General features: G+C 40.6%; 2 protein-coding genes across 2 annotated transcripts; both read right to left on the bottom strand.

Moving 5' to 3' along the window:
• Positions 1-28,798: 28,798 nt before the first annotated feature.
• Positions 28,799-29,899, bottom strand: LOC110153839 (centrosomal protein of 131 kDa-like). Its single transcript, XM_020917765.2, has one exon. It carries the CDS (start codon positions 29,897-29,899, stop codon positions 28,799-28,801), a length of 1,101 nt encoding a protein of 366 aa, XP_020773424.2.
• Positions 29,900-31,465: 1,566 nt separating this feature from the next.
• LOC110161229 (centrosomal protein of 131 kDa-like) lies at positions 31,466-32,566 on the bottom strand. Its single transcript, XM_020925946.2, has one exon. It carries the CDS (start codon positions 32,564-32,566, stop codon positions 31,466-31,468), a length of 1,101 nt encoding a protein of 366 aa, XP_020781605.2.
• Positions 32,567-144,179: the final 111,613 nt, after the last annotated feature.

The raw sequence follows: 144,179 nt of genomic DNA, 5'->3' as shown, positions 1-144,179 counted from the left end.
AAGTGAGGAGTGTCCAAACTTTTTTCATCAAGGGCCACATTTCTAAACACAGATGAAGCAGAGGGCCGATCGAGGGCCATAGACTGGTGCTGAATACAGTAAATAATTGAAATATGTGCATGTTTAACACGTTAGAAAGAGCCATCAGTCTTTATTCATGCTACGATACTTAAAACAACACAATAAATATTCAATATTAGCTTTATCAAGGTAGATTTTCAAAAAAACTTGCAGTAAAAAGTTCATTTTTAATTGATGCAAGGTCATTTGGGCCAATTCACCTGGAAGCATGAGGGCCAAGAAAAATTTGTCTGAGGGCCGCATTTGGCCCACAGGCCATAGTTTGGACATGCCTGATTTAAGTGAACCCTGATGCGCCATTGACAGAAAGACCCTGGGCCTGAGTTTGCCACCAAATAAAAACGAGACCATACGAAAGCAGATAACAATCATGGATCACATCATGGACATCAGCGAGTATTTGTACAAATCATTCTTTATCTACGCCAAATCCAAAGATGTAACCTTATTGGATGAACTTCTTCTTGTCACTTGATTTCTCCACCATGTTCCACACACACGTTTTCTTAGTTTATTTTAAGAGTGTGTGACCCAGATGAACCTGCAGATATCTACTTTAGTGTCATGGTTCCTTACTTGGTTCCTGAACGCTCTGATTTCAGTCGATTAGAGATTAGGTGCGGGAACCGGCACCGGCAAAATATCGTAGACCATCACAATATATCAAATAATTTTCTGCTTAAATTCTGGTTGGGGGGTTGCCACAGTGTGTCATTAAACTTATCTATTTCAGCATTTATTAAATTACAGGTGTTTTCCTACTCAAAAGTACATGCATTCCCACAGTGTTTGAGATACTTTAGGACACAGGTGTCAAACATAAGGCCCGGGGGCCAGATCCGGCCCTCCAAGACCTTTAATGTGGCCCTGGGGTGATTTTCTACTAAAATATTTTAAATGTTGAAATTGAATTTTTCTTAAAGTTTCAGGTTGTTCATAATATTATAATAAGAAAGAGTTCATCAATTAAAAAAGAGTTCTATAATAGATTTGTGTTTCTCTGCACAATTATTTGAACTTATTGTTATTTTTGGGGTTTATATGACATGAGTTTTCTGATCCGGCCCCTTTGGGATCAAAGTAGGTTGCATACGGCCCCCGGACCAAAATGAGTTTGACACCCCTGCTTTAGGACATTCTAGACCAAGGGTGTCAAACTCAAATTCACAGAAGCCAAAATTAAAAACTGAGACTAAGTTGTGGGCCAAATTAAATATTTATAGAAAAATTTCCACAACATCAGCATGTTTTCTCTTCTTTTGAGATATGTAATATTAAACCTTTTCTTATTAAAATAAATGTTTAATAATAGTTTTATTTAAACATTGAATCCAAAACAAGCATAATATAAAATAATAACAATATTTTAAATAAATAATGTCTCTATAGTCTACCTGTAACCGGCGGGCAGCTCTAATACAGATTTGATATGATCTCGCAGGCCAAATATAATTATATTGTGGGCCAAACTTGGACCCCTGGGCCTGAATCTGACATGTCTGATTTAAATGAACCATGATGCGTCTTCAACAGAGGGTGTGGATTTGCCTCCAAATAAAAATAAGGCCATATGAAAGCGGATGTAACAGCAAGAAAATAACAATCATGGATCGCATCGTTGACACCAGCGAGTATTTGGACTCATACAAATCATTATTTATCTACGCCAAATCCTAACATGTAAGCAGGTGAACACGGATACAGCAAATAGTTGGTCTCCTCCACTGACCACTGCACAATCTTCTTGTCACTTGATTTCTCCACCATGGTCCACACACACACACGTTTTCTTTGTTTGTTTATTTTACCGCATGTGACCTGGATAAACCTGCTCATGTCTACTGTGTCGTCACGGTTCACTTGGGAAAAACCAAGTCTTACTTTTCAGTACCTGAACTCTCGAATTTTCTGCGTGAACACATCAGTCGGTTCAAGATTAGATGCGTGAACCTTCACCGACACGGTTCTCCATCGTCTTGAAAAAAGCTTGATCTGCAGGTTTAGGCTCTGGGAACCCAAGTTCAGTAGCAATGTTGATCCTTTTTTAAACTTTCAAATAGGAATGTAACAATAACCAAAATATTGTGATATCGTGTCATCAAAAGTCTCACAAGAAATATCGTGGGCCATCTCAATATATCGAATTATTTTCTGCTTTAATTCATTGTGGTGCAGCAACAGCTAAAACCTGAGAGAACTACATAGACCATGAACCTTTGCTCTGTTTCAGTCCAATCTGCATGATGAAATAACTGTTATTAAGCATTTATAAATTATTTGCATTAAAATAGAAAAGTAGCATATTCATTCTTTTGATGGCCTACACAAAATATTGCAATAAATATCATAAACTGAGATTTATATTGTGAAAATATTGTATTAACAGATGTGGATATTGTTACATCCCGACTGTCAAGTGCAAGAGAAGAAGTAAGGATTAAAAAATACCTATAGGAGAACAGATATTGTAGAGAGTCTTTTGTTGAAGCCAGGAATGTTCAAAAAGAATTTCACATACAGCTTTGGCGTTTTTACATTCTCAGAGATGGAGTGCCGGCCCTTTAACATGTCAGACTGTGAAGTTGATGATACTGCAGCCTGGGTGTAATAGAGCTGGACTCTGAGGCAGCAGGTGGACGCTCACACTTTTCATACACGCTGTCAGCCGTGAGAACTCTTCGGTTCCACAAAATCCAAAAAGAACATGATTTATGACCTTCTCATTTCAGAAAAACGCCAACTTTCTACTAGTGTTGTCACGATTCTAAAATTTCAAACTCCATTTTGATACTAAGGACTGGACTCAATATTTAACTTATTTGATTATCTATTTATTTATTACAAAAAATACAAAAATACACAAAAATAGTATTAAGTTTAATTTACATTTTGTAAATGGGAAACCCCCGAAGCCGGCCTTAACTTTCCTATTACCACAAGAGACTAAGATACACATGTTCACATTCAACTCTATTAGGATTTTACAGGCAAGTCCACAAGATATTAAATAATTGTTTAAAAGCTCAGTGAAAAGACAAAGCTCTCAATTTACCGTCAAGTCTATGTTCCTCCCCTCACCTATGGTCATGAGTTCTGGGTAAAGACTGAAAGGACGAGATCACAGAAACAAGCGGTGGAAATGAGGGTGGCTGGGTGCTCCCTTAGAGGGTGAGGAGCTCAGTCACACCGGAGGAGCTCAGAGTAGAGCCGCTGCTCCTTCACGCTGAGAGGAGCCAGTTGAGGTGGCTTGGGCATCTGTTCTGATGCCTTTTGGGTGCCTCCCCCGGGAGGTGATCTGGGCATGTCCCACCAGGAGGAGGCTCCGGGGAAGACCCAGGACACGCTGGAGGGACTATGTCTCTTATCTGACCTGGGAACGACTCGGGGTCCCCCCGGAGGAGCTGGAGGAAGTGTCTGGGGTGAGGAAGTCTGGGAGCTGTGACAACACTGCTGCCCCCAGGACCCAGCCCTGGATAAGCGGAAGAAAATAGATGGATGTTTAAGAGCCATCAGCTCAACAGGGTTTTAGTTCATTGTATTTTTCTACAAAACAAACTTTCTCTTTGTTCTGGCTTTAAATCCTCGATCTTGGGAATTGTTGACAACAGAACAATGTCTGGCTCTTCACTGATTGGCTGGTGCCCGAACTCGCACCTCCGGGGTTTTTGCGAACTGTCTAGTGTATTTTGATTCTTGACCTAGTTGCTGGAGAGAAATTAAATTGAGCGGAGACACTAGGGGGCGCCAGCCTGGCTAGACCGTGACAAGGCAAACCCCAAAAAATCTCTTGCGACCCACCAGAGGATTGTACTCGACGATGTGCATTTATACTTGTTCTGATACAGCTCAAGATCATCCTAAAGTTATTGAGGAATCGTTAATTTCTGTCCTGTGAATGAGATTTTTCAGTATTGATACCAGCTCAAATTAATATCTAGTTTTGATACTAGTTTAGTATCAGTTTAGCATCTGATTCTCGATACTTTTGACAACTCTAGCTCCCATTGTCTTCTCACATCGCCGGGTCTGCCAAAGGCTAAAACAACCAACTCCAATCTGGGGCTTTGGCGGAGACGTGCACATGCGAGCGAAATGAAAATATTGTGGAATCCGCCGCTGTCAGCCCCAACTGATGTATGCCTCATTATTATGGGATGTTTCCAGAGGCCAGCCCTGCCCTCCTCCCCGGGCCGCGCTGGGACCCTCGAGCCCGAGCACATCTGGACTGCAGACGTGCCGGGCCTGCTCACTACGGCCGGGGAGAGAGGGGGGGACACGGTACACTTTTCACGCCAAGTGCCAGTGTGTTTACCAAACATATCATAAGAGCTCATATATTTGGGCCATAAATCAGATGATGTGAGAAAACGGTGGTGTTAAAGGCAGGTTTAAATATGAACACTCGAAGATGAGGTCAGATCTGCTCAAGTGAACTGTGGAGGGTTTTGAGGTGGAAGTCTGTATTTGTGTAAGAGGGAGTGGAGCCAGTGTTGTCATGGCGATGGCGACGGCTAATCAGGAGACGTCTTGTTAAATGTTGAAGGTAATTTGGACATTTCTGCACTGCACATTTAAAGTTGCTATATTATGATATTTTCTGATCTTTGTTTTAATGTTGTTTCCTCATCGCAAACAGATTTGGAGTTTTGTTTCATTCACAAAAACACTGTCATGAGGTAATACAGGAAGTGCTCCACTGTGTTTTTAAACTCCATACACCTTCACTGGAAGGGGTCCCCGATTCCCGGGCCGTGGATTGTTTGGTACCGGACCACGAAAGTGCAACTCCCCCCCACCATACGACCATCCCTCCTCCCGTGTGTCCCACACCTCTAAACAACAACTAAAACCAGGTCTAAAATCAGGTCTAAACCAGAACTAAACCAGAACTAAAACAAGATCTAAACAACAACTAAAACCAGGTCTAAAATCAGGTCTAAACCAGAACTAAACCAAAACTAAAACAAGATCTAAACAACAACTAAAACCAGGTCTAAAATCAGGTCTAAACCAGAACTAAACCAGAACTAAAACAAGATCTAAACCAAAACTAAAACCAGGACTAAACTGAGGTCTAAACCATAACTAAAACCAGTACTAAACAAGAATTAAACCTAGCACTAAATCAGAACTAAAATCAGGACTAAGTCAGAACTAAAACAAGGACTAAACTGAGGTCTAAACCATAACTAAAACCAGTACAACAAGAATTAAACCAGAACTAAAACCAGGACAAAAACCACCACTAAACCAGTACTAAACATAGCACTAAACCAGAACTAAAATCAGGACTAAGTCAGAACTAAAACAAGGACTAAAATGAGGTCTAAACCAGATCTAAAACCAGGACTAAAACCAGGACTAATATCACATCTAAACCAGGTCTAAACCAGGACTACCAGGACTAAACCAGGACTAAAACCAGGACTTAAAACCAGGTCTAAAACCAGGACTAAAACCAGGACTAAAACAGGACAAAACCAGGACTAATATCACATCTAAACCAGGTCTAAAACCAGGACTAAAACCAGGACTAAATCACATCTAAACCAGGTCTAAAACCAGGTCTAAAACCAGGACTAAAACCAGGACTAAACAAGAACTAAACCAGAACTAAAACCAGGACAAAAACCACGACTAAACCAGTACTAAACAAGAACTAAACCTAGCACTAAACCAGAACTAAAATCAGGACTAAGTCAGAACTAAAACAAGGACTAAAATGAGGTCTAAACCAGGCCTAAAACCAGGACTAAAACCAGGACTAATATCACATCTAAACCAGGTCTAAAACCAGGACTAAAACCAACTAAAACCAGGTCTAAACCAGGTCTAAATCAGGTCTAAACCAGAACTAAACCAAAACTAAAACAAGATCTAAAAACTAAAACAGGTCTAAAAGGTCTAACCAGAACCAGAACAACCTAAAAACTAAAAACAGGACTAAAATCAACCAAAACTAAAACCAACTAAACAGAACTAAACCAGAACTAAAACCAGGACAAACCAGAACTAAAACCAGACTAAAACAAGAAACTAAACCAAACTAAAACAGGACTAAACCAAGGTCTAAAAACAAACTAAAAAATACTAAACCAGAATTAAAACCAGGAACTAAAACCAGGACAAAAACCACGACTAAACCAGTACTAAACAAGAACTAAACCTAGCACTAAACCAGAACTAAAATCAGGACTAAGTCAGAACTAAAACAAGGACTAAAATGAGGTCTAAACCAGATCTAAAACCAGGACTAAAACCAGGACTAATATCACATCTAAACCAGGTCTAAAACCAGGACTAAAACCAGGACTAAAACCAGGTCTAAAACCAGGTCTAAAACCAGGACTAAAACCAGGTCTAAAACCAGGACTAATATCACATCTAAACCAGGTCTAAAACCAGGACTAAAACCAGGACTAAAACCAGGTCTAAAACCAGGACTAAAACCAGGACTAAACAAGAACTAAACCAGAACTAAAACCAGGACAAAAACCACGACTAAACCAGTACTAAACAAGAACTAAACCTAGCACTAAACCAGAACTAAAATCAGGACTAAGTCAGAACTAAAACCAGGACTAAAATGAGGTCTAAACCAGGCCTAAAACCAGGACTAAAACCAGGTCTAAAACCAGGACTAAAACCAGGACTAAAATAAGGTCTAAACCAGGTCTAAACCAGACCTAAAACCAGGAGGTGGAAGTCTGTATTTGTGTAAGAGGGAGTGGAGCCAGTGTTGTCATGGCGATGGCGACGGCTAATCAGAAGACGTCTTGTTAAATGTTGAAGGTAATTTGGACATTTCTGCACTGCACATTTAAAACTACTATATTACGATATTTTCTGATCTTTGTTTTAATGTTGTTTCCTCATCGCAAACAGACTTGGAGTTTTGTTTCATTCACAAAAACACTGTCATGAGGTAATACAGGAAGTGCTCCACTGTGTTTTTAAACTCCGTACACCTTCACTAGAATCATTTAGATCAGGTTTCCCCAATTCCCCGGGCCAGGGATTGTTTGGTACCGGACCATGAAAGTGCGAACCCCCACCCCTCCCATACGCCTTGTGGAGCCTCCTGTGTTTCTAAACCAGAACTAAAAAAAGGAACTAAACCAGGACTACACCAGGACTAAAACTAGTACTAAACCAGAACTAAAACCAGGTCTAAACCAGAAATAACCAAAACTAAACTAGAACTAATACTAGGACTAAAATGAGGTCTGAACCAGAACTAGAACTATGACTACACCAGAGCTAAAACCAAGACTAAACCAGAACTAAAACCAGGACTAAACCAGAACTGAAACCAGGACTGAAAACAGGACTAAACTCAGATCTAAACCAGGTCTAAACCAGAACTAAACCAGAACTAAAACCAGGACTAAAATCAGGTCTAAACCAGGTCTAAACCAGAACTAAACCAGAACTAAAATCAGGTCTAAACCAGGTCTAAACCAGAACTAAACCGGAACTGAAACCAAGACTGAAAACAGGACTAAACTCAGATCTAAACCAGGTCTAAACCAGAACTAAACCAGAACTAAAACCAGGACTAAAATCAGGTCTAAATCAGGTCTAAACCAGAACTAAACCAGAACTAAAACCAGGACTAAAATCAGGTCTAAACCAGGTCTAAACCAGAACTAAACCGGAACTGAAACCAAGACTGAAAACAGGACTAAACTCAGATCTAAACCAGGTTTAAACCAGGTCTAAACCAGAGCTAAACCAGAACTAAACTGGAACTAAAACCAGGATTAAAATGAGGTCTGAAACTGAACTAAAACCAGGATTAAAATCAGGTTTATGCCAGGTCCAAACCAGAACTAAAACCAGGACAAAAATCAGATCTAAATCTGGTTTAAACCAGGTCTAAACCAGAGTTAAACCAGGACTAAACCATGCTGCGTGGCATCATCTTATACTGTGGCGCAAAAAAGGTCAGGCATCACCAATTTAGTTGATTTCAGTCCTGGACTTGCCGATCTCTACTGAACAAATGTTTAAAGGAGCTGTTCACTTGAAAACTACATTTTGAGCTTTGGACATGCAGACAGACTAATCGACTCTATTCACGCTTACGTCACAAACCAGAAAGACATTTGGAAAGATTTGATTACAACTTCCCAGACCGAGTTTTCTTCATCTCCATGTCATTGTAGCGTTCCGTTATGTTCGGCAAATCAACAATTCCAACCATACTTCAGTTTTCATCATTTTCCCACTGACACACTGTAGTTCCTCCCCACTGGGTTCATGCGATTAGAAGAGATGAGGCGCCAAGATGATTCCAAACAGCACATACGTCTGCAGTCTTCATTTTACCACCGATCACATTTACTTCAGTGGGTTTTATCACAGTCGAGTGTCGGGAACTACACCGGAAGTTGTCATCGCATCTTTCCAAACGTCTTCCCGCTTTGTGATGTAAATAGAGCGTATAAACCAGGGTTACCATATTTTCCGGGCTATTAGGAGCTCTGGATTATAAGGCGCACTGTCATTAAATGGTCTATTTTCAAACTTTTTTCACAAATAGGCGAGTTTCATTGTTGACAAAAGCGAGCGTTACATGCTGGGAATTATTTTGGTCGGCGGCAAGAAACGCTAATTCAACATGACGGACGGAGCGAGAAAGCACGTAAAGGGTATTGATCCCGGTAATTTATCCACTCTAACGGCAGAGGACCCAAGACCATTTGACCAGAAATTGGTCATAAGCATCGATGGAGCCAAATCACCCTTTTCAACCCCGACAAAAGGTGGACCAAACCAAATTTCTGGTCAGAATCGCCAACTACCTGGACAAATATTCACTTTGGTGATATCCTCAATGACTTGGTGGAAACTCCTGGGCCATTCACAGCAGAAAAGATGAAAACCTCCAAGAGTCTCGATGTGTTGTTGAACTTGTTGGAGTCCACGGTTTGTTAGGATCTTCTACGTTTGCTCTGCGAATGTTTGAAAGTCGTTTAATTCGCCGTTAGCGGTTCTTTTCACTCGGAATACGAAGAAGACATTTTCCTTCTTCCGTGCTTCTATTTGTGCATCTGATAATGCAGCAGGAATTTACCATTATCGGGGATAAATACGCGAGGTTACGCACTGTGTTTGACGCTATCCTGTTTCTTGCCTCTGACCAAAATATTTCCCAGCATGAAACGCGGGCTTTTAATAACAATGACGTCAGCTGAAACTCGCCTATAAACCGCACCGGACTTTAAAGGAAACACAACAGTGTGATGGGTGAGTGGTTTTGTTTGTTTGTTCGTTCACGGTGACTCTGGGCTTTGTTCAGTTGTGGCGTGTAGGGAGGTGCTGTCTGGGACCAACGGATTGTCGGCGTGTTCGCAGTGACTCAGTTGTTCAGTCGTGTCTAGAAGTGGCACATTGCGCTCGCTTTTTCGGTTCGTTCCTCCGTTCCGTTCCTCGTCGGCGTGGAGTGATGAGTGTGTCTGTGGGTGTTTTTGCGCCGTGTGGTCGCTGTCTGCTTCGTGTGTGTTTGCGTGCGCTGCGGGTGGTGCGGCTTTGTAGTTTACTGAAGTCGTACTGGGACACTTGAGTGGATTCGTGTATAGGGCGCTCTGGATTGTGGAGCGCATCAATCGTGTTTTGATGGGTTTGGAGGCTTAAGAGTGCGTCTAATAGCCCGGAAAATACGGTAGTCAAACGTGTGAATTAAACAAAACAGAACTCTAACATGGCTTAACGCTCATGAGAGTCCATTTTGTGTAATAGAAGAGCTTTAATGTTAGTAAAAATAGTCATAAATGTATTCAGTATCCTGTCTGACTGGATGGAGAGCGTTCTTGCTTAAGTTGATGCTCACTTCTTTTCTCTTTCAATCTGAAGGTTCTTGATACTCCATTCACAAAAGGCAGTGCTCACATCGCAGCCAGAGGGTCCAGGTCTAAACTGCTCGTTTATTCTGGACCTGCTGCTCTACGTCCAGCCCATGTGCATTTGTCAAAATATTTGCAACTGAAGTTTGTTTGACTTTCATTTATAAACTGCACAAATAAAACTTCTCCTTCTCATGTGAAAGCTCAGAACCTCCAGAATTCAGGTAGTGACCACTCAGATCAGAGGGTACTTTTAGTTTTTACTTTGTTTTCAATTGGTTTTAGTCGTAGAAACTAGCAACCTGAATAACTCAAGTGTGGCTTATTCTGCTTTTTGAAAACATCAACAACTTCACCATCATGTCTAGATTTGATTTGAACATAGTTACTTGTGCAGCCTGAAGTGACCCAAATCTGATACTGCCGCCCCTATGCTCCTGTATCTGAACTTTTAATGACAGTCTGAACGACAAAGATCCGTTTTTCTCAAATGTGACCCAGACCATTTGGATATGTGCTCCTAAAACCGATACATATCCAATCTTTTGACATGCAACTTCAGTCTGAACGGTCAGGTCACATTCATCCCACCTACACGTCAGGCTCAGAGTCTCGTCAACGGAGGGAAAGGGAGGTTAGCGAGTTCATTAATATTTGATGGGATCGCTGTATTCAAGTCAAATTGGAGGAGTCTTATCGGAAACGGGCGGTTTTTGAAATTATTGCCAAAGAAATTAAGAAGTTATAAAGAAGTTATATGTTTAACTCTGGACAGATACATAAATTATGATGCTTAGTTTGTGCTGTAGTACTTTCTTGTACTGTTTCTGATTTTGTCGTTTCCTCTTGCTGTATTTATAAAGATGAACTGGTGTCAAGATGACTCTCTGATAAAGGAATAAAGGGCAGGAATAATTCAGCCTACACCTTTTCGGTCTGTGTATGTTAAATATGACCATCTGTGAAATAATGTCAGAATATACCTGTGACCGAAATAAATCAGTCACTCAAAAGAAATGTCCGAGCGCAGCTACGGACGGTCCTGGTTCCAACGTCAACGAAAAATAAAGATCCAAACACAAGGAGGCTGAAGAGTTAAACAAATGAAGCGGCCGTGGACGTGTAACCTGCCCATTTTACCAAGAACTGGACCAGATTTCGGGAGACAAGCCCAGTGTTTAGGCAACTTCCTTAAACACTGAGCACACTCGCTGCTTGTGGCATCGTCGTGTTCTCCAATGCTCATGTGGGACACTTTTGGAGCGTTTAAAGTTGGGCGCGACCGATATGGATTTTTTTTTACGGCCGATATGACACCAATAAAATGGGAGTTGGAGCTGCTGATATAAAAGCCATTATATTTAGTTATGAAAAAATTCACTGTAACTCTGCAATTGATTATAAAACATAGGTCTGGCTCTACTGGATTTTAAATTGGGTTTGTTTGCAACATTTATTGTTATTCTGCCTCTTTACGTCATATTTAAAGACAGTAAGTCGGCCTAATGGCATTTTTGCATCACATTTTAGTCTGTAAAGAAAGTAAGTAAACTACCGCTGTCAGACTTTAGCGGTAAATGCGTGTGTGCCACTGTAATTAATTAGGCGTTAATGCCGATCACTCACACCTTGATTCATAGCTAATTTACATATCAATGCAGGTTCAGTAACTTGTGTACAGCCCCTATAGTCACTTTATTGTAGGCCAATGTCAGAAAAAAACAGGCTGTTTATGTGTGAGCTACAGCAGCTAAGAGCTAACCAGTGAAAAATAATCAAAAGTAGCTTCAAAAACTGAAACATTTGCAGCACTCACTGCTCACACAGGCTCCTCTCAGATCACAAGTCTTCACTAAAGGTTTGATAAAAAGTAAAAAACAAGCAGTAGTTTTGTTGCTGGACTGAACTGCGCTCAAGTTCACTTTTATTTATCGTCAGTATCGTGGATCAGACTCAAGAGCGGTTGAATGTTGTGCATATGAAACTTGTGAACAAGCACTCGGTTGTGACGTGACTCTGGTGTGGCGTTCAGGGGCATTACGGCATCACAGACACAGACAAATTACTCCGCAGATAAATACTGATGCAGCACCGCATATTAGGACATTTATCTGTCTGTAAATTTGATTTAATTGACATAATATAGAGAGTCTAAGCTTTATAACAAGGTATAACATGCCCATGTGGACTATCGGCAAGATTTAGGCCGATAGCCGACATGTCTCTCGATAATATTGGCCAACTGATATATCGGCCAGGCCCTACATTAAAGTTCACACTGGAGATCACATACGAGTCATATTTAACTGGAAATGTGAACGAGTCATTTAACTGGAAATGTGAATGACCTTTCAAAAAAATCCAAATTGAGCCTCAAGCCCTGGAGTCTGAACGTAGCCGCAGATATCTTACTTTTATTAATTTTAAATCAAAATGGTACATACAGTTCTTTTAAACGGTAACATACCCTTCTTTTAACAGCAGTCTGAGTGAACAGCCTGTGTGACTGAACCTTCACCTGGAGCAGAAGAATGCCTGGTCAGAACACTTCCCCCTGGGCTCTGAAGGGCCATACATCACCCCAGGCCCCACTCCGCCGCCCGTGACCACACCTCTCTGCTGAAAGGCCCATCGCAGCAGGAAGTTGGCTCGCTCAGAATAGTCCTAACTCCTTTACTTTTGGAGCTGCATCACGAGGCCAACCATAAGAGCCCTAGCTGTGGGAACAATGGAGCAGTCACGTGACCTTACAGCTGTTCAATAAAATCTACAACACTCAAGCACTCCTCATTCTCCTCTACTCCTCTGATTTATGTGCAGCGTACATAAATGACCCGAGTGTTTGCACATGAGAGAAGATGATGCTGTGGTATAAAAAAAGCTCTGCAATAAACTCCAATCGATCTGAGACTGAAAGGTTTAAACACGAATCGCCTCCAACAATAAGATATACACCCATGCACCGAAGGGAATAAATATTCTCCAGACTCAACCTCAGCTGCAGCCTTTTCTCTGCCGTCTACAAATCTCCAAACTCAAACTCAACCCTTATCCTGTCCTTTCATCCGTCTACAGGAGCTCAGAGTTGGTGCACAGGCTCCATCAGCAGAGTTTATGTAAAAGGCCCATTCTTACATTTGGGCACTTTTTTCCCCCCTATTTTTATTGTCTATTTTTGCAGTATTTTTCCCTATTTTTTTTTAATATTTAAAAGTATTTTTTTTGCATTGCTCCTGGTTAAGTTCCGTCTAGGAGCCTTTAAATAGTACGAGTTCACTCTCTCTTGCTGTGAGCTGCTGGCTCGTTTGCCGGTTTGCTTTTTTTTGTTAGCTTAGCCTTATTTTTGTTTGCCCTACTGAGTCTGGACATCCTGTTTTTGTTTGTTATTTTATGTAGGGACAGTTTGTGGGTTGTGTTTTCGAACAGCCATGCACTGGCAGCTCCTACGGTCCTGTATATGAGAAAAAGTTGCTTTTGTTTACATTCGACTCCACACACGTGCAGTGGCTGGTAAGCAAGAAGTCAGTGGGGCGGCTCGTTTGTGTTGACAGTTGCGTTGCGTATGTCTGTCATGAGATAACTCGTCTTATTTTGAAGTAGGTTTTGCACTTAATTGTTTTGACTTGACTTCATCATCTTACTCTAAGTTACTGAATGTTGGGGATCAGAAAAGTTACTTTGAAAAGTTAAGACTCGCTGATAACTGTTGCCGATGTTGATGTTGTACTGTTGTATGACGATTGTTGATGCTGACTTGTTGATACAGACACTTTTTGCCGACTAAAATGGCTGCAGCCCTGGCCGTGACGTCATCGCGTTTTCTCGTATAGGTTTGGCCTGTCCAACGCACCGTCCTTATTTTATGTTGGCCAGGTCAGTAGGGTCATTTTCTTTGTTACTTTGTTGTTTTTTTTGTTTTCATATTCATAGAGAAAAATCCCACACACCGTCATTCTTACAAAATGTGAAGTTTATTAGGACATACAACGTTTCGGCTCTAGTCCTTCAGTCTAGGCAAACAGAGTGAGAGCTCTGGTGGCCATCTTATAAAAATTGGGTTGCTCCCTCTCTTCGAACGCACCCGTCTCAAGTAATTGATGTGTGAAGTTCTCATTCTTTTATACTGTTTCCACATTCAAACATACAGAAAAAGCAAAAATAAAACTGGTCAATCCATAACTTTGTTTTTCCATGTCTTCTCTTAAATACGTTTTGATCAATTTTGGGTCATAACATCCATGTGGCTTCGAGTTTCCTTCCTGTAAACGTATATCTATATATCTAATATAGCTCTATAAATATGAAAATGTGAAAAACAAAAGTAGTTATGGTAATTCTTTTTAAATGGTTTGCAGTGGTCCAAAGTTTTCTTATTTCTTTATTTGTAAAGGGACAGCACATATTAATTAACTTTTAAAATGTAAATATGTTAAGATTATAGACAACAGGGGTCGTTTCCATCTTCAGTCCCTCGGCAAGTTGATGTGAAATCATCTACAGGACAGAGAAAAGTACAACAACGATCACACAAACGTACAAAAGACCAGCACATTCACTGTACATACAATTCATTTCAAACAGTTCATTTGAAGTTTGAAGTCAAGAGTTAAAGAGTTACAGAAAAAACCCTACGAAATAAGTGAGCTTTTGTAGTAGCCTGATAGTTCACAGTGTTAAACGCCTTTGTTAAACCAATAAACACTGCGCCAACAACACCGCCAGCAGCAACACTGGACTTGATGTTTTTGACAAGGGCACATAGAGCAGTTCTGTGGCAATTTGCAAAAACCAAACTGAATTGGGTTTAAATTGTAAGGACTTGTAAAGTAGCTCTCTTTCTATCTTCATGGAGACCAAACTACACCAAGTTTCAGGTCAGATCTGTGGAGAGGCGACCCCCGCTCACAGTCAGAATGTCCGTTTTTCTAGGCTTAAGTTACTCCCCAGGTATTTTATGTATTCAGAGCACCCGAATTACAAATTATTCAACACAGATTTCACAACCTTTAGAGACCAGAGCAGAGTTGGACCGTGACAGTAAAGCTGACAACAACTAGCATGCTCACACTACCTTCCTGATTAGACAGTAAAACGCTTTTTAATTACATGCAGACAGCACACAAAAAGAACATATTTTGACCTCAAGACCTGCTTGCAATATATTTGTAATGGGACAAGACAAATTTTACTTAAATACATGGGAAAGGACCATTTTCAGCTACAGCAGCAAGTCGGATTAAAGCTGCACTCTGTAACTTTTTGGTTGGAGGTCCATCACGTGCTTGTTTTTATGGATACTGTACATGACATTAAACAGCTCTAACTTATATTTGCTCAATTACAGGTGGTTTTATAGCTCAAAAATACTTAGAAAAAGAGGCATTCTGATTGTGAGCAGGGTCGCCTCTCCACAGATCTGACCTGAAACTCGGTCTGCTTTGGTTTCCGTGAAAATAGAAAAGTTTAATATCATACTGTGGAACATTCCATTCAAAGCAATAACATGTCCATGGAAAAAAGTTACACAATGCACCTTCAATCTGTCCGTTTTGGGAATAATTTTTATACAAAAGCGGTGTTTATTTATTGACCCGGTTCCTTGTTTCCCTCCCGAGATCTGGCAACACAGCCCGGGGCATCTATTGGTTCCGAAAGCCGCGGTAAAACGCTGACACTATTTTTTCCAGGAAGTCAAACAGTGGAGCCTTTAATTGCGGTTGGACTTTTTACAGCGGGTGATTAAACAGTGATGATATATACGCTTCACAAGTGGACTGTGAAAAAAGAAGTGGAAAATCGCGCTGGAAACTGTACGGCTTCGGGAGGTGGGTCCGCGCACATTCATCACGCTGTCAGTGCACTATCAAAACAATGTCGGAGTAGTGAAAAAGTATTATTGTTCCGTTTACAGAAGGGGGGGTCGCAAAGTGGGGTCTGGAGCCACCCGATGGACATCAGAAGTACTACATCATGTTAAAGTGGGACTAAACAAAGATAAAATAATAAAGATGATAAACCGGGCAGTGCTTAGAGGACTAAAGAGGAATGTGAGGGAGGTGGCTGTAGTCATGGCACCAACTACTTGAAATAGCCATTGAAGGCAGCACAAACTTAGGCTACGTTCACACTGCAGCCCGAAGTGACCCAAATCTGATTTTTTGGCCCCTATCTGACCTGTATCTGATCTTTTAATGACAGTCTGAATGACACAGATCCGATTTTTTCAAATGTGACCCAGGACACTTGGATATGTGCTCCTAAAACCGATACATATCTGATCTTTTGACATGTGACTTCAGTGTGAACGGCCAAAGTGCATTCATCCACCTACACGTTATCAACAAGACACAAACGTCACTATTCTGCGCTGAAGTAGGCGAAAATTGTTAATGAACTCTGTGTCACTGAAGTGAAGCACATCACCACTCACCACTCTTTGCTACGTCTCCAAAAAACACCCACGACCAAAAACTTCGTCCTTCTCCTTCTTAAAACAAGTAAGTTGTTCATGTTCTGGCTCCGGTACGAGAGGAACTTTAAAATCTCCAGGTGCTCGATGCTGCGTCCATGTTTGGACAACTTCTGTAAACACAGAGACGCTCGCTGCGGTTGACGTCGTCGTGTCTCCTGTGCACATGCGGGACACTTTTGGGCCGTTTAATGTTCACACTGGAGTCACATACAAGTCACATTTAATTGGAAATGTGAACGACCTCGCAAAAACATCGGATTTCACAAAAAAATCTGAATTGAGCGTTAAGCCCTGCAGTCTGAACGTAGCCTGTAATATGAATATGAATATATGAGGCACCAGCAAAGTGTTTCTCCACTGACCCACAGGTTGGCATTGTGATTTCCAGCTTCCACAGATGAATGCTCTGTCCTTGAGCAAGACACTTAACATAATTCACTTCTACTGTCTGTGTACGCTGATGTACAAGTGTGAGTGTGTGTGAATGGACGTGTGGTTCCTTGATGTAAAGCACTTTGAGCCTTGAAGGTGGAAAATCGCTGTATAAAAAAGTATAAAAATGTAGTTACCAAGCAGTAAAATCAAACTATTGTGCTTTTTACTTTCTTAAACACACAAAGATCGGATCATTACACTATTCGATACAACAGAGGCCTGCATAAATACAGTTTTTCACTGGGAACATCTTATGAGAAAATGCTCAAGTTGAATTCAAGAATTTAAGACCTTTGGGAGTCAGAGTGTGGCTTCCTTTGTTTGAGCAGTCGGTCATGGTCTGAGTGGAGGAGGGACAGGTTCAATGCCACAGAAGCAGAGGGAACAAATCATTAAAACGCGCTGTTACAGGAGAGTTATGGAGCTCTTGTGCTCACTGTTCTGTTTAAAGAACACATATTATGCATTCTTGTGGTTTTAATTCCCTCTTAAACATGCTTTCGGTCACCTTGGGATCAGTATTTCACATTTTCTAACTTAAAATTATAGCTGCATAATGGAAAAATGAGCGTTCTAAACTTCACCATCGCTGCAGAAAATAAAATCCTGCCAAGTTAAGATGATTTGAATTAATAAAGTGAAATTATCTGCCAATGGAACAAGAATTTTTGTAGTTAAAATATGAAAATACATCTCGATACACTTAAAAAACCACAACTCTGCTCGTAAAATAAGAAACAAAGTCGAATGTTGCTTGAATTAAGTGAAACTCACATTCCATTGGTCAAGTCATTCTCAAATACAGTAAAATGTTCTTAATTTTGGTCATTTTAACTTGTCTGGATATTACTTTTTCCAGTGTTGGTTTAAAATGACGTGCCAGAGAGAACTCCCTCTGCTTGTAAACTGTATGGACCAGTGGACTCACTTTGTCACTGCGTCCAACAGATCAGTGTGTGGATGCAAAACAACTTTCTCCAGCTAAACTCTGACAAGACTGAAGTCATAGTGTTTGGTCCACAGACACAAAGGGACAGTGTCAGCAGTCACCTCCAGTCTCTCTCTCTAAAACGTTCAAATCGAGCAAGAAATCTCGGGGTAATAATGGACTCAGACTTAAACTTTAACAACCACATCAAATCAATAACATCTGCAGCCTTTTACCATCTAAAAAAACAGCAAAAATCAAAGGTTTACTGTCTAAATCAGACTTGGAGAAATTTATCCGTGCATTTGTGTCCAATAGGTTAGATACTGTAATGTTCTGATCACTGGTCTCTCCAAACGAGCTGTGAGACGCTGCAGAACATCCAGAACATCCAGAACATCCAGAACATCCAGAACGCTGCAGCTCAGGTCCTGACTCGAACTAGGAAAATCCGTGTATCATTCGTTCATTCGTTTTTCAATATAAAACCAAAAATAAGAAAACGAAAAAACAACAGTTTTCTTCGTTATTTGTCTCCAAAACCAAAATGAAAAAACGGATAACGATTAGTTTTTTCAGTTTTCGATTTTGTGTTTAAATGAAGAATGGAAAAAACGGATAACGGCCGTTTCCCGTTTACGTGACTTCCGTGACTGCGATGCCGAACTTTTGCACCGGGTACGGACTGAACTAGGACTGATCCAGGTCCGAGACCAGACCGAGACCAGAGCGGGACTGAGACCGGGACCAGAGCGGGACTGAGACCGGGACCAGGGCGGGACCAGACCGGAGGCTCAGAGCCCACGGCAGGGCCGGAGCTCGAAGCTGAGGCTCGGACCCCGTGGAGGCCCGGAGTCAAAGCTCGGAGTCCGCCCTGGTCCCGGTCTGGTCCCGGTCTCAGTCCCGCTCTGGTCTCGGACCTGGATCAGTCCTAGTTCAGTCCGTACCCGGTGCAAAAGTCCGGCATCGCAGTCACGTAAACGGGAAACGGCCGTTATCCGTTTTTTCCAGTCTTCATTACGTTATCCGTTTTTTCATTTTGGTTTTGGAGACAAATAACGAAGAAAACTGTTGTTTTTTCGTTTTCTTATTTTTGGTTTTATATTGAAAAACGAATGAACGAATGATACACGGATTTAGGAAGTACGAGCACATAAGTCCTGTGCTCAGGTCTCTGCACTGGCTCCTGTGGCTCAGAGACTTTAAAGCAGCTCTGCTTGTACAAGTCCATCTGTGACATGTTAGTGCCACATGAACCAACTGCACTCTGAGGAGCTCAGGGACTGACCTCCTGCTGGTGCCCAGAGTCACGACTAAACAAGGGGAGTCAGAAGCTGCTTTCAGACTGCAGCCTGAAGTGACCCAAATCCGATTTTTTGGCCTCTATGTTCCTGTATCTGATCTTTTAATGACAGTCCACAGACACAGATCCGATTTTTTCAAATGTGACCCAGGACACTTGGATATGTGCTCCTGAAACTGATACATATCTGATCTTTTGACATGCGACTTCAGTGTGAACGACCAAAGTGCATTCATCCACCTACACGTTATCAACAAGACACAAACGTCACTATTCTGCGCTGAAGTAGGCGAAAATTGTTAATGAACTCTGTGTCACTGAAGTGAAGCACATCACCACTCACCACTCTTGGCTCCGTCTCCACATCCACACGTTCCTTTCAACGGACGTCGCTGCCGCTGTCCCACAAAACACCACGACCAAAAACCTCGTCCTTCTCCTTCTCAATCTCCTCCTTAAAACAAGTAAGTTGTTCATGTTCTGACTCCGGTACGAGAGGAACTTTAAAATCTCCAGGTGCTCGATGCTGCGTCCATGTTTGGACAACTTCTGTAAACACAGAGACGCTCGCTGCGGTTGACGTCGTCGTGTCTCCAGTGCACATGTGGGACACTTTCGGGCCGTTTGCTGTTCACACTGGAGTCACATACAAGTCACATTTAATTGAAAATGTGAACGACCTCACAAAAACATCGGATTTCACAAAAAAATCTGAATTGAGCGTTAAGCCCTGCAGTCTGAACATAGTCAGAGTTTCAGGTTCATGCAGCTAAAACCTGGAACAGTCTGAACATGTGAGACAGACTCTTCTGTGACTCTGTTTAAATCCAGACTCAAAACGGTTCTGTTTCACTGTGCATATGACTGAAAGGTTTTCATTCCGCACTCTTCTCTCTAATTTATGATTATTTATGTTTTGATTTGTTTTTATTGTGATTTTAATGTATTTCTTATTCTGTAAAGCACTTTGAATTACTTTGTGTACGAATTGTGCTGTACAAATAAACTTTGCCTGTTTGTTTTAATGTGGACAGACCGTGTGTCTCTTTGATTGGCTGATTCACCATTAGCTCATGTGAAATCACCGGTGACGAGGCTCAAATCTTCATAAAATATTGAATCTAGAGGAGTGTATTCTGGATCCCAGGCAGCCCCCACAGCTGCCCTCGCTCCCTCAGCCCTGGTCTCGCCTTTCCACTGAAATGATCTCAGACACTCTGCTCGGCAACCGGGGACACATCACAACACAACACCAAACACTTTCTCCAGTTTCTCCAGTCACTCATGATGCAATTTCTGATCTGACTCTTAAAACCGTAAACTGTATATTGTAATTTCCAGTTTATTGAGGGCACCTGAATCCTCAATATAAACCGCATCAACTAAATTTTAAAAGAGAAAAATGTGTACATACTGTATATAAGTCGCAGGTGTTCACGTTGTAACCAAAGTGGACATCGCTAGTGCCAAATAGGAAGTTCTCCAGGAGGCTCTTCTGGCTCCTTCTAATTCTGGCTCCAATTGACTCACATCAGGCTCTTGTGGCTCTTCTCTCTGTACCTGCTGCAGTGAGCCTCGTCATTTTGGTCTTAAAATGTTCGTATTAACCCGCGACATGTGATCTAATTTGCAGTGTTGGGAAGGTGACTTTTAAAATGTATCCCCCTACAGATTACAGATTACATACCCCAAAATGTAGTTTGTAACATAATCCATTAAATTACTTAAAGTGAGTAACGTAATCTGAATACTTTGGATTACTTGATATTGTCGTGCTTTTAAAAAAAACATGAATGTAACAACCGCATCCTGCAAATTCTTGTTTGTTTAGTCTTTATTTTAGTCCTGGTTTAGTCCTGGTTTTAGTCCTGGTTTTAGTTCTGGTTTTAGTCCTAGTTTAGTCTGGGTTTAGTCCTAGTTTAGTGCTGGTTTAGACCTGGTTTAGCTCTACTTTAATCCTGGTTTTAGTCCTGGTGTAGTCCTGGTAGTCCTGGAGTAGTCCTGGTTTTAGTCCTGGTTTTAGTCCTAGTTTAGTCCTGGTTTTAGTCCTGGTTTTAATCCTAGTTCAGTCCTGGTTTTAATTCTGGTTTTAGTCTGGTTTTAGTCCTAGTTTAGTCCTGGGTTTAGTCCTGGTTTAGTCCTGGTTTAGACCTGGTTTTAGCTCTACTTTAATCCTGGTTTAGTCCTGGTGTAGTCCTGGAGTAGTCCTAGTTTTAGTCCTGGTTTTAGTCCTGGTTTTAGTTCTGGTTTTAGTCCTGGTTTTAGTCCTAGTTTAGCCCTGGTTTTAGTCCTGGTTTAGTCCTGGTTTTAATCCTAGTTCAGTCCTGGTTTTAGTTCTGGTTTTAGTCCTGGTTTTAGTCCTGGTTTAGTCCTAGTTTAGTCCAGGTTTAGTCCTAGTTTAGTCCTGGTTTAGTCCTAGTTTAGTCCAGGTTTAGTCCTGGTTTTAGTCCTGGTTTTAGTTCTGGTTTTAGTCCTGGTTTTGCCAAAAATGTGAAAACAGGAAAATACCGCTGTGTAATCCATTTATTTCAACAAAGTAACTGTAATCCAATTACCACTCACTGAAACAGCAATAATAATAATTTGTACTCTGATTACATAACTCCGGTACATGTAATCTGTTACTCCCCAACACTGCTAATTTGTCTTATTCATAACATGGATCCTGGCTCCAGATTCGGTCCTGTAACCCTGAGCATCGTGAACCTCATTTGACACTCGCTAGGTCCACTTCTTTTATACAGTCTGTAGTTGTAACTTGAGATATTTACGCAGAAAGTTTATTATTTTTATTTGTAATTAAATACCGGTCCATGCTTTGTCTGAATAGTGCCTGTAACACGGCAAAAAAAATGACAGGATTACGACAGGATTATCAGACTATGTCACTTCATGCTCTACTGCTCATGTCTCCTGCAGAAAGAGTCTCTGTTCTGTCTGAATCTTGTCAGTGTCTTGGAGGATTTCAGCAGATTTCAGACTCTCTCGGGGGCGATTTGAGACATTTCTTCTCGTCATTTACGCGCTCACCTGCATTTAACACATACGGGTCAAGACATATTCCCCTCACTAATGTTCATTAAGCGTCATAACTTACTTTATGACTCTGCTGATAAACAAATACTGTATTTTCCAGACTATTGAGCACCTGAATATAAGCTGCATCAACTGAAGTATAACAAAATTTTAAAAGTGTACATATATAGGCCGGATCTGAATATAAGCCGCAGGTGTCCACGTCTTCAAGAACGTTTTCAAGTTGAAGCGGTTTGCTTTTATCGCCTCTGAAAGCTTTTGTCGTCTTTTTGCATTGAGTCAGTTCGTCGCTGCCGTCGCCAAAATCTCACCGTCGACTCACTGATGCTGAGTTCACATGCAGTAGTTCTGTTTCCTTCTTCCACAGCCACATCAATCAACTTTAACATAAAAGCTGCATCTCTTCATCTGCATTTCTTCGTGTGTTTTCCATGAGGAGGGTGTGTGTGATGATGAAGCTCAAAATAACAATAAAACGAGAATCTTCCTCGGTGCATCATCCCTGTCATTTTGTGCTCTACTGCGCATGTCTCCTGCAGAAAGAGTCTCCGTTCTGTCTGTATCTTGTCAGTGTCTTGGAGGATTTCAGCAGATTTCAGACTCTCTCGGGGGCGGGGTTAGTTCTATCATCAGGTATGAGTGGTTGTGCGACTACTGAAGTTTGAGACGTTTCTTCTTGTCATTTACACACACGGGTAAGACGTATCCCCCGCACTAATGTTCATTTAACATCAGAACTTATTTTATCACACGGCGATAAACTGTTTTAATGCTGACAACATCACTAGCTACTGTTTTCAACTTCAAATTAACCACACAGACAGCGGCGCTTCCTGCACTCAGGCTGCGGCGCATCCTCTGTGCTGATAAACAAATAATCCGTCTAAAAATTTGCCGCATCATTGTGTAAGTCGCACGGTTCAAAATGTGAGAAAAAAGTTGCGGCCTCTACTTTGACGCAGTTTAAATCCAGGCTTAAAACGGTTCTGTTTAGCTGCATATGACTTTTTCTTATATATTTATTTTATTTTAAACAATGAAGGTGAAAAATACAAAATAAAACACACACACACACAAAAAAAAACTAAAAGATTGACTGAAAGTTTTTCATTTTTCATTTCGCACTCTTCTCTCTAATTTAATGTCTCGCTCTCTTTTAAATTTTTTGATGATTATTTATGTTTTGATTTGTTTTTTATTGTTACTTTAATGTATTTCTTATTCTGTAAAGCACTTTGAATTACTTTGTGTACGAATTGTGCTGTACAAATAAACTTGCCTTGCCTTATAGTCCAGAAATTACGGTAAATGGGAAGTGAGCATGGGCGCGCTTCCGGCTCCATCGACTTTGACTCCAAGTGATTTTGTATTGAAAAAAATGTTGCTCCTTTCTCCATAACTGCTGCTGTCAGGCTCCTCATTTTGGTATTTGATATTTATTTTATATTTATACATGATCTTAGAGGTTTTATTCGCTATTTTGTTCGAAATTCGCTCCTATAATTTCTATCCTCGTGAGCTTTATTTGACCGGAGTGGAACGCTGTGGGTGACGTCACGCTCAGTCCACTTCTTCATACAGTCTGCGATTGTATTTCAGCTTTCCACCTGCTCTATCCAGACACACGCGGTGCCCCTTCAGGACGCCAAATAGGTACTAGTCTCAAGCAGGAATTCAGTTTCTTCATCGGTTGCGGAAATAAATCCACGTAATCCCCGACGAGCCTCTCATGTCTCAGCGCACGCCTGCCAAGTCCTGGAGGAGCACCAAGTCTGCCATTGTCTGTCTAAAGGAAACATACGCGTTAGACGGTTATATATTTCAGAGTGAATTCATGGTCTCTCAGGTTTGGACACAAGTAACTCATTTTGTTGCTATAATAAATAACTTAGAATCATGAAATAACTTGTATTTCTGGTTGCATTATGGGCATAATAATATTTTTAAATGGCTGAACCGTGTAGATGGTGTTTTAGCAGCATTATCTACTCTTCTTTTTGCCAATTTTAGTGCAGTCTACGTAAATCTGCAGCTTTCTAGTGAAAAAAACACAGGTATTTTTCCCTGTTGTTCCCTCATTTCCCTTTAACTTCTTGGGTTCTTTTTAAAGGCAATACAGTAAAGTGTTTCTTATTAGTTATTTTAATTTATTTGTAAAGGGACAGTACATATTAATGAACATTAACCCTCCCAATCTGATATTTGGGGAAAATGATCATATGGTGTAGTAATATACAATCCTGAGGTTTTTTTTTGAGAGAGACCTTCACATCCAGTGTTTTTCTGGGATGTAGCAGATTTGCAGCATTGGTGCAGTGTGATAAATTAACACTGAAGACTGAAAATGATATGAACACTAACTTTATTTTTATACCACTTTTCATAACAATGAAAACATAAAGCACAATGTAACAGGTTTACAGTGGCAGAACAACATCACTTTTTCATGTGGTTCTCCAAGAAACAATTTTTATAATTTGTAAACAACAAAAGTACTTTGCACTTCTGACAGGCCGTTTGTGTGTAGCCGTTCTTGCACAGTCTGCATCGTCCACGTTTATCAGCTGGATGGATGGGAAAAAGGCTCCTGAGTAAAAAAAGATAATAAAATATGGATTTGGAGTAAGTAGGTAATTGACATTTAGCTGTTGCAAATCTGCAACACCTGCCTGGAGAGGGATAAAAATGTAAATATGTAAAGATTATAGCCAACGTGGCTAATTTCCATCTTCAGTCCCTCGGCAGGTTGATGTAAAATCATCTACAGGACGAGGAAAAGTACAGCAACAATCACACAAAAGTACACAACACCAGCACACTCACTATACACAATTAGTTTCAAACAGTTCATTTGAAGTTCAAAGTCAGAAGTTTAAGAATTAAGTCAAGAGTTAAACCAACAACCCCTCAAAATAAAAGAAAAGGAAAATTGGTTAAACATGGTGACATACTTGACCATTGAATAACCACTGAGCTTGAGCTTCACCTTAGTTAACACAAGTTCATTAATAACCACTGTTAGAAATTAACTATTATTCATTATTAATAAAACAAAACTATTATTGATTTAACACCAAAAATGCAGCACTATCCATGTGTTAGGGTTAGTTCAGCATCTGTGATCATCTACATTCATGTGTGTTGGAAATCTGTGTGTTGTATGTAAAATACATATGACATAATACATCAGATATATTATTATAGAAGTAAATATTGCTGTGTTTAGTATTTACAGACATAGCAGGAGCTCAGTTGGTGGAGCATTCGCCCACTGATTTGAAGGTTGGTGGTTGGATTCCAGCTCTCGACATAAACATCACAGGTTGAGCGTCAGATCCACTGACCCACAGGTTGGCTGTGTGATTCCAGCTCCCACAGATGAATGCTGTCGTTGTGTCCTCGGGCAAGACACTTAACCCACCTTGCCCACAGTGTCTGCGTACACGCGTGTGTGAATGTGTGTGTGAATGGGTGAGTGGTTCCTTGTTGTAAAGTGCCTTGAAGGTGGAAAAGCGCTATAGAAAAATGTGACCATTTACCATAATTCCACATGCACATAATAATATTTTATAATTCAGAATTTAGGAAGAAAGATACCTTCTACGCATCAAAAAACTCATTTCATTTCTCTTCATATGGAGAACTTTGTATTTATTTTCCTCATTATTTATTATTTGCAATTTTAGTATGTTTAAGATATTGTTCAGCTGTATCTTTCTCTTTCTCATTACATTTGATTCCAACAGGCAGTAAATCATAGTTTAGAGGGGAAAAGTGAGCATTCACATTCCCATTTTACTCTTTTGATTTCTTTTATCATGTATTATATCATTTTTTGTACATTCACTTTACCCATTTCTGCATCAAAAACAAAGCTACCGCAGTATGCCAAGTATCTGGCATGTGAATTAAACAATGTGAAAAAAAACAGCAACAATAAAACACGAATAAGTACTAAATAAAGGCCAAAGCACACATTTAAACTATTTTTTGTCATTATTTTTATTAATGCATGTAAAGTCATGTTTGGAGGAGCTTTAGCGCTGTTGACGCCTCGGCCTCCTCCACTGCTGCTCCACTATGACTTTCGGGTGGCTGGATCTTTCACGATCACGATTTAGCTTCAGGAGACGCAGCTCCTCTTGTGTTGAGAAGAGTTGAGCAGTCAGCTCCTGCACCCTCCTGGACAGGTTTTCATTTTCCTTGCTGATTTGATCTCCACCAACATCATAACAAGCGCTGTGGCTCTCTAATGTAAGTTCTCCAAGTTTTTTTCTTTCAAATTCTCATTGACCTTTCTGATGTTGGCCAGCTCCTGTCTGAGCTCTACTTTTGTCTGCCGCCGACTTGTTATAGAGACATCTTAGTTCTTTATACGCACTGACCTCGTTTTCCAGCTCTTTTTCTTTTGTCAGGAGGTTAGCTTTTAGCTCTTCCAACTCCAATTCTTTTTTTTTTGTTTTTTCTGGGACTTTTTTGAAGTGGGCAAACTCTTGCCTGAGTTGCACGTGCTCCTGTACTTTATTATTATACAGGACACGGATCTTCTTATGTATGTTCTCCAGGTCTTGTAGTTCCTTTTCTTTCTTCTGGAGAGTAGCAGTAACTTTTTGCAACTCCAACTCTTTTTCATTGACCTTTCCCTTGACTTCACTTGAGTTGTCCAGCTGGTGTTTTAACTGCGCATTTTCCCGTACTTTATATTCATACAGGTCCTGGAGCTGCTTATGTGCTCTAACCTCTTCTTGGAGTTGCTGGTCTTTCTCCTGAAGAGCATTAGTGAGCTCCAAGGCCTTTTCTTTGGCCATCTTCCCCTCAGCCTTAAACTTGAAGTCCAAAACAAAGTTCTTTTGGACCTGATCTTCAAGCTGGGCCCTTGTCCGCTCCAACTCTCTACGCAGCTCTCTGACCAGAGCGCTGTCCTCCAGGGTGGAGGTTCCTGGACCAGACTTCTGTCCTCAGGGTTTGAGGAGTCCTGGATGTTGGGCGACACCTGGGTCTCCGCTGGCTTCTGCACGCCGCCTGATGGTGTGGGGCAGAGCAGAGCCTCCAGGTTGAAGTCTTCATCGTAGAGGTGGGCGTCATCCTCTAGTGTGTAGAGGTGCCAGGGTTTTGAGGAGAAAGTGTTGGATCTGTCCATGTTTGTGTGCGTCTTCACCAGAGTCCTGAGAAGTTGTGAGACAAAAGTGTTGGCTGTGCCCCTTATTACGTGACTTCTAGAATGTCATCTCCATGGTGATGGAATAATCAGATTATCTCCACGGTGATGATGGATTCTTATTTCTTATTTCTTATTTTATTTATTGGTAAAGGGACAGTACATATTAATGAACATTAAAAATGTAAATATGCAAAGATTATAGCCAACGTGGCTCATTTCCATCTTCAGTCCCTCGGCAGGTTGATGTAAAATCATCTATAGGACGAGGAAAAGTACAGCAACAATCACACAAAAGTACACAACACCAGCACACTCACTGTACACAATTAGTTTCAAACAGTTCATTTGAAGTTCAAAGTCAGAAGTTTAAGAATTAAGTCAAGAGTTAAACCAACAACCCCTCAAAATAAAAGAAAAGGAAAATTGGTTAAACATGGTGACATATTTGACCATTGAATAACCACTGAGCTTGAGCTTCACCTTAGTTAACACAAGTTCATTAATAACCACTGTTAGAAATTAACTATTATTCATTATTAATAAACAAAACTATTATTGATTTAACACCAAAAATGCAGCACTATCCATGTGTTAGGGTTAGTTCAGCATCTGTGATCATCTACATTCATGTGTGTTGGAAATCTGTGTGTTGTATGTAAAATACATATGACATAATACATCAGATATATTATTATAGAAGTAAATATTGCTGTGTTTAGTATTTACAGACATAGCAGGAGCTCAGTTGGTGGAGCATTCGCCCACTGATTTGAAGGTTGGTGGTTGGATTCCAGCTCTCGACATAAACATCACAGGTTGAGCGGTCAGATCCACTGACCCACAGGTTGGCTGGTGTGATTCCAGCTCCCACAGATGAATGCTGTCGTTGTGTCCTCGGGCAAGACACTTAACCCACCTTGCCCACAGTGTCTGCGTACACGTGTGTGTGAATGTGTGTGTGAATGGGTGAGTGGTTCCTTGTTGTAAAGTGCCTTGAAGGTGGAAAAGCGCTATAGAAAAATGTGACCATTTACCATAATTCCACATGCACATAATAATATTTTATAATTCAGAATTTAGGAAGAAAGACACCTTCTACGCATCAAAAAACTCATTTCATTTCTTTTCATATGGAGAACTTTGTATTTATTTTCCTCATTATTTATTATTTGCAATTTTAGTATGTTTTAAGATATTGTTCAGCTGTATCTTTCTCTTTCTCATTACATTTGATTCCAACAGGCAGTAAATCATAGTTTAGAGGGGAAAAGTGAGCATTCACATTCCCATTTTACTCTTTTGATTTCTTTTATCATGTATTATATCATTTTTTGTACATTCACTTTACCCATTTCTGCATCAAAAACAAGCTACCGCAGTATGCCAAGTATCTGGCATGTGAATTAAACAATGTGAAAAAAAAACAGCAACAATAAAACACGAATAAGTACTAAATAAAGGCCAAAGCACACATTTAAAATATTTTTTGTCATTATTTTTATTAATGCATGTAAAGTCATGTTTGGAGGAGCTTTTAGCGCTGTTGACGCCTCGGCCTCCTCCACTGCTGCTCCACTATGACTTTCGGGTGGCTGGATCTTTCACGATCACGATTTAGCTTCAGGAGACGCAGCTCCTCTTGTGTTGAGAAGAGTTGAGCAGTCAGCTCCTGCACCCTCCTGGACAGGTTTTCATTTTCCTTGCTGATTTGATCTCCACCAACATCATAACAAGCGCTGTGGCTCTCTAATGTAAGTTCTCCAAGTTTTTCTTTCAAATTCTCATTGACCTTTCTGATGTTGGCCAGCTCCTGTCTGAGCTCTACTTTGTCTGCCGCCGACTTGTTATAGAGACATCTTAGTTCTTTATACGCACTGACCTCGTTTTCCAGCTCTTTTTCTTTTGTCAGGAGGTTAGCTTTTAGCTCTTCCAACTCCAATTCTTTTTTGTTTGTTTTTTCTGGGACTTTTTTGAAGTGGGCAAACTCTTGCCTGAGTTGCACGTGCTCCTGTACTTTATTATTATACAGGACACGGATCTTCTTATGTATGTTCTCCAGGTCTTGTAGTTCCTTTTCTTTCTTCTGGAGAGTAGCAGTAACTTTTTGCAACTCCAACTCTTTTTCATTGACCTTTCCCTTGACTTCACTTGAGTTGTCCAGCTGGTGTTTTAACTGCGCATTTTCCCGTACTTTATATTCATACAGGTCCTGGAGCTGCTTATGTGCTCTAACCTCTTCTTGGAGTTGCTGGTCTTTCTCCTGAAGAGCATTAGTGAGCTCCAAGGCCTTTTCTTTGGCCATCTTCCCCTCAGCCTTAAACTTGAAGTCCAAAACAAAGTTCTTTTGGACCTGATCTTCAAGCTGGGCCCTTGTCCGCTCCAACTCTAGACGCAGCTCTCTGACCAGAGCGCTGTCCTCCAGGGGTGGAGGTTCCTGGACCAGACTTCTGTCCTCAGGGTTTGAGGAGTCCTGGATGTTGGGCGACACCTGGGTCTCCGCTGGCTTCTGCACGCCGCCTGATGGTGTGGGGCAGAGCAGAGCCTCCAGGTCGAAGTCTTCATCGTAGAGGTGGGCGTCATCCTCTAGTGTGTAGAGGTGCCAGGGTTTTGAGGAGAAAGTGTTGGATCTGTCCATGTTTGTGTGCGTCTTCACCAGAGTCCTGAGAAGTTGTGAGACAAAAGTGTTGGCTGTGCCCCTTATTACGTGACTTGTAGAATGTGTCATCTCCATGGTGATGGAATAATCAGATTATCTCCACGGTGATGATGGATTCTTATTTCTTATTTCTTATTTTATTTATTGGTAAAGGGACAGTACATATTAATGAACATTAAAAATGTAAATATGCAAAGATTATAGCCAACGTGGCTCATTTCCATCTTCAGTCCCTCGGCAGGTTGATGTAAAATCATCTATAGGACGAGGAAAAGTACAGCAACAATCACACAAAAGTACACAACACCAGCACACTCACTCTACACAATTAGTTTCAAACAGTTCATTTGAAGTTCAAAGTCAGAAGTTTAAGAATTAAGTCAAGAGTTAAACCAACAACCCCTCAAAATAAAAGAAAAGGAAAATTGGTTAAACATGGTGACATATTTGACCATTGAATAACCACTGAGCTTGAGCTTCACCTTAGTTAACACAAGTTCATTAATAACCACTGTTAGAAATTAACTATTATTCATTATTAATAAAAACAAAAACTATTATTGATTTAACACCAAAAATGCAGCACTATCCATGTGTTAGGGTTAGTTCAGCATCTGTGATCATCTACATTTCATGTGTGTTGGAAATCTGTGTGTTGTATGTAAAATACATATGACATAATACATCAGATATATTATTATAGAAGTAGTAAATATTGCTGTTTAGTAGTTTTTACAGACATAGCAGGAGCTCAGTTGGTGGAGCATTCGCCCACTGATTTGAAGGTTGGTGGTTGGATTCCAGCTCTCGACATAAACATCACAGGTTGAGCGGTCAGATCCACTGACCCACAGTTTGGCTGATGTGTGATTCCAGCTCCCACAGATGAATGCTGTCGTTGTGTCCTCGGGCAAGACACTTAACCCACCTTGCCCACAGTGTCTGCGTACACGTGTGTGTGAATGTGTGTGTGAATGGGTGAGTGGTTCCTTGTTGTAAAGTGCCTTGAAGGTGGAAAAGCGCTATAGAAAAATGTGACCATTTACCATAATTCCACATGCACATAATAATATTTTATAATTCAGAATTTAGGAAGAAAGATACCTTCTACGCATCAAAAAACTCATTTCATTTCTTTTCATATGGAGAACTTTGTATTTATTTTCCTCATTATTTATTATTTGCAATTTTAGTATGTTTAAGATATTGTTCAGCTGTATCTTTCTCTTTCTCATTACATTTGATTCCAACAGGCAGTAAATCATAGTTTAGAGGGGAAAAGTGAGCATTCACATTCCCATTTTACTCTTTTGATTTCTTTTATCATGTATTATATCATTTTTTGTACATTCACTTTACCCATTTCTGCATCAAAAACAAGCTACCGCAGTATGCCAAGTATCTGGCATGTGAATTAAACAATGTGAAAAAAAAAAACAGCAACAATAAAACACGAATAAGTGCTAAATAAAGGCCAAAGCACACATTTAAAAATTTTTTGTCATTATTTTTATTAATGCATGTAAAGTCATGTTTGGAGGAGCTTTAGCGCTGTTGACGCCTCGGCCTCCTCCACTGCTGCTCCACTATGACTTTTGGGTGGCTGGATCTTTCACGATCACGATTTAGCTTCAGGAGACGCAGCTCCTCTTGTGTTGAGAAGAGTTGAGCAGTCAGCTCCTGCACCCTCCTGGACAGGTTTTCATTTTCCTTGCTGATTTGATCTCCACCAACATCATAACAAGCGCTGTGGCTCTCTAATGTAAGTTCTCCAAGTTTTTCTTTCAAATTCTCATTGACCTTTCTGATGTTGGCCAGCTCCTGTCTGAGCTCTACTTTGTCTGCCGCCGACTTGTTATAGAGACATCTTAGTTCTTTATACGCACTGACCTCGTTTTCCAGCTCTTTTTCTTTTGTCAGGAGGTTAGCTTTTAGCTCTTCCAACTCCAATTCTTTTTTGTTTGTTTTTTCTCGGACTTTTTTGAAGTGGGCAAACTCTTGCCTGAGTTGCACGTGCTCCTGTACTTTATTATTATACAGGACACGGATCTTCTTATGTATGTTCTCCAGGTCTTGTAGTTCCTTTTCTTTCTTCTGGAGAGTAGCAGTAACTTTTTGCAACTCCAACTCTTTTTCATTGACCTTTCCCTTGACTTCACTTGAGTTGTCCAGCTGGTGTTTTAACTGCGCATTTTCCCGTACTTTATATTCATACAGGTCCTGGAGCTGCTTATGTGCTCTAACCTCTTCTTGGAGTTGCTGGTCTTTCTCCTGAAGAGCATTAGTGAGCTCCAAGGCCTTTTCTTTGGCCATCTTCCCCTCAGCCTTAAACTTGAAGTCCAAAACAAAGTTCTTTTGGACCTGATCTTCAAGCTGGGCCCTTGTCCGCTCCAACTCTAGACGCAGCTCTCTGACCAGAGCGCTGTCCTCCAGGGGTGGAGGTTCCTGGACCAGACTTCTGTCCTCAGGGTTTGAGGAGTCCTGGATGTTGGGCGACACCTGGGTCTCCGCTGGCTTCTGCACGCCGCCTGATGGTGTGGGGCAGAGCAGAGCCTCCAGGTCGAAGTCTTCATCGTAGAGGCGGGCGTCATCCTCTAGTGTGTAGAGGTGCCAGGGTTTTGAGGAGAAAGTGTTGGATCTGTCCATGTTTGTGTGCGTCTTCACCAGAGTCCTGAGAAGTTGTGAGACAAAAGTGTTGGCTGTGCCCCTTATTACGTGACTTGTAGAATGTCATCTCCATGGTGATGGAATAATCAGATTATCTCCATGGTGATGATGGATTCTTATTTCTTATTTTATTTATTGGTAAAGGGACAGTACATATTAATGAACATTAAAAATGTAAATATGCAAAGATTAAAGCCAACGTGGCTCATTTCCATCTTCAGTCCCTCGGCAGGTTGATGTAAAATCATCTACAGGACGAGGAAAAGTACAGCAACAATCACACAAAAGTACACAACACCAACACACTCACTATACACACAATTAGTTTCAAACAGTTCATTTGAAGTTCAAAGTCAAAAATTTAAGAGTTAAATCAAGAGTTAAAGAGTTAAACCAACAACCCCTCAAAATAAAAGAAAATGTAAATTGGTTAAACATGGTGACATATTTGACCACTGAATAACCAGTGTTTTAAAGCTTTAGAAAATGCTGCCAGTGTTGAAAGTTCTCGTACATGAGCAGCGCTGTGTCCATGTTTGAGCTGCTCGATAAGCAAAAGAGATTTGTCCAAAGGTACAAAAGCAGTCGCCTCTAGAGCTGCTCTTGTTGTGCGATTTGAATTTCGTTTCACAAACTCCTTCAGAGGAGGTGGAGCAAGATGATTAAAAACTTTGTAAACCAAAATAAAATCTGCATATTTGATTGTGTTTAGATGTTTAGTCCCGCTTTAGGAAAACATTTTGAGAACAATAAAACTGTTCGTGAGAAGGCCTTAAGTACTAATTTGTTTGTAAAACCGTGTTGCGAATGAGAGCCAATGTCCCTTTTAATTTAAGCCAACAAAAGTCTATACTGTTATTCGCATTGGTGTTATAAAAGTATTTTTCTGACACTACAAGTATCATGTGCCAAATAACAAAGCGCAAAACCAGATACAGACGCCCACGCAAATGTAAGAGTAGACTCAGAGTAAAACCTGTGCTGGAGCTGCCAGAACCTGCAGACCTGGGGCACTCTGGCCTCCTCCCACCGCTCTCCATCCACACAGGAAACGTCTGCTCACAACAGATGAACAGGCCCAGATTTTTTGTTTAATATATATACAGTATATATTTTTATTAAGGACAACAGAATATAACATTTAGAAAATAAAACAACAATCAACATTTAACGATTACAATATTCAGCATAAAACAAAAACATAAAGCAACACCCACAACACCAACAACAAATACAAAAAAAAAAAAAAAAGCCTCCCCATTTCCCCCCAACCAGAAACACTGACACAAATTTGGCTAAATCAAACAAAACTAGAAAAGCGCAGACCTCCGCCAAGGACTACCCCCATTTTTTATATAAATTGCGATAAAATCAGTCTTCTGGATCAGATCCGGATCAGCCTTTGGAATATGAAAGAGGATCCCATTGTCCATCCCTGAGTCAAATTTCATGGGGTTTGGTCAATAATTAACCGAGATATTGAGAAACAACATTTTTGGCCCCATTTACCACAATGTTAACTAAAATTTCAAAGTGATCCAGAATCCAGGATTTCTTCCGGATCACCCCCGAAATGAAATCAGTTCTTCCTTTTCACATTTCCAACAAATCCTGAAAATTTCATCAAAATCGGTCCATAACTTTTTGAGTTATGTTGCTAACAGACAAACAAACAAACAAACAAACAAACAAACAAACAAGACAAACAGACAAACGCCGGCAAAAACATAACCTCCTTGGCGGATGTAATGAATGTGGTAGTGCAACATAAATACACCGCTAACATTGACACATTGCGGCCAATTCATAATTGAAATTCCTTTTGACTACGTTCAGACTGCAGGGCTTAACGCTCAATTCAGATTTTTTTGTGAAATCCGATGTTTTTGTGCGAGGTCGTTCACATTTCCAATTAAATGTGACTTGTATGTGACTCCAGTGTGAACATTAAACGGCCCAAAAGTGTCCCGCATGTGACACTGGAGACACGACGACGTCAACCGCAGCGAGCGTCTCTGTGTTTATGGAAGTTGTCCAAACATGGACGCAGCATCGAGCACCTGGAGATTTTAAAGTTCCTCTCGTACCGGAGCCAGAACATGAACAACTTACTTGTTTTAAGGAGGAGATTGAGAAGGAGAAGGACGAGGTTTTTGGGTCGTGGTGTTTTATGGGGCAGCGGCAGCGACGTCTGTTGAAAGGAACGTGTGGATGTGGAGACGGAGCCAAGAGCGGTGAGTGGTGATGTGCTATATAACGACTGTAATGTAATCCCCTACAGATTACAGATTACATACCCCAAAATGTAGTTTGTAATGTAATCCATTAAATTAGTTAAAGTGAGTAACGTAATCTGAATACTTTGGATTACTTAATTTGCTGTAGAGAAGCAAAGTTTTGTCTGCTTAAAAACTATAAAAAAGACCAGACTTTCCTTAACCAAATTAAAAATATTATTGATAGAAGATGAGGAGACACGGTCCACACAGCATGATTTAGTCCTGTTTTAGTCCTTTTAAATCCTGTTTTAGACCTGTTTTAGACCTGGTTTAGTCTTGGTTTAGATCTGGTTTTAGTCCTGGTTTAGACTTGGTTTGGATCTGGTTTTAGACCCTGGTTTATACCTGGTTTTAATCTGGTTTAGTCCCAGTTTAGTCCTAGTTTAGACCTGGTTTTAGATCTGGTTTTAGATCTGGTTTTAGACCTGGTTTAGATCCTGGTTTAGATCTGGTTTAGTTTAGTCCTGGTTTACCTGGTTTAGACCTGGTTTTAGACCTGGTTTAGACCTGGTTTGGACCTGGTTTATACCTGGTTTTAGTCCTGGTTTACAGTTTTGTATCATGTTTTTTTACACTCATGAAGAACTATCGTGTGGGAGCGTGGATGATGTGGATGATGTGGATGATGTGGATGATGTGGATGATGTAGTTGTGGGCGGAGCTTTGTACAGGCTCGTACTGCTGACCGTCAGGACGGTTTGAATAGGGCCCAGGAGAGATTGCTAAATTACTCAAACATGCATGGCTGACATCTAAAACCCCTTCAGGCATGTTTCTGGTGAGGGAAAAATGTTACATCAGCTCAAAAGATCGATTTTTGCGTCATACTCCCTCCTCAAATGTGTTCTGATATTTTTTAAAAGTCAAGACGCGCTTCTTTAGAAACTTGTGTGACTCAATATTTGACATTTTCTTCAGCACATACAGGAATATTCATCAAAAAAAACAAAAAAAAAAAAACAAGTTATGGTGAACAGGTCTATGGGCAGGGCAAAAAAAAAGACAAAATCAAGAAAAAATACAAAATGGATTTAAAGAGCATATTTTCATTAGTCTGTGATCAGTCAGTTCATGATCCTGTTTATTAGTTTGATTTTCAACAAAAAGGTGAGAGCGACAAACTGAAAAACTGACTGTGATTTTATTTGAAAAGGGACTTATCAGCTCACCTGGTCTAATTCCAGCTACCGTATTTTTCAAACTATAAGTCGCACCAGCCAAAAAATGCGTAATGAAGAAGAAAAAAACATAAGTCGTACTGAACTATACGTCGTACATCGTAAAGTTCTAGTAAAAACAACAGAAGAGAGAACAACAGACTGTTAACGTCACATATGAACAGTTCGTCAGATAAACTATAACATAAACAACAGAACAGAACAAGTTTAACAAACTCTCCATCTCACTCCAAATCAGTAAATCCATTAAATTCTTCATCCTCGGTGTCACTTCTGAGCAACTCCACGACCTCCGGAGGTAAACAGACGCCGCTTCCTCTTCTGTGTCGCTGTCGTCAGACTCAGCATCAGTTCCAGTTAGAATTATTCAATCAATCAAACTGTATTTGTAGAGCATTTTTCATTATATTGAAATGTAGCACAAACTGATTCACATGGAACAGAAAAATGTTTCTATACAACAATTTAGACCGGGACCAGACCAGAACTGAGTCCGGGACCAGGACCAGGACTGAGACCGGGCCTGAGATTGGGACCAGACCGGGACCAGACAGAGACTCAGACCAGGACCAGACCAGGACCAGACCGTGATTGAGACTGGGACTGAGACCGGGACCAGACCAGGACTGAGACTGGGACCAGAATGGGACCAGACCAGGACCAGACCGTGATTAAGACTGCGACTGAGACTGGGACCAGACCAGGACCGAGACTGGGACCAGAATGGGACCAGGCCGACACCGAGACCGGGACCAGACCAGGACAGAGACCAGGACCGGACTGGGACCAGACCAGAACTGAGACCAAGAATGAAACTGGGAACAGGACCAGGACTGAGACCGGGACTGAGACTGGGACCAGACCAGAACCAGACCAGGACGGAGACCAGGACTAAGGCCGGGACCAGACCAGGACGAGACTGTGATTGAGACTGGGACTGACACTGGCACTGAGACCGGGACCAGAACGGTACCACACTGGGACTGAGACTGGGACTAGACCAGGACTGAGACCGGGACCAGACTGGGACCAGACCGAGACTAAGACCGGGACCAGACCAGGACTGAGATCGGGACCAGACCAGGGACCAGATCAAGACTGCGACCGGGACCAGACCAGAACTGAGACCATGAATGAAACTGGGAACAGGACCAGGACTGAGACCGGGACTGAGACTGGGACCAGACCATGATTGAGACTAGGACTGAGACCGGGACCAGACTGGGACCAGAACGAGACTAAGACCGGGACCAGACCAGGACTGAGATCGGGACCAGACCAGGGACCAGATCGAGACTGCGACCGGGACCAGACCAGGGACCAGATCGAGACTGCGACCGGGACCAGACCAGAACTGAGACCAAGAATGAAACTGGGAACAGGACCAGGATTGAGACCGGGACCACACCAGGACCAGACCGGGATCAGATCAGGACTGAAAACCTGTTTTAGTCCTGGTTCAGTCCGGCATCACAGTTTAAATCACGGAAACGGGAAACAACTGTTATCTGTTTTTTCCACAAAAATGAATCTTTATCAGCTTTTTCATTTTGGTTTTGGAGACAAATAATGAAGAAAATAGTTGTTTTTTTCATTTTCTTATTTTTGGTTTCATATTGAAAAACAAATTTATGAATGACACACGGATTTATATGTCACAGAAAACACCCAAACCATGAACAAAAGTGCGTCTTATAGTCTGAAAAATACGGTAAGTCAGCTCTTTCTGGTCAGATCGCGTGTGACATCAGCTACAAAGCTTCACTACAACTAATGATGAGAGGAAAACATTAATATATAAAAGTGGAGTTTGGTTTTGTCTTGTTTCAGTAACAGACGACCCGCTGTGGACCCACTGGTGTCACGCTCCAGTAAAAGCCCAAAGTGACAAATCTCCTGTTGAATATTCCCACTGATGCATGATCGCGATGGCAGGACAACTGTCCCCTCAGGATGGACTTAACCGGATGATGGATACGGACCAGGACTGAGACTGCGACTGAGACCGGGACCAGACCAGGACTGAGACCGGGACCAGACCAGGACTGAGATAGGGACTGAGACCAGGACTGAGACCATAACTGAGACTGCGACTGAGACCGGGACCAGACCAGGACTGAGACCAAGAATGAAACTGGGAACAGGACCAAGACTGAGACCGGGACTGAGACTGGGACCAGACCATGATTGAGACTAGGACTGAGACCGGGACTAGACCAGGACTGAGACCGGGACCAGACTGGGACCAGACCGAGACTAAGACCGGGACCAGACCAGGACTGAGATCGGGACCAGACCAGGGACCAGATCGAGACTGCGACCGGGACCAGACCAGAACTGAGACCAAGAATGAAACTGGGAACAGGACCAGGACTGAGACCGGGACTGAGACTCGGACCAGACCATGATTGAGACTAGGACTGAGACCGGGACCAGACTGGGACCAGACCGAGACTAAGACTGGGACCAGACCAGGACTGAGACCAAGAATGAAACTGGGAACAGGACCAGGATTGAGACCGGGACCACACCAGGACCAGACCGGGACCAGATCAGGACTGAAAACCTGCTTTAGTCCTGGTTCAGTCCGGGCATCACAGTTTAAATCACGGAAACTAGAAACAACTGTTATCTGTTTTTTCCACAAAAATTAATCAGCTTTTTCATTTTGGTTTTGGAGACAAATAATAAAGAAAATAGTTGTTTTTTTCATTTTCTTATTTTTGGTTTCATATTGAAAAACAAATTTATGAATGACACACGGATTTATATGTCACAGAAAACACCCAAACCATGAACAAAAGTGCGTCTTATAGTCTGAAAAATACGGTAAGTCAGCTCTTTCTGGTCAGATCGCGTGTGACATCAGCTACAAAGCTTCACTACAACTAATGATGAGAGGAAAACATTAATATATAAAAGTGGAGTTTGGTTTTGTCTTGTTTCAGTAACAGACGACCCGCTGTGGACCCACTGGTGTCACGCTCCAGTAAAAGCCCAAAGTGACAAATCTCCTGTTGAATATTCCCACTGATGCATGATCGCGATGGCAGGACAACTGTCCCCTCAGGATGGACTTAACCGGATGATGGATACGGACCACCCAACCGCCTCCACCGCGCCTGCCTACATATCCCACGCTGCACCGGGGCTCCCTGCCAACACCCATCCATCCTCCGCCGTTATCTCATCACCTCAACAAAACCGCCGCTCTGTTTAAACTCCTACGAATCCCGCTCGCGTCGGTGTGCAAACAGAAAACGGAATGGCTAAGCAGAATTTATGTCATTGTTGTTTTTAATCTCTTCTCGGTGCTGACGAAGTGCCGGGGGGCGCCGGGGTATGGGGCGGGCCGACTGCCAAGCCAAATACACAGCGGAGGGCCTGCCGAGCAAATGGAGCGGGGCGATGTGAAAGTGCGTTTGAGAGATGTCTGCGGAGGAGGAGGAGGAGGAGTGTGTGTGGGTTGGCTGTCACCGTGTGTTTTATGGCGGAGTCCGGCCCCGAACGCCGCGGGGTTACGGAAAGCTTTGTCGCGCGTTCATTATTTCTCAGACTGATGTGCTAATGATCGGGCCGGTCCAAACACGCGTGACCGACCGGGTTTTCACGTGTTTAATTTATGACGGGTAAAAGCTGCGGATTAGAGGGCGGTGTGGATTGTGTAAACACAGGTCCGTTCTGCAGACTAAAGCTTTTCAAAATGGATCTGCTTTTGCTTTGTTGATGTTTTTCCAAACTTTAAAGGGGACGTTGCATTATTTATTATAATGTTGTTTCCTCATCAAAAACAGACCTGGAGAATCTGTGTGTCATTCATTTATTCACTTTTCAAAATAAAAAACTAAAATAAAAAAACAAAAAAAATCAAGTTTTCTTAATAATTTGTCTCCAAATGCAAAATGAAATTTTGAAATGAATTTTTTATTTATTTTTTTTCTCAGTTTTTCGATTTTGTGTTCGTTTACCAGGTTCGTAAACCAGGACTAAACTAGCACTAAATCAGGACTAAACCGGGTCTAACAAGGACTAACAAGGACTAAACCAGGTCTAAACCAGGACTAAACCAAGTCTAAACCAGGTCTAAACCAGGACTAAACAAGTCTAAACCAGGTCTAAACCAGGACTAAACCAGGTCTAAACCAGGACTAAAACAGGACTAAACCAGGACTAAACCAGGACTAAACCAAGTCTCAACCAAATCTAAGCCACGACTAAAACATGTCAAAACCAGAACTGAACCAGGACTAAACCAGGACTAAAACAGGTCAAAACCAGAACTGAACCAGGACTAAACTAGGTCTAAACCAGCACTAAACCAGGTCTAAACCAGGACTAAACCAGAACTAAACCAGGTCTAAACCAGAACTGAACCAGACTAAACCAGTCTAAACCAGACTAAACCAGTCTAAACAAGGACTGAACCAGGACTAAACCAGGACTAAAACAGGTCAAAACCAGAACTGAACCAGGACTAAACCAGTCTAAACCAGCACTAAACCAGGTCTAAACCAGGACTAAACCAGACTAAACCAGGTCTAAACTAACTAAACCAGACTAAACCAGTCTAAACCAAAACTAAACCAGCACTAAACCAGGTCTAAACCAGACTAAACCAGACTAAACCAGGTCTAAACCAGTCTAAACCAGACTAAACCAAGACTAAACCAGGTCTAAACCAAGACTAAACCAGGTCTAAACCAGTCTAAACCAGACTAAACCAGGTCTAAACCAGGTCTAAACCAGGACTAAACCAGGACTAAACCAGTCTAAACCAGACTAAACCAGATCTAAACAAGGACTGAACCAGGACTAAACCAGCACTAAACTAGGACTAAACCAGGACTAAATCAGTACTAAACCAGGTCTAAACCAGGACTAACAAGGACTAAACCAGTCTCAGTCCTGGTCTCAGTTCTGTTCTGGACAGAGTGCCCCCAAAAAAATCTCTTGGGACCCACCTGAGGATCATGACTCAGTCTTCGGGAAACAATGTTCTAGACAGAGCAAATATATTTTCATGAAGACAAGCAGGTGACGGACTCTCCACCAGAAAAGTTACGTAATGTACCTTTAAACAAACCGAGTCCTTGCAAGTACACATTTTATGACAAGTACACACATAAGACTACTTGAACACAGAGAGCCCATGTTCTAGTAACCACCAGGAGCTCATAATAAATTCAGAAATAGCAAATATAAACGCAAAAATCTACAAACTCTCTGATTTTTGTTGCACGTTTTGTAAAGTAAATCCAACTTTCCGTAACAATGGACTTGACCATGTGGTTGTAGTCACGGAATTCAAAACCTCAGACGGTTCTTGTGCTGCACGTTTATTCCACGACTGAAAGTGAGTTCTGAGATGATTACAATGTGGTTCCACGTTAGAAGAATATCATGAATATATTTGAAAGTGAAATAAGTGTTTGATGCATTTGAGGTATTCTGTTACATAAACGTAGCCAGAGGTCGGTGCAGTGGCCAAAAATATTCTCAAGTAAGAGTAACGACTTCTTCTGCTACTCAAGTATAGAAGTATAAAGTAGTGGTCCAAATCCCCCGTATCATTCGTTCATTCATTTTTCAATATACAACCAAAAATAAGAAAACAAAAAAACTACTGTTTTCTTCATTATTTGTCTCCAAAACCAAAATGAAAAAACAGATAATGATTTGTTTTTTCAGTTTTTGATTTTGTGTTTAAATGAAAAATGGAAAAAACAGATAACGGCCGTTTCCCGTTTACGTGACGTTCCGTGACTGTGATGCTGGACTTTTGCACTGCATCCACGGACTGAACCACGACTGATCCAGGCCCGGGACCAGACCATGACCAGAGCAGGACTAAGACCAAGACCAGACCGAGACTGAGATCAGAACTGAAACCGGGACCAGACCGAGACTGAGACCAGACTGGGACCACAGCAGGACTGAGACCGAGACCAGACCAGGCCCAGGCCAGGACCAGACTGGGACTGAGACCAAGACCAGATCGAGACTGAGATCAGAACTGAAACCGGGACCAGACCGAGACTGAGACCAGACTGGGACCACAGCAGGACTGAGGCCGAGACCAGACCAGGCCCAGGCCAGGACCAGACTGGGACTGAGACCAAGACCAGACCGAGACTGAGATCAGAACTGAAACCGGGACCAGACTGAGACTGAGACCAGACTGGGACCACAGCAGGACTGAGGCCGAGACCAGACCAGGCCCAGGCCAGGACCAGACTGGGACTGAGACCAAGACCAGACCGAGACTGAGATCAGAACTGAAACCGGGACCAGACCGGGACCAGACTGGGACTGAGACCGAGACCAGACCGAGACTGAGATCAGAACTGAAACCGGGACCAGACCGGACCAGACTGGGACTGAGACCGAGACCAGACCAGACCCAGTCCGAGACTGAGATTAGAACTGTGATTGGGACAAGACCGAGACTGAGACCAGAACGGGACCAGACCGAGACTGAGATCAGACTGGGACCACAGCAGGACTGAGACCGAGATCAGACCAGGCCCAGGCCAGGACCAGACTGGGACTGAGACCAAGACCAGACCGAGACTGAGATCAGAACTGAAACCGGGACCAGACCGGGACCAGACTGGGACTGAGACCGAGACCAGACCGAGACCAGTCCGAGACTGAGATTAGAACTGTGATTGGGACAAGACCGAGACTGAGACCAGACTGGGACCAGAGCGGTACTGAGACAGAGATCAGACCGAGACTGAGATCAGACCGGGACCAGACCGAGACTGATACATGGATTGTCCATCAAATCATTCAAGTAAGAGAAAAACCTGAGTAATTTCTCAAGTATAAATCTGATTTATAAAGTGAAGGACAATATACTGTTAGATCCAATAAAAGTCCTGACTGTGTGCTGGGTCCAAAGACAAAAGTTGTGCAAAAGAAAAAAGCCCTTCTTCAGACATGACTCAGACTTGACCCAAAACGTCACATTGTCACTGAAATAAAAATCTGGGAGCTTCGAAGAACTGCAGTGCGGATTTCTCTCTCTCTTTTTTTTTTTTTTCTTTTGCATTATAAAGTGAAGGACAAAACACGAAATAGTGCCCCAAATCTATGATCCATTTACACGTATAAAATTATAATATCATGAAAAAGTTAAATATTTCCAAAAGTATGCAAGTATAAAAGTGCACTGTGTAACTTGTCTGGCAGAGGGTCCGTCACCTGCTTGAAGTGTTCCACAGTAGGGCCATAAATTTAAGAATCACCATGGAGACTTGTAAGCCAAATTACAGGTTAGATTTAGGTAGAGGGGCCCTACTCACAGTAAGAATGAATGTTTTTAAGATATTTTTGAGCAATAAATAACACCTGTAGTCTAATAAATGTAAGACAGATGAGTTTAATGCCAAACTGTGGACAATTTAAACCAAAGCGTCAGCATCTCCACGGAGTCAAACAAGTTGTGGACCCCCTCCGGTGCACCTTTAAGTATCATGGCAACGCTAGTACAAAGTAATCGTATAAACAATTAGGCTACGTTCAGACTGCAGGGCTTAACGATCAATTCCGATTTTTTTGTGAAATCCGATGTTTTTGCGATGTCGTTCACATTTCCAATTAAATGTGACTTGTATGTGACTCCAGTGTGAACATTAAACGGCCCGAAAGTGTCCCGCATGTGACACTGGAGACACGACGACGTCAACCGCAGTGAGCGTCTCTCTGTGTTTACGGAAGTTGTCCAAACATGGACGCAGCATCGAGCACCTGGAGATTTTAAAGTTCCTCTCGTACCGGAGCCAGAACATGAACAACTTATTTGTTTTAAGGAGGAGATTGAGAAGGAGAAGGACGAGGTTTTTGGTCGTGGTGTTTTGTGGGGCAGCGGCAGCGACGTCCGTTGAAAGGAACATGTGGATGTGGAGACGGAGCCAAGAGTGGTGAGTGGTGATGTGCTTCACTTCAGTGACACGGAGTTCATTAACAATTTTCTCCTACTTCAGCGCAGAATAGTGACGTTTGTGGCTTGTTGATAACGTGTAGGTGGATGAATAAACTTTGGCCGTTCAGACTGAAGTCGCATGTCAAAAGATCAGATATGTATCAGTTTTAGGACCACATATCCAAGTGTCCTGGGTCACATTTGAAAAAATCGGATCTGTGTCGTTCAGACTGTCATTAAAAGATCAGATACAGGTCACATAGGGGCCAAAAAATCAGATTTGGGTCACTTCAGGCTGCAGTCTGAACGCAGCCTTATTCAACTAGTGCTCAAGTAAGAGTAATCGCGAGAGTAACTGCAGGAGGTAATATCTAATTTATTAGTTAAAGGTTTATTAAGTTAAAGGTCCTGTATTACACATAATCGACTCTTTAAGCTTTCAGTCATGTTATAATGTTGTTACCTCCTCCTGAACAGACCTGGAGTTGTGTTTTTCGTTTCATTCACACATTTGAGTAACTCTTTATTGATTTGTCTATATCTCCAAATCTCAAAATGCAAAGTTAAAAACTGCATTTGACCTTTTGTTCAGTAGAAATCCTCCAAATGATTCTGGTGAAGGTGTAAGGAATTTAAAAACACAATGGAGCACTTCCTGTATTGCCACATGACATCACAAGGTGGAACTATGTTATCCTTTGAATGAAGCAAAACACAATTCCAGGTTTGTTTGTCATGAAGAAACAACTTTATGGCCTAGATCAGAAAATAGCTTAATATGGGCCCTTTAATTAAAAAAAAAAAAAAGTACTCACCACCTATAACCCTGCAGCTTTTCAGTACCACTGGCTTTTCATTGTGTTGGCTTTACGAGCGTTCGTCGGTTCAGTCGTGACGCACACCTGGCATTCGAGTTACCAGCGTGACTGCATGTGCGTGCGATTTGAATCAGAATGACTCGGGTTGTGCGTTTGACACTGTCCAGGCCTCTGCTCCAGGCTCCTCTTTATGCATGCACAGTCAAACGCAATTTTTATAACAAGCTGAAAGTCTTATGTGGCGAATCAACACCCCATAGTCTGGTGAGATGTGCTGCTTTCTCCTTAGAATAAATGACAAAAAGGTGAAGAAAAGCAGAGGCGGATGGAGTGGTACTAAAACTGTACCTAAGTAAGAGAAATGTAACAGTAGAAGTAAAAGTAGAAGTGTAGAAGTGCAAAGAAGGGTGGTCAAAAGAATCGAAAATCAGATACTAATTAATACTTAAACTAATATCGAAACTAGATACTCATTTGAACAGGTCACATCTGTGCCAAAGTCCAACCAAACTAAACTAATTTTAGTGAAATTAGTTGTCTAACCAGATTCATCAGCCAGTTTTACTTCGTTTCACTTCGAACAAACCGTCTGACCTCGCAGTGTTAGAATTAGTTCATTCAACAGTAGGCGGGTACTTTTTTATCATTTAACCCAGGGGTGTCAAACTCATTTTGGTCCGGGGGCCGTATCCAGCCTACTTTGATCCCAAAGGGGCCGGATGAGAAAACTCATGTCATATAAACCCCAAACATAGCAATAAGTTCAAATATTTGTGCAGAGAAATGCAAATCTATTACAGAAATTTTTTTTACTGATGAACTCTTACTTTTACAAAATATTATAATATTATGAACAACCTAAAACTTTAAGAAAAATGCAATTTCAACACAATGTTTTAACAATAACTTGTATGAAAATAGGAATAAGTCAGTTTTTCTTGGAAAATCCTGCACTCAGCTCCACTTTTCTCATTTTTGACATTTTTCTGATGAGGGTGTCACGGTCAACAGTCAAAACGATCGTCCTTTAAGAGCGTTTGGAAAGAGAAAAGTCTTCATTTGTGCTGCTCTGGTGGGAGGGGCCACGTACAGAGACGCTGGAGACGCTGCTATGCTAAGCGGCGCATAAAATTACCAATACTTTAATAGAAAATATAATTAAAATATTTTAGTAGAAAATCAGTCGAGGGCCAGATTAAAGGTTTTGGAGGGCCGGATCCGGCCCCCGGGCCTTATGTTTGACACCTGTGATTTAACCAATCGCTGCTATTTAGTCGTGACGTATGTAATGCGCCGCTGACGGGGTTAACTGGTATATTAAGCTTTTCCCAAATCCCGTAGGAAGAATAACATCTTTCCTCTTGATGAAATCCAAACATTCTCTTTGTTCCAGCTTTAAATCCTCGATCTCGGGAATCGCTGACAACACAGAATGTCTGACTCTTTGCTGATTGGCTGGAGGCTGGGTTTTCGCAAACCGTCTATTGTATTTTGATTCCTGACCTAGTCCCTGGAGAGAAATGAAATTGAGTGGAGGCACTAGGTGGCGCCAGCCTGACTATGTCTAACCTGTCATATGAATAGAAAAGAGGAAATATTACACTTTTATTTGGTATTAACTGCTAACACATCACATATTTAGATCACCATGTTACCTTTTATTACGACATTCTGTTATAAAACTGGGTCTTGCCAGTGGTGGCTGTTATTATCAGCAGTGTTGGGGAGTAACAGATTACATGTACTGGAGTTACGTAATCAGAGTACAAATTATGAGTAACTGTATTCAGTTACAGTTACTGTTTCAGTGAGTGGTAATTGGATTACAGTTACTTTGTTGAAATAAATAGATTATGCGGCGGTATTTTCTTGTTTTCACATTTTGGGCTATATCCCCTTTTTTTATTTTATTTTTTTTGGTAATTCCACTCATTGCCGGAAACTAAACCAGGTCTAAACCAGGACTAAAACTAGATCTAAACTAGATCTAAACCAGGACTAAAACCAGGTCTAAACTAGATCTAAACCAGGTCTAAACCAGGACTAAAACCAGGTCTAAACTAGATCTAAACCAGGACTAAAACCAGGTCTAAACTAGATCTAAACTAGATCTAAACCAGGACTAAAACTAGATCTAAACTAGATCTAAACCAGGACTAAAACCAGGTCTAAACTAGATCTAAACTAGATCTAAACCAGGACTAAAACCAGGTCTAAACTAGATCTAAACTAGATCTAAACCAGGACTAAAACCAGGTCTAAACTAGATCTAAACTAGATCTAAACCAGGACTAAAACCAGGTCTAAACTAGATCTAAACTAGATCTAAACCAGGACTAAAACCAGGTCTAAAGTAGATCTAAACCATGTCTAAAACAGGACTAAAACAGAATTTAACAGGATTTAACAGGACTAAACCAGGACTAAATCCTGCTGTGTGGACGTGTCTCTTCTTCTATCAATAATATTTTTAATATGGTTCAGTAAAGTCTGGGCTTTTTATTTTCTTTTATCAGACAAAACATCTCATGTTACGATTTCCTCGTCTTTGCTTCTCTACAGCAAATCAAGTAATCCAAAGTATTCAGATTACGTTACTCACCTTGAGTAATTTAATGGATTACGTTACAAACTACTTTTTGGTGTGTGTAATCTGTAATCTGTAGGGGATTACATTTTAAACGTAACCTTCCCAACACTGATTATCAGTAGGAGTAGCAGTAGCTGTTGTTCGCAGTAACATGCCGTGAGTGGAGAGTTGGGACTGAGCGACCAGCTGAATCATAATAGATCAAGGTTTATAAAAAATAATCACCTGATTTCAGGTCGCCCCCATCCTACACCCACAAGACATATTTTACGGCTGCAATGTAAAATAAGGAGCAGAAGCAACGTAATGACGTCACATTTTCTGCAAACTTCAGGCTCTTTCCATAGACATCCATGAAGTACTTCGACCCAGCGCTGAACCGCATCAGTGCACAATAGCGAGCAGTTTTTTTTTGAGTGCTTAGTTTATGCAAATTAGCCATGTGGTTTTAAGTTTTGTTTCTGTAAAAAGTAAACAAATACGCTCAAAGCTGTGTGGATCGAGAAGGCTCGTGGACACAGAAACGACGAGTCTGGACGCAGATCGTTTCCGATGCGGTGATATGGTGATTTATTTCAGTGTAAACGCAGTCTTCACATGATAAAAATATGTCTATGCAGATACACGTTCAATTTTAAACAAAATATTAAACATTAGCCAAATCAAAATGACAGCCATAATTTATTTACTTATTTTTTATCTAGGTCAAGTTAGGGAGAGCAGTGCACTTGTGCCCTCGATTGACCCGCTGCCACTGGATCTTGCTACTGCTAACCATAAGGGGAGAGATCGCTAAATTGCTCAAACATGCATGGATAACATCTTAAAACTCTTCATACATGTTTTCTGATGAAGGAACAATGTCATAAGAAAGTCGATTTTGCATAATACCCAATCTTTAAAGGTGAACTTTGTAACTTTTTGGTTGATATGTCATTGCTCTGCCTGGAATGTTCCACAGTGTGACATTAAACAGCTCTACCTTACATTTATTCCATTACAGGTGTTTTTATAGCTTTAAAATACCTAGAAAAACAGATATTCTGACTGTGAGCGGGCTCGCCTCTCCACAGACCTGACTTGTAACTTGGTCTGGTTTGTCTTCATGAAGATGGAAATGTTTAATGCCACACTGTGAAACATTCCAGACAAAGTACAGATAAACTCTGACTCAGACTCAGTGTTTTTACTTTTGCCCTTTTTTACTTTCTTCACGTGATTTGACCGTGTTGCTCCTCCAGCTTTGGGCGAGAGTGTAGATTTTTCTGGATGTTCTCTGGAGGTTCGTGCAGTTGGTTTCCCGACCGCTGTGCTGCTTTTGTCGACTCTCCAAACTGCGCCGCCACCAGGTCCCAGCGGAGCTAAAGATTTATGGACCGTCCTCTGTCGGGGGTCAGGCTGCAGCGTCCTGACAGCGCCCGCTTCAGAAACAACATTAACATTCCGATTACTCTGCTCTTCTCTCGGGGAAGTGCAGGCGCTGAGAATGAGACGCTCCATTATGGTCAAAATTCCACACCATTTTAGTCTTATTTACGAGTGTGTTTTATCTATGAAATTCCCCCCCCCACATTTTATACCAGTGGAAAATATTTGCTAATGTGGGTATTCCATCAAAATTGCAAACACTAACCCAAAGTATCAGTGACCTAACATGGGCAAAGCTGCATGTACGTGTATTTTTAAAGATGTCAATTTACACCAGTGACAACAGAGCTGCTCCATAACACTAGCCTCTGTATGTTCTCACGTTTAAACACCAAACTCTCTTGTATTGCTACTAGTGCTGTCATGCGATTAAAAAAATTGAGAGATTAATTAATTATGATCTGTAATTAATTAATCTTATTAATCTCATTTTAATCTCACCTAAAAATTGCTGAGAAAAGCTTCAATTTGAGGTATTTTCATTTAAATTCATTATTACATTATTGTGGCAGATCAAAAGACTGATATAGATTTAAAAAAGTGACTTTATAAAGTCATTTATTGTTTAACAAATCTCTCCAATTTGGCTGTTGAGCCCAAGTCTCCATGAATAAGAAACTGTTTGCTGTAAAGTAGCAAAGATGAGGAAATCTGAACATAATAACTTTTGTCGACTTAAAGACAATAAAAAGTCCAGTCTTTCCTTAACCATATTAAAAATATTATTGATAGAGAAATGCTTTATATATGAGATCACTGGTTTTAGTTCTTGTTTTAGTCCTGGTTTAAACCTGCTTTAGTCCTACTTTAGTCTTAGTTTAGTCCTGGAATGGATTAATCCTGGTTTTAGTCCTGGTGTTAGTTCTGGTTTAGTCCTGGTTTTAGTCCTGGTTTAGACCTGGTTTAGTTCTGGTTTTAGTTCTGGTTTAGTCCTGGTTTAGTCCTGGTTTAGACCTGGTTTTAGTTCTGGTTTTAGTTCTGGTTTTAGTCCTGGTTTAGTCTGGTTTAGTCCTGGTTTTAGTCCTGGACTGGATTAGTCCTGGTTTTAGTCTTGGTGTTAGTTCTGGTTTAGAGGCGCACAGGAGGAAGCTCGGTTTACGCCGCGTACGCGAGAAAAACACGATCCACACGTGGCTCACGGGAGCACGTCGGTGTCCACACAGTAACTACGGAAGGAAACGTGGTCCACGCGTTCTCAGGTTAATGACGATGATGAAGGTGTGTGTTTGTTTGTGTTTGTGTGTGTTTGTGTGTTTGTTTGTGTTTGTGTGTGTGTGTTTGTTTGTGTTGTGTGTTGTTTGTGTGTGTTTGTGTTTGTTGTGTGTTTTGTTTGTGTTTGTGTGTGTGTGTGTGTTTGTGTGTGTTTGTGTGTTTGTGTGTGTGTTTGTGTTGTGTGTGTGTTGTGTTTGTTGTGTGTGTGTGTGTGTTTGTGTTTGTGTGTGTTTGTGTTTGTGTTTGTGTGTGTGTGTGTTTGTGTGTGTTTGTGTTGTGTGTGTGTTGTGTTGTGTTGTGTGTGTTTGTTGTGTGTTGTGTGTGTGTGTGTGTGTTTGTGTGTGTTGTGTGTGTTTGTGTGTGTGTGTGTTTTGTGTGTGTTGTGTGTTGTGTGTGTTTGTTTGTGTTTGTGTGTGTTTGTTTGTGTTTGTGTGTGTTTGTTGTGTTTGTGTTTGTGTTTGTTTGTGTTTGTGTGTGTTTGTGTGTGTTGTGTTTGTGTGTGTTTGTGTGTGTTTGTGTGTGTTTGTGTTTGTGTGTGTTGTGTGTGTTTGTGTATAGGACAGTGGTGCAGACATCATGAGTCTATGCAGGTTGTTTTCACCAGTGACATTTAAGTTGTAGGCGATATTATATTTGTTATTTTCTTTTATATTTTACGTAGGGAGAATAATTTCCAAGACACGAATGTGTTTTTACCTGTGCACTGCTGCTCTGTTCTACTGGCTCTTCGACCTCGTCCATTGTGCGACTGACGGCGCCAACGTTACCATAGTTTACGTCACTCTTACTGCGCGCGTTTTGTGTGGGTTTCCGGCAATGAGTGGAATTACCGAAATAAAAAAATGTATAAATGTGTGGGTTTTTTTTGTGTGTGTGTGTGTGTTGTTGTCCCAGCAACACATAAAAACAGATTTTATAATAAAGCAACTCGCATACAGAAACAGTAAAGTTAGAGATTAAAAATGAGATTAACGCGATTAAAAAACATAACGCGCTAAATATGATTGTAATTAATTAATCGCAATTAACGCGATAATTTGACACCCCTAATTGCTACATATTCATTGTTGATTGAATTAATTACATTTTAAAGGGATAGTTGACATGAACCTGTATGGTATCCCCGTCAGCAGTTTGGTGCATCCACACTAACTTTACCTCCGAAAGCGTCCGGTGAGCCGAGATCCTGGCCAGTTTTGGTGCTGAGGAAACTAGTTCGGCAAGTTGGCTGGGGACAGTCTAATAAAGCGTTTTTCTTCTCAAAACAATATGTGTTAAAAAGAGTGATACATCTGGACCACAAAACCTCCGTCCTCTAAAAGGTCAGACCTCATAATCACTTGGCGCTATTTTCTCTCCGTACGTATCACTGCGCGCTGCCGCCAGGTGACAGCTGCACATGGATCAATCATTTTCTTCAGTTGTTCGGCAGCGTTTACTTGTTCAGACCGGTGACCGCCGCGACGCAAGAGAGCTAATGTCAGAGCTGGCGTGATAGGTATATAAGCTTGTATACGATACGTAAGAATATATCTAAAAAATGGTGCGAACTTGCGATTTTCTGGGCTGTAACAACAAAAACCTGTCTGAATCTCCGCACAAATTTCACTGTTTTCCTGTAACGGACGTATATTCGGGTTCAAAAAGATATCCCATTGGCTCTGTGCTAAAATCAATTTCTTCATCCTCGGTGTCGTAATCAGACATGTTGTCGCTGACATTCCGAGCAGTTAACAAAGTGAAACAGGCGCGGCTGTCACCTGGCGGCCGTGCGCAGTGATACGTACGGAGAGAAAATAGCGCCAAGTGATTATGAAGGCTGACTTTTTAGAGGACGGAGGTTTTGTGGTACAAATGTATCACTCTGTTGAACACATATTGTTTTGAGAAGAAAAACGCTTTATTAGACTGTCCCCAGCCAAGTTGCCGGACTACTTTCCTCAGCACCAAAACCGGCCAGAGTCTCGGCTCACCGGACACTTTCGGAGGTAAAGTCAGTGTGGATGCACGGCACTGCTCACGGTGATACCATACAGGTTCATGTCAAAAAACCTGAACTATCCCTTTAAATCACAAAACTAAAGTTGACCAAAAAAAGTTGTAAAGTTGCTTTACATTGATAATAAGCCATGTCAGCAGTGCTCACATTAATTAGACACACATTATATATATATATATATATATATATATATATATATATATATATATATATATATATATATATATATATATATATATATATATATTTATATATACACAGTCCCTGACAAAAGTCTTGTCGCTTATCCATTTTGTAGAAACAAAAGCTTATAACCTGACTTTAAATTAATCGATTGGTTTTAGAAATGTCTCATATGAAAGCTAAAACCCTCCCAAATTATGCTCAATATACTAAAATAAATTAGCTTCACTGAAAAAAGATCGATCATTTAATGAACACAGAAAGGTCAGAAGACAAAAGTCTTGTCGCCTTGTCATATGATGCACCCAATCCTAGATTACAGCCTCACCTGTGATCAGTTACTGATCAATCAGTTAGTGTTTGTGTATAAAAAGAACCCCAGCACACCAGACCTTCACATCAACTGCAACTTGACCTCTGACAACATGAGTAAGATCCACCCTGAGACCAAAGCGTTAATTATCAAGAGGCTGAAGACCAGATCCACTGCTGAGGTGGTGACACCTTCAATGTGTCTCTCAGCGTCAAGTACAAAGAATAAGAAAAAGATCTGAAATGACTGGAGATGTTTTTGACAAGCCCAGGTCCAGCAGACCCGCAAGACAACTGCTCTGGAGGACCGTTTGTTGATTCAAAAATCCAAGGCCCCTTTTCCACTGCAGCAGACTCCACCAGGCCTGGTCACCTCAAGTCCCTGTGTCAACCACAACAGTTTGTAGAATTCTGTCTGGAAATGGCCTCCATGGTCAAATCAGTGCACAGAAACCAGCACTAAACAAAAGGCAATTAAAAAAACGTGTGGCATTTGCCAAGGCCCACAGCCTGCTAAAAGGATGGACACTGGAAAAGTGGCAGAAGGTGGATTTCTCAGATGAATCCTCTGTTGAATTACATCACAGCCGCCGCAAATATTGCAGGAGACCTACTGGAGCCACATGGATCCAAGATTCACCCAGAAAACAGTTAAGTTTGGTGGCAGAAAAATCATGGTCTGGGGTTACATCCAGTCTGGGGGTGTGCGAGACATTTGCAGGGTGGAAAGACAATATCAATAACCTAAAAATATCAAGAAGTATTAACTACCTCTTACATTCCCAATCATAAAAGGGGTCAAATTTTGCAGCAGGATGGTGCTCCATCACATACTTGTATCTCTACATCAAAGTTTCTCAAGGCGAAGCAGATCGAGGTGCTCCAGGACTGGCCAGCCCAGTCACCAGACATGAACATCATTGAGCATGTCTGGGGTAGAATGAAAGAGGAAGCATGGAAGGCAAAACCAAAGAATCTTGATGAACTCTGGGAGGCATGTAAGACGCTTTCTTTGTTATTCCTGATGACTTCATCAACAAATTGTATGAATCATTGTCGAACCGCATGGATGCGTCCTTCAAGCTCATGGAAGTCATACAAGATATTAAATATGGATCTCACAGCACCACTACTTAATTCACTGACGTTAAGCAACATATTTTTGTATTTGAAGTAAATTATTTGTTAAATTTTCTGTAGGCGACAAGACTTGCCAAAATCTGACCTTTTTGTGTTCATTAAATGATCAATCTTTCTTTAGTGAAGCAAATTTATTTTAGTATATTGAGCATAATTTGGGAGGGTTTTAGCTTTCATATGAGACATTTCTAAAACCAATCGATTAATTTAAAGTCAGGTTATAAGCTTTTGTTTCTACGAAATGGATAAGCGACAAGACTTTTGTCAGGGACTGTATATATATATATATGTATATGTACAAAAAAAACAAAATAGGTTTAAGCAGCACATTTTCAGGAGCCTGTCTCAATGCAAGCGTTCTGTGTCACATTTGTGTTTAATTTTCAACAAAAAAGCGACCGAGTACAATAATGCCATAATCCTTGCTATCTTCTAATTGTAAACTTGTTCAACAAATCACCCCCCCGTTGTAGTCCTGGTTAAAACAAAACTCAGACAGAGTAGTGCCTCAGTTATGGCATCAGCTGTGGAGTATCAGTATATGTGTGTTTGTGTGTTTGTGTGTGTGTGTGTGTGTGTCACAGGCTCAGTGGTACAGTCGTAATGTGAATCCACTAAAATGATAACAGCTCCATCTTGTGGATAGAGCAGAAAAAAGCTGGGAGTACATTTTGCAGCTGTAATAACAGAATAAAAAATAAAAAAAAACAACAAGAAAAGAAACAGACATCAGTCCCAAAGTCCCAGATGTATTATATTTATTTATATTCAATCAGCCAACAAGATATTGGGGTCAAAATATTGTCCCATGATGAGAGCCACATGAGACAGACACAGACTGTATTTTACTCTTGGGCCCAGTCAAGCAGAAGTAAACAACAAGGCCAAAAATTCAAGTTAATACATCTGATATAAAAATGTATTCAACAGATACATATGTACTCTAGTTTATGAAACTGTTTACCTTTTTTCTGTACCATTTTTGGTTCTAAAGTTACATATGTTTTAAACAGACCATGTATGAAACATGGAACAAAAATTATTTCCCAAATTTCAAAGACCTGAAAATCATGTAAATAAATGTATGTATTTCATCATATTTTGTGTTATGTGTTATTCAGTCTTTGAACTGTTGATGAAGGTACAGGATTTTTCAAAAAAAAATAAATAAAAAAATTTAAATGATAAAAATGTTCTTGGAAGGACTGACATATTTTATAGAAATAGTTTCCTTTCATTTTGAAGTAATATTAAAGTATCCAGAAGAAAAAAGCGACAAATTATGTAAAAGTAAGAGGTTTTTCAGCCTAATCTTGTACCAACTATATATAACAATAATATATAACAATAATTTGGGATTAAATCTGGCCTAAACCAGGTCTAGTTTAGGACTAGGCCAGGATTTACTAAGTCCTGGTCCAGTGTGGTCTGGGGCTCGTTGGTCTCTCCTGTCCCTCTTGTGGAGTCCTAGTTTTTTGCTGATCCAGGTTCCGAGCCTCTGCAGCACAGAGGGACGTCAGAACTGGCCTGGGCGCTGGACTCAGTAAATCGAGCCCGAGTGGCGTAGCACTTCTTGAGGTTTCTGTTCAGAGCCTCGCTGAAGGCCGGGTTCTGGGCCCGAATAATCGCCGCCTCCATGTCAAGCGGGTCTTTAAACTCGTCCCACAGTTCATCCGTCGCCTTAATCACGATCTTCTCCATCGTCTCCAAGGTCACGGTCGGGTCTTTGGGTGCAGAGAAGTAGCACTGCATCACAAAACAGCGGCTTTTCTTCTGGCATCTTTGCTCTATTATCCAGAGGTCTTCTTCTGTCTTCTTGTGCTTCTTATAGAGCCCGGGTGGATGGTCAAACACCTTGTCGCGGTGGAGAAAGTTGGCGGTGTTGGTGAGGGGGACAGTGATCGTGGAGGCGATTTGGGCCTGAGCCGCACACATCTTCCTCAACTTCTTCACATTCCGGTTCCGACCCCGAGGGAGGTGAAAGGTGCTCTTCAGCAGGTAGAGGACAGTGTCATCTCCACTCTTCACTTCCTCCAACTCCTCCTCCTCTGGACCAGAACCAGATCTCCCCAACGTCTCTTTCCGCCTCCCTTTCTTCCACTATGTCGTCATCATCAGAATCTTTTTTCCTTCCTGTCTGTTCTTCTCTCTCCTGCTGGTGTTGTGGGTCGTCTGTAGAGGGTCTTGCGTCAGTTTGGTGCCTCCTCTCGTCCGGCTCCAGACGTCACTCCCCCCACGTCTGCAGCTTTGTCTGCGGCGCAGAACCCCACTGAGGCCTTCGCTCGTGCCGCCAACTTTTGTTCCTCAGTGAAGTCCAAAAGAGCCCGGCTCGGGTACTTTGAACTAGTCGTAGTAGTAGTAGTAGTAATAGTAGGTTTAGTAGTAGTAGCAGCAGGTGTACATGTAGCAGTAATAGTAATAGTTGCAGCAGGTTTTGTAGTAGTAGCAGGTTTAGTATCAGTAGTAGTAGTTGCAGTAGGTTTAGTAGTAGTATCAGTAGTAGCAGTTGCAACAGTAGGTTTCGTAGTAATAGTAGTAGTAGTTACAGCAGGTTTAGTAGTAGTATCAGTAGTAGCAGTTGCAACAGTAGGTTTCGTAGTAATAGTAGTAGTAGTACTAGTAGTAGTAGGTTTAGTAGTAGTAGCAGCAGGTGTACTAGTAGCAGTAATAGTAATAGTGGCAGCAGGTTTTGTAGTAGTAGTAGTAGGTTTAGTATCAGTAGTAGTAGTAGTTGCAGTAGGTTTAGTGGTAGTTACTTTAGTAGTAGTATCAGTAGTAGTAATAGTAGTTGCAGTAGGTTTAGTAGTAGTACGTTTAGTAGTTGCAGTAGTAGTTGCAGTAGGTTTAGTAATTGCAGTAGGTTTAGTAGTAGTTGCTTTAGTAGTAGTACTACATTTAGGAGCTGCGGTAGTAGTTGCAGTAGTAGTTGCAGTATCTTTTGCAGTAGCAGTAGTGGAGGTCGCCTGAGGCTGCTGCTCTAGGTCTTTCTTAGATGAGTCACTTGACTCAGTTTGGTTCTTCTCCTCCTGCAGTCTGTCAGTCGCTTCCTTCAGTTTGTCATTCGCATCCAGCAGTTTGTTGATCGTGTCCTTCAGTTTGTCAGTTGCTTTCTGCGGTTTGTCAGTCGCTGCCTTCAGTTTATCATTTGCTTCCTGCATTTCGTCGGTCGTGTCCTGCAGTTTGTCAGTCATGTTCTGCATTTGAGCAGTCGTGTCCTGCAGTGTGTCGGTCGTGTCCTTCAGTCTATCGGTCGTGTCCTGCAGTGTGTCGGTCGTGTCCTGCAGTGTGTCGGTCGTGTCCTGCAGTGTGTCGGTCGTGTCCTGCAGTCTATCGGTCGTGTCCTGCAGTGTGTCGGTCGTGTCCTGCAGTCTATCGGTCGTGTCCTGCAGTCTGTCGGTCGTGTCCTGCAGTCTGTCGGTCGTGTCCTGCAGTCTGTCGGTCGTGTCCTGCAGTCTATCGGTCGTGTCCTGCAGTCTGTCGGTCGTGTCCTGCAGTCTATCGGTCGTGTCCTGCAGTCTATCGGTCGTGTCCTGCAGTGTGTCGGTCGTGTCCTGCAGTGTGTCGGTCGTGTCCTGCAGTCTGTCGGTCGTGTCCTGCAGTCTGTCGGTCGTGTCCTGCAGTGTGTCGGTCGTGTCGGTCGTGTCCTGCAGTGTGTCGGTCGTGTCCTGCAGTGTGTCGGTCGTGTCCTGCAGTGTGTCGGTCGGTGTCCTGCAGTGTGTCGGTCGTGTCCTGCAGTCTATCGGTCGTGTCCTGCAGTCTGTCGGTCGTGTCCTGCAGTGTGTCGGTCGTGTCCTGCAGTGTGTCGGTCGTGTCCTGCAGTGTGTCGGTCGTGTCCTGCAGTGTGTCGGTCGTGTCCTGCAGTCTGTCGGTCGTGTCCTGCAGTCTATCGGTCGTGTCCTGCAGTCTGTCGGTCGTGTCCTGCAGTCTGTCGGTCGTGTCCTGCAGTCTGTCGGTCGTGTCCTGCAGTCTATCGGTCGTGTCCTGCAGTCTGTCGGTCGTGTCCTGCAGTCTGTCGGTCGTGTCCTGCAGTCTGTCGGTCGTGTCCTGCAGTCTATCGGTCGTGTCCGGCAGTGTGTCGGTCGTGTCCTGCAGTGTGTCGGTCGTGTCGATTCCCTTGCCTGTCTCCTCGAGCCCTGGACCTGCTGTGGAGCTCATCTTTGTCTGTAGCCTTTCCAAAGCTTGACACGCAGCTTTATATAAGGCCTCCCTTTCGCTGGCTGCACACCGGATCACCTTCACATCTGCAACAATGACTTTGACGTAGAACATTGTAGTGATGTTCTTCTGTACCTGCAGCTGGTGCGCCTCAGTGAACTCCAGCAGGGCCTGGCACGGGGACTTTAATACATCAGTAGCAGCAGTAGCAGTAGTGGAGGCAGCCTGTGGCTGCTGCTCTTGGTTTTTCAGCTTTTCCAACAGGTGACATGTAGCTTTATTTATAGCCTCCTCTTCGCTGGCTCCTGGCGTGATCACCTTCACACCTCCAGCTTTCATTTTGGCATTGAAAAACTTTCTGGTCTCCGTGTGTACCTCCAGCTGGTGCGCCTTAATGAACTCCCGCAGGGCCTGCACCGCGGACTTTGTCTGTTTAAAGTTTGTCACCAACATTTGCTTTTGTTCTGATTTGCTTGTTGAAATATCGTCCACGAATAACTTTAAATCACTTCTCACAGAATTCTCAACAACAGATGAATTGTCTGAAGTTTGTTCTCTGTCACCCATAGTTTCTAACTTTTCCTTAGTGTTTGCAGGTTTGGGTGGTGTCCTCTAACCCTTCCACAGGTTTCAGTTTTATTATTATCATTGTTAATTAGTTCATAGTTAATCTAAGCTAAGAAAGCGAGCAGAAAGCGTTACAGGCCGAGAGCCAACACATCGGAAAAGACAACAAGGCTCGTTCCTATGCATTCTGCAATGTAACACAGCCTCTTAATGCTTCCAACTGCTTTTTACAAAAAACTCAGGTGATAATCTTTAAAATCTCAAGCTTACCATGCAAACATTAAACAAACATTCACATTGTAGCATTGTCCTGAAACAACAAAGGAGTCCAAAGACGACTCTGTGTCCTGCTTAACCTGCGTGAAGTTGGTCCCTCATCAAACCCAAACCTACACAAAAACTATGTCAGTTGTTTGTGCTTCATTTGTGCTGCAAAAATTTTCCTTTGTGCTGCTTTTGTTTTTGAGATATTAACGATTCTTTTATAGGTCCGTTCATTTTAAAGTGTAGAAGGCCAAAGTTACACCTCACTTCCCTCATGCAATCTGAGCATCCTAATTATTCACCACCACAATGAGTTTATAAATGCTTTTCACTACGTAAGAAACCAGAGCAGAGTTTTGCAGTCACGGTAAAGTTAACAACAACTAGCATGTTAATGTACACTTTGTAATTATCGGATAATAAAACGCTTAGATGTAGACAGCATGCTACATATACAATATATCTGTACTAGGGCAAGACACATTTTTGTGAAATACATGAGAAAAAAATGGGTGAAGAGCAAGTGTCTGCTGGCAGCACAATATAAATACATATATTATATATAAATATTATATAAATACACATATATATATATATATATATATATATATAATAGTAATACATATGAATAAATACATATAATAAATAGTAATAAATATAAATAACAATAACATAATAAAACAAATGAAAACATCAATAAAAACAAGTTAAGAGATCAGGTATAAAGAGTTTTATTTGAATAAAAGCATCAGCAGAGTTGAAGAGTACCTAAAAAACTTCATCTCAGTAGGTTAGGTAAGTTGCAGTCGCACTCCTCCCATCTAGATTCTAGTTCATTTTATCTCCGCCAAGAAACAACTCCAGTTCACAGTCAGTGCCAGTGCAAAGTTGTCTACTCGCACAGCCCTGAAGAACCAAAGAAACTTCTCAATAGAGACGAACAATCCAAATGTGAGGAGTCTACAACGAAAGTTATTTAATTATTGTGTGTTTGTTTTAGTCTCTGCACTCGGAGGTACAGCAGAAAATGAAGATGCGACGTAGCAGAGAGGGTTTTTCCCTGCTGTAGATTTCGAGGTGATCCTGAAGCACGTGCACAAGCGTGGTGTCAAACTTGTTGGATTTTTCGCTCAACGCGATTCGCAGCATTTCGTCTGTTGAGCCATAATAATCCATAAGGTCCTTCATTGCTCTGTCGATGATCTTCTTCAAGTTCTTTTCTGTTCTTTTAACTTGACTGTGTGGTATCTCGATCTCCTCCCAGGCCTTTTCGGTCAAGCGGTCAAGATGGCTCTGTAAGTTTTGTTGTTTTTATTTAACGCTACTTTGCCCTCAAATATTTTTATCAACAAAGCCGTGATCATGCACTGAGTCATGGACTGGCCTTGTGACAAACTGGAGCCTGAACTTCTGGGGGAAGGTTCAAGAGAATATAGTTTTCTCTGGTATTTTGGTGGAGTTTCCATGACAATGGCTGGAACGTCTTCAGAGATGAAAGAAGGAACAACGGCTGCGGGATGCATCATAGATTTCTCAAACAAGTTGTACTTTCGGCCATTGAAAGACGAAGTTCCAGATACGTGTGAAGGTGGACAGATATTGGAAGGTGGAGTAACTTGAGAAGCTACAGGCACTTGAGAAACTGAAACTCTGGAAGGCGAAGAGACCTGGGAAACTTGTGGAGTATGGGAAGTCACTGGCATCGGTGTATACGCAGGCTTTTCCATACACAACTCAAACAAGTCCCTCTTATCAAGATCTTCCTCTGGATCACGCTGCATAAAATTAACCAGTTCCCCCTTTGGGCTGATGGTGGCACTACGAGTGGTGGCGCAAGAGCAGGTGAAAATATTTAAGCAAGCCTTTAAACATGCTTGAGCTTTTTCAACAATGTCACGTGCCGCGTCAGGGCTAGTCAGAGAGGAGTCTACTCGTATAAATCCTTCCTGCAGTGACCTGGATGCATTAGAGAGGGCGCTGGTTACTTTCTGAGACACTTCATTCTCAATCATTGCAGTGAGCTCCCGAGAATCGTTGTTCAGATCCACGTCTGATGGGACTGCAGGGATGTTTAAAGCGCGCGCAAATACCAAACCAATAGACTCCTGGAGCACTGTTGTGATGGTCTGGAATGCGCGGGTCGACTCCTCTTGGTTCAGACATCTTACACTGATTTCCCGCCTGGGGATAACCAGCCTCAAGACGTTGGTGGAGAGAGTTTGGACCAAATGGACAAACATAGACAGGAGAATCTGCTGAGTGTCCATATCCCACACACCATTGGACAACATTGTCCAGCACTGAGGACTGATCCGACTAAAATGGTCCCTAATGATTTGCAAAAGGGCGTCTGACGTGACGGTAAATTGGAGATTTGGTGTCAGATCCATTTTGTAGTTTTTTGTGAAGTAAAACGTAAGAAAAAGTAAACAGCTGGGAAAATACAAGAAAAACTTTGTAGGAGCGCATACAAGTTTTGCTGTGTTGCTCTGTTGTTCCACGTCTGGGATGAAGTGACGTCTCTGTCACGCCACCTTCACATACAATCTTTCACAGGGAGGAGCTGCTTTGTAATGTCCCAACTTCAAAGACTTCAAAACGCACACAAAGTCCAAAGTGGCTTTAAGAAGCCGTTGCTAGGAGATGGGAGAGAGTGAATAAAACTTGTTTATTTTTAAAATATTTCTTTATATGGTTTTGAGATTCTAGAATGCGATGATGTCATACTTCCAGACAGTGAGGACAAACCGGATTTACCGAACGCCGGGAATTAGAGATGTAACAATAACCAAAATATGGTGATATCGTATCGTCAAAGTTCTCGCTATAATATCGTGGACCATCACAATATATCGAATTACAAGTCTCTTTGCTTAAATCAAGAATTATCGTGCAGCAATATAATAAAAATAAAATAAAAATAAAGCTGCAAGCGGCAATGATTGGCCGCGGCTGGCAAACGTCACACTTCGCAAACGCCGCGCCCCTCAGAACGCCGCGCCCTGTACTAACACTAATAACCCTAAGCTTCAGTCTAACCCTAGTCGTAATCCTAACCATAGACCCAAACCTAACCCTAACTCTTAACCTAACCCACTAATTTTTCAAAATTTTTGCATGTGTTTATTAAAAAAAACAAAAAAACAAAACAAAATGGCAAACCTTCGGTTTGTAAAAGGGCGTGGTCACAATATACATTTTTGTTCTTATTGCCATGATGCATCTGGCTACCAAATTTGGTTTGGCTACGCCAAAGTTTGAGTAAGGACGTCCCATTGGCAAGGACAGAATTTTTACTTGTTGCCATGGCAACACAATGTAAATGGGTTGTGAGCATCATTGAGTTTTTTAATTGAGATCATGTCACAAATGTCGATACCAAATTCGCCAGCTTCTGGTGCTTGGGCCTAATAAAATAATAAATAAATACATAAAATAATAATAAAAAAGACAGAGGGAATTACATAGACCATGATCCTTTGCTCCGTTTCAGTGCAGACGACAAGAAGAAATAACTGTTCTAACACGTTTAAGTCTTAGTTCTTTGGATTAAGACTGGTCAAGGCATTAAGAGGAAAAAGTAGTATATTCACAGTTTTGTTTCCCTCCACAAAATATCGCAATAAATATACTGTGAGACGTACACTGTGAAAATATCGTACCGAGAGATTTGGATATTGTTACATTCCTAATCGTGAGTCTCCCCACCATATCATGAGCACGATATCGTATTAAATATCGTACTGTGAGGTTCATACCGTGATGATATCGTATTGTAAGACTTGGATATCGTTACACCCCTACTGGGAATGTAATTCTCTACATTGCTATGCCGATGATCTAATTGGTCATCAGAAATTTTGTCCGGTTCCATGTCATTAGTCCAGCCATACACAGCAGAGATGCATGGATGACTTGTAATGTGCTGAGGATAAAGCGTTTGTGAATTCAGAGTGTAGGTGGAATTCTCGTTCGTTTTGAGAGCCACGCCGGCGGGGATCCACAAACACCAGAACAAGAAAATCTACGCCGTGTCATTAGCGGATTATAAATACAGACATGGACAAAATTGTTGGTACCCCTCTGACAATGAAAGAAAAATCAACAACAATCACTGAAATAAATTAAAACTGATAAAAGCAATAATAAATGAAAATGTACTGAAAATGGTCCAACAAAAATCAAAACGTGTCTCGAATAAAATCTCTCAGTATTTTGACGTGTGAAAATATCATTTATCACAAAGGGTGAAACCGCGGGGAAAAATGTGTTTTTCAAACGTAACAAATTGCAATGAAAAGGTTTAAACATGTACACCAAGCTTGGGTCAATGAACTGGAACACAGTGACTCTGAATTCTATGAAATGAATGGTACATTTATGGGAGTTAAATGAACATAGATTTTAATGTTTGTCCACAGGTGGCACTTGGTTTTGGGTCCTTGTTTTGTGTTTGCTGAACAGATTTTTTTATTCAAAAACTGAGACCCCCGGTTTTTGATGGTTGGTAATAATAAAACTGAAACAAGCGCAGAATTAAGGAAAACTGTTCTGCACTCAGAGCACCTTGATGGAAGAGTTTACCTGAACTGTGTGTTTTGGGTTGAACGTCCGTCAGCTTTCCCTCAAAGACCCAAAGGTGAATATAAAACTGTTTTGCTGAAATACACTAGTATTTCGTAATTTAGTTTCTAACTTTTCCTTTGTGTTTGCAGGTTTGGGTGGTGTCCTCTAACCCTTCCACAGGTTTCAGTTTTATTATTATCATTGTTAATTAGTTCATAGTTAATCTAAGCTAAGAAAGCGAGCAGAAAGCGTTACAGGCCGAGAGCCAACACATCGGAAAAGACAACAAGGCTCGTTCCTATGCATTCTGCAATGTAACACAGCCTCTTAATGCTTCCAATTGCTTTTTACAAAAAACTCAGGTGATAATCTTTAAAATCTCAAGCTTACCATGCAAACATTAAACAAACATTCACATTGTAGCATTGTCCTGAAACAACAAAGGAGTCCAAAGACGACTCTGTGTCCTGCTTAACCTGCGTGAAGTTGGTCCCTCATCAAACCCAAACCTACACAAAAACTGTCAGTTGTTTGTGCTTCATTTGTGCTGCAAAAATTGTCCTTTGTGCTGCTTTTGTTTTTGAGATATTAACGATTCTTTTATAGGTCCGTTCATTTTAAAGTGTAGAAGGCCAAAGTTACACCTCACTTCCCTCATGCAATCTGAGCATCCTAATTATTCACCACCACAATGAGTTTATAAATGCTTTTCACTACGTAAGAAACCAGAGCAGAGTTTTGCAGTCACGGTAAAGCTAACAACAACTAGCATGTTAATGTACACTTTGTAATTATCGGATAATAAAACGCTTAGATGTAGACAGCATGCTACATATACAATATATCTGTACTAGGGCAAGACACATTTTTGTGAAATACATGAGAAAAAAATGGGTGCAGGGCAAGTGTCTGCTGGCAGCACAATATAAATACATATATTATATATATATATATATATATATATATATATATATATATATATACATATAATAAATATATATAAATAGTAATAAATATAAATAACAATAACATAATAAAAAACAAATGAAAACATCAATAAAAACAAGTTAAGAGATCAGGTATAAAGAGTTTTATTTGAATAAAAGCATCAGCAGAGTTGAAGAGTACCTAAAAAACTTCATCTCAGTAGGTTAGGTAAGTTGCAGTCGCACTCCTCCCATCTAGATTCTAGTTCATTTTATCTCCGCCAAGAAACAACTCCAGTTCACAGTCAGTGCCAGTGCAAAGTTGTCTACTCGCACAGCCCTGAAGAACCAAAGAAACTTCTCAATAGAGACTTGAACAATCCAAATGTGAGGAGTCTACAACGAAAGTTATTTAATTATTGTGTGTTTGTTTTAGTCTCTGCACTCGGAGGTACAGCAGAAAATGAAGATGCGATGTAGCAGAGAGGGTTTTTCCCTGCTGTAGATTTCGAGGTGATCCTGAAGCACGTGCACAAGCGTGGTGTCAAACTTGTTGGATTTTTCGCTCAACGCGATTCGCAGCATTTCGTCTGTTGAGCCATAATAATCCATAAGGTCCTTCATTGCTCTGTCGATGATCTTCTTCAAGTTCTTTTCTGTTCTTTTAACTTGACTGTGTGGTATCTCGATCTCCTCCCAGGCCTTTTCGGTCAAGCGTTTCAAGATGGCTCTGTAAGTTTTGTTGTTTTTATTTAACGCTACTTTGCCCTCAAATATTTTTATCAACAAAGCCGTGATCATGCACTGAGTCATGGACTGGCCTTGTGACAAACTGGAGCCTGAACTTCTGGGGGAAGGTTCAAGAGAATATAGTTTTCTCTGGTATTTTGGTGGAGTTTCCATGACAATGGCTGGAACGTCTTCAGAGATGAAAGAAGGAACAACGGCTGCGGGATGCATCATAGATTTCTCAAACAAGTTGTACTTTCGGCCATTGAAAGACGAAGTTCCAGATACGTGTGAAGGTGGACAGATATTGGAAGGTGGAGTAACTTGAGAAGCTACAGGCACTTGAGAAACTGAAACTCTGGAAGGCGAAGAGACCTGGGAAACTTGTGGAGTATGGGAAGTCACTGGCATCGGTGTATACGCAGGCTTTTCCATACACAACTCAAACAAGTCCCTCTTATCAAGATCTTCCTCTGGATCACGCTGCATAAAATTAACCAGTTCCCCCTTTGGGCTGATGGTGGCACTACGAGTGGTGGCGCAAGAGCAGGTGAAAATATTTAAGCAAGCCTTTAAACATGCTTGAGCTTTTTCAACAATGTCACGTGCCGCGTCAGGGCTAGTCAGAGAGGAGTCTACTCGTATAAATCCTTCCTGCAGTGACCTGGATGCATTAGAGAGGGCGCTGGTTACTTTCTGAGACACTTCATTCTCAATCATTGCAGTGAGCTCCCGAGAATCGTCGTTGTTCAGATCCACGTCTGATGGGACTGCAGGGATGTTTAAAGCGCGCGCAAATACCAAACCAATAGACTCCTGGAGCACTGTTGTGATGGTCTGGAATGCGCGGGTCGACTCCTCTTGGTTCAGACATCTTACACTGATTTCCCGCCTGGGGATAACCAGCCTCAAGACGTTGGTGGAGAGAGTTTGGACCAATTGGACAAACATAGACAGGAGAATCTGCTGAGTGTCCATATCCCACACACCATTGGACAACATTGTCCAGCACTGAGGACTGATCCGACTAAAATGGTCCCTAATGATTTGCAAAAGGGTGTCTGACGTGACGGTAATTTGTAAATTTGGTGTCAGATCCATTTTGTAGTTTTTTTGTGAAGTAAAACGTAAGAAAAAGTAAACAGCTGGGAAAATACAAGAAAAACTTTGTAGGAGCGCATACAAGTTTTGCTGTGTTGCTCTGTTGTTCCACGTCTGGGATGAAGTGACGTCTCTGTCACGCCACCTTCACATACAATCTTTCACAGGGAGGAGCTGCTTTGTAATGTCCCAACTTCAAAGACTTCAAAACGCACACAAAGTCCAAAGTGGCTTTAAGAAGCCGTTGCTAGGAGATGGGAGAGAGTGAATAAAACTTGTTTATTTTTAAAATATTTCTTTATATGGTTTTGAGATTCTAGAATGTGATGATGTCATACTTCCAGACAGTGAGGACAAACCACATAGAAAATGTTCGCTGCAAACTCGAGATGATTTAGGCAGTCAAAGGTTTCCTTTTTCGTCTTTCCCGTGGATCAGTCCTGCCCATCGCCTTCACCTTTCACTATTTTTCAATTCAGTTGGGAAGGGAAACAGTTTGAACAGAGGTTTGAGTCACACACATCTGATTCCCTTTTGCAGTTATGGAGTTCGCAAAACAATTTCTCGAGCTGTTTTCCGCTGTTAGGATCCAACAACCACACAATTAACGATGTTCGAATCCCAAAACTACAATATGACAATAGCAGAAACAAAGGCGATATGGTTCAAAAGACTTGAAAAGATCGGCTTTGTCAATACAGTAGACGCATCCCACTGGGAAATCAAACATGGCGGTTTGATGCTCACTTTTTCGGAAAATCTGTCCCAGTATGTAATGCGCAATGACTGGAAGTCCGAGATTTTTGATGCGTGTATTGCAGGTCTGTCTTCGAGATGAACACATGTATAGCACTTCCTGTAGAGTTTCAAAATAAAATAAACTATGTTTACTGCAACATACACTGTACAACTTTATAAAGTTATTTCCAAGTACTTTTAAGTTTTAAACACATTACTTAATAAATTAAATATACTTCTAAATTTTAAGTAACTTATAAGTTATTTATGCTTTTTAATAATTTTAAACCGTAAGTTTTATTATAAACTTCTATTAGTCTATCGTGACTATATGTACAGTTTTATCTAGGCTACATCAGTCTCAAGTTATTTCAGTGACCATTTCAGTTGATTTTTCTTTCCTTACCAAAGGGGTACCAACAATTTTGTCCATGTCTGTATATACACGCTGTTAGCGCAGAGCCGATCGCCAGAATTACACCAGGATCGAATCAGGACTAAACCAGGTCTAAACCAGGTCTAAACCAGGACTAAACCAGTGTCATTAACGTGTCAGTATATACATGCTGTAATCACCGAGCCGATCGCCAGGACTACACCAGGACTGGACCAGGACTGAACCAGGACTAAACTAGCTCTAAACCAGAGCTGAACCAGAACTGAACCAGGAAAAAACCAGGACTGAACTTGGTCTAAACCAGAATTGAACAGGAGTAAACCAGGTCTAAACCAGAGCTGAACCAGGACTAAACCAGAACTAAACCATGTCTAAACTAAGACTAAACCAGGACTAATCTTGGACTAGAACTTGGAATCTAGGACCACCCCTGAGAGAACCCCAGAGCGCGATCGGGCGTCAGCTGCGTTTAGCTCCGTGGAGCACAGAGTTCTGCGTCGGTTCTTTCGCCCACGATCACCCGACGGTCTACAAGGGTGCACCGGCGTTTCACCGCTGCTGACATCGCGGTGATTTTAGCTAATTTTTATGAAGAAAAACGACAAACCCACCACTTAAAAAAGCATTGTGACGCGCGTTACTGACATTTGTACTGAGTAAAATATTACCACTTTTTTCCCTGTAATGCTGAACATTACTGCGTTACAGCAAAAAACAATGCGTTACAGTAATTTAGGGCTGAGTATCATTAAGAAGTTGCCGATAAGATACATACCTCAATACATAGACCACGATACGATACATATCTCGATACAGTGCACTTTCGGTTCGATACGATAAATTTCAAATTGATTCAATACGGTTCAATAAAAAACAAAAGTTAGATCATGGCTCTGATACTAAAAGTGTTTGTTAAACCACTTCTTGTATAAAATTCATCTGAAAAATGCCCATTTTAATCATTAAACAGTGAAAATGTCAAATGTGTTGCATAAAAAAAGTTTCCTTCCTCTGAACAAGCAACAAAACTGTAGCGCTGTAACAAAATAAACAGTGAAAATATACCCCAAAATACTCTTGGGGATATATCGATACAGCAGCAAACGATATCGATACTGTATCATCACATATATCCTCCTGACTACCCATAGTTCATTTTTGTCCTCTCTAGTGGACATTTCTTTACTAAAATATTTCCAACCCCCTGCGCATTACCTAACCAACTCCCTCTGTGATTTAAAGAGGACATTCAGAGCTTTCAAATGATACCAAACTTATAAGGGTGGAGCTTTAAAAAGACCTTCCTCCTTTTCAAGGAAAATGGCTGCCATCAACACAACCACATTTTATGGAAAAAAGAACAGTAAGTGGTATACCTTTTTTATTAAGCAAATTTTGGATCAAAGTTGCATTGTTATATTTTTATGAATGTCTAATGAACACATTAAAAACATTTTTAAAGTAAAGTAACAATATTTTACAATGAAATTTGAGTGTTTAACAAATGTCCTCCGAAGTGGACATTTGGAGTCATTTATTTATTTTTTTCCATCAATATTTTTGCACAGCCCTACAGTAATTCGTTACTTTTATAACACGTTACTCCCAACACTGAAAAAATTTGTCTGAGTCTCTAAGTGTAAAAAGTTGACTGTCTGAAGTGTCATACCAGTCTTTCACCACTAGATGGCAGAAGAGGACTGGTTTATATTTAGTCTGTGCGGAGTTTTAGCACAGACACAGGCAGATGAAGCAAATGTAGTATGTCTCATATCATTATTCAGAATGCATTTACACCCACTTGCGTTTGGTTTCATCACACGAGCTCCACAACGCTCCCAAAACTCCAAAATAGTATTCAAATATTTCCACAAAGTCATTACAAAAAGTATGAAAGCTACTCTCAACACAGGTGGGTAGTTATTTTTTTAAAGAATTTGTACTTTTCTAGCAGCATGCATTTACTAGTTGAGTGATATTTTTATTTACTTAAATCTTAAATATAATGACTTAACTATATTTTAGTGAAGTCTAACCCAGAACATGCACTTTAATTTGAGCTATTTTGACCTGATTCGGCGTTATTTCTCTAAAGTTATTTTTGTTTTCACAGTGAAGGACAGCTTGAGCCTCACTACTGGATTTGTTTTGGAAAAAATACACAAGCTCAGTACATGTTCTCCGGCAGTAAATTCCTATTATTATTACTGTCCTGATCCGTCTGAAGTATAAATAAGTGGAAGAGGGCTCCTCGGGGCGTAGACGTGTTATGTAAGAGCGAGCATGACCGCCTCACGCATGAGGGTGGAGGGTGGTGGAGGGTGGAGGGGGAGTGAGAGGATGGGCCGGAGGTTGTGGGGTTCTGGTTCTATAAAAGGCCAGAACTGGGATACTGCACTAAAATTGTGTATATTTCTTTCTTACTGTAGCCCACCAGTGTTTGGAGTAACGTGTTATAAAAGTAACGAATTACTGTAATGCGTTGTTTTTTGCTGTAATGCAGTAAAGTTCGGCATTTCAGGGAAAAAAAGTGGTAATATTTTACTCGGTACAAATGTCAGTACAGTGCTTTTTTAACATGGATTAAAGTGGTGGGTTTTTTGTTTTTCTTCAAACAAATTCTCTAAAATCACCGCGATGTCAGCAGCGGTGAAACGCCAGAGGTGCGCCCGTGTAGACCGTCGGGTGATCGCGGGCAAAAGGACCGACTCAGAACTCTGTGCTCCACGGAGCTAAACGATCGCGCTCGGGGGTTCTCTTAGGGGCGGTCCTAGATTCCAAGTTCTAGTCCAAGATTAGTCCTGGTTTAGTCTTGGTTTAGACATGGTTTAGACCTGGTTCAGTCCTGGTTCAGTTCTGGTTTAGTCCTGGTTCAGTTCTGGTTTAGTCTGGTTCAGTTCTGGTTTAGTCCTGGTTTAAAACGGGTTTAGTCCTGGTTTAGTACTGGTTTAGACCTGGTTCAGTTCTGATTTAGACCTAGTTCAGTCCTGGTTCAGCCCTGGTTTATACCTGGTTTAGTCCTGGTTCAGTTCTGGTTCAGCTCTGGTTTATACCTGGTTTAGTCCTGGTTCAGTTCTGATTTAGACCTAGTTCAGTCCTGGTTCAGCCCTGGTTTATACCTGGTTTAGTCCTGGTTCAGTTCTGGTTCAGTCTGGTTTCTGGTTTGGTTCAGCCTGGTTAGACCTGGTTCCTTTAGTTCAGTTCTGGTTCACTGGTTTACCTGGTTCAGCCCTGGTTAGTCCTGGTCAGTTCTGATTTAGACCTAGTTCAGTCCTGGTTCAGCCCTGGTTTATACCTGGTTTAGTCCTGGTTCAGTTCTGGTTCAGCTCTGGTTTAGACCTGGTTTGGTTCAGCCCTGGTTTAGACCTGGTTTGGTTCAGCCCTGGTTTAGTCCTGGTTCAGTTCTGGTTCAGTTCGGTTTGGTTCAGCCCTGGTTTAGACCTGGTTTACCTGGTTTGGTTCAGCCCTGGTTTAGTCCTGGTTCAGTTCTAGTTCAGCTCTGGTTTAGACCTGGTTTTGTCCTGGTTCAGTCCATATACGGCGCAAAAGTTCAGCATCTTCGCAGTTATTTTGGTGAGAGTCACTTAAAAGTACTGTAATAGTCCTGTAATGTTTTACATTTTAAAAGCAGTAATATTGTTATGTAACGATTTATTTTGAAATGACAGTAACAAATCATAAATAACACTTTACAGTTTTAAAGTAACTTGCCCAACAGTGTCGTCCACACACATATATATAATTTACATCTTATTGACACCAGTCTCTTGCTATTTTTTAAATGCTACTTATATATAGATGGTAATAAACCCCTAAATATGTATATACACTACCGGTCAAAAGTTTTAGAACACCTTAATTTTTCCAGTTATTTATTGCAATTCAAGTCGTGCAAGTCTCAACGAAGAGCTTGAAATGGTACAAAAGGTAAAAACTGAACAGACAGAGGTTTAAAAAAAAAGATAAAAGAAACAAAACACAAGTCCAAACTCTGCCAAAACTACCTCAGAAAAAAAGAACAAGATGGTGAAGCTTGAAAACCTGGAGTGTCCAGCAGCAGCACAGTGTCCAGACTTAAACCCCATGGAGCTGGTTTGGGATGAACTGGACAGAAGAGTGAAGCGACCGACAAGTGCCACACATTTATGGAAACTTCTGCAACAGACTTGGGAAGAACTTTCTGAAGAATATTTGATTTCTATTGTAAAAAGAACAAGCCATGAGTGAGTTCAGCTGTTATATCTGCTAAAGGTCGACACTTTCATGAATCAAAAGTTTAGAATACGTTTTGGTCTATAAATTGATTCCATGATTTATTTTTCAACTCATATTGCTTATTGGTTCTATGCCAGGGGTGTCAAACTCATTTTGGTCCGGGGGCCGTACTGAACCTACTTTGATCCCAAAGGGGCCGGATCAGAAAACGCATTGCTGTTTTTGGGGTTTATATGCCATAAGTTTGAATATTTGTGCAGAGAAACGCAAATCTATTCCAGAAATCTTTTTTTAATTGATGAACTCTTTCTTTTATGAAATATTATTATATTATGAACAACCTGAAACTTTAAGAAAATCCTGCACTCGGCTCCACTTTTCTCATTTTGGACATTTTTCTGATGAGGGTGTCACGGTCAACAGTCAAAACGATCGTCCTTTAAGAGCGTTTGGAAAGAGGCAAGTCTTCATTTGTGCTGCTCTGGTGGGAGGGGCCATGTACAGAGACGCTGGAGACACTGATATGATAAGCGCTGCAGAAAATTAACAATATTTTAATAAAAAATAGAACTAAAATATTTTAGTAGAAAATCAGCCGAGGGCCAGATTAAAGGTCTTGGAGGGCCGAATCTGGCCCCTGGGCCGCTTGTTTGACACCTGTGTTTCTATGCTTTCATTTCAGAGTGCAGTGAGACAATAAACTTAATAATTTTCAGTCAAAAACTGGAAAAACTTTTGACCTATAGTGTATGTGTCCAACTAACTTCCCTTGTGCATCAATAAAGTTTGTCTAAGTCTAAAAAATAAAATCCAGTGAAGTTAAGAAGACTTGAATTAATAATGTTTTATCATGATTGATTGAGTAAATATTGATTTTACTTGAAGTAAAATTATCTACCAATGGAAAAAAAAAAAAGAAAATCCCTCTTTCTACACGTCTACACTTCTAAACGTTTTGCATGTAAAATAAGAAACAAACTGAAATGCCGTTTCAAATGTTGCTTGAAAAGGGAACATCACACATTTTCTATTGGTAGATAATTTTACTTTACTCAAGCCGAATATACTAAAAGTTAAATGTACTAAAATCAAGATAAAACACTCTTAATTCAAGTCATCTAAATATGTTGAATCTACTGAAATGAAGTAAAACGTTCTTAATTTAAGTCATTTTAACTTACCTAGATTTTGCTTTTTGCAGTGACACTTTTGGTGGTGAGGGGCACTGTTAAAGTTTTTTTTTTTTCCCATGTATTTGGGCAAAATGTGTCTTGCTCCATCCATCCGTCCATTTTCATCCGCTTATCTGGGGCCGGGTCGTGGGGCAGTCTAAGCAGGGACTCCCAGACTTCCTTCACCCCGGACACTTCCTCCAGCTCCTCGGGAATACAGCAGTACAGATATATCGTATAAGCAACTGTTGATGTCAAAATGTCTGCTGTCTGTGTCTAATTATAAAGTGTTTCATTGTCTGGTAATCAGGAAGTGGGTGGTTAGCATGCTAGTTGTCGTGAGCTTTACAGTGACAGTCCACTCTGGGCTCTGAAAGTGGTGAAAAGCGCTCGGTGAATGACTTGCAGTGAATCATTAGTGCGCTCCAGAACGCCTGATGTATGTGAGGGATATAAATAGTGTATTGTGTTGTATTTATTGTGTTTATTTGACCTCCATTATTCTTCCTGGAGTCCGTGACCTATGGTGCATGTTTTGGGTTGATGGGGGAAACTGGAATGTCCGGAGGAAACCCACCCAGACACAGGGAGAACATGCAAAGTCCACACATGTGTAAGGACAGTGTTGGGAAGGTGACTTTTAAAATGTATTCCCCTACAGATTACAGATTACAGATTACATACCCCAAAATGTAGTTTGTAACATGATCCATTAAATTACTTGAAGTGAGTAACGTAATCTGAATACTTTGGATTACTTAGCAAAATAGCAAAGACTAGGATATCATAACATAAGATGATTTGTCTGCTAAAAGAAAATGAAAAGCCCAGACTTTACTTAACCATATTAAAAATATTATTGATAGAAGAAGAGGAGACACAGTCACAGCATGATTTAGTCCTGTTAAATCCTGTTTTAGTCCTGGTTTAGATCTAGTTTAGATCTAGTTTTAGACCTGGTTTCGTCCTGGTTTAGACCTGGTTTAGATCTAGTTTAGACCTGGTTTTAGTCCTGGTTTTAGACCTGGTTTAGATATAGTTTAGCTCTAGTTTAGATATGGTTTTAGTTCTGGTTTAGTCCTGGTTTAGACCTGGATTTAGACCTGGTTTTAGACCTGGTTTAGACCTGGTTTAGATCTAGTTTAGACCTGGTTTTAGACCTGGTTTAGATATAGTTTAGCTCTAGTTTAGACATGGTTTTTAGTTCTGGTTTAGTTCTGGTTTAGTCCTGGTTTAGTCCCGGTTTTAGACCTGGTTTTAGACCTGGTTATAGACCTGGTTTAGATCTAGTTTAACCCTGGTTTTAGTCCTGGTTTAGCCCAAAATGTGAAAACAGGAAAATACCTCCATGTAATCCATTTATTTCAACAAAGTAACTGTAATCCAATTACCACTCACTGAAACAGTAACTGTAACTGAATGCAGTTACGTATAGTCTGTTACTCCCCAACACTGTAAGGATGTGATGACTGAGAATGAATGGGACCACAGTTTTACTTACTGATTGACTGGATGAATGATTGCATTAATGTACATTGTATTTTATTTTATTGGCATGTGCGGCATTTATGACACCGAACTGTCCAGGGACTGAAGGTGGAAATGAGCAGTTTTTCTATAACCTGCACAAACATCTCTTTGTGTAGCTATTGTTTTTATGTGCATTGTCCCTGATAAATAAACAAATAAACTAAAATGAAACTAAACTGAGGAATAACTTTGGATCACTGGGTTACAAACATTCCGACAGAAGCATGCAGTCGCAACAAGTGTAATTTGACGGCAGAAAAGCTCAGATTTTAATTTACAGACTTAAAAACAGCTGAAGACTTTTACCTGTTACGCCACAAAACTGGATAATTTAAAATCTCTTGTTGCACTTTAGAGGGAGAGGGCTCACTAATAAACTTCATCAAGCAAAAGTAAATAGAGCAACTCCAGATATGTTTTTGATAAGGCAACAGTGTAAATACATGACTGAAAGATTTAAACAAAAAGGTCATCTGTATGGAGTAGAGCAGGAGTGTCACACTCATTTTGGTCTGGGGGCCATATCCAACCTAGTTTGATCTCAAAGGGGCCGGATCAGGAAACTCATGTCATATAAACCCCCAAAATAGTAATAAGTTCAAATATTTGTGCAGAGAAACACAACTCTATTACAGAAATGTTTTTTAATTGATGAACTCTTTTTTTTTTTTTTTTTAAACAAAATATTATAATATTATGAACAACCTGAAACTGTAAGAAAAATGTAATTTCAACACAGTGTTTTAACATTAACTTGTTTGCAAATAGGAATAAGTCAATTTTTCTCATTGTTGACATTTTTCTGATGAGGGTGTCACGGTCAACAGTCAAAACGATCGTCCTTTAAGAGCGTTTGGAAAGAGACAAGTCTTCATTTGTGCTGCTCTGGTGGGAGGGGCCACGTACAGAGACGCTGGAGACGCTGCTGTGATAAACACCACAGAAAATTACCAATATTTTAATAGAAAATATAATTAAAATATTTTAGAAGAAAATCAGCCGAGGGCCAGATTAAAGGTCTTGGAGGGCTGGACCTGGCCCCCGGGCCGTATGTTTGACACCCCTGGAGTAGTTGGTTCAATAGTTTATCTCCCACCATTTTGGTCTTAAAATGATCCTGGTGTTTTTATTTTGCTATTTTCTCCATAAATAAATTCCTATTCCTAATATGGAATTTGACTCCAAATTTGCTCCTGTAAAAGCAAATTTTAACATCTTAAACTTCATTTGACTGGAGTTGAATGTTGTTGTTGTTGTTGTGTGGATGAAGTCACACTCCTTTAGTCCACTGTTTTATACTATGATCCTGTTTAACTCTGTGTTCGTCTTTGAAATACATTGTCCATATACAGATTAAAAAGCAAGCACAAACATTTCCCAGATTAGGACATCATTATGTTGTGTAAAAAATTTTATTTTTATTTTTTATACTTTATTGATCCTGAGGGAAAGTCCGTGATGTGTGCACTATAAAACTGAGGGAGGCTTCATGATCACTGTTGAAGGGGAAAAACATTATAACATGACTAAAAGCTTAGAAAGATTTTCTTGTCCTCTCAGTATTTGACCTTTGGCAGGGAGTTTTTCACGGGTCCTATCTAAAGCTGTGACCTTTGACCCTGGCGTGTTAACAGCTGCGCGGTGGTGAGAGGCGGGTCAAACTCAGGGCCAGAGGTGCTATCTGCGCTAACACTACTATTACAACTCAACTACTCTACAGCTTATCTGTAGCTATCATCTTTATGGATCCAGGTAACAGCAGGTTCACACCTGGTTTAGAGGCTGTCAGAGAAGCACAGGTGTCCACGGCTGCTTTCACGTTCTAGAGTTGGATTATTACACAGTCTTAAACGGTGAGTGGGGGCCGATGTAACTCAAGGCTTGTTTACACGAGAACGCTTGCAGGTAAAAACGACAAAATATTTGATCAGAAATGCCTTTTGTTTAGACGGTGACGGTGTTTCTGGGGCTTAAAAATGCAAAAATCTTGAAACCACCCTCCAGAGTGGAAAAATGCACTGCGCTCCAACAGATTCCTAAAGCCCGCACAGCTTTAGGCCGTTCCTCATTTCAGTTTTCTGCAGCAAGTGACTGGAACCACCTTCAACAGACTTTAAAACATAATAGTGTCATCAAAAGTCTCAAAGTCCCAGTCCCAAATTGGGCAGTCACAATATATCGAATTACAAGTTCCTTTGCTTAAATTCATGGTTTTACAGTAGGAACAACTTAAAAACATCGGTAACTACATATCCCATGATTCATTTCAGTGCAAACAACACAAAGAAATATGTTTTTGACTTGGATTCTTGGGATTATGGGGGAAATAATTCACACCAAAATCTTGTCACGGTATTGTAAAAGCAGAAACTTGTCCTGTCTCGAAAATGTCGCGATAAATACTGTACCGTGAGATGCATATCAGGATAATATCATACCGAAAGATTTAGATAATGTTAATGTAGTGTTTCCGTCTACACTGCCCAAGACGCAAAACTCTGGTCAGATCTGCTCAGGTCACGTACACGTTTACGTCACATACAGCTCTGGAAAAAAAAAAAAGAGACCTTGCTTCCTTCTGCTCTGACAATGTTCCCCAACTCTGAGGACTGTTTTTTTTCCAGCAGGACAATGTTCAATGTCACAAATCTCAGTCAGTCAAGGTGTGGATGAAGGATCAAGACCAGATCAAGACCCTCTCATGTCCAACCCAATCTCCAGACCTGAACCCCACTGAAAACCTCTGGAACGAATATTGATTTTCTGAACTCTTCCGAAGTTAAAACATCAGTATTGTGTTTGTTACGGCCCAGCTCGTTGGGGTGAGGGAAGTAACAAAAATAAAAACCAAGATGTAAAATGGAATAAATTAAATAATGTTTAATTAACAGGAAGGTAAAAGGTAAATCAACAAAAGACTAAAAATATACAGAAAACAACCTAAACGAAGAAACAGAACAACAGAATAAACAGTATTTTGTGCCACAAAAAGGGTCACGCAGGCTCACACAAAACGAGTAGTAAAATTAAGGGACGAACACGAAACCAAAACACAAGTTCCCCAAATTAAACCACATAAACCCACAAACAGAATCAAGTGACCAAATCAAAAAAGGCACAAAACAGAACTAAACTAAACACACAAACACACACAAAATGGCAGACTGGGGCTCCCACAGCAGGACTCAAGGTGTGGCAGACTAATTTATAACACACAAAACAAATTACAATCTAAGGCCTGGGGCAGTAACAGTGTTGTTTTAAAATGAATATGATCTTCTTTTCTTCGGATTATTTGAGGTCTGAAAACATTGCATATTTTTTGTTATTTTGAGCAATTGTCATTTTCTGCAAATAAATCATTTTTATTTGGAATTTGGGAGAAATGTTGTCAGTAGTTTATAGAATGAAACAAAAATGCTCATTTTACTCAAACACATACTTATAAGTAGTAAAATCAGCAAAACTGATCATTTTGCTGTGGTCTCTTATTTTTTTCCAGAGCTGGACATACAATACACAAAAACAAACATGTAGCCATAGCCGCCTGGCATACATACCCACACACTTCTGCTTCACTTTATGCACGCAGATTTCCCCCCGAAAATGCTCATTTAAACGCGGAACAGAAAGTCAAAACGCGACGCCACTTTTGCGTCTTCTGTTCAGACGGTCATCATATCAGCGTAGCCTCAACTGTTTCGGAAAAAAATGTAAAAAAATAGATGGACATGGATTTTTAAAGAGACATTAAACACCCCCTCCCCGAAGCTTTACTCTGCCTACAAGCAAACTTTGAAAAATCCTCCAGAGTGGACAGTGCCCGGCGGGTTGGGGAGATTTGGATTTATAGACTTAAAAGTTGTATGGAGGATTTTTTTTTTTTTTCAAATTGTCAGTGAAAGTTTAAAATACCATTACAGAGACGCAGCAGCCTTGTAATTATGACGACCAGGAAAAGAAAAAGAATGAAAATCTATCAACTGTGGACGTAATGAGGACAGGTAAACATCAGCCAATAGATAACAAGGCTACCTCTTTATCTATTGGCTGTTAGGTTGTCAATCAAATTCCCTACGTTTCTAGCGTCGCTGACTTGCCGACGCGCTGGGATAGAGTGGTTTATGTTCGCGGTTCATGTTTAGCGGTTCTTGGCGTCTTTTTTTGAACTGTAGCTCTCAGTTTGCACAAATTTTGTTTTAATGGCAGAGAAGAATTCACGACCGGTTCGCCGCAAAAGAAAGTCAGTTTTTGACGTTGCTGAAAGAAGAAGAGAAGGGAAAAAAAGTGCGAAGCGCAACATTTAAAAAAGGACAAACAGTCGCTGCATTTCTCTTTCCTTGGAAAATCTTCTATACAACCTTTAAAAACAGCTGGAGACCTCCGGACGTTTACCTCTTACGCCACAAAACTGGACAATTCAAAATCACTTGTTTTTATGCACTTTAGAGGGAGAGGACTCATTAACAGAATTCATCAAACAAAGGTAAATAAAGCAAAACAACTCTGGGTATGTACCAGGTGGGTTGGGGGGCTCTGGAGCGATGATTGACGTCCACAACAATCCAACACGGCGCGGACCGATGTGCACCGGAAACAGAGCGGACGTTTGTGCTCGGACAACCTGATATAAGATTCAAAATCTTGGGCCAGATCAGAGAAATTTGCGGTGCGGACAAGAACATCTTCAACCGAAAAAGTTACGCAGTGCACCTTGAAGCAAAGCACGCGCTCTTTAACTCTCCGTAACCTTTGGAAGTTTCTAGAACATCAGAAAATCCCGGAAAGACCGCACCGCCCCTGGTCTCGTGCTCTTCTTCTGCCTCTGTAGTTTGAAGTGGTCTCTGGTACCTTCAGTCGAACAAGCATGGCGGGGCAATTCCGTTCAATCTTCTTCACATTAAGCCTCGGGAAGCCCTTTTCATCCCTCTGTAATGAAAAAGCAGATGCAGTCTTTTCAGCTGGATATTTCTGACTCGGGCCTTTAACTGTAGCTGGGTGGAGGAGGTGGTACTGTACGATCACGGATTCACTCATTCACGTCGGCTGAACAAGTACAATGTCCCTTTGAACGCGCGGGAAAGCACATGTCCGGCAAGTCGACTCGTTTTATTATGAGAGAGCACTGGAGCCGAAGAAAGACACCGACCACAGCAGCGCACAGGCCTAAAGCCGTCACAAGGTAAAGATAAGACAGTAGAGGGAGCTGCAGCGCCTACATGTCTCACTGGAAACAGAAGTGTAGTTTGGTGTTGGTGTAGTTAAGAAAAAGAAGTATGTGTGTCTAGAGCAGGGGTGTCAAACATACGGCTGGATCCGGCCCTCCGAAACCTTTAATCTGGCCCTCGGCTGATTTTCTACTGAAATATTTTAATTATATTTTAAAACCTGAAGACAGAATTTGCAATTTTCCGCACACCGTTCAGAGTCAAAAGCTCTGATGTGCCCGCAGACATGCAACTAGAAATAATAGATTTACATTTACTACGTTTGTGAGCAGGTTTTCTCAGTAATGAACATTAATAAAACAAAGCTGTGCTCAAAACTAAACACACAACCACTTGAATGAAATTTTGAAGACAGCAGCTCCTCAGAACATGGTGCCTGATATTGATGCACTTGTAACGGATAAAAGATGCCAAGTTTCAGGAGCAAAAAGAAAGCAAGACTAAATTCTATGAAATGCACACAGTTAATGTTAAAACTTTGTGTTGAAATTGTATTTTTCTTAAAGTTTCAGGTTGTTCATAATATTATAAGTAGGGGTGTCAAATTATCGCGTTAATTGCGATTAATTAATTACAAGTCATATTTAGCGCATTATGTTTTTTAATCGCGTTAATCTCATTTTTATTCTCTAACTTTAGTGTTTCTGTATGCGAGTTGCTTTATTATAAAACCTGTTTTTATGTGTTGCTGGGACAACAACACACAAACAAAAAACACATTTATACATTTTTTTATTTCGGTAATTCCACTCATTGCCGGAAACCCACACAAAACGCGCGCAGTAAGAGCGATGTAAACATCATGTTAACGTTGGCGGCGTCAGGCACAATGGACGAGGTCGAAGAGCCAGTAGAACAGAGGCAGCAGTGCACAGGTAAAAACACATTCGTGTCTTGGAAATTATTCTCCCGACGTGAAATATAAAATAAAATAACTAATATAATATCATCTGAAAACAACCTGCATAGGCTCATGATCTCTGCACTACTGTCCTATAGTGACCTGCCACATGAGGGGACACACACACAAACAAACACAAACACACACACACACAAACACACACAAATACACACAAACACACACACACAAACACAAACACACACAGACACAAACAAACACACACCTTCATCATCGTCATTAACGTGAGAACGCGTGGACCACGTTTCTTTCCGTAGTTACTGCGTGGACACTGACGTGCTCCCGTGAGCCGCGTGTGGATCGTGTTTTCTCGCGTCGCTGCGTAAACCGCACTTCCTCCTGTGCCTCTAAACCAGAACTAACACCAAGACTAAAACCAGGACTTATCCAGTCCAGGACTAAACCAGGTCTAAACCAGGACTAAACCAGGACTAAACCAGAACTAAAACCAGAACTCAAACCAGGTCTAAACCAGGACTAAACCAGGACTAAACCAGAACTAAAACCAGAACTAAAACCAGAACTAAAACCAGGACTAAACCAGGACTAAACCAGGACTAAACCAGAACTAAAACCAGAACTAAAACCAGGTCTAAACCAGGACTAAACCAGGACTAAACCAGAACTAAACCAGAACTAACACCAGGACTAAAACCAGGATTAATCCATTCCAGGACTAAACTAAGACTAAAGTAGGACTAAAGCAGGTCTAAACCAGGTCTAAACCAGGACTAAAACCAGTGATCTCATATATAAAGCATTTCTCTATCAATAATATTTTTAATATGGTTAAGGAAAGACTGGACTTTTTATTGTCTTTAAGTCGACAAAAGTTATTATGTTCAGATTTCCTCGTCTTTGCTACTTTACAGCAAACAGTTTCTTATTCATGGAGACTTGGGCTCAACAGCCAAATTGGAGAGATTTGTTAAACAATAAATGACTTTATAAAGTCACTTTTTTTGTTCTATATCAGTCTTTTGATCTGCCACAATAATGTAATAATGAATTTAAATGAAAATACCTCAAATTGAAGCTTTTCTCAGCAATTTTTAGGTGAGATTAAAATGAGATTAATTAGATTAATTAATTACAGATCATAATTAATTAATCTCTCAATTTTTTTAATCGCATGACAGCACTAATTATAATATTTTGTAAAAGAAAGAGTTCATCAATTAAAAAAGATTTCTGTAATAGATTTGCGTTTCTCTGCTCAAATATTTGAACTTATTGTTATTTTTGGGGTTTATATGACATGAGTTTTCTGATCCGGCCCCTTTGGGATCAAAGCAGGATGGATACGGCCCCCGGACCAAAATGAGTTTGACGCCCCTGACATAGACAAAAGTGAAGTGATGACAGTCGAGTCGCGTCTGTGAATTCATATTTGTACCGAAGAAAGTGTAACCGTTTAATTTCATTTTGCGATTGTAATGAATGATGATTTTATCTGTTGGATGAAATACACACAACACAGTTTATGTAGTGTAGCTTTTGTATGTGTTAATAAAATAATCCTTTAGAATCCTGAATACCTGTAAGAACATTTATTTTACTGCTACAACTGGTCGTGGTTAATATTTGTTTTCCATTTGTGAAGCTTGTGTGAACATATTAGCAGTTACACAGTTACTCATGCACGTTTTAATGGATTGTTGTCAATAAATTACCTGCGTCGGTACGTTCTGGCCACTGCCTGGTGTCATCTACCCAATATCCAATTTCCTTTGCCATTGTTAAATCACACAAATCTACCTGTCACCTGACATTTGCACGGGCAGAAAATGCACAGGAGATCACCGACAGGTCGCAATCCGCAGGCAAGATTAAACTCTCCAAAACTGCCTTGAAAAACACACATCCTTGTGAGTGGGTTTGTCGCTCTACAGATCTGAGTGATTCTGATTCTAATATTAATACATCGTACATCTTTTTCCCCCATAAAACTGACAACATGAAGAAATATGTTTTGTACTTGAATTCTTGGGATTACGACAGAAATAATTCACACCAAAATCTTGTCAAGGTATTTTAAAAGCAGAAACGTGTCCTGACTCGAAAATATCGCAATAAATTTCATACCGTGAGATGCATATCGTGATAATATCATATCGAGAGATATGGATATCATTACATCCCTTGTAGTTTTCAATACTTTTGACAGTTAGACCATTTTCTTAATAAGACTATACTTTTATTGTTTGATTTTAATGATGATTTCTGTGCTCAGATTCTATTAACACATGACAAATTTCAATGCACTTTTTCTTCACCTAAAACTTAAGTTCAAAGTGTTTTTTTTCTCATTTTTCTATGATCTTTGAATAGTATTTTGAGTGTAAGTTGTTAACAGTGTTGGGGAGTAACAGATTACATGTACTGGAGTTACGTAATCAGAGTACAAATTATGAGTAACTGTATTCAGTTACAGTTACTGTTTCAGTGAGAGGTAATTGGATTACAGTTACTTTGTTGGAATAAATGGATTACACAGCGGTAGTTTCCTGTTATCACACTTTTAGGGCAGGACTAAAACCAGGACTAAACCAGGACTAAACTAGGTCTAGGACTAAAAGGCTAGGAAACTAGGTCTAAAAGCAGGACTAAACCAGGACTAAACTAGGTCTAAAAGCAGGACTAAACCAGGACTAAACTAGGACTAAACTAGGTCTAAAAGCAGGACTAAACCAGGACTAAACTAGGACTAAACTAGGTCTAAAAGCAGGACTAAACCAGGACTAAAACTAGGACTAAACTAGGTCTAAAAGCAGGACTAAACCAGGTCTAAAAGCAGGACTAAACCAGGACTAAACCAGGACTAAACTAGGTCTAAAAGCAGGACTAAAGCCGCAGGCAAGATTAAACTCTCCAAAACTGCCTTGAAAAACACACATCCTTGTGAGTGGGTTTGTCGCTCTACAGATCTGAGTGATTCTGATTCTAATATTAATACATCGTACATCTTTTTCCCCCATAAAACTGCTTAAAAAAAAGTATTGGTATGTACATTTTAGCTCAAAATAGATGAAAAATAAAAAGATGTGTTTTTTGCATTGGACTTCTCTGAGTAGTTTTCAGATGCCATTACTCCTAACTTAAGTTTTACTCACTCCTCCTACTTTCCCAGTCTACAAGAGACTTTGAAGATTCTTTAAAGTCTCAAGAAAGTCTTCAAGTTTTTTTTTTCTCCTTAAAACTGCTAAAAAAAACCAGTCTACTCTTGCAAAGGTTATATATTGTGAGCTAAATGTCTAATTGGAAACAAGAGGTGTACTTTGGTGTAGATGTAGTTAAAAGTATATTTTCCAAATGTAGACATCATTTTGGAAAAAAAAATAAAAATAACAATAATAGTAAGTACATTTTAGACAAATATAAAAGTTAATCTTCCCACACTGAGTCTACAAGAGACTTTAAAGGTTCTATAATACGCAAAATGGACACTTGTGAGCTAAATGTTTAATTGGAAACAGAAGCGTAGTTTGGTGTAGGTGTAGTTAAAAGTATATTTATCAAATGTGGATGTGACAAAGACGGCCTTTGTCCCCATTTTTCACCTTAGTTCAGTTACATCTATCTATATCAACTAAACAGCTAAATAATAACTATCCCGGGTTTGTTTTATTTAGTCTTTGTTTAATTGATCACATTCACACAGTTACTTTAAATTCATTTTATTTGGTTATATCCCTTCATTTTTGTTTAAACTTACCACCTTTACCTGTGACTCCACATGGTCTGGGAACAAAAGAGGGGGCGTGTCCTTTGGCAGCCATATTTATAGGCTCAGGAGGAGGTGTTGGCCCAGACCATGTGGAGGGAAGCCTCGGAAATGGTTATTTTTGTTTTATCAAATGGGTTATTAGAATTTTGGTGTCAGTGTATCTAAGTTGGAGCACTGTTCAGTTTAAAAGGGGGATTAGGCTTCAGAAAATAATTTAAGGCAGCACACCAGTAAGGAAAGGAAATTGCTACAGTTTTCCCCGTAAGTTGGTGTGAACCCAGGGGGAGGGGCTTCCTCTCTGGGGGGTATATAAGTAGAGGCAGTTTAATCAGTAGGAGGTCACCATCAGTGCAGCCAGGTGCCTGTGGGTATTTTCTTTTGTTGCGTTATTTTCTGTTGTTTTTGTTTAGTTAAGCACAGTTATTTTTTGTAAATATGTATATAATTTTGCCCACGACTTGGAAGGATCCAATAAAGAATTTGGTTTGGTGAAGGACAACTTTGCACTGGACTCTCATTTTGACCACTTGGGCCAGCTTCCCCACAGTGGACATCATTTTGTATTAAAAATGTGAAATACTTATCCCAAGGTTTCTCAGTTTGGTATTAAAGTCTCCAAAATGACCTTGAAAAAACAGGGGTTTGCCGCTCTACAGATCTGACTGACTCTGATTCCTAATACTGATTATTGTAAATCTTTTTTCCCCCTTCAAACTGCTAAAAAAAGGTATTAGTATGTACATCTTAGCCCAAAATAGACGAAAACAAAAGCATGTTTTTTTTATTTATTTGCATTGTACTTTTCTGAGTAGTTTTTAGATGTCATGCTGTTACTTGAGTAAAAGTTGTAGTTACTCTTCCCACTCTGAATCTACAAGAAACTTTTAAAAGTTCTTTAAAGTCTCAAGTAAGTCTACAAGTATGTACATTTTAGCCAAACATAGCAATTACTGCTACTTGAGTAAAAGTTTTAGCTACTCTTCTTACTCTGAAGCTAAGAGACTTTAAAGGTTCTATATTATGCGAATTTGACTCTTTTGAGCTTCTGAGTTAAATATCTTATTGGAAACAGAGATGTACTTTGGTGCAGTTGTAGTTAAAAGTATATTTTCCACATCATTTTATGTTAAAAATATGAAATTCTCATCCCAAGGTTCCTCTTTATGGTGTTAAAGTCTGCAAAATTACCTTGAAGAACATGTATCCTTGTGAGTGGATTTGCCTCTCTACAGATCTGACTTGAAACTTGACCTGGAAGTTAGTGATTCTAATTCCAATATTGATATATAGTCAGTCTTTTTTTTTCCTCTTTTAAAATGGCTAAACATTTATTAGTATGTACATTTTTGCCAAAATAGACAAAATAAAAACATGTTTTTTTCCACTGTACTCAGATGCCAGACTATTACTCCTACTTGAGTAAAAGTTTTATTACCTCGACCAAGGAGGTTATGTTTTTGCCGGCGTTTGTCTGTTTGTTTGTTTGTTTGTTTGTCTGTTAGCAACATAACTCAAAAAGTTATGGACCGATTTTGATGAAATTTTCAGGATTTGTTGGAAATGTGAAAAGGAAGAACTGATTTCATTTTGGGGGTGATCCGGAAGAAATCCTGGATTCTGGATCACTTTAAAATTTTAGTTAACATTGTGGTAAATGGGGCCAAAAATTTTGTTTCTCAATATCTCGGTTAATTATTGACCAAACCCCATGAAATTTGACTCAGGGATGGACAATGGGATCCTCTTTCATATTCCAAAGGCTGATCCGGATCTGATCCAGAAGACTGATTTTATCGCAATTTATATAAAAAATGGGGGTAGTCCTTGGCGGAGGTCTGCGCTCTCTGAGTGCTTTTCTAGTTTACTCTTAGTTTAGTCTTTTAAAGGTCTCTTTAAAGTCTCAAATTGACTCTTATGAGCCACAGAAGTGTAGTTTGGTGTAGCTGCAGTTAAAAGTATATTTTCCCACATCATTTTATGTTAAAAATGTGAAATACTCATCTCAAGGTGACCAAAAGGATGGTTAAAAAGGGGAATTGAAACTACATTAATGTATAATATGTGCTCCTTAAGATGGAGAATATGAAACACCAAGGAGAACAAAAGCAATATTATGCATTTTTTCATCTTGCTATTGACTTGTAAACATGGTCTTGAGTATTTCATAATTTGAAACTAAAAATAGTGCCTAAAAAAACCCTGTATGATCATGAATTCAGTCATTCACGCCACTGAACAAGTACAATGTCTCTTAGAAAAGAAAGAAAGGCACATGTCCAGCAAATCCACTAGTTTTATTATGAGATCTCACTGGAGCCAAAGAAATACACAGACCACAGCAGCGCACAGGCCTAAAGCGATCGCAAAGTTACGTAACAGAGTAAAAGAAAAGGAGGGAGTTTGTAGGAATTTTCTGCCTGCAGATGTGAAGTTCATTTGTGGTGAGCGCGCAGCATGGCACAAAATGATGGACGGTTCATTGTCTTTTAATCCATGTTTGAACCAGAATTTCTTTAATTAAATAGTGCAAATGTATTTTTTTTTTTTTACTTTCTAACTTCTGAGCGCTATTATGACAGACTTCTTCAAATGCTTATAGATGAAACTCAAAAGATAAGTATCAAAAATCAGACACTAATCTATATTAAAGCCAGTACCGAAACTGGATACTCTTTTGAGCAGGTATCGATACTACAAAGGTCACGTTCTCAGGACAGAAATTTACTTTTTTATCTTGATTCTGTATCAGAACCACTTTGAAGTAGAAGTACAAGACCATTTAGACTAGTATACACCCATGGACCACTGGAACCTAGTCTGTGAGTCCTTATTCTTGTTCTGATCCAGTTCAAGATCCTTCTAAAGACATTCAGGAAAGGTTCATTTCTGGCCTGTGAATGTGAAGTAAGTTTTTATATATATATATAGCGCTTTTTCACAGACATTTGTCACAAAGACGCTTTACAGATCAGTATTATTTTCTCCATACCCATATTATTGATTACCGTATTTTTCGGACTATAAGTCGAACCAGCCAAAAAATGCATAATGAAGAAGAAAAAAAAACATACACAAACATACCGACTTGTCAAAGCCTGATCCCGTCAGATCTCAGAAGCTCAGCAGGGCCAGGCTTGGGTAGGACTTGGACGGGAGACACTGGGAATTCCAGGAGCCAGAGGGCAGCGCCAGTGGCAAAAACTGTCGTTGTGTCCTTAGGCAAGACACTTCATCCACATTGCCTAGTATGAAAGTGGTGTGTGTGTGTGTGTGTGTGTGATGGTGGTCAGAGGGGCCGATGGCTGTGGCTACAGTAGAAGTTTACCACCACTGAGTGTTGAGTAAATGAATAATGAACTGTAAATCCCTTTGGGTATCTTGAAAGGCGCTATATAAATGCAATGATTAATATATAAGTCGCACCGGACTATAAGTTGGGGAAATTTATTTTATAAAAACAGAGACCAAGAACTGACATTTCATCTTGAAAGTCAAATTACAGTTAAAAACAATAGAACAGAGAACAACAGGCTGAATAGGCGTCTGGTATGTTAACATCACATATGAACATATAAATAACTTCAGATAACTACAGCATAAACAACAGAACAGAACAAGTTTACCAAACTCTCCATCTCACTCCAAATCACTAAATCCATTCAATTCTTCATCCTCGGTGTCACTTCTGAGCAACTCAGCCTCGACCTCCGGAGGTAAACAGAGCGTCGCTTCCTCTTCTGTGTCGCTGTCGTCAGACTCAGCATCAGTTCCAGTTAGAATTATTCGGGTCTTTCTGAATCCCGACAGGATGGTTTCGGTGTCACTGAAGTCCAGGCTTTGTCCATCCCCTCCCTCCCGTTTCTCATGAAGCTGTGTTCTCTATCCCCCCTTTCCGTCAGTCCCTCACAAGTTTCTCGCTCGCTCCAAACTTTCTTTCTGCTGCTCGATTACCGTTTACAGCTGAATATTTCACGACTTGCAGCAGGACAGCGGCTCTTTCTGCAGGAGACATGCACAGTAAAGGGCAAAGTGACAGTGATACACATATATACTGTCTGTGGTGGTACAGGAGAAATAGGAGCAGCAAATACTGACACACAAGCCTAGAGCGCCCTCTTGCGACTGTTAGCATTAAAATTTCTGTCGCTCCAGAGTATAAGTCGCAGGAAACACCCAAACCATGAAAAAAAGTGCGACTTATAGTCCAAAAAATACAGTAGTAGTTTTTAGGGATGTAACAATAACCAAAATATCGTGATATCGTAAGTCTGACAAAATATGTTGAATCTTTGCTTAAATTCAAGGTTTTATAGTAGCAACAGCTTATAAACATGGGGAACTACATATCCCATGATTCATTTCAGTGAAGAAAACATGAAGAAATATGTTTTGTACTTGAATTCTTGGGATTACGACAGAAATAATTCACACCAAAATCTTGTCAAGGTATTTTAAAAGCAGAAACGTGTCCTGACTCGAAAATATCGCAATAAATTTCATACCGTGAGATGCATATCGTGATATATATATGGATATCATTACATCCCTTGTAGTTTTCAATACTTTTGACAGTTAGACCATTTTCTTAATAAGACTATACTTTTATTGTTTGATTTTAATGATGATTTCTGTGCTCAGATTCTATTAACACATGACAAATTTCAATGCACTTTTTCTTCACCTAAAACTTAAGTTCAAAGTGTTTTTTTTCTCATTTTTGTATGATCTTTGAATAGTATTTTGAGTGTAAGTTGTTAACAGTGTTGGGGAGTAACAGATTACATGTACTGGAGTTACGTAATCAGAGTACAAATTATGAGTAACTGTATTCAGTTACAGTTACTGTTTCAGTGAGTGGTAATTGGATTACAGTTACTTTGTTGAAATAAATGGATTACACAGCATTAGTTTCCTGTTATCACATTTTGGGCTAAACCAGGACTAAAACCAGGACTAAATTAGGCCTAAAAGCAGGACTAAACCAGGACTAAACTAGGACTAAACTAGGTCTAAAAGCAGGACTAAACCAGGTCTAAACTAGGACTAAACTAGGTCTAAAAGCAGGACTAAACCAGGACTAAACCAGGACTAAAAAGGACTAAAAACAGGTCTAAAAGCAGGACTAAACCAGGACTAAACCAGGACTAAAGCAGGACTAAAACAGGACTAAAAGCAGGACTAAACAGGTCTAAAAGCAGGGACTAAAACCAGGACTAAACCAGGACTAAACCAGGACTAAAAAGCAGGACTAAACCAGGTCTAAAAGCAGGACTAAAGCAGGACTAAACCAGGTCTAAACCAGGTCTAAACCTAGGTCTAAAAGCAGGACTAAACCAGGACTAAACCAGGACTAAAAGCAGGACTAAACCAGGTCTAAAAGCAGGACTAAACCAGGACTAAACCAGGACTAAACCAGGACTAAAAGCAGGACTAAAACAGGTCTAAAAGCAGGACTAAAGCAGGACTAAACCAGGACTAAACCAGGACTAAAAGCAGGACTAAAACAGGTCTAAAAGCAGGACTAAACCAGGATTAAACCAGGTCTAAACCAGGACTAAACCAGAACTAAACTAGGACTAAAACCAGGTCTAAAACCAGGACTAAACCAGGTCTAAACAATATGACACTAACAGTAGGATGGACATAATTTAAGGCAGCAGTGATCTCATATAAAAATCATTTTTCTATCAATAATATTTTAATACAGTTAAGGAAAGACTGGACTGTTTATTTTCTTTTAGCAGTAAAACTTCTCATGTTCAGATTTCCTCGTCTTTGCTTCTCTACAAGAAACAAATACCTGTTCATGGAGACTTGGACTCAACAGCCAATTTGAAGAGAACAAACAAGAATTTTCAGGATGTGGTTGTTATATTTATGTAGTTTTAAAAAGCAGGACAATATCAAGTAATCCAAAGTATTCAGATTACGTTACTCACTTTAATTTAATGGATTCCGTTACAAACTACATTTTGGGGTCTGTAATCTGTAGGGGAATACATTTTAAAAGTCACCTTCCCAACACTGGTTGTAAAGTTGTTGGTAAAGTGAAGATTTGTGGTGGAGTGAGTGTGGGGGCGGGGCTTCTGGGGTTGGGGGCGGGGTTTCTGAGCACACCTCTGATGACAGGGTTCCCCAAAGCATACGGGAAGACATAACAATTAGCTTAAGGACAGGGGTTGGATGCCCGTAAAGTTATTTAGACCTGTGCAAACCGCGAACCGCTGACCACAGGAACCGCGATGAAGAGAGGAGGGTGTGATTTTGGCGATTCCTGATGTGGCTGAGGGACCTGAAGCGATTAGGTTTAGCAATCGCAAAGGTGCATTATCTAACTGAAGGGTCTCAAAACTTTTTCCTTTGGTGAGCTGCCTTTACAAAACAAAAATGCCACTAAAAGAGCTACTTCATTTACCAGTTGCAAGAAGCTGAGTAAATATAAAAGTCACAGCATTAGATACGGCGCAGGTAGATGCCTATAAAATATAAACCATTACCGTAAATTCCGAACTATAAGCCTCTACTTTTTTGCGGCGAATATATGGACAGATTCTTTGTTTGACACATTGTCCACACCACTATAAACTCTGAGTACTAGAATCCCCAATACTTTTTCCTACTAAATTCTTTGACCCCTACTTTTCATTTTAGCACAAGTAACAATACTTAGAGGTCACGGTATTCTTACTTCAGTACACTGCAAAAAAAACTTGTCCAAAATTTAAGATATAAACACTTAAATCTATCAGAAAATGACTTAAAAGTATTGAAATTATCTATCTGTTAGGTTTATCTAAACATTAAAACAAGAAGAAAGACAAGAGATTAATTCAGTTTTACTCGCGAGGAGAACGGGCAGAGAGTGGGCATCAAAACCAACAGTCTCCACACGTTCTGATGCCTCAAGGCGTTCTCCTCTTTTTATTTCATTAGGAGGCCCTAGTTACAGAATGATAATTCTCAAGGGGAAGGGGAAACAGCAAAGACATAATAAGAAACTGATGCAGCTAGCATAGTATAAACACATAAAACATGATTAACAATCAGGAGGTGCCTTAGGTATATCAGACACCATCATAACTCTTGCATGTGTGACAGTGGGAGTTGGCTTCATGTGAGGAATCATCTCGAGGTTCACAAGAGCGACAGGACACTGCACACAGTTGTAAAACACACAGAGGTTATTCATTTTCATACAAGTGATTGGTACATTATAAATCAAAGAATTGTAGTACATAAATGGTTAACTCATAGGCATAGAATATCACACAAGTATTTAGCAAATATGGGATAATAAAATTATTCTGACACTATCCATGCAGCGAGATCATTTTACTTGACAAGTTATCTTAAAATAAACGACCTCTAGACTAGAATGAACCATCTCAGAACTAGACAATAAATCTGAAAACAAGATGAATAACCTGATATACGTTTTAAAATCTTGGCCAGATCAGAGAAATTTGCCGTGTACAAAGTTTAGCTGCTTTACCCACCCGCGCTTAGGCGATTCTACATTGGTTATGAGCTGTAAACAACGACTGGACACAGGTGAGGTCTAGTGAGGTCTTCCCCTGTGGTTGTGTTTAACCTATAATTAGAATTAGTAGTATCTCGGTAAACAGGAAACTGTAGAGTCCATCTGTCTCTATCTGACCCCTGACCTCTGAGCCCCTCACAAGTTCAACCTTAAAGGGGCTTATTTTATGATATTTTCTGAGCTACAGTATGTTATAATGGAATGCGTAGAATAAATAAGCAAACTGAGTTGAAAAATAAATCATGGAATCAAACGTATTCTAAACTTTTGATTCATGAAAGTGTCGACCTTTGGCAGATCTCACAGCTGAACACACTCGTGGCTCGTTCTTTTTACAATAGAAATCAAATATTCTTCAGAAAGTTCTTCCCAAGTCTGTTGCAGAAGTTTCCATCGGTAACTTCAACTTCTAGTAACATCTAGGTAAGTTAAAATGACTTAAATTAAGAACGTTTAACTTCATTTCAGTAGATTCAACGTATTTAGATGACTTGAATTAAGAGTGTTTTATCTTGATTTTAGTACATTTAACTTTTAGTACATTCGGCTTGAGTAAAGTAAAATTATCTACCAATAGAAAATGTGTGATGTTCCCGTTTCAAGCAACATTTGAAACGGCATTTCAGTTTGTTTCTTATTTTACATGCAAAACGTTTAGAAGTGTAGACGTGTAGAAAGAGGGATTTCTTTTTTTTTTTTTTTTTTCCATTGGTAGATAATTTTACTTCAAGTAAAATCAATATTTACTCAATCAATCATGATAAAACATTATTAATTCAAGTCTTCTTAACTTCACTGGATTTTATTTTTTAGACTTAGACAAACTTTATTGATGCACAAGGGAAGTTAGTTGGACACATACACTATAGGTCAAAAGTTTTTCCAGTTTTTGACTGAAAATTATTAAGTTTATTGTCACTGCACTCTGAAATGAAAGCATAGAACAAATAAGCAATATGAGTTGAAAAATAAATCATGGAATCAATTTATAGACCAAAACGTATTCTAAACTTTTGATTCATGAAAGTGTCGACCTTTGGCAGATCTAACAGCTGAACACACTCGTGGCTCGTTCTTTTTACAATAGAAATCAAATATTCTTCAGAAAGTTCTTCCCAAGTCTGTTGCAGAAGTTTCCATAAATGTGTGGCACTTGTCGGTTGCTTCACTCTTCTGTCCAGTTCATCCCAAACCAGCTCCATGGGGTTTAAGTCTGGACACTGTGCTGCTGCTGGACACTCCAGGTTTTCAAGTTTTACCATCTTGTTCTTTTTTCCTGAGGTAGTTTTGGCAGAGTTTGGACTTGTGTTTTGTTATGTTTTATCGTTTTTTAACTTCTAGCTGTTCAGTTTTTACGTTTGTACGATTTTGAGCTCTTCATTGGACTTGCATAACTTGATTTGCAGTAAATAACTGGAAAAAAATTTAGGTAAATTAGTTAATATTTAAAGGCTGCTTAAGACACTTGAAAATTGCTCTATACTAAAACACAGCAAACCCAATAAATAAGGCGCATTCTAATAATTTGTCATTTTATTCTGCAAACACAAACTGAAACTTGCATAAAAATTGCTTAGAAAGTTCATAAAGTCTATAAAAAGTTACTTGAAAAGGCAAAATGAGTCAATTTTCCAAGAAACTGCATGCAGCTTGAGCAACCTCTAAAACATCTCCTTTTCTTCCTAATTTCTTCCTAAATCATCTTTTCGAGGCTAAAATCAAGGTTATCTGAATTTTTACCATGCTTTGATGCTTTTTTTTTCTCTCAAACTGAAAACACTCAAAATGCTCTGTTCCACCTTGTGATGTCATGTGGTAAAACAGAAAGTGCTCCACTGTGTTTTTAAACTCCATTCAATAGAATCATTTATAAGATTTAAGCCCTGGAATTGCCGATCTGTACTGAACTAAACGTAAAAAATACTGTAGCTGTTAAATTGAAAACTACCACGACATGACATCACAAAGTGGAACAGAGCATTTTGAGGTTTGGAGATTAGACAGACTAATAATAAAGAGTTAATAAAACATGTGTGAATGAAACAAAACACAACTCCAGGTCTGTTTTTGAGAAGGTAACAACATAACATGACTAAAAGCTCACAAGAATCAATTTTGTATAATATAAAACCTTTCTGAACCCATTGTCCTTGCATCATTAGTAAATGGAGTCGCCTTTCCACTGATCTGACCTGTAACTTGGCCTCAGCTAACTCCTACTTGTCTCCATAAAGATAGACAAGTTTACTGTCTTATTGTGGAACATTCTATTACAGCCAAAGCAACACTGTAAAAATCAATATCTAGAGAAGTTAAAATGACTTAAATTAAGAACATTTTAGTTTATTTGAGTCGATTCAACTTGACAAGTAAAATGATCTACCAATGGAAGAGTGAGTTTTTCTTAATTCAAGCAACATTTGATTGTATGTTTACACTGAAACGAATCCGTGTGTCACCGTATCTGCGTCCAGACACGTCGTTTCTGTGTCCACAATCCTTTATTATCCACACAGCTTTGAGCATATTTGTTTACGTTTTACAGAAATGAAACTTAAAACCACATGGCTAATTTGCATAAACTGAGCGCACAAAAAACAGCTGGCTTTTGTGCGCTGATCCGGTTCAGCTTCTGTCGGACTAAAGGACACGACTCAGTAAAATATGAGTGTTCTTTCTGTGACAGAGGGGTGTTCTGCTGATGGTGAGTCTGTTCTGTGTTTCTGTCGCGTTGGAGATGGTTCATGTTAAACTTTTCAGAGATTATACGTCTGCAGGTCGTACAGACAGACACACGTTTACATGAATGGACATATATTCTAGCCTCTTAGCGTTTTGGCGGTGAATTACTTCGCGGCGCATAGACTTACATCAGAGTATCAGTGTTTTCAGGCGTCCACACGGTGCTGGATCAGATCTGTACTCGGATGAATTCGTGGGAGCTGGCGGCACCAGATCGTTCTGTCTCTGGAACTGTTTTCCATCGGATTAGTGTGAACGAACACTGCATCCACAACGAAAACGACTCGAATACGTACTAAGTGTAGACGGGGCCTTATTTTAAGTGCAAATGTTGTTGTTTTTCTTATTTAAATGCAGTCTTCTTCCATTGGCAGATAATTTTACTTGTTGATTGAAATTTACTCAAATCATGGTCAAACTTTGTTAATTCAAGTCATCTTAACTTGACTACATTTTATTTTTTGCAATGACTAAGATCTCCATGGAAACAATCAGGTGACTGGACCTTCATGACGCACCTTTAAAAAAGTTAAGCTCATCCATTTTACTGTAGCCAAACTTCTCTGACAAAGGCAGCACATCCATAACAGTAAGTAACTTTTCCTGTGTCCTTGAACGCCCCGTGCTCCCAGCTCGTTGTATAAAAAGTGTACGGCGAGCGGTGAAGGACATCTCTCCTCCCTCCGCTCCCCGATGCTTCAGACACTATCACAGACGCACAAAGACGAGGAGCAGGAAACGCGAAAACAATGGATCCTGGTCTGACAAATGAGGACGTCGCCGCCTTATCTGCTCCAGCGCGGCTCCACACAGGGACTCGTGCTCTGTCAGGGGGAAAAGAACGGCTCGAAAACACACATTTAAGATACTATATTAAGAAAAATTGACACTTGTGGGCTTGGAGCTGTTACAAACCTTTCCTGGGGACAAAATATATAGGCTAATACAAGAGTAAAAGTAAAATACACAATAAACTCAAAAGTAGATTACAAGTTGGATCAAACTCAAATAAATGGCAAAACAAAAGGAGGCCACTAGCGACCTCTAGTGTCGTAGTATTCGAGACCGGTCTTGGTCTTGAGACTGGCCTTGAGACCACTTTTTTATGATCTCGGGGTCTGACACTCGAAAAATGCGATCATTTTTCATTACGGCCGACAAATGTGAAAAGGCTGCTAAATATCACTGCAAAACCAGTAAAAGAATGTAAATGTAAATGTTATGAACTTGAAAAAACTCACTTGATTCACTCTGAAGTTGTTTTCTGTAAAGTGCCAGTGGAAGTGAGATTAAAGAAGGGCTTCTCAAACTGTGGGTGAAGGTCCAAAAAAGGGGAGCAGAGTGTTTAAGTGCAGCACAGTTTGCTTGGTTTATTTTAAGCTTAAATGAACATTAATCAGATCAAATGGAGATAGATTTATAAAAACATTGATAAATATGTGCCAAAATAACTGTAAAATACAAATAATTAGTCCAAGCGCCTTCAAGACCAAAATAAGACCGAGTTCCAAGCGCCTTCAAGACTGAGATAAGACCGAGTCCAAGCACCTTAAAGACTGAGACAAGACCGAGTCCAAGCGCCTTCAAGATCGAGACAAGACTGAGTCCAAGCGCCTTCAAGACCGAGACAAGACCGAGTCCAAGTGCCTTCAAAACTGAATCCAAGCGCCTTCAAGACTGAGACAAGACCGAGTCCAAGTCCCTTCAAGACCGAGACAAGACCGAGTCCAAGCGCCTTCAAGACCAAAATAAGACCGGGTTCAAGCGCCTTCAAGACTGAGATAAGACCAAGTCCAAGCGCCTTCAAGATCGAGACAAGACCGAGTCCAAGAGCCTTCAAGACCGAGACAAGACCGAGTCCAAGCGCCTTCAAGACCGAGATAAGACCGAGTCCAAGCGCCTTCAAGACTGAGACAAGACCGAGTCCAAGCGCCTTCAAGATCGAGACAAGACCGAGTCCAAGCGCCTTCAAGACCAAAATAAGACCGGGTTCAAGCGCCTTCAAGACTGAGATAAGACCGAGTCCATGCACCTTCAAGACCGAGACAAGACAAAGTCCAAGCACCTTCAAGACTGAGACAAGACTGAGTCCAAGCACATTCTAGACCAAGACTAGCCCGAGTCCAAGTGCCTTCAAGACTGAATCCAAGCGCCTTCAAGACCGAGACAAGACCGAGTCCAAGCGCCTTCAAGACCGAGTCCAAGCGCCTTCAAGACCGAGACAAGACCGAGTCCAAAGCGCCTTCAAGACTGAGACAAGACCGAGTCCAAGCACCTTCAAGACCGAGTCCAAGCGCCTTCAAGACCGAGACAAGACCGAGTCCAAGCGCCTTCAAGACCGAGACAAGACCCGAGTCCAAACGCCTTCAAGACCGAGACAAGACCGAGTCCAAACGCCTTCAAGACCGAGACAAGACCCGAGTCCAAGCGCCTTCAAGACCGAGACAAGACCGAGTCCAAACGCCTTCAAGACCGAGACAAGACCCGAGTCCAAGCACCTTCAAGACCGAGTCCAAGCGCCTTCAAGACCGAGACAAGACCGAGTCCAAGCGCCTTCAAGACCAAAATAAGACCGGGTTCAAGCACCTTCAAGACTGAGACAAGACTGAGTCCAAGCACATTCTAGACCTAGACTAGGCCGAGTCCAAGTGCCTTCAAGACTGAATCCAAACGCCTTCAAGACCGAGACAAGACCGAGTCCAAGCGCCTTCAAGACCGAGACAAGACCGAGTCCAAGCACCTTCAAGACGAGTCCAAACGCCTTCAACACTGAGACAAGACCCGAGTCCAAGCACCTTCAAGACCGAGTCCAAGCGCCTTCAAGACCGAGACAAGACCGAGTCCAAACGCCTTCAAGACCGAGACAAGACCCGAGTCCAAGCGCCTTCAAGACTGAGACAAGACCCGAGTCCAAGCACCTTCAAGACCGAGTCCAAGCGCCTTCAAGACTGAGACAAGACTGAGTCCAAGCGCCTTCAAGACCGAGACAAGACCGAGTCCAAGAGCCTTCAAGACCGAGACAAGACCGAGTCCAAGCGCCTTCAAGACCAAAATAAGACCGGGTTCAAGCACCTTCAAGACTGAGACAAGACTGAGTCCAAGCACATTCTAGACCAAGACTAGGCCGAGTCCAAGTGCCTTCAAGACTGAATCCAAGCGCCTTCAAGACTGAGACAAGACCGAGTCCAAGTCCCTTCAAGACCGAGACAAGACCGAGTCCAAGCACCTTCAAGACCGAGACAAGACCCGAGTCCAAGCACCTTCAAGACCGAGACAAGACCGAGTCCAAGCGCCTTCAAGACTGAGACAAGACCGAGTCCAAGCACCTTCAAGACCGAGACAAGACCGAGTCCAAGCGCCTTCAAGACCGAGACAAGACCGAGTCCAAGTGCCTTCAAAACCGAGAAAGAAGAACAAAATCTAAATATACAGGGTTTGTGTTAAACATGAAAACAAAACCAAACTCCAGGTCTATTTGCGACGAGGAAACAACACAACAGATCAGAAAATGACCTAATATGAGCCTTTTACTGTGGGGAAAGTTCTGAAGAGCCACTGAATTCCATTAAAAACTCAGTCAGAACATTCAGCGCGTGTACTGGTGAAGTTGTATATTCTAATGGCCTGTGCATTGTTCACTCGCTGTTCTGTCTCAGAGTGTGTCCTTGGCCTGGTTATATTCAGCCCACACGGCGCTAACTAGGCTAAGTGGCTCATGTATTCACAGACAGCTGTTGGTGGTTAGCACACTCATCAGGGGAAGCACATGTCACCAGGACCATAAAGACGTCTGACAGACAGAAGTAAAGCTCGAGACAGGTGCTTAAAGGTCCCACAATATTACAGTGTGTTCAGATGTATCACGCACAGACCTGGAGTTGTGTTTTGTTTCATTCACACAAGTTTAACACACAAACCTGCATATTTAGGTTCTTCACTCAAACTGAAAACACTCTGTTCCACCTTGTGATGTCATGAGGTAATACAGGAAGTGTGCCACTGTTTTCAGACTCCATACACCTTCACTAGAATCATCTGCCTCGGCTCTAAAGTTGACTCATCCATGTGCTCTACGTGCGTCAAAGTATTTTCCTCGTTGACGTTGTCGATTACTAGGAGTGTGCAAAAATATTGAAATATTGATATATCGTATAATTTAATGTGATGATTCAGTATTGATATCGTGGGCTGTTGTAGAGTATTTTTTTGTATATTTTACTAAATTATTTTGTGGAAAAACTGCAGTTATGTTGACATTTTCACTGTTTCGATTAATAAAGTTTTTCATATTAACTCTGCACAAACTTAGTGGATTGAGTCGACTTTCAGCGTTGGAGAGTAACAGATTACATCTACCAGAGTTAAGTAATCAGAGTACAAATTATGAGTAACTGTATTCGGCTACAGTTACTGTTTCAGTGAGTGGCAATTGGATTACAGTTACTTTGTTGAAATAAATGGATTACACGGTGGTATTTTCCTGTTTTCACATTTTGGGCTATATCCCTTTTTTTTTTTTTTTTTTTTTTTTCCCGGTAAATCCACTCATTGCCGGACACTAAACCAGGTCTAAAACCAGGTCTAAACCAGGTCTAAAACAGGATTTAACAGGTCTAAACCATGCTGCATGGACCGTGTCTCCTCCTTTTCTATCAATAATATTTTTAATTTGGTTCAGTAAAGTCTGGGCTTTTTATTTTCTTTTATCAGATAAAACTTCTTATGTGAAGATTTCCTCGTCTTTGCTTCTCTACAGCAAATCAAGTAATCCAAAGTATTCAGATTACATTACTCACTTTAACTAATTTAATGGATTATGTTACAAACTACATTTTGGAGTATGTAACTGTAATTTGTAGGGGAAAACATTTTAAACGGTCAACTTTTAGTATTACAGCCATGATTTAGCCTTTGCTTTTCGCAGAATCGTATCGACCCATCCCAGGGCCACAAACATAAACCCACTTTAGATAGATATAGTATAATTCAGAGCTCTTCAACAGGGGGGACAGCAGGAGAATCGCAATATCTTTGGCTCATTTTGGAAAGATGAGGATGAACTGGTTTTCAGTGGGTTCTGTCTGTTCGCTCCTTCATCACGTCTTCATTCCCTGTCAAACTGCAAACACGTCGGCCTGAATTTTACAGTTTCTCGTTAGAGTTTCTTGTTACATGTGAAGAGGTCCGTTACAGCTTTACTTTTACGCACAGCGGAACTGCACATACTACCGCACATTGGGAAGAGGTGAGGCGGCTTCATTCCCCAGGCGCATTAACCAGACTCCACACTCCACAGCCTCCTCTCTGTCCACGCAGCGACCAGAAGAGGATGGGAGAGTTTTGTCTTTCCTCTCGCTTCTCAGATCAGAATGACCGGGAAAAGTTCAGTGTCACAAATCAAACTCTTGTCCGTGCTCGCTGTGGCTCCTCTCTCGTTTAATCAAATCGTGAACAAAAGTCACATTTTGAGTCCATTTTGAGCGTGATGGGGATGGAGCTAGTTTCAGTTCAGAATTTCAGGATAAGCCTGAACTTGGTAAGTGACTTCGATGTATTGAATTGTATTGTAGTACTGAATGTACAATAACAGAGTAGCACACTTCTATGCCATATATGGGTCCGGTCAAGTGGTAACGGAGGGAAACAGGGGCAGATTTTTGACATTCAAATGTCTTTTATTCAGAAACTAGAGGGACTACTATTGAAATAAGTAAAGTATCAGAATGTAGGAAAGAGTTACACTCCAACAGGGTCAAGTTAAACCTGTGATATTCTTTCAAGTTGTTGACCAAAAATTTAAAAACTCATGTCGGTAACGAAGGGAATGAAATATGCAGCACTTTTTGGGCAATAAATCCAAACAGTGATAACTCTTGGTTCTCACTTACATATCCTTAACAAACTGGTTTGAATATTTGCTTCATATAGTTTTCTACCATATGGTACAAGATTAGGTTGAAAAACCTCTTACTTTTTGAGTAATGAGATTTTTTATTAAGAAAGGTCATGGTAACGGAGGGAAAAGTAACGGAGGGAAAATTGTGCAAACAAGTAGAAGGTGCAGGATTTTACATAATTTGTCGCTTTTTTCTTCCAAATACTTTAATATTACTTCAAAATGAAAGGAAACTATTTCTATTAAATATGTCAGTCCTTCCAAGCAAATTTTTTATCATTTTAAATACATTTATTTTTTTTTGAAAAATCATGTACCTTCATCAACAGTTCAAAGATGGAATAACACAAGATATGATGAAATACATCCATTTATTTACATGATTTGCAGGTCTTTGAAATTTGGGAAATAATTTTTGTTCCATGTTTCATACATGGTCTGTTTAAAACGTATGTAACTTTAGAACCAAAAATGGTACAGAAAAAAGGTAAACAGTTTCATAAACTAGAGTACATATGTATCTGTTCAATACATTTTTATATCAGATGCATTAACTTGAATTTTTGGCCTTGTTGTTTACTTCTGCTTGACCGGGCCCATATACATAGTTGGGGGTCCCTGGCCTGAAAAATGTTGAAAACCCCTGGTATAACTGGCAGTTGTGTATGCATCATTTATGTTGACAGCTGTTTATACTCCAATGATAGGCCCTCAAAGTACCGTGGGCCCTGCTGTGTCGCAATGGCTGCACCGCCGAATGCTACGCCACTGGTCCTGATTTCAAACGTGGGTAGCGTTGAAGAAGTTTTCAGTTTATCCAAGAAAAGGTGGAAGTAAAAGGCCGGAGACCAACTGGATGTCTTAAGCAGGAGAAGTTTATTTACCATCAATAATATAGGCCCGTGGGGACTTGAAGCGTTAACATAGTGTGATTTCAAACGTGAACATAGTGTGATCTTTGAGCCCCTTGACGATTCTTCCAAACGAGGAGATTTATAAAGCAAGTGTGCTGAGACTGTTAAGACGAGCAGGCACCTGTTAGACAGAAATATGCCACAGTTTATATAATGGTATGCAGGTGGTATGTCAAAGGAATATGATCATGCTACTATAGCTCCTGTGTCAATGTCAGACTCAGAGATTTACGTGGAGGATACATTACTTAAATTCTTTTACAGGTAGAACTCATTTATTTCACTTTTTAAGAGACACTTCTTTTCACAGTACTTTTCTTAGCATAGTTTTACTCCTACTTGAGTCATTTTTATTGAAGTAACAGTAAGTAAAAGTCTGGGTATCAATTCCCACTGTGAGTAAGTCTACAAGTGACAGAAGCTTTATGTTGACAACATGAAATGATTTGAATATTTGTGTTTCTTGATGCGCTCCTTCATATATAAAGTAAAGTAGTTTTTGTGTTTTTTTGCCCATACTTTAAAAATACCAGATTGTTTGCATTACTGTATTTTTCGGATTATAATTTGCTCCGGACTATAAATCGCACCAGCCAAAAAATGTGTAATGAAGAAGAAAATAACATATAAGTCGCACCAGACTATAAATCAGGGACAGATCGGGAGAGGCGTTCAACTGCACGAAGTAAAAAAACAACAAACACAAACAACAAATGACTGGACCCTCCACCACAGACTAGCATTTTTTTTCTGGTGGGGGGTTCGCCACCTGCTGCCGTCTCCATCTCGAGCAGTAGCGGTGTGGTCACATTTTTGTGCTACCCTCTTTGGACTTACCGTATTTTTCGGACTACAAGTCGCTCCAGCCAAAAAATACATAATGATGAAGAAAAAAACATATGTAAGTCGCACTTTTTGGGGCAAATTTTTTATAAAATCAGCGGACCAGGAACAAATTTCATCTTGAAAAGTTACAATAATAACAAGAGAACAGAGAACAACCCACAGACACACTCATCACTCCACACCGAAGAGGAACGGAACAGAGGAACGAACCGAAAAAGCGAGTGCAATGTGCCACTTCTAGACACGACTGAACAACTGAGTCACTGCGAACACGCCGACAATCCAGCGCCCCCAGACAGCACCCTCCCTACACGCCACAACTGAACAAATATGTGAAAAAAGTTTGAAAATAGACCATTTAATGACACCTTATAATCACCTTATAATTTAAAGCACCCTATAGTGTAGAAAATACGGTATTTTTCAGACTATAAGTTGCTCTGGAGTATAAGTTGCACCAGCCAAAAAATGTGTAATGAAGAAAAAAACATATATAAGTTTGACTGGACTATAAGTCACACTTTTCACCGGAAATTTATTTTAGAAAATCATGAATGAGAGACGAACGAGACCACGAACTGACATTTAATCTTAAAAGTTAAGTTCTAGTAAAAACAATAGAAGAGAAGAACAGACTGTTAACATCACATATGAACAGTTCTTCAGATAAACTGTAACATAAACAACAGAACAGAACAAGTTTAACAAACTCTCCATCTCACTCCAAATCACTAAATCCATTCAATTCTTCATCCTCGGTGTCACTTCTGAACAACTCCTCGACCTCTGGAGATAAACAGAGCGTCGCTTCCTCTTCTTTGTAGTTGTTGTCAGACTCAGCATCAGTTCCAGTTAGAATTATTCCGGTCTTTCTGAATCCCGACAGGATGGTTTCAGTGTCACTGAAGTCCAGGCTTTGTCCATCCATCCAGTGAGTCCAGGAAAGTTTCATGGTGCATCCTCCCGGTGTCACAAGTTTCTCGCTCACTCCAAACTTTCTTTCTGTTACTCGATTACTGTTTTCAGCTGAATATTTCACGACTTGCAGCAGGACAGAGGCTCTTTCTGCAGGAGACATGTGCAGTAGAGCCAAGTGACATGGGTGCAGGAGGAACAGGAGCAGCAGATACTGACACACAAGACTAGAGCCTCTCGCAGCTCAGTATGAAAATTTTAAGATAGAAGTCTCACTGGAGTATAAGGCTGTGTTCAGACTGCAGCCTGAAGTGACCCAAATCAGATTTTTTGGCCTCTATGTGACCTGTATCTGATCTTTTAATGACAGTCTGAACGACACAGATACAATTTTTTCAAATGCGACCGAGGACACTTGGATATGTGCTCCTGAAACTGATACATATCTGATCTTTTGACATGTGACTTCAGTCTGAACGGCCAAAGTGCATTCATCCACCTACACATTATCAACAAGACACAAACGTCACTATTCTGCGCTGAAGTAGGCGAAAATTGTTAATGAACTCTGTGTCACTGAAGTGAAGCACATCACCACTCACCACTCTTGGCTCCGTCTCCACATCCACACGTTCCTTTCAACGGACGTCGCTGCCGCTGCCCCACAAAACACCACGACCAAAAACCTCGTCCTTCTCCTTCTCAATCTCCTCCTTAAAACAAGTAAGTTGTTCATGTTGTGGCTCCGGTACGAGAGGAACTTTAAAATCTCCAGGTGCTCAATGCTGCGTCCATGTTTGGAAACACAGACGTGTCTCCAGTGCACATGTGGGACACTTTTGGGCCGTTTAAAGTTCACACAGGAGATCACATACAAGTCGCATTTAATTGGAAATGTGAACGACCTCGCAAAAACATCGGATTTCACAAAAAAATCCGAATTGAGCGTTAAGCCCTGCAGTCTTAACGCAGCCTAAGTCGCAGGAAACACCCAAACCATGAAAAAAAGTGTGATTTATAGTCCAAAAAATACGGTAATGTTAATTGAAGTAACAGTAAGTAAAAGTCTTCATGTTGACAGAATGAAATGATTTGAACATTTGTGTTTCTTGGTGCGCTCCTTCATGTATTATGTAATGTAGTTTTCGTTTGTATCTACACTGTGAAAATACCAGATTGTCTGCATTATATAAGAGCTTAACATTACATCAGCTTCAAATTCGATATCAGATGTCCGTCCCAAGAGTTCTTCTTTAAGTTACTCTAGACCTTTTCACTCTTCGTTCCGTAATTTGTTGGACCACCTTTCCGCCCTTCAACTTGAGTAATATTATTTTAAAGTTTTTTTGGCTGCTCTCCACCTCTGGCTCAGTTTGGTCCTGCTGCAGTTTCTCAGAGATTTACTGGAACATCCGAACATTTCTAACACGATTGTGCAACATTCTATTAAAGCCTGTGTTTTTTCAGAGGAACGGGGCAAAAGCAGAAACTGTGAAATAGTCAAGAGTTTGCCCCGCTCCCCCCGTGACCCACCTCTGTGACCCAGTCTGAAAATAGAGGTATTTAAGCCAAAGCTGGTTCTATTAGTGGAAAAGCTGCTGTTTGAGTGACCCTTTGGACTCAGACAAGTGTTTAGTAATCCACAATAGGGCTCTGTGAGGGGATAAAACTAATCTTCGGGTCCAAAGTACGCATTATTTTTAGAACGTAGGATCTAAAAAAGTCTAAAGTAAACACATGGCTCTATTAGCGCAGAATTCACGGGCGATAACGTCTTTAAATTGACTTAACTCAACTAATTGTAAACAGAGGTGCAGTTCTTAAAGTGCAGGTTCCAAATGTAGGCGTTATTTTAAGTTAAAAATGAGAAATACATAAGCAAAAGCATGTTTAAAATGGAATTAAAATCCCAAAATGCATAATATGTGTTCTTTAATTATTAATGATCAAATTCTAACTATTTAAAATCCCATAGAAACTGTAAGAAAAGTTAACTTAAAGGAGCATTACATTTCTATGGCGTATTAAATGCTAACACACAACATTTAGATCGGCGTGTTAGGTCTTTTTGTTTTGAAAATGGTGTATTTGACAAAAACAGTGTACTGAAATATGTAAGATATAAAGACTTAAATCTAGCAGAAAATGACTTGAAAGTAGTGAAATTTTCTGTCCATGCAGCAAGATAATTTTACTTGATCTTAAAATAAACGACCTCTAGACTTAAATTAAGCCGTCTCTGGTCTAGTAAGGAGATAATAAATCTGAAAACAAGATGAAAAACCTGATATAAGTCTTAAAATCTTGGCCAGGTCAGAGAAATTTGCAGTGTAATAAAGTTCACTTTAATTTTTGATGTTCTGTGTGATCAGGGTGCATCCCATTAATGAAACTACTGCACATCGTATCAGGTTTGTGAAGTTGTAGTGTGTATATATTTATTTTATTTTATTTTTTTATACATATATGGAAAATTGCAGTGAAGAAGCATGTGTGACATAGGCTTTTGGGCGGAGTTTTGGACAGAATTGTACTGCTAATGATAATGCATTGTCAAATAAGATCACTAGATTAGTCAGACATGTATGGATGATCTTCAGGCTTGTTTTTGATGAGGGAGCAACATTACAACATGGTAGATAGCTCAAAAATTTGTAAAAATAAAACCAAAAATAAAACATTTAAAAACAGATAATAAACAGATAATGATTCTTTTTTTTTTTTTTTTTTTGCGATTTTGTGTTTAAATGAGTAATGGGAAAAAACAAAACAAAACAAAGCAAAACAAAACATAACGGCCATTTCCAGTTTCCGTGACTTAAACTGTGATGTCAGACTGAAGGTCTGAGGTCTAAACCAGGTCTAAACCAGAACTAAACCAGGACTAAACCGGTCTCAGTCCTGGTCTTGTCCCAGTCTGGTCCCAGTCTCAGTCCTGGTCTCAGTTCTGGTTCTGGTCAGATCCTGGTCTGGTCCTGATGTCACTCACAGTCTCATTCATGGTCCTGGTGCTGGTTTGGTCCTGGTCTCAGTCCCGGTCTGGTCTTGGTCTTGATCCTGATCCTGACCATCCAACAGTCTACGTGGGCGCACCCCTGGGCCCGTCCCGACACTCACTACTGTTTTAGTCCTGTTTTAGTCCTGGTTCAGTCCTGGTTCAGTCTGTTATCCGTTTTTTCCACTATTCATTTCAACACAAAATCCGAAACTGAAAAAAATGAATCGTTATCTGTTTTTTCATTTTGGTTTTGGAGACAAATAATGAAAGAAATCATTTTTTTTTTCATTTTCTTACTTTGGATTTTATTTTGAAAAGTGAATGAACGAACGATACAGGAATTCCTCCACTCTGAAATGAATGAATTTTACTGTTATGAACACTTAAGACTCATACATAACACATACATTTTCCTTTGACACAAAAATATTGAAATAATTTGACATAAAGTTCTTGCAGAGACATTTAAATCTGTATTTGTTAGTCCCTGTTCCCTCCTTACAGCATGTGACCTGTTTGGCGTGAGCAGCTGAAGGGTCTTTGCCTCTGAAAAACAGCAGGGTCTGTCCTCTCCCACTGCGCTCTCCGCTCTCACACCGCCCCCTGCAGGACGGCCTCCCCCTGCTCCACTTAGGCTCCACAATGTGTTTGGACTGATAAAAACTGCGGGGAAAACACGGAGCAGAGACGAGGCCGCAGACCGCTCTCACGCTCAGACCTCGATCTCGGAGTTTAGAGTCACTAAAGAGAAATCCAGGTGCGCTAAACAACCAAATTCAAACCTTTTGTCTCGTCGTAGGCTACAACAAATAGGTCAAAACAAACAAATACAGACATGGGGTTAAGAGACGTTCAGGGGCATCTAATAAATCAACATTATCACTTATACTTTGAAGATATAATTGCTCATAAAAATGACTATTGTACACATAATCACACTTTTGTCATGGATAAGCAACATCTCATTTACACTGCATTTTTGATTTTCAGCGAATCTTCATTATCTTTATTTAATTTGGCCCAACCAGAAGTCGAAATACGCATTAAGAACATATACCTAAAACTTATCTGACACTTACCGTATTTTTTGGACTATAAGTTGCACTTTTTTTCATGGTTTGGGTGTTTCCTACGACTTATACTCCGGTGCAACTTATATATTAAAATTTTCACACTGAAGCGGTGAGAGGTTCTAGTCTTGTGTGTCAGTATCTGCTGCTCCTGTTCCTCCTGTACCACTGTTACTTGACTCTAATGCGTATGTCTCCTGCAGAAAGAGCCTCTGTCCTGCTGCAAGTCGTGAAATATTCAGCTGAAAACGAGAATTGAGCAGCAGAAAGAAAGTTTGGAGTGAGCGAGAAACTTGTGAGGGACTGGTGAAAAGGCGGGAATGAACAAAGCTTCAACCGGAAGTGTGCACCATGAAACTTTCCTGGAAGTCAGTGGATGGATGGACAAAGCCTGGACTTCAGTAACACCGAAACCATCCTGTCGGGATTCAGAGACGCTGGAATAATTCTAACTGGAACTGATGCTGAGTCTGACGACAGCGACACAGAAGAGGAAGCGACGCTCTGTTTATCTCCAGAGGTCGAGGAGTTGTTCAGAAGTGACACCGAGGATGAAGAATTGAATGGATTTAGTGATTTGGAGTGAGATGGAGAGTTTGTTAAACTTGTTCTGTTCTGTTGTTTATGTTATAGTTTATCTGAAGAACTGTTCATATGTGACGTTAACAGTCTGTTGTTCTCTGTCCTGTTGTTTTTACTAGAACTTGACTTTTAAGATGAAATGTCAGTTTGTGGTCTTTGATTTAATAAAATACATTTCCCCCAAAAAGTGTGACTTATAGTCCGGTCAAACTTATATATGTTTTTTTTCTTCATTACATATTTTTTGGCTGGTGCAACTTATACTCCAGTGCAACTTATAGTCTGAAAAATACCATATTTTCCACACTATAGGGTGCTTTGGATTATAAGGCGCACTGTCATTAAATGGTCTATTTTCGAACTTTTTTCACAAATAAACCGCACCGGACTTTAAAGGAAACCCAACAGTGTGATGGCTGAAGTCGTGCTGGGACACCCGAGTGGATTCGTGTATAGGGCGCTCTGGATTGTGGGGCGCGCAGTCCTTTTTTGATGATGTTGGAGGCTTAAGAGCGCGTCCTATGGTGCAAAAAATATGGTATTATAAGTCCAAAGAGTGCAGCACAAAAATGTGACAACACTGCTACTGCTCTCGATGGAGATGGCAGCAGGTGGCTAGGCTAGTCTGTGGGGGAGGGCCCATAGTCATTTGTTGTTTGTGTTTGTTGTTTTTTTACTTCATGCAGTTGAATGTCTCTCCTGATCTGTCCCTATTTCAGAATTATAGTACTTTTTTTTTTTTTTTTTGCAATTTCACAGTTTAATTTCTATGTAATTTTAAAACTGAAATATCATAAATTCTGATTCATTGCAGGGGAGTGTCTCAAATAGTTCGTGTCCAGGGTGAGCGAGATTCTCCTCAAACTTAATCAGGATTTACAGAGTCGTGACTGGAGACGCACCAGAGAAAAGAGCAGGGGAGAAAGTTCACAGCCCTGCGGAAAACCAGACACACTATCCGTACGATTATTTCTTTCTATATTATAACTCCCACCTGTAAAAGTGCACTACATTTCTTTACTTTATGAACCTTATAACTTTAAGCATATTCTTTGATGATCCAATATTGTCTTTTAATATTTCAATTCAAATGAAGCACCAAAAGGAGATGGAGCTCCCAGCTGAGACAGAGATGGTATTTGTTCTTCTGTGTGTGTCTGTAGACTTAAGACTTTCCTCCAGTCTGGCTTTGAACTGAGAGCCGTCAGACTTTCACTCTTCAGAGGTGTGTGCTTTTGGATTCCTCTCACCGTCTCTGCCTGGATTCTGTTTAAGATACAGAGTAATAAAGACGGTCCATATGAGACGAATTACACATAAGAACAGACGCAATGGGCCCAAAGAGTAAAGTGTAGAGACTTCGACAAACTGTGTTGATCCACAAGTACGGACGGGCATTTGATTACATTTTCTTAATCAGTCGTCTCGAGATTTTCGACTAATCATTAATGTTTTTATATTAAAATTATCATCATTATTATTACTATTACTAATCTGCATAAATAAACTCAACTTTACAACATATAAACCATTACGACTCTAGAGCCACATCAGCATGTTTGAGATTATAATGTGATTAATTCAGCTTTGACACATTTGTTTACATTTTACAGAAATGAAACTTAAAACCGCACCATGGCTGAGTGGCTAGCACTCATGCCTCACAGCAAGAAGGTTCTGGGTTCGATCTCCGGGTCGCCCTGGCCTTTCTGTGTGGAGTTTGCATGTTTCTCCCCGTGTCCTCCGGGTGCTCCGGTTTCCCCCATCAACCCAAAACATGTTACACGTCTCCAGAACAGTTGATTGTCAAAGTCAGTTAAATACAATCAATTCAATCATTGTGTCCTTAGGCAAGACACTTCACCCACATTGCCTAGTATGAAAGTGGTGTGTGTGTGTGTGAGTGATGGTGGTGGTCGGAGGGACCGATGGTGCCGAGTGGCATGGCAGCTGCGCCTCTGTCAGTCTGCCCCAGGGCAGCTGTGGCTGCGGTGGCAGCTTACCATCACCAGGTATGGAGTGAATTAATAATGTAATCTTGTGGGGACAAAAAAAGTCTGTGAAAAGCGCTATATAAATAAAGACTTGCTTACTTACTATGACTCATTTACATAAACTGTAAGCGCTGAAAAAAAAAAAAAAAAAACAGCTCTTTCTTTGTATGCTGATGCGGTCAGCTACCCAGGCTGGCGCCACCTAGTGCGTTCTTTTCTCTACAGTGACTAGGTCAGGAATCAGACTACACTAGACTTTTTGCAAGAACCCCAGAAGTGTGAGTTTGGGCACCAGCAAATCAGCAAAGAGCCAGACATTGTGTGTTGGCAACGATTCCTGAGATCGAGGATTTGAAGCTGGAACAAAGAGAATGTTTGGTGAATTTTATCAAGGGGAAATACATTATTGTCCTTCTTCCTATGGGATTTGGGAAAAGCTTAATATACCAGTGAGCCCTGTTAGCAGCGCATTACATACGTCACGACCAAATAACAGTGATTGGTTAAATATAAAAAAGTACCCGCCTACTGTCGAGCGAACAAATCCTAATGCTGCGAGGTCAGACGGTTTCCACAAAGTGAAACTGGCTGATGAATCAGGCTAGTGGTCAGCTTCTGTTGGACTAAGGGACATGACTCAGTGTAATATAAGTGTTGATGTTGATGATGATGGTGAGTCTGTTCTGTGTGTGTGTCGCGTTGGAGATGTGTGCAGGTTTAGAGCAGCTCTTTATTTAACATCATTTCACTCACTTTATTTATGGTGTTTACTTTATTTTGGCTACTGTTGATGAAAAGACTGAAAAGTGTTTGCCTTTTGGACGCATGTGACTCAACTTTATGTTGCAGTAAATGGGATACTGCGTTTACATGCACCATGATGAAACCGGGATACTCAAAAAACCCGATCACACACTGATGTGCTGTAAACAGACTCACTGAGTGGTTCAGTGTCTCCAAGGAGCCAGAGCCCAAACATGGGACTGTGAGGCAACTTCAGTGTTTGTGTCAGACGCAGCCTCGTCTCCTCACGCTACACACAGAAACCTACATTCAGTTTGTCGATTAAAAATTTATCTGATCAATGAAATTCAATTATCGATGAGTCAACAAATCATGCCCCTCCCTATCCACAATTTGGACATAGCAGCTCACACATCACAGTACATCATAATAACAAGTGTTGGGGAGTAACAGATTACATGTACCGGAGTTACGTAATCAGAGTACTAATTATGAGTAACTGTATTCGGTTACAGTTACTGTTTGAATGTGTGGTATTTGGATTACAGTTACTTTGTTGAAATAAATGGATTACATGGTGATATTTTCATGTTTTCACATTTTGGGCTAAATCCCTTTTTTTTTCTTTTGTTTTTTTTAACGTAATTCCACTCATTGCTGGACACTAAACCAGGTCTAAACCAGGACTAAACCAGGACTATACCAGGACTAAACCAGGTCTAAACCAGAACTAAACCAGGACTATACCAGGACTAAAACACGGACTAAAGCAGGACTAAAACAGTATTTAACAGGACTAAATCATGCTGTGCAGACCATGTCTCCTCCTTCTCTTCTATCAGTGATATTTTTAATTTGGTTCAGTAAAGTCTGGTCTTTTTATTTTCTTTTAGCAGACAAAACTTCTTATGTTACGATGTCCTAGTCTTTGCTTCTCTACAGCAAACTGTAGGGCAATTATTAAGTAATTACCAAGTAATCCAAAGTATTCAGATTACGTTACTCACTTTAAGTAATTTAATGGATTCCGTTACAAACTACATTTTGGGGTCTGTAATCTGTAATCTCAACACTGATAATAACTCAGAGCAAAAATATTAATGTAATAATACATTCATAATAAGTAGCAAAAATAGAGCAGGTTAGTTCAAGGTTTTCAGTCCCATGATTTGTTTGTTTGTTGTTGTCTGTCATTTTGAGAATGTCACTATCCTTGTACACTGGCCATCTCCCCTATTGTATTATAAATGTTACATAAAAAAACAGTGAAGATAAAAAGAAATATTTTGAGACAACAGAAGTTGAGGGATTTGACACTTACCTGCTGCCTGGTGAGTTACCGACACCACTTAAAAGAGGCAAAAGCTTGTCAAAACTAACTCTTGTGGACATTTACACACAAACTCCTCTCCGTACCGGACAAGCCTTTAAAGTATTGAAGAGCACCGAAGCATCACCGCATTGTGTCGGTAGGAAAATGATCTTCACAGGAAAGAAAAAAATAATGGGTAAAGCAAAAGGGAACAGAAGTTTTTACATTGCAGTGTCTTTCTAACAGTGTCTTTAATGACCCGACCAAATGAGTTTTAGTTACAAGACCAAATGTGTTTCTAAAAGATAAAGTTATCACACAATATTTTAATTTCCTTTACAGTCTCAGTAGGAAAATGTTCTTCACTGGAAAGAAAAAGTTAATGGCTATAACTCCCGGGAGCTGCAGCCTAGAAAAAGTTGTGCTTTTTTTGGTGAAATCAAACTGGCCATGTTCGTCTGACAGGGCATCCACAGCTTTCAGAAAGGTCAGATTTTGTAGGATTCTTCTGTATTTTTACAATATGAACTTTTTAAAACATCAAAGAGTCTAAAAGTTAACTTCGTAAGATTTAACTTTGCGCCCCTCTGAGCTCGTGCAGTCTGATCAAGTGGTGAATGTTTCTGATGTCACATGTCAAAAGGTTTAGTTTTCCATTTTTTTTTACTGCAAACCAAAACATATTCTAAACATTTGATTCATGAAAGTGTCCATCTTTGGCAGATATAACAGCTGGACACACTCGTGGCTCGTTCTTTTTACAATAGAAATCAAATATTCTTCAGAAAGTTCTTCCCAAGTCTGTTGCAGAAGTTTCCATAAATGTGTGGCACTTGTAGGTTGCTTCACTCTTCTGTTCAGTTCGTCCCAAACCAGCTCGATGGGGTTTAAGTCTGGACACTGTGCTGCTGGACACTCCAGGTTTTCAAGTTTTACCATCTTGTTCTTTTTTCCTGAGGTAGTTTTGGCAGAGCTTGGACTTGTGTTTTGTAGCTTTTATCTTTTTTTTTTAACCTCTGTCTGTTCAGTTTTTACCTTTGCACCATTTCAAGCTCTTCATTGAGACTTGCACGACTTGAATTGCAATAAATAACTGGAAAAATTAGGGTGTTCTAAAACTTTTGACCAGTAGTGTAGATAAACAACACAATGTTATCCCGATTCCATAAGAATTCATCTTAAATATGCAGGTTTGTGTGTTAAAGGGCCCATCTCATGCAAAATAACTCTTTTCACATTGTATCTTCTGCACATAAACAAGCACAATTTGGATTTGGAACATCCATTACACAATAGTTATGAAATCTTACTGATTTCTTGGAGTCAGTCACAGACCAGGAACTATGAAAGGCCGACTATTGCTCCTCCCCCCGCCCGTCCTGAGAAAGCACAGGCTCCGCCCTCCGAACGTGACGTAGGCTCTGAGTGAGCCGCCCTTCCTCCGCCATCTCAGGGAGGGAGGGGGACACAGACGTGCGCCCTGATAGTGGCAGGAATAAACTTTTATTCATCGTGGAGATACAGCGCGTTCAGCCGCATGTGTTGGACCCAGAATCACACGAGGACTTTGAGGAGCACGAAGCTCAAGCACCGAGTCCACATCAACTGAATATTACTGATTGGTAAAGTATTAATAAACACTAGTAGATAAATGTTGTGCCCTGAAAATTAAAATGCAATATTTCTGTTATAAAATTCATAAGACTAAATTCATGTTTCATTTAAGTTGCTAAAATCATTTTCATTTGATATAAATACATACTTCATTGACAATATTCTTTATTCTATCATTTCATTGTACCTATATAATAACGGGGTCTTTACTTTACTGTTGCTTTAAGAATGTGAGACTAAAGACTTATGGGAAAAGGACGCAGTTTTTCGATGTTGTTGAAAAGAAGCAAAAAAAACCAAAAATATACTTGTTAACACATGAACCGAAATCTAAAATTAAAAGTTGCACAAAAGCATTTTGGGGGTGCAACATAAACTTATTAAATCATGTACATTGCAGTGTAGAACAATGAGCTTATGCTGTCACTTTTGTTTAGGTGTTCATGTGGGAATTGTAAGCCGATGCGGGGCGGAGGCGGTGGAGCAGGGGGCGGGTCAAACACGTCATAGGTGTAGCTGCCGTGTCATCGTTGTAGCAGTTTTAGTTCGTTGTCACGTGGGAGGGTGGCAGAAATACGCTGCAATTTGTTTAAAAAACGCAGAGTCAATCTAAAAACCACTTCGATGACATATACAAGGCCCACACATCACTCTTAGAAGGTAGAAAGCTCTGAAAAGTTGATTTTGCATGAGACGGGCCCTTTAAACATGTGTGAATGAAACAAAACTCAACTCCAGGTCTGTTTATGACGAGGAAACATTATCACATAGATCAGAAATAAGCCTAATAAGGGCTCTTTCTGTATGTAATCAAAATGAAACTTCCTGGATGTCTAAAATGAAACTTCCAGACTGTCTCCCCCAGAGCGTGTGGTGCAGTGCAGAGAGGTAAACCTGTGACTTTGCTTTCACATTAGGATTCTGCTGCCGCGCTCAGCTCCTCTCGTCTGCGCCGCTGTCTCTCCCGGTGGTTCCCCTCAGATACGAGCTCTTCCCACCGGCACAGTCTTCAAACAGATTCAACAGAATACACTACTCCTCATACAGTAGGAGAGACTCACGGAACAGGCTTTAGAATGACTCAATGTTTAGGGCAAAGTGGATGTACAGTTTTTTTTTAATCACGTTGAGAAAAACAGGTTGTTCCAGTACAGAAACACATATATACAGTATATATAGTGTTAGCTGTTCTTTGAAATGAGGTCACTGTACTTTCTGCACCTAATTATTATAAAGCAGAAGTGGGACCAAGTCGTTGTTGTGCAAGTCTCAAGTAAGTCTCAAGTCCGAGTCAAGTACAAATAAGTCCAAGGCTGCGTTCAGACGGCAGCCTGAAGTGACCCAAATCTGATTTTTTCATCCCTATGCTTCTGTATCTGATTTTTTAATGACAGTCTGAACGACACAGATCTGATTTTTTCAAATGTGACCCAGTTAACTTGACAATGTGCTCCTAAAACCGATACATATCCGATTTTTTAACATGCGACTTCAGTTTGAACGGTCAGGTCACATTCATCCCACCTACAGGTCAGGCTCAGAGTCTCGTCAATGGAGGGAAAGCGAGGTTAGTGAGTTTATTAATATTTGGGGGGATCGCTGGATTCAGGACAAACTGGAGGAGTCTTATCGGAACCGGGCGGTTTTGGAAACGATTGCCAAAGAAATGTCCGAGCGCGGCTACAGTCTGTCCCGACTCCATTGTCAACGAAAAATAAAGAGCCTGCGAGCCAAATACAAGGAGGCTAAAGACTCAAACGAAGCGGCTGCGGACGTGTAACCTGAACACTTTTACCAAGAACTAACCGTATTTTGGGAGATAAGCCCAGCGTTTAGGCGACTTCTGTAAACACTGAGCATGCTCGCTGTATGCACATTACACTTTTGGAGTGTTTAAAATTCATACTGGAATTCACATACAAGTCGCATTTAATTAGAAATGTTTACAACCTCGCAAAAAAAGTCTGATTTTACAAAAAAAATAAAAAAAATCTAAATTCTAAATTGCCCTAGCAATCGGACTTGAGCACGGCACTGTTCTAAAGTCCTAGTCTGAGTGCGCCCTAAAGCTTAAGTTTATTTTGGAATTTTAATTTTTTTTTATATATAAATACATATATTTATTTTATGTGAAAAATCCCCCAGTCATCCAGGTAGAATCCGTGGTAAAGGAGAAAAATCAGTTTGTCGACTGGACAAAAGTTTGTTTGGACGAATACGTTTCGCAGCTCATCCAAGCTGCTTCTTCAGTTCTGGATTTATTTTATTTTTTCAATATAGATTATAGCGCAGCTGGATATATACAGTTCATTTTGGATACATTTATGTTTTTCTATGCCTTATTTCATGTATATTTTATCACAAAACTGCTCTAAGGTTCGTATTTGTAGCCTATATTTATCTTCAATTTGAAAGTTTTTTGTAAAATATCAGTAACAAAGTCTTTTTTTGAGAGAGAAATGCTGAATAAATGCATCATGTAACTAAAAAAATAATCATTTGAATAATCGTGATCTCAATATCGACCAAAATAATCGTGATAATGATTTTTTTCTAGCTATACCAAAACAGAAATGCAAAAAATGTCTCTTAGAATCCAAAGCCTGAAAAGCGTGAATAATTCTGTTGTCTGTCAAATGGCACAAGTGAGGCTGAGTTTGGATGCACAGTGTTTGGGTCACTCATGTTGACGCGTGACAGTTGACACAGCAGGTGGAACACTTTATGCACACATCCTCTTCTGAGTCTATTCTTAGCTGGGCGCTTTTCTGCTTCCTGACACCCGCCGCCGCCGCCGCTGCCGCCCCTTTAAGAAGACAACAGCAGCGGTATGTACACAAACATGACCTAGATGTGCCCAATCTCAGCAGGCACGGAATTTAAAGCGGAGGGGGTAAAGGAGTGAATTAAATCAGCAGAATCTTATCATGCCAGACCAGTGCAGCAGGTTAGAGCAGGAGCTACAGGAGCATTTTGGGCTTTGAAATTCCCAAGGACAAAGATAGTGCGGAGTGCGACGTGACGCGCATCCAAAACTCCCGAGTTGAAAAAGTAGGTTGCAAGACTCGACTTGAGTCTAAATCAGCAGCAACTCCACAATTTCCCCTGAGGATCAATAAACTGTTCTGAGGAAAATAAAGGCAAAGTAAATAAATAAATGAGCGGGAACTGTGGTGCAGTGTTTGCCCACTAACCAGGGGGTAACTGGTTTCAAACTAATTACATTTTTTTTTGCTTTTTTTATTTTTATTTTTATTTTTTTTTTTTCTTTATTTATTTTTTTTTCTTTTTTTCATTATTTTTTCTTTCTTTTTTTTTTTATATTTTCTTTCTTAATTTTTTATTTAATTATTTGTATTTATTACTTTATTTATATATATTATTTTTATTTTATTATTTTTATTTTATTTATTTATTTATTTTTCTTCAATTTTGTATAATGTTGCCGATGTTGTCTAATAATCCAGTATAAGTTTTGATTGATGTAACTGCACTTGAAGACCACATGTTCTGCAAAATTTTCTACCGTATTTTCCGCACTATAGGGCGCTCTGCATTATAAGACGCACTGTCACTGAATGGTCTATTTTCAAACTTTTTTCACAAATAAACCACACTGGACATATTATTAGCATATTAACAGTTTTGTTGGCCTCCACAAAATATCGTAATAAATATCGTACCGTGAGATGTATATCGTGAAAATATCGTGCCAAGAAATTTTGGTTATTGTTACATTGTACATCGTTTCCCACGATATCACAATAAATATCGTACTGTGAGGTTCAATACCGTGATATCGTATCGTGAGACTTGGATATCGTTACACCCCGACTTGTAGTGTCTTAAACAGGAATTGCACACAAAGAGAAAAAAGAGACACGTCTACGCTGAAATCCAGCCGCCCGGAGGAGCAGACGCACATGAGTTTTATTGGGCGAGACGATGGATGTTCAGGAAGCGGACATCAGTCACAGCACGGCACAGCAGACATCGGAGGCAGCCCAGCCAGCAGTGACGCGACCACACCGGACCATGTACCACACCAGGTACCACACCGCAAATGCAAATTCGGAAGGCACAAGCTCTGAAACAAATAAGAAGCGCAGGGCAAGGCAGAGCAAGGCCGTGTGCCGTAACACCCTAACTGTGTCTTGTGAACAGAGGCTGTGCTACCATTAGGCAAAGTAGGCAGCTGTCTAGGGCCCCAAAACCTGGAGGGGCTCCCACCAACTGCCCTCAGGCTGAAGCCTCAGAGCAATTTGGTTTTCTCTCAATAAATTAAATGAGAATAGTTTACTTTTAAACAATAATCATAAGAAAAAGAAAAAAAAATCATATGTAATGGATGTAAACAAAATGTAATTGTACTAGCAAAAAATAAATAAATAACTACTTTCATTTCTGGTTGTCTACAGGGCTAAGACAAGTTTCCAATCCACCATAATACACGCATCAAGAATCTCGGACTTCCGGTCATTGCACAATTCATACTGGGAAGGATTTTCCGAAAAAGTGAGCATCAAACCGCCATGTTTGTTTTCCCAGTGGGATGAGTCTGTTGACAAAGTTGATCTTTTCAAGTCTTTTGAACCATATCGCTTTTGTTTCTGGTTCTGATATTGTCATACATGGCGGTTTGATGCTCACTTTTTCGGAAAATCCTTCTCAGTATGCATTGCGCAATGACCGGAAGTCCGAGATTCTTGATGCGTGTATGAAAATAAATAGAGATGTGCATGTCTTAAGTACAATGGGGAAAATCAGACAAATATATATCTAAAAAAAATAAAATAAATGGTGCATTAGAGTGAGGGCCCCAAGCTCAAGTTCACCTAGGGCCCCCAAATTGCTCACTCCACCACTGCTTGTGTATTCAATGAAAATTCTCTGTACTTATCCTTATTGTAGAAATACTGTAGAAACAAGGTGTCTGTTGTTTGAGGATAGACTTTATTTTATGTTTTAAAGCATGAAAAGCCAAAGCGACGGTACCCAAGAGCCTGTGGAATAACATTACCGATATACTGCATAATAGTTGTTCTCTGAGTTCCGCATTGTCCCACTTTATTCAGTGTTTGTCCCATATCCTGCAGGTTAAGTTGCAGTCACAAGTGTATTATAGAAGCAGCTTTACAGTTCTGCTGATTACCCCACGGCCTCAAGTCCCCTAAAGACTTGGCTCGGGGAGTTCTGTGTTGTTGAAATCATAGTGGGCTGTGTGCGTACGTGCATATTTCAGACACACCTGGGCTTGTCTCTGTCAGCTGTGAGGTTAAACCAGCAGTTCAGCAGCAGCCGCCAGCACATACTTTTATACTCTGCTGCGTCAAAACACCGCCAACAGTTAGAAAGTATTTTAAATGATGCAAGTCGATATAAGTTCTGGCAGCGTGCGCTTCAATTCAAGGCTGTAATATTTTATTGCGACATGAGAAAGGCCTAGTTTATGCAAAATTCACATCCAGTGTTGGGAAGATTACTTTTAAAATGTATTCCCCTACAGATTACAGATTACATACCCCAAAATGTAGTTTGTAACGTAATCCATTAAATTACTTAAAGTGAGTAATGTAATCTGAGTACTTTGGATTACTTGATTTGCTGTAGAGAAGCAAAGACGAGGAAATCTTCACTTGAGAAGTTTTGTCTGTTAAAAGACAATGAAAAAGCCCAGACTTTACTGAACCAAATTAAAAATATTATTGATAAAAGACGAGGAGACACAGTCAGCGTGACATGGTTAAATCCATAGTCCTGTTAAATCCTGTTTTAGACCTGGTTTTAGTCCTGTTTTAGTCCTTGTTTAGACCTGGTTTAGACCTGGTTTTGGTCCTGGTTTAGTCCTGGTTTTGGTCCTGGTTTGGACCTGGTTAAGTCCTGGTTTAGTCCTGGTTTAGACCTGGTTTTGGTCCTGGTTTGGACCTGGTTAAGTCCTGGTTTAGTCCTGGTTTAGACCTGGTTTAGTCCTGGTTTAGTCCTGGTTTTGGTCCTGGTTAAGTCCTAGTTTAGTCCTGGCCTAAAACAAGGCCTAAACTAGATCTAAACTAGATCTAAACCAGGACTAAACCAGGACTAAAACCAGGTCTAAACTAGAGCTAAACTAGATCTAAACCAGGACTAAACCAGGTCTCAACTAGAGCTAAACTAGATCTAAACCAGGTCTAAACCAGGACTAAAACAGGATTTAACAGGACTAAACCATGCTGTGACTGTGTCTCCTCCTCTTCTATCAATAATATTTTTAATACGGTTAAGTAAAGTCTGGGCTTTTCATTTTCTTTTAGCAAACAAAACGTCTTATGTTACGATAAGAAGCGTCCACGGCCACTTTGTCTTTGCTACTTTGCTAAGTAATCCAAAGTATTCAGATTACATTACTCACTTTAAGTAATTTAATGGATTATGTTACAAACTACATTCTGGGGTATGTAATCTATAATCTGTAGGGGAATACAGTTTAAAAGTCACCTTCACAACACTGTTTGTGCATCAATAAACTTTGTCTAAGTCTAAACATAGGCACATGTCTAAGTCACTGGTACATCCTGTTGTGTAGGTTTTCTTACATAGACGTATACCTCCACATACCTCCACATACCTCCACATACCGGCACATACCTCCACACTCGTCGCGTGAGGTCGTAAATCGTCACGGCGTCAGACTGCGCTCCCTGTGACCTCTGCGTGCTGGTCATTAGCGCTGTGTGATCTCACGCTGTATAAATAGACGTGAGGCTAAGTGCGTCCAGTGTCAGGGCTCTGCTGCGTGTGAGCTGTCAACAAACCAGCGCTCAAATCCAGACACTCTCACTGATATAGACTCATCTAAACCTGTGCTGGACGTATTCAGACTGACAGTTTTAGACCAGACCAAAGTTCATCTACAGTAAACAGGGTGAAAACAGGTGAACTTTGATCCACTGGGTAAGAAAAGGGTTTAAGAGGAGGTGTTATGTGAAACCGTTTGGAGCTTTCTATCGTCGTTTAATGCTGTTGTCTTGCTGTAAACATGCCTGAGGTTTTATATCTTATCCATGCATGTTTGCGTTAATCCTGGGCCTCTATTCAAATCTTCCTTATGAACTTATGAACTGAATATGCAGAACGTATTCCACCAAAATAAACTTTTGTCCAGTTGACAAATTGAACTTCTCCTTTTGCCATCTTTTTTATGGTTTATCTATGATCCTGTCTAAGACTTAAAGGTTGTATAGAGGATTTTCCAAGGAACGAGAAATCCAGCGACTGTTTGTCCTTTTTCAAATGTTGCGCATGCGTGAAACCAACCCCCCTCCCCTACAGCTCCTACGTAGAAACACCTCCTCCCTCCTCCTCCTTATGCCAGAAACAGGTTTGTTTCTAGAAAACAAGTCCTCACCGCTGCACATGACTTGTAAACAACTAACTACAGTGTTGGTTAGGCAATTTGGAGAAGTGAGGAGCGGGGGGAGGGAGTGCGCGGATATTTCGTGCGTGGAAAAGAAGTGAGGAGCAGCGGGAAAAGCGGAGCGGGGAGCGAGGAGCAGGGAGAGGAGAGGGGAGCGGTGCGCGGAGATTTCGTGCGAATGAATTAGCTACTACTACAACACGCAGCTGCAAGCGGACTCTTTCTTTGCATTGAAAATTACGTTTTCAGACATAGGATATCACATTTGTGTCTTGAAAAACGTTTGTCTCGCTCTTGGAAATAAAGTACGTTTTCATAATAAGCAGAAGTTTCCTGTCCAGGAGTAATTTGTGGACCAGTGCGTTCAGTCTTTAGACCCTGCGTCTGCTTCAGTCGCGCCATCGCTGGAATGAATCTACAAGAATCACCTTAGTTTGGCTTCGCTGCTTTTCCCCTTGTCTTCTTCTTTCAGCGACCTCAAAAACGGACTTTCTTTTGGGGCTAACTGCTCCTGGATTCTTGTCGCCATTGCAACAAACTTTGTGCGAACTGCGAGGAAGATATAGGTCAAAAAAAGCCGCTAAGAACTGTTGCGTTGGTGGAGTAAACAGCGTCTGTGCGTCTGTGGACTGCGTGACAGTCGTACGTAAACCACTGTCAGCTAACAGATAACGAGGCAGTGTCGTTATCTATTGGCAAATGCCCCACCACGTCCAGAGTTGATGAATTTTTACTCTCTTTTTTTTGGTCATCATAATTACAAGGCTACTGCATCTCTATAATCTATCATTGACAATTTGAAACAAAAAAAAAATCCTCCATACAACCTTTAATGCTCAATTCAATTAAATTTTTTTGTGAAACCTGATTTTTTTTGCGAGGTGGTTCACATTTCCAATTAAATCTGACTTGTATGTGATCTCCAGTGTGAACTTTAAATGCCCCAAAAGTGTCCGGCATGCGCACTGGAGGACACGACGACGTCACACACAGCGAGCGTGCTCAGTGTTTACGGAAGTCGCCTAAACCCTGGGCTTGTCTCCAAAAATACGGTCCAGTTCTTCGTAAAATGGACAGGTTACACATCCACGACCGTTTTGTGTGTTTGAGTCTTTAGCCTCCTTGTATTTGGCTCTTTACTTTTCATTGACACTGGAGCCAGGACCACCCGTAGCCGCACTTGGACATTTCTTTTGCAATCATTTAAAAAACCACCCAGTTCTGATAAGACCTCTCCAATTTGGCCTGAATACAATGATCATCCCAAATATAGGGTGACCATATTTTTGTTTGTGAAAACCCGGACACCTTACCAGCGCTTATCGACATTGAGCTGCTCTCACCTCGCAAACTGTGCACATGGCCTCCCACGGAAAACTGAGAATTTCTTGTACAAGTCATTGTTAAATGCGCATTTGTGCTTCAGCATGTTGCAGACTGACCGACTGTTTGTGTCTGTTTGCTCCTTCTGACTTACAGAGAGCTACGAGATCTGCTCAGTTTAATGACCCAATGAAAGGTAATGAAAACTCTGACATTTCCATCACTTAAAAAAAAACAAAAAAAACAAGACAGGACGCAAAAAATTGATATTTCCGGGGAAAAATGGACGTTTGGTCACCCTACCCAAATATGAATGAACTCGCTAACCTCGCTTTCCCTCCATTGACGAAACTCTGAGCCTGACGTGGCCGTTCAGACTGAAGTTGCACGTCTAAAGCTCAGATATGTATCGGTATTTGGAGCACATATCCAAGTGGCCTGGGTCACATTTGGAAAAAATCAGATCTGTGTTGTTCAGACTGTCATTAAAAGATCAAATACAGGACTGTATGGTTGAAAAAATCTGATTTGGGTCACTTCAGGCTGCAGTGTGAACGTAGCCTAAGACTCAGCCCATAAACCATGCTCCCACACAACATAAATATACACAAAACAAAACACTGCAGCTGCTTACAATGAAGCTTTACAGGTGCTTTTGAGGAGGCCACGATGGACAAGTGAGACTGAAATGTTTGTTACTGCACGAGTGAACACTTTGCAAGCTGCACTTAGAATTTTAATGTCCAGTTTGAACAAATCAGACAATGAAATAATAATGTCACTCACAAATATGAGATTCAGTGCAACACGATATCAGTCTAGTATGTGGAGACACTGGTATGGTTGTCTTTTAAAAATATACCATATTTTCTGCACTATTAGGCGCTCTGGATTATAAGGCGGACTGTCATTAAATGGTCACAACAGTGTGATGGGTGAGTGGTTTTGTTTGTTTGTTCGTTCACGGTGACTCTGGGCTTTGTTCAGTTGTGGCGTGTAGGAAGGTGCTGTCTGTTACCGCTGGATTGTCGGCGTGTTCGCGGTGACTCAGTTGTTCAGTCGTGTCTAGAAGCGGCACGTCGCACTCGCTTTTTTCGGTTCGTTCCTCCGTTCCGTTCCTCGTCGGCGTGGAGTGATGAGTGTGTCTGTGGGTGTTTTGTCGCTGTGCGGTCGCTGTCTGCTCCGTGTGTGTTTGCGTACGCTGCGGGTGGTGCGGCTTTGTAGTTTATTGAAGTCCCGCGTGGATTCGTGTATAGGGCGCTCTGGATTGTGGGGCATGCAATAGTTTTTTGATTTTTGATTGGTTTAACCCTCTCAGGCTCAAATTAATTTTTAGTATCAGGAAAAATCTGATATTTGGGGAAAATTATAATATGGGGTAGTAATATACAATTCTGACTTTTTTATCCTTTGTAAACAAAAAAAGTATTTTGCACTTCTGGCAGGCCGTTTGCGTGTAGCCATTCTTGCACAGTCTGCATCGCCCACGTTTATCAGCATGGATGGGAAAAAAAGGCTCCTGAGTAAAAAAAGCTCATATAATATGGATGTGGAGTAAGTAGGTAATTGGAATTTAGCTGTTGCAAATCTGCAACGCCTGCCTGGAGAGGGTTAAGAGCGCGTCTAATAGCCCGGAAAATACTGTGTTTATTGTTTTATATTGTCACTGTCCTTGACTGTTTTTAAAAATGGACCATGAGTACAGAATAAAGATGATGATGATGAAACACTACTACTTAACAAACCTGATGCGATGTGCAGTAGTTTCATTAGCGGAATGCACACCGAAGCTTTGGATTATGTGACTTATGTTGTTTTTTGGGCACTTTTATAGCACTTTCAAACAATAAAAGTTAACTTGGTGATCTAAATATGTTTCAGGCTGTCTGCTAAAAACCTGTACTCAGTTGAAATCTTGATCAGTGTTTTTAAAAGTTTATTAGAATTTGCGTACATCATGTTGACTATTCATGGGCTTCACAATGAGTCAAAGTTAGAATCATTGCCAAAGCAGCCAACAATTCAAACTAAATATTACACATTTAAATGATCAACCATTCCTCAATATGGCACCATGTAACAGAAAACTGACACCCATGAATAACTGCGCAGTAAATCTGAATTGTCGTAATTCTTCATTCCGTCTGGAGCCAACAGAACCTCAGACCTCTGCAGTGTAAGGAGGGAGCATTATATTTTTTTTTCATAACCATGCACCGTTCTCTCCTGATATAAAAGTATCAACCGAACTGGGACAAGGGCAGAGTGGATTGTGTGTTCACCCACTCACTGGAAGGACGTCTTTTCAGATCTCAACACACTAAATCCACAAATCAAACAGTCTAGCCCAGTGTTTCCCAATCTGTACCACTTAAAGCTGCATTATGTAACTTTTCTGATGGGGGTGGCAATGGAGGTGTTTTTGCTTTGCCTTGAATGTTCAGCAGTACAACATAAACCTTATCTTTCTTGCTATTATAGAGGCTTTGCACCGTCACGTGTCCCCCATGGCAACGGTACCTACGCCGCCATGACACCGGGCACGATATGTCATTGACTTCAGCAGCATCGGAGAAACATGGGCAGGTTTTGTTGTGTATTTGGTTGTTCTAGACGCTCTGAAAGGGATAAAACGATTCATTTCTTCACTGTTCCTCTGGAAATTACTCATGAGGGACCTAACGTAAACCAGGACTAAACCAGGCTAAACCAGGTACAAACCACGGTTAAACCAGGTGTAAACGCAGGTCTAACCACCAGCAACCAGGTCTAAAACCAGGACTAAACCAGGACAAACAGGTCTAAACCAGGACGAAAACAGGATTAAACCAGGTCTAAATTCAACCCGTCTAAACCAGGAGGAAAACAGGTCTAAACCAGGACTAAACAGGATTATACCAGGTCTAAACCAACCAGTCTAAACCAGGACTAAAACAGTCTAAACCAGGACTAAACCAGACTAAAACAGGTCTAAACCAGGACGAAAACGATTAAACCAGGTCTAAATCAACCACGTCTAAAACCAGGACTAAAACAGGTCTAAACCAGGACGAAAACAGGATTAAACCAGGTCTAAACCAACCACGTCTAAACCAGGACTAAAACAGGTCTAAACCAGGACTAAACCAGGACTAAAACAGGTCTAAACCAGGACGAAAACAGGATTAAACCAGGTCTAAACCAACCACGTCTAAACCAGGACTAAAACAGGTCTAAACCAGGAGGAAACAGGTCTAAACCAGGACTAAACCAGGATTATAAAAGGTCTAAACCAACCACGTCTAAACCAGGACTAAACCAGGACTAAACCAGGATTAAACCAGGTCTAAACCAGGACTAAAACAGGATTAAACCAGGTCTAAACCAACCACGTCTAAACCAGGACTAAAACAGGTCTAAACCAGGACTAAAACAGGATTTTAACAGGACTAAATCATGCTGCGCAGACTGTGTCTCCTCCTCTTCTATCAATAATATTTTTAATTTGGTTTAGGAAAGTCTGGGCTTTTTATTTTCTGTTAACAGACAAAACTTCTTATGTGAAGATTTCCTCATCTTTGCTTCTCTACAGCAAATCAAGTAATCCAAAGTATTTAGATTACGTTACTCACTTTAAGTCATTTAATGAAAACAAACTACATTTTGGGGTATGTAATCTGTAATCTGTAGGGGAATACATTTTAAAAGTGAAAACAGACATTTTCAGATGTAAACGTGGCCGAATCACGTCTAAACTAGGACAGGACTTATCGCTGCTGTTGTTTTAAAGAAAGCTGTAGACATGTAAGCAGCACAAAGGCTCACGCTCCAGCTGCAGACACACACATGCTGCTCAGCTGTACGCTTTAATCAAGACGAGTTGATGCTGCACTGACATGCGCTGGCCCTGAGCACCGTGGATCTTTATTAGGTTATATCTGGAGGAGGATGAATATTTAACCGTGATGTATTGAAGGGCCAAATAAAGTGCTGTGAACAGCTGGAGAGAGTGAATAATGCTGTCTCATGTTTCTCTGATCAGACTCTTCACTGACCGCTGCACTTTGAAGAGAGACTTATGACTCTATATCTAACAGAAAACTATAACATACATCATGATGTTACATCTCGCACTTGCACAATGTTGATCTAAAACAGCTTGGTAATAAAAACAAGTCCATTTTAACCAGGTCCAAAATACAACAATGACCCACGGGAGTCATAGATTATAATTATAAAGCAGACACAAGCACAATATTTGTCTTTCTCCAGTGCAGAAATGTTGTATAATCAGCTCTTGAGGTCAAAATAAGTCCACTGTCGACCGTTTGCATCTAAGCAACGTTTTACCGTCCTGTGGTGGATGCCTCTAGCCATTTCTCTCCAATGACTAGGCCAGGGATCAAAATACAATAGACGGTTCGCAAAAACCCCGGAAGTGCGAGTTTGGGCACAAGACAATCAGCGAAAAGCCATATATTCTGTGTTGCAACGATTCCCGAGATCGAGGATTTAAAGCCGGAACAAAAAGAATGTTTGGTGAATTTTATCAAGGGGAAAGACGTTATTGTCCTTCTTCCTACAGGATTTGGTAAAAGCTTTACATACGTCATGACCAAACGGCAGTGTTTGGTTAAATGATCGAAAACACCCACCTACCGTCGAGCGAACGAAATCTAAGGCTGCGAGGTCAGACGATTTGTACGAAGTGAAACAAAGTAAAACCGGTTGATGAATCAGGCCAGGACACCTCTGCCACCGCTCCACAGTGTATGAATTATTTACTTCCACTTGTTCTCTTTGTTTTTTTTAGTTTTTTTGAGCAACAAAGGATGGGGGAAAGACTATATTTTTTGTTTTACTAAGTTCGCTTGTTTAGTTTGTTTTAAGGTCACTTTATTACCTTCGCCAAGGAGGTTATGTTTTTTTGCCGTCTTTTGTCTGGTCGGGTTCGTTTTGTTCTGTTCAGTTTAATTTAATTTAACTGGCTTTTTGTTCATGATTTACCTCATTTGAGCCTTTGTTAAATTATCTCCTTTTTAGACTTGATTAAACTTATTTTTATACCTTGTCTTTACCTTTCTGCTTGGTTCACTACATGTCCGATAAGCAGTGAGTGTGTGGTTAGCATGCCAGTTGTTGTGAGCTTTACTGCCACAGCACTCTGGCATCTGAGAGTCATGGAAAGCGCTTATAAACTCATCACGGTGAGTTATTTGGATGCTAGAAGTGAGGAATAACTTTGGATCACTACAGACTGTTTAAAGGTGCACTGTGTAACTTTTCTGTCCAAATAACTTTCCTTTGGATCAGTAAAGTTTGTCTAAGGCCGGGCGTACACTTGTACACTGTGCGATTTTTGACCCTTTTTGAGCCGATTTTTCACTCGTGCGACTGTTTTGGGGATCGGGCCGAGTTTTGGCTTCATCGTGTGTCGTGCTTCGTGTAGTTTACATGGGGTAAAGAGAACCGATTAATGACTCACGACCAGCTCCCGATCGACATTCGTAGGTCGCAAGAAAATCAAACTTGTTTGAAATCCAGTCGCCTCTCGTGAGGATTTCGCTCTGTTGAAGTTGTTCCACGAACCGATTTGCCAGAATCTGGCAGACTGCGCATGCGCGGACGCAGAAGTGGCTCAGCATTGTGTCTCCGCACATCTGTGGTTTTCTACTTCCGGAACAACAACTTTGACAACTCCGGTCGTTATGTGAACGTACAGTGTGAGCAGGCAAGTCGCATCCGAGCATCGGTTTGTTCAGTGTGAGAACATGATTCGTGAGCTGTGAACTGTTAAACTGTACGACCAAATCACAGGGTTTAAGCTGGGGCTGAGTGACACGACCGAAAATATCACACAGTGTACGTCCGGCATCAGTATAAGTTTAGAGGGTCTTCCACCTGCGTGACTCTGTGTAGACATTATTGCTTGTTCCTGGAATGTTCCACAGTATGCCATTTTTAATTCAACTATCTCCATAGAGACAACCATGCCATATAACCAGGCCGAGCTGCAGGTCAGATCTGTGGAGAAGTGCATATTTTTGGTTAGTTTTGAACATCCATAACTGAACAGATAGAATAAATACAAGAGATGTTGTTATTTCTTTGTCCAGAATGTTCCACAGTGTGGCATTAAACCTTGCTATGTTCATGGAGACCAAACCAGACCAAGTTATAGGTCAAATCTGTGGAGAAGTCAACCCCGCTCACAGTCAGAATTCCTGTTTTTAGGTATTTTTGAGCTTTAAAACCACCCGTAATTGGATAAACGTATAAGTAGAGCTGTTTAATGTCACACTGTGGAACATCCCAGGCAAATCAATAACATCACCATGGAGACAAGCAGATGAGAGACTCTCCACCAGAAACACATTCACATTTTTAAGACTGTAAAAATCCGGTACAGCGCTTTTAACGAGGACCAGCCCAAAGGATGGACCATCAGTGGAGCCCATATATAGTTTGAAAACTCGTCTACACGTTTGACTTTTGTGTTGTGTCCATAAATGCAGATGGAGATTGGCAGGATACATGTCCGCGCTCACATACAGGCTGCTTCTATGTTTAAACGTGCTGAGGTCAGGGATCCAAACGCCCGGGATCTTATGTCTCTGTAGCGTCTGTTCCTTTTCCCAGACTCCAACTGTCGGAGCAGGTATGTGGGCTCCAGATGACGTAACTACATCCTGGATTCTTGCGGTGTTAAAAACGCACCGTGTAACTTGAGGTTCGGGAGTCTGTCACCTTCTTTTTTCTCTGGATATGACGTCTCTCTGTCTAGAATGTTCCACAGTCTGATATTAAACAGCGGCACTTTGAATACCGGCTCGAGCGTCCCATTTCTCGGCGAAAACGTCCCCCTCCGCTCAACGTTCTGTGATGTATTGAGTTAGAAAATCAGCTTCTATATCAAAATAAAATGAAATGTGAACGTAACGAGACCAAATGTTGAGCCTTGTTTGTCATTTTACAGATCTTCCCAAAGCTGCACATATTTTTTCAGTCTGTAATATCAATATAATCGTCATTTGCTCGCCGAAATTTCACTCCCTGTGTCCTATAGCATCTGTAACTGTTGATTTGGGAAGAAAAATTTATTATTTTCTTACCTGCTATGCACATAATTTGTAAGCAGCAAAACACAAGAAACTTAAAAAGCTACAGAATTTGTTCAAAACTCATTCAGAATCAAGGTCAAGGTCTTAACTATGTATTTTACTGAAATATGTAAGATGAAATCCTGAAATAGTTGTGGCACATTTATTGAGAACACAGGAATTTCTGAGCTAGTGTGTCTCACTTGGACTATTCCTGCAGAGTAATTTGACACTCTTTTTCTTTACTCGTTTACTCATTCTTCTTTTTTTTTTTTCATTTTTATTTATATGTATATAGATTAACTTTCACAAAGGGTCCAATTCAGGGGGACGTTCCAGCTGTTTCCCGCCACTTTGCATTTATTAAATTACAGGTGGTCTTATAGCTCAAAAATACCTAAAAAACAGGCATTCTAACTGTGAGCGGGGTCGCCTCTCCACAGAACTGACCTGTAACTTGGTCTGGTTTGGTCTCCATGAAGATTGAAAGGTTTAATGCTGTTCAGCAACTATGCCCCCGCCCACAAAGAACTGCAGTTTTCATTCACGTTCCCACCTGTATCTGCGATATTTTGTCCCGCTCCCGTCCGCAAATCCTGCAAGATGTGGGCGTTCGCTTTCTTAAGCTCCATCAAACACAGAGAAGCGAAAAGGAATTGTCTAAAATGTACATGAGATTAGACCACATCTGCAAGTTTAGGCTGCTTAAAATGTTTTTATTAATGAGAAATAAAGTATCCAGCACAAATGACGTATGATAGACACATTAATCATTTGTATATTTTACTTTACACTCACATTTAGTTTGCGGGATGGCAGTTTAGCATCCCACCCGCCCGCTCCCGCACTGTGCAGTCCCGCCCGCTCGCTCCCGCCTGCTCCCGCCTTGTGCAGTCCCCCCTCCGCTCGCCCCCGCCTCGCTCCCGCATTGTGCAGTCCCGCCTCCGCTCGCCCCCGCCCGCTCCCACATTGTGTAGTCCCGCTCCCGCCCGCTCCCGCCTTGTGCAGTCCCGCCTCCGCTCGCTCCTGCATTGTGTAGTCCCGCTCCCGCACTGTGCAGTCCCGCTCCCGCATTGTGCAGTCCCGCTCCCGCCCGCTCGCCCCCGCCCGCTCCCCGCATTGTGTAGTCCCGCTCCCGCATTGTGTAGTCCCGCTCCCGCATTGTGCAGTCCCGCCTCCGCTCGCCCCCGCCCGCTCCCGCATTGTGTAGTCCCGCCCGCTTGCCCCCGCCCGCTCCCGCATTGTGCAGTCCCGCTCCCGCCCGCTCGCTCTCGCATTGTGCAGTCCCGCTCCCGCCCGCTCGCCCCCGCCCGCTCTCGCATTGTGCAGTCCCGCTCCCGCCCGCTCGCCCCCGCCCGCTCTCGCATTGTGCAGCTCCCGCTCCCGCCTGCTCCCGCCCACTCCCACATTGTGTAGTCCCGCTCACTCTCGCATCGTGCAGGCCCGCTCCCGCCCGCCCGCCCGCTCTCGCATTGTGCAGTCCCGCTCCCGCCCGCTCCCGCCTGCTCCCGCCCACTCCCACATTGTGTAGTCCCGCTCGCTCTCGCATTGTGCAGGCCCGCTCCCGCCCGCTCGCCCCCGCCCGCTCTCGCATTGTGCAGTCCCGCTCCCGCCCGCTCCCGCCCGCTCCCGCCCGCTCCCGCCCGCTCCCGCCCGCTCCCGCCCACTCCCACATTGTGTAGTCCCGCTCGCTCTCGCATTGTGCAGTCCCGCTCCCGCCCGCTCCCGCAGTGAGCTTTCAAAATGTGTCCCACGCCGCACTATTTTGCGTCGGGTCAGGACTCTACTGTGAATCATTCCAGACAAAGCAATAACATCTTCACGGAGAAAAGAATCTGACGGACCCTCCACTAGAAAAGTTACACAATGCATCTTTAATTTGAGATGGAGGCAGGTAAAATAAAATGCAAAATGTAAGGAACTGGTTAACATGTGGTAGTTTTCAAGTTAACGGCTCATTTTACGTTTAGTTCAGAAGAGATCGGCAATTCCTGGTTTGAAATGATCCACATGATTCTAGTGAAGGTGTGTGGAGTTTAAAAACAAATTGGAGCACTTCCTGTATTACCACATGACATCACAAGGTGGACGAGGTATTTTCTGTACGAGAGAAGAAATGCGCAGAGTTTATGTGCATGAAACCAAACATAACTCCAGGTTTTTGACGAGGACAGTTCAAGAATTTGCGTTAACATTGGCACTTTAACCTTCCAAATCTGGCCATTCCCAAATTATATCCAAGGATAATCTTTTGTTTTATATAGACAGGACACACATTTCTCTGATTAGTTACTCAGCCTGTTAATCTTCTTGTATTTATTGTTATGAACTTGTGTCAGGACTAAGAGAGCCGTCCAATCCGACACAATAGACTGTGCGCGCGGTGTTATGTCTGTACTGTACAATGATAAAACATGATGCACTTCCTCCAGGCGAACCGCGGGCTTCCTGTCCCGTCCGATCCTCCTTCCTCTCATTCTTCAGGCCTGGAGTCGTCTATGTCCAAGCGTCCGGTCCGAGCCGCTCTCAACAGCTGCTCAACTCATAAAACTGTTTAGGTTAAAGGGTCTTATTGCGCTATTTTCTGAGCTATTTATAATTTATAATGTCGTTTTCTCGTCACAAACAGACCCGGAGTTGTGTTTTGTTTCACATGTTTAACACACAAAACCTGCAGATTTAGGTTGAGTTTTTCTCTCAAACAGAAAACGCTCTGTTCCACCTCGTGATGTCATGTGGTAATACAGGAAGTGCTCCATTGCGTTTATAAATTCCTTGCACCTTCACTAGAATCATTTGGATCATTTCAGAGCTAGAATTGCCAAACTCTACTGAACTAAAGATAAAATGTAGTAGAATTTGAAAACTACAACTTCATGACATCACAAGGTGGAACAGAGCATGTTGAGGTTTGGAGATGTAGACAGAGTAATAAAAAAAAAACCAAAAAAAACACAAGTCCAGATCTGTTTTTGAGGTGATAACAGCATTATAACATGGCTAAAAGTTCACAAGAGTCAATTCTGTGTGATATAGGACCTTTAACAGTAATTAAGACAGCAATTTATTTCATCGACTTGGGTATTTTTCAATTTATTTCTGATGCTCCCTTTTCTCTATCATCCTTTGTACATATTTTGAACCAGTGCAATACAATTCATATAAACTATGACAGAAAAAAAACTAAAGTGAATAAATATAACGCAGTTGGAAGTAGACTAAAGAAAACAAAACATGTGAAGATGAAGTAAATTAGTTTTGGAGATTTGAGAACTAAAAGGATCAAAACAAGTCTTAAGTTTAAAGGAACTGAAATCCAGTTGGTTCAAGCCTAAAATGCTTCTCTCTGATCTGAATTGTTTCTACCTAAACCCCAGCACCAATCTTGAGTCAGTGCTAGTGCAGCGTCTGCAGCTCAGGGAGGGAATTCTGGAGGTTCTGAGCTTCACGTGAGGCCTGAATATAACCTGAGAATGAGACAAACTTGGATGTGTCTCCGTCTGCAGGTGAAGGCTCTGGTTCAGTGTGATTGTTCATATTTTGTATTTAACTGCACGACTGTAGGTTCATCCTCACTGGCTAATTTATGTTTGATGGACAGCGAAGCTTGGAGCTCCAGAAGCTGTTGTGGACGTTTCCTGCTGAAGTTTTGGGTCAGAGCTTTTCTAATATTCAATGATCTAAGGTGGACGGTTCTTCTGAAACAACGTTATTCTACAGCAGGGGTGCTCAATACGTCGATCGCGATCTACCAGTCGATCGCCAAGGTCGTGTGGGTAGATCGCCGTGTCTCGACTCAGACTCGATCGCGTTTGGACTCGGTCTTGTCTCACTCGAGGTCTGACACTCGACAAGTGTGATCATATTTCATTACGGCCGCTGCTGTTGGTAATAAACTTGTAGCGGGTGCAGGAGCGTGTGGGGCGTCTCAGTGCAGCCTGTGCGCTCATTTGAAACCCGCGGAGACTCTACGGCGCATCACAAACACACACGCTCCCTATGCACGGCTCGTCTGCGACAGCGTGTGCCCTCGTGTACCAGCGTGCATCACAGGGCAGGTTCAACTTCCTAAACATCCTACCTGTCCATCTGCCTCACGTCAGCACGCCGCCCCTCGCCTTTTCACGCTCTCGCTCCTTCCTGCGTACAGCCAACACAAGCCCCTCCCACAGTGCGGCTGATTAGAAGAGCAAGACCAAACGTGAAGCAAAAACCAGTCTAAATTTGTGTTCCAGTGTTGGCACAAAGCAGGTCTACAGCATAGAGCGGATCTACAGAAGAGACCTACTGCCACATTTGGCTGAAGTTTGTCTAACAAAAGTGCACAAATGCATCTGTGTTTGTCACAATGTGCGTTTGGTTTGGTAAACGTGCAGAGGCTGGTAAATATCACTGCAAAACCAGAAAAGAATGCAACTCCAGTTTGGAACTTTAAAAAACAGGTTTAAAAATCTTCCTTCACTTTTTTCACAGTTTTGTGTAAAGTGCCAGAGGAAGTTCTCTTAAAGAAGAGGTTCTCAAACTGTGGGTGAGGGTCCAAAAAAGGGGCACAGAGTGTTTCAGTGCAGTTTGCTTGGCTTTGTATTAGGTAGATCTTTATGAATTGGTCATTTTGTAAGTAGCTTCGCATGCTGAAAAAGTGTGAGCACCCCTGATCTACAGTGTAAGTACTGGAGAAACTTGTTGTCTGTGTTGCAGTCGCCAAAACTACAGCAGGAAATGTCCACAACAGCTTCCAGGGCTCCAAGCTCAGCTGTCCATCAATCATAAATTTGCCAATCGTGAATGCAGCCATGGAAATCCCACCCACCTGTCACATTTGGGCCAAAACTGCAAGCAAAAGGTCCGGGAGTGCGAACAAAAAGACTGGAACTGTAACCAAAGAAAATGGAATCGAACAAAACTGAGAAAGATGCAAAACAAAACTTAAATGTTTCCAAAGAGGAGAAAAATTCAGTTTGTCGACTGGACAAAAGTTAGTTTGGTTGAAGACGTTTCGCAGCTCATCCAAGCTGCTTCTTCGGACGACTGAGGGATTCTTCACATGTTTCCAAAGAGGCAAAGACAGATATTTTACACGATTACCCATATCATTCGATTACACATTGATTCATTTTATTTTACTTGACTTTTAAGTTTTTTTATTTGGTATTTCAATTTATACTTTTTTGCTTGATGTTTTAAAAGCGTAAACTATTTGACTCAGAATTTATTCCCTCATTACATACAGTTACTTTACATTTACAGACTTTAAAAACGTGGAGGAGCAACTCTGTAAAACCACCAGATGATGCAAAGATGTAGGACTAAAGACGTACAGATAACAAATCATCCAAAACACAACTTCTGTATGTTTTTGAAAGCTCCAATATTTGTAAAGTAAAGGATAAAATCATTAATAGTTGGTCTTTATAATTCACAGAGTATAAACTGCAGCCTCTGAAAATCCCACAGTTGCCTGGCCTCTCTGGACTGCAGTGGTGTATTTGTGTAGTAGCAGTATTTTAAGCAGTACTCTGAGCCGGTGAGTTCACTGCTCGTCTGGTTTTAGACACTTCCTGTATTTGAGATCTGCAGATAACGTGTCCATCTGTCACTCCACTTCAGATAAAGATCAGTTTCCACCACCAAAAGTTAAAAATAAGTTTCTGAGAGACTCATTCTAAAAAAAGGTGAATAAGTAAATATACAAAAAGACTAAATAAATACACAAATACAAGCTGCAAAGTCAAAAGGGAAATGTTTTGAGGAGGTTGACCTTATCTTAACTTCTACTATTAAATAAAACATAAAACTGTCAAAAATATGTGTTATATTTTTGACAGTGTTATGTTTTATTTAATAGTGTAAGTTCAGGCCTGTTTATATCTACAGCTGGACCTGACTAGTATGAACCAAATACTAATCTTCTACTCATTACACGACGTTATGGAAGCCTTGGAGGATCTTATAATTTCGTATACATTTATTATCCATGGAGTTGGGTTCCAGAGTCCAAACTGTGTGTGGAGGTGAGGCCGACTATAAAAGGTATAAAAGGTGTCTTGTCCTCTCCGGGAGGGTGGAGAGTCCCTGCCTCAAGTGGAGGAGTTCAAGTATCTCGGGGTCTTGTTCACGAGTGAGGGGAGGATGGAGTGTGAGATTGACAGCTGGATCGGTCGCTGTATCGGACCGTTGTGGTGAAGAGGGAGCTGAGTTGAAAGTTCTCGATTTACCGTCAGTCTACATTTCTCCCCTCACCTATGGTCATGAGCTCTGGGTAATGATCGAAAGGACTGCGAGAGATCGCGGATACAGTCGAATTGAGTTTCCTCCGCAGGGTGGCTGGGAGGAGCTCAGTTACACACGAGGAGCTTAGAGTAGAGCCGCTGCTCCTCCACGTCGAGAGGAGTCAGCTGAGGCGGCTCGGGCATCTGTTCCGGATGCCTTCCTGGACGCCTCCCTCAGGAGGTGTTCCAGGCATGTCCCACCAGGAGGAGGCCCCGGGGAAGACCCAGGACACACTGGAGGGACTATGTCTCTGGGCTGGTCTGGGAACACCTCGGGATCCCCCCGGAAGAGCTGGAGGAAGTGTCCGGGGTGAGGGAAGTTTGGGAGTCCATGTTTAGGCTACTGCCTCCCGACCCCTGATAAGCTGAAAAAAATGGACGGATGGATTTGTTATTCAAAAATCTAAAAAAAAAAAAAAAATAATATATATATATATATATATATATATATATATATATATATATATATATATATATATACTGTATTAAGAAATCTAATGTCATTGCTGTAATATATTAATCACTGTTCATATTTAAATAATTAATTTATTTGTTTATTCATTTGAGACAGGGACAGCGCACAATTTTTACAGTAACCTTAACAGGAGAGATGCACTGTACATCAGGTTGTAGCACCAGTGCTGATTTCCACATGTCGTCCCTGGACACGTTCATTGATTGATTGTATTTAACTGACCTGAGCTTTCAACTGTTCTTCCTGGAGACCTGTAGCATGTTTTGGGTCCCACCAAAGGCCCGAAGTTGCACAGATACATTCAACAGTTCATTCTAAACAATGTAAATCACAAGACACTTTTAAATGAATGCTACAGAAGTTATTAGCTTCTGTCCTTTTTGCTCTGAAAAATGATTATACATGAAAAGATATAAAGATACATTAAAAATATATTACAAATAAATCTATTGTGTTTTTCAGCGTTATTTTTACTCTGCTTAAAATGTATACATTCAATTAACATAAAATAACCAATTTACACGGTATAAGTGAACATAAAATATTTGCAGTATAATTTTTTTGCTTCTGAATAGAAATCCTCATTATATTTAATTTGACGCTGGCCTGTCCTTGAGTTTCAGAATGATGAGAAAGTCGGACTGTTGCCAAAGCAGAATTCAAAACAAACTAAATATTATACATCTGTGGAAAAAAGTGGTCAAAATGCTGCACATAAGAGGAAGTTGAAAATGCTGAATTAAAGTTAGGTATTACTGTTCCTGGTTTTACTGTTTCCATGGAAATATTTTATCGGACACAAGAGCAAAACGTCCACAGAGACACATTAGACAAAACTATGTGATAAAGTAAACAAATTGATAAGATGCTTTGGTCACTTCTGGTAAATGACTGAGTTTCAGATGACATCACGACATTATTCAAGGTTCCCATGGTCATAGAAATACTGGAGAAGTCATCGAAATTGAAGATGTCATTTTCCAGGCCTGGGAAAGTCATGGAATTTTGTAAAGTCGATGAAAGTTTTGGAAAAGTTATGGAATTTCACGCAACTACTTCGTTCTGTTAAGTTGTCATTAAACTATTATGATTATTTCTGAACATCTGCGCCTTTTGTTTAAAAGAGACGACAACAAATGCACTGACAGGATTTTGAATGTTAAAAACTATAAAACCAAACCATAAGGTGAGTGGAAAGAGTTAACATTTCATATTTAGCTCTAAAAGTCTGATCAATTCTACACATGTAGGTGGAAAATTCACTTTAGATCATGAAAAAGTCATGGAAAAGTTTTGAAATTTTATTAGTGAAAAAGGGCGGGAACCCTGATTATTGGACATAAAACTTGGGGGCACTTTTGGGCTAAAATTAACACGTTTTAAATGCACATTTCCATTTGAACACAGTGAGTTTTTTGGGTTAATCAATAATAGAAATGATCAGGTTTAACATTTATGAATTTACCTTTTGGATATTTCAGGGTAAAGTACTTGTAAGTGTGACGTCTTATTCTAGAATCTGAAAACCACCAGCTGATACTTTGCAGTGACATTGTGCTGGGCGGTTCTACACGTAGGTCTATGGCAGAATGTTCAGCATGGCTCAAGTTGAGGCAAGGAGCTTTATAGCGAAAGCATTTGCTCTCTTCACACTTACATCACAAATCAGGAAGACGTTTGGAAACATGTGATGACAACTTCAGGCGTTGTTCCCGACACTGGGCTCGCCGACCGACTGTGATAAAACTCACACTTAGAGGTAAAATGAAGACTACATACGTATGTGCTGTTTGGAATCATCTTGAATCGCGTGAACCCATTGCGCTCGGAGTTGTGCGTCAGTGGGGAAATGATGAAAACTGAGGTGTGGTTGTAGTTGTTGATTAGCCCAAACATAACGGAACGCTACAAAGACATGGAGATGAAGAAAAGTGGGACATTTTCTCATTTTTTCAGACTTACTACTGCAAACAGAGACCCACCGGAGAGCGGCACAAAATATCGCAGATGCAGGTGGGAGCGGGACTGAAAATTATGTCCCTGAACACAAAAAAATATAAAATCTATTTAAACAACACATTTTCAGAAGCCTGTGATCAATATGAGCGTTCATGGTTCTGTTTAGGAGTTTATTTTTAACAAAAATGTGAGAGTGACAAACTAAAAACTGCTGACTAATGCTACTTCACTTGTGACTGCAATGTGACTTGAGAGGAACTTGTTTAACAGCACAAATGAGCTCATCTGTTGTAATTCCAGCTCGTTCTGGTCTGACTGTGCTAAAACAAAGCTCAGATTAAAGTCTACCAGAGCTTCAGACAGAGCAGTGCCTCTAGTTAGCGCCACACCCCCAGCGAACGTGCATGACATCAGCTGCTGCAAACTGTCATTACATTCATCACACTGGTTTCAAAATACTAAACACGTTTTAGTCGAAAGTCTTTTGGTTTTGAGGTTTCCATGACGACATCGTGGAAATGTACACGTTACCAGAAATAGCGACTGCATTTGTACACGGAGATACCATTTATAAACAAACTGCGGTGGAACAAAACACACTTTCATTTCCTGGTTTATATTCAGAGTGGAATCCCGACCATCCAGTCAGAGACGTCAAAGCTGCTTTCAAACAATACAGGAAAACACGTGAGGCCAATGCTGAACACTGGAGGCTCTGGGACTGTCCCCGGAAGCTGGGAAGTTTTATTTTACCACTTTATCACAGGATATAGTACATAGTGTTTTTATGGTTTCCTAATGCTGACGTGGTTTGGTGGGAAAGAACCTGTGGTCAGTGTTTATGATAAGTTTTACATCAGTTAAGTGTTGGTTTAAAGGAGACATTTTATGCTTGTGCCTATTACAGTTATAATCTACGACACCATGGAACATGATGTTATAATTTGGACATTTTGTTTTTAATTTTGGCCGTTAGCCAGGCTGGTGTCACCTATTGCCTCCACTGAATTTAATTTCTCTCCAGCGACTAGGTCAGGAATCAGAATACACTAGACGGTTTGCAAGAACACTGGAAGTTGTAGACCGCACATCGGACAATCAGCGAAGAGCTGTGAAGACATGATGTCAAACTCTAGCGTCTGTCTGGGTCCATTTTGTGGAACAGCACAACAGTAAACAAAGCGGTTGACATATGATGTAGACGAAGACAGACATTCTGTGTTGGCTACAATTCCCGAGATTGAGAATTTAAAGCTGGAACAAAGAGAATATTTGGTGAATTTTATCAAGGGGAAAGACGTTATTGTCCTTCTTCCTACGGGATTTGGGAAAAGCTTAATTTACCAGTTAACCTCGTTACATACGCCACGACCAAACAGCAGCGATTGGTTAAATAAAAAAAAGTACCCGCCTACCGTCGAGCGAACGAATCCTAATGCTGCAAGGTCACACGGTTTCCACAAAGTGAAATCAGCTGATGATCTGACTCCACCAGTCCTGGCTTTGGACGTTCATCCACGTCTCTTTGGATTTGTGAGCGGGATGTGGGAGTGGGCTGAGGTAGAGCAGCAGTTTGGATCATGTTTGTGTCCGTGGCGTAAACGACAAACCGAGATGACAGAAAAACCGGTAGCAGCTGAAGTGTGTGTTTTCTTCCGGTCAACGTAAATATGTTCGTGTCTCTGTCCAATCAGAACCTTTCCCACCCCCAGATGCTGAACGGAATAAAATAAAGACAATTTAACGTGTTTTCCGTGGAAACCTCAATTCAGAATTATTATGTCCATGTAAACTCAAAGGAGAATACTTTAATTTCGAACTATTTAATTCAGAACAATTAATTTGTAATTAAAAAACATCATGTAAATGTGGCTATTGATCAGCAAAATGGTATCTTGAGAATAAATGACTAAAGATGACTCAAACATGCACAAATCACTCCAAATAAAACTTCGAGAGGGTAAATGAGAAAAGGAAGCTACTAAAACGCGGATTAAATCTCTGGAAAATCCATTTTACATAGAGAATAGATCTGTTTTGGCGCTCAGGAGAAAAATACAGAAAGTAACGCTGAATTCTAAAACAGAAAACCTCTACCAATGTCATTGAAAATAAGTAAAAATAAGACTAACAGAACCTTCATTTGTCTCACAGTGAGATTCCAGTGTAATGCACCATTTAACAACTGCAAGAGAAGAGAATCAAGACACATAAATATTTTAAAATAGATACTGTGCATGTATAATAAATGAAAATAAAGCTCTACAGCACCATTATTTACAGTAAGCAGCTCTATCCTTATGCACATTTATCATTTATCTTTTCATCACTATTGTGAAATTTAGACTCTGACTCTGTCTTTAATTTCTACTTAAGTTAGTGGGATAATACTTGCTGTACATATACATTATAGTTTTGCACCAATTAAGAAGCAATTTTGCAAAGAAAAGTTGAAAAATATGTTGAACTTTAGAGAAAGTAGAGTCCCATTTTGATGACATGACACTGGGAAGAATTCTGTCCAAAAACGCAAAATTTACAAGCAAAAACAAATTTTTCTGAAAATTTAAACATTATTTCAACAAATAACGACATTTTATTATATTTTTATTTGTCAAATCATAACCTCTGTGCACATTAGGGAAGTTTTGGCTCAGTGTACTAAATGGTTGCTAGGTAAAAATTACAATATGCCCAGTGTGACGTTATGATTTCCAACCAGAAAATTTAATTTGAAACCTGAAAAATTAGAAAACTGGTTAAAAAAAAAGGTTAAAAGTTTTGTAAAATCTGCCAAATGAGAGAACTTGTTAAGAAAAAAGGTAAAAAGTTTTGTAAAATCTTAAATATAAAGGTCAAATGATTACTTCAGACCGTCATAGGCGCTTTATTATGGCATTATGGTTGCTACGGTAACAGTTTGAGTCGTGTTATTACCTCCGTCATGATCGATGCGAGTGATTGTTGCATTAGTGATAAAGGAGGATTAAATATTGATAGAGCCTGACCTAATTAACTCATACATTACATAACCAGAGCGAATTAGTAATTAACATTGATTTTATGAACTTGCTGACTGGGGACTTTTTTTTATTACGTAACTTTTCAAACTGAACAGCGAAAAAGGGGAACGGAAAGAGGAAGAAAGTGACGAGCGAACTTATTTATGGAGAAAAAAACGTTGAGTTATGAGAAAATGTTTGGAAAATGTCCGTAGTTCAACAAAGTTCAACAAACCCGAGAAGATTTGTGTTAGTTGTCGCTATGGTAACTGTTTAAGTAAGCTGATTTCGACTTTTTACACACACAAAAAATAAAAAAATGTGCTCTCAAACTACTTAAAGGTGCACTACGTAACATTTTACTATAGCAGGGGTGTCAAACTCAAATTTACAGAGGTCAAAATTAAAAAGTCGTGGGCCAAGCTAAATATTTACTGAAAATTTTCAACAACATCTGCAAGTTTTCTCTTCTTTCCGAGATATGTAATGTTAAACTTTTTCTTTTTAAAATAAATGTTCAATAATAGTTTTGCTTAAATATTAAATCCAGAACAAGCAGAATATAAAATAATGACAAAATTTTAAATAAATAATGTCTCCGGCGGGCAGCTCTAATACTTATTTGGTATGATCTCATGGGCCAAATATAATTATATCGTGGGCCAAATTTGGACCCCAGGCCTGAGTTTGAGTTTGAGGATCTGCCACCTGCTTGTCTCCATGGAAATGTTATTGCTTTGTATAGAATGTTCCACAGTATAGCATTAAACCTGTATGTCACAAACAAGCAGGTTACAGCACTACGCTACATAAATTCAGTATGATAGGTCAGATCTGTGGAGAGTCGCCCCTGCTCACAGAGGGAGTAGTGTATTTTTGAGCAATAGAAACACGTGTAATGAATAAATGTTGTTTAAAGTCATACCACGGAACATTCCTGCCAAAGCAATAACATCTCCATGGACACAAGCAGGTGGCGGACCCTCTACATCAGACATGTCAAACAATTATATTTGGCCCGTGAGATCATATCAAACATGTAGATAGACTATAGAGACAATATTTATTTAAAATTGTGTTGTTATTTTATTTTTATTATGCTTTTATTATGCTTGTTCTGGATTCAATGTTTTAACAAGGATGTAACAATAATTGAAATATCATGATATCGTATCGTCAAAAGTCTCACAATATCATGGGTTGTCACAATATATCAAATTACAAGTTCCTTTGCTTAAATTCACGGTTTTATAGAAGCAACAACTTATGAACATAGAGAACTACATATCCCATGATTCATTTCAGCACAGGAAACATGAAGAAACATGTTTTTTATTTGAATTCTTGGGATTATGACGGCAATAATTCACACCAAAATTTTGTCAAGGTATTTTAAAAGTAAAAAAGTGTCCCATCTACAAGTACATGAGCCTCTCCAAAATATCGCAATAAATATCGTACCGTGAGTTGTATATTGTGATAATATCGTACGAGAGATTTGGATATTGCTACATCCCGTGTGTTTAAGCAAAACTATTATTAAACATTTATTTTAATAAGAGAAGGTTTAACATTACATATCTCGAAAGAAGAGAAAACATGCAGATGTTGTTGACATTTTTCAATAAATATTTAGTTTGGCCCACGACTTAGTCCCAGTTTTTCATTTTTGCCCTTAGTGAATTTGAGTTGGACGCTTCTGCTCTGCATGAAAAGTTAATGTACTCAATTTTTAAAACTTTTTTCAAGTTAGAAATGTTAATTTAAAATTTCTGTCAGACTTGGACTATTTTTTCTAGCCCACATTCAAATTCCAGTTTCTTTTAATAATAATTTAATATTTTTATAACTTATTTGTCAAATTTTATAGTCAAAGTTTGTAGTTGAAATGCTCCTTACACCCTGGGAACAGCCTCTTCCGTACTCTCCCCTCGGGAACGCTTCAAACTCCCCTCACACGCACAAACAGGAGCAGTGGACGTGCTTCAGGAGCACAGGCACAAATAAAAGGCCTGGAGGGACTCAGTGCAATAATCTATTTGTTTATTTCATGTTTTTATCGGTGTGGATGTGAGAATGTGTCTATATTTATTCATTTTTACTGCGATAGATTTGCTCTGTCGAAGTTTTGTTGTGTTTTGTTCGATGACATTAAATCTAAATCTAATCTTATTAACTTTATGTTGCAACACTGTAATTTCCCCATTGTGCAACAAATAGTAAACGGTCACATTTTTATACGGCGCTTTTCCACCTTCAAGACACTCAACGCGCTTTACCAGTGTTGGGGAGTAACAGATTACATGTACCAGAGTTATGTAATCAGAGTACAAATTATGAGTAACTGTATTCAGTTACAGTTACTGGTAATTAGATTACAGTTACTTTGTTGAAGTAAATGGATTACACGGCGGTATTTTCCTGTTTTCACTTTTTTTTTTGTGGTAATTCCACTCACTGCCGGACACTAAACCAGGACTAAAACCAGGTCTAAACCAGGTCTAAAATCAGGTCTAAAACCAGGTCTAAAACCAGGTCTAAACTAGGTCTAAACCAGGTCTAAACCAGGTTTAAAATCAAGTGTAAAACCAGGTCTAAAACCAGGTCTAAACTAGGTCTAAACCAGGTCTAAACCAGGAGTAAAATCAGGTCTAACCCAGGACTAAACCAGATCTAAACCAGGACTAAACCAGGTCTAAACTAGGACTAAACCAGGTCTAAACCAGGTCTAAACCAGGATTTACAGGACTAAATCATGCTGCACGGACCGTGTCTCTTCGTCTTTTATCAATAATATTTTTAAGTTGAGTAAAGTTTGGGCTTTTTATTTACTTTTATCAGACAAAACTTCTTATGTGAAGATTTCCTCATCTTTGCTTCTCTACAGCAAATCAAGTAATCCAAAGTATTCAGATTACATTACTCACTTTAAGTAATTTAATGGATTACGTTACAAACTACATTTTGGGGTATGTAATCTGTAATCTGTAGGGGATTACATTTTAAAAGTCACCTTCCCAACACTGCGCTTTACGACGATGAACCACTCTCTCATTCACACACACTTTTATACACAAGTGTACACAGACACTGGAGGTGAGGTGGGTTAAGTGTCTTGCCCAAGGACACATCCGCAGCATTCATCTGTGGGAGCTGAGATTCGAACCACCAACCTTCAGATCAGTGGACAAACGCTCAACCAACTGAGCTCCTGTCGCCAAATAAAGGTTTCAGATGACATTTATAATTTAATACAAATGGGCGCAGTCAAAATAAATATTGTTTTGGTGAGTTTTTGGGTCAAATGAGTAACGGAAATGATCCGAATCAACATTTATGAACTGACCTTTTGCATATTCCATGACAAAACCCAAAGTAATCAAGAGAAAACAGGTTCTTTCTGTCCATATTTCATCACACTGTACAATCTGAAAACCATCAGCAGACTCTTTGTGTTTGTCCCTTCCAAAGCTGAGCTCCTTATTTGGGTTAAACCAGCTGTACTCCAGTTATTCGTGCTAAGTTTGGACTCTGACCCAGTTATCAGCCTGAACTCTCGCACTATTGACGGGGATTGTGTTGCAGTATTGACTAATAGAAGGTCGGCAGTGCGTGGGGAGCTCTGCAG

The sequence above is a fragment of the Boleophthalmus pectinirostris genome, unplaced genomic scaffold (assembly GCF_026225935.1).
Source record: "Boleophthalmus pectinirostris isolate CB_2022bp ecotype Guang Dong unplaced genomic scaffold, ASM2622593v1 HiC_scaffold_21, whole genome shotgun sequence".
Taxonomy (NCBI): Eukaryota; Metazoa; Chordata; class Actinopteri; order Gobiiformes; family Gobiidae; genus Boleophthalmus; species Boleophthalmus pectinirostris.
Note: the sequence above shows the minus strand (reverse complement) of the source record. Positions and strands in the feature narration are given on the sequence as shown.

Excerpts from the sequence above, each read along its gene's own strand:
- LOC110153839 (XM_020917765.2), bottom strand. The coding sequence starts at position 29,899 with ATGGACAGATCCAACACTTTCTCCTCAAAACCCTGGCACCTCTACACA.
- LOC110161229 (XM_020925946.2), bottom strand. The coding sequence starts at position 32,566 with ATGGACAGATCCAACACTTTCTCCTCAAAACCCTGGCACCTCTACACA.